The following is a 144179-nucleotide window of genomic DNA, read 5'->3' as shown; positions in this document are numbered from 1 at the left end:
CAATCAATAATATCAGAAACGCACGCAAATTACGAGCGGCTTAATGACAGTCGCTTAGACAATGTGGAAAAGTAAACAACATACCTGCATTTTCTCGAACTACGTATGATATAGACACGGAGAGCACGAAGATAATGGCGATGAAAGCGAGGCGACGCCAGAGATGTTGGCCGCGGGTCCTGCGGCCTCGGAGGGCCATCTTGCTACTCGTAGCAGGAGGAAGTATCGTCGGGTGGAGGATGGAAGTATAGAGCTGGGATGCACTCCCTTTCTCGGAGGAGAGCTTTGTGTCCGTTATCGCTGCAAATTAACGAATCCACCGAGCACGAATTGATTCATGAAATGACGGGAGCACAGCTTATTTTGTATATTCTGCTCGAAGTCCAGCAATATTGTCATCTGCCGCGGGGAAAATTTCACAGAAGGAATGAATTCGGGGCCCTGTGCACTGACTGGCTGGTGATGGAGCTAAGAGAGCACCGTTCTCTCGCTGACCCAAGGAGCGCAGAAATCCAGATGTATAGGCAAAGACACGGAAACGCGCAAATCGATAGGCGACGCAGGGTCTGCTCACACGTGCAGATAGAGGGATCCGTCGGCGCTCCGGCGAAGATGTGAGTGAGTGGTAAACTCCGCAATAACACCATGGAATGTTCAGCGAGCGGAGTGTGTAGGTAGTAATGAATGTTCCGATGATGAGCCGAAGAGTCCTGCGCCTAGTTCCAACAGTGCATAGGCCTTCCAGGGGTAGCTGTTAGCCCATCTGTGCACTGCAAAGTCGAGATTGCTTGTCTGAGCTGGGTTAAGAGCTCAAGGATTTGACAACAACTGAAGAAGCTCAACAATACGAGCTGGGCAGCATTGCAAAACATCGCTTCAGTTTTCACTGCCCTCGGTCGTTCCCCGCGAATAATCTCATAACGGTCCAATGAGTGAGCTGACAGCGTTGCCATGGGTTACCGGAGAACCCCTGAATGACGTCAATGCAGGCATGCTTGTGCGACTCCTTCGCTCTTATCTCCGTACTGTGCACTACACCACGAAAAAAAAATACAACACACACACAACACACACGATGATAGCTCGTTTGTGCGCCTACAAACATGCAACTACTCATTAGTGAATGTGATTCATTCAGTGAAATCCACTTATAAACCACTATGTTCGATAAGTTGCGTCTAGGTTGGAGTGTTGCTCAACAGACAATAGAAGAGAGCGTAAGATATTAATGAGAACATGGAATATATCTCGAGAACAGAGCGTGAAAGAGTGAAATAGGTAGTGCAACGGCTCAAGAGAAATGGGAATAGGTCATGCATTACGGGAAGTCATTTGACTTTGGTACTGTAATGTGCTGCCTATAAAAGGAAGAAAAAAAAGTTTCCGAAAGATGTACTTTGTTCTCGCCTGCCTTTTGAAGTGGTACAACATCCTACATTCACATTAACTAAAAATAGCATTGTCGACGGAGCTCTCGGTGAATGACAATAGACTCTGAGTGTATGATAATAGGAATGCTGTGAAAAAAAGAGAGAATCCCTGGATTGCGAAGCCACTTTTATTCTTTACTCGTCTTTTGTTTTTAACAAGGAAGTACATGGCATGAAAGAAAGGCTGCATAGTTTCTATGGGGAAAAAAATCCATATCAAGCCACAATTTGAACTGACGAATACTATTTCAGATACAACAAAAGAAAGACATTACTCACTTGGGATTGTCAATGACAAAAAAAGGGGGAAGCTATTCGTTGCAAAGGATATACTAATCAGTTTTCCGCGAATGTGCAGATCACCGAAATGAATAATATCTTTAAAGGGAAACCGCACCTTCGTTCAAGTTGACTTTTCTAAAGAGAGCGAAGTCAGCAACGAGAACAGTAAAGGCCGAATTGCAATGGGAAAAGAATCAAATATCTTATTTTCAAATATATTAAAAGGGCAAAGAAGAAATTTAGCGAAGATTTGTTTGCAAGTCAATGAGAAGCATAACATTGTGATGCAATGAAGTCATCATTTAATTTCACTCGAGTTTAGTGACTGTGATTGATGTCGCAGTTTCGTGAAAAAATGAAACTTCAGATTTTTTTTTTCGTCGTGTTCTGCCAGGTACTCATAAAACCTTCACTGCTCTATTTGCCTCGTTTCACTCTCTAATCGATGAAAGTTGGAATATACATCACAATATACAATAAGTTGCATGATCTGGGGCATGTTTTATCACGAGTTATGATCATACATATGACTTCGTTCGTAAGTCTATGGCAGTCTATGTCGTGAGGAAAGATATAAATCCAAGCGATACTCTTGATAAAATGGGGCCCAGCATAACGTTTAGTTTTGTTATTAGTGTTTGTTTGTTAATTGCTTGCTTGCTTGCTTTCAGTAACCTCCTGACATCAATAAAAAATATTAAACAGGGATAGTAATTAATCATAGGGTCCCATGACATTTGCTCTATGCGACAATATTGCTCCCATGAAATATCTGCACGCTAAGCCAAAAACATAAATTCTACCCACAAACATAACCCTATCCCTAATCCTAATCTTCACATCAAACTAAGCCTAAAACCCTATCACAACTCTAAACCTATAACCCTAAGTACTTGGAGAAAATAAGACTGGAGCAATTGTCGCAGGAGCAATTTATCGTGTCACCAATCTTAGGCCTATACGAAGAGAAACTCAAGAAAAATCAGTTTTTGTAGTGTTTTTTTTTTCTCCTCATCGAAGTCTTGAGTGCGGTTATACATTAATGTGACTGGTGTGAGCACGGAGACAATTTAAATTACAAATGTATGTATCATATACCTTTGCATACTCCGCATCTTATCTCTACATGACTTTGATTGAGTTCAAGTTGCTTTGACAGACTGCATGCCTGTGAATAGAGCTCATTGTACCTGGGACCTCTTATATCTAATGACGTCTTATCATAGACTTGCTTACTACGGGTTAAAAAGACATTAAAGAGAATAGATGATAGACGAGCAAAGAGAACTACTGACAGAATACTTCCTGGAAGTTATTACCCGTCCTTGTGTTCGTCATGGAAAACTTAAAGACATTTGACCGGGTCTATTCGTATTATCCGGTGACTGATGCTTAGCACGCGACAACTATGTGGTTTATGCAGAAGATGGCATATTAATTGATGATGTATACTTCAATCAATTATATATGCAGCTGTAGTGTTTAAATCAAGGTTCAGCGAATGGACAAAAATCAATTAAACACAGCCATGCAGTTTATTGTCCGAGTATTGGCCTGTTTACAAGTGATTTTTTAAATCGTAAATTCTGTGCTCTATTACGATCATTACATATCCTTGGTATGACTCTACAAGGAAAACAGTGGAGGAAAAATGAGGGATAGGTGTTAAAAAAAAATGGACAACTCTTCTTTCATTGCCGAATGCGTCTTTAGGACATGTTGTCAACTACTTACATAGATATGTACTCTTCCATGAAGTTCAGTGGTTTACTGGAAGCAGTCCACTCATACATAGCTGCAATATTGGTCATCGATAACTCACATTACTCGATATTCTTCTTTGATCCATCTTCTCGTTCGAACCTGTATATCCATTTCTTTTTTCCTTTTCTACATCATTCTCCTGCTTCTCTCATTTCGTCTGCTTTAGTTGAGATTTGTTTGATCTGTGTAAATTTCTTCTTGATCATAATATAAACTCTGATTCCTTTCTATATTCATGACTGTAGATTGAAGCACGAAGTTATTATAACGAGTACTTCTGATTTAACTTCAATAATGTGTGTACCCTTGACCTTTGTTCCATGCGGGTTGATCTTAAGTTATCGGTGGAGATAACGTTGACAGATGTCAGTGATGACAGTCATGGGGATGTTATTAGATAAATAACAACAAGAATGATCACTAAGGAAGATTGTACGAGGCAAGGGAAGCACGCACGCGCGTGTGCGAGTGTCTTGAGGCCCCGGAGACGACGTACTCAGAAAGAGATGCTGGAAGTACACACAGAATCATATCACACACGACGCACTGCAGTGCAGGGTAAGGGCGAGCATCGCATCAGCTGTTTTCCCCGAGACGTGACGAGAAGGACGCCATCCTAGGTCGAGAGCGGGAAAAAGGGGATGACGTTGTCGTCTGTCTCGATCAACAACAATTAGGACCCGCATGTACACAAACGTTACTAGAGGCATCAATCATCATCCCTTGTAGATGACACATCCCCACAGGAGCCTGAATGTGACTCAGTCTTCAGCGTAACAGTGAATAATGTACTAAGGAAATGAAGGCGGGACTATAAGAGGGAGTGGACAGGGAAAAGGGGGCGGAGCGGGTAGGGCACGACGTCAGGTAACATGTTTTCGCTCCTATCATGTACGTTATTGACTCCTCCACTTGAACGTAACATCGGCTGTTGTTTACCCACAGAGCTGTTCTACAGCGTCGTTATTGACGTTATAGAAGTATTTACTCATAATACCCTCTCCACATTATAAACACCGTGGAAGAACGACAGGGGTATACTTTGAACTGTTTGTGTGCTGTGTAGTTAATTTGCCGTTCACACAACATTCGTTACCTAAATTTCAGCACATTATTTCGCAGAACACATTATTTCGAGAAGATCAGTCCTATTGAACTGAGCAAATTACCTGGAATCGCTCGTCAGTACTTGATTCCCAAAATGTCAAGGGTTGACTGAGTTAAAATCAGGATTGGAAGGGGGGAAAACTCTAAAGAATATCTGAGATTCAGAACAACCAATCTAAACAAAGTTAAAAAAATGATAATGACCGCTGTTTGTGAAAATTAGACTGACATATAGATATCGACATAGAGATAAAAGAGGGAGCGTCGATCAGCAGCCGGACGAACACGAGAGAGAGGGAGGGATCATTTTTTAGAGTAGACAAAGAAAACAAAGCGACAAACAGTCTGAATCAATGACTTGCCCAGAAGACTCCGCGTGGAATTGTTTACTCTTGATGTATGTAGTTCATTCACCGACCTGCTCGCCCCTGACCCTTCCACCTGCTTCGTTGCGATCTATTCTCCATCGTGCTCGTCTTCCCCACTTCTGCTTTCATGGAGTTCCCATTCTCTTCTCTGGATGAATGATTGATTAAATACAATGTAGTCCGTGGGAGTGCACACCATTAAGAACCCCTCCCCCTCCCCCCAGCCATTCGAAATAAACAATGTTTTGTATGAAAGAGGAATAAGAACAGGTGTAAATAGACTAAAATACGATTCATGCTGATTGGTGAGAAATAATATTCACATTTTTCTCACGCATGAAAAGCGGTCTGTGGATCCTGAACGTGTAACTAATATGCAGAATAATTGATATGAGTATGATACACCCTTTCTATAATGATCACGTTTTGATAAACACATACAGGCACACACACACACAAACATACATTAGATCATTAGATCGGAGATGTGCCCCCGAGTTTTGCCCATAAGAACTCTCCCTTCTTACTTTTTTCCTCATTGCTTGTTTATTTGTTTCTTTCTGTTGTCGTTCTCAATGGATTGTTGGCTCACTTCATTTAATGTAATGTTTGTACCTGGATAGAAGGCCATAATAGAGGTGCAAGTATAGGATGCGACAGGGATCTTTACATTCTGATCATCTTCATCTGACACAGGTGCATGGCAAATGACCCATATTATTGCAATCAAACAAGCCTATACATTTACAGCGAAAGTTCGCTTTGGCCTATTGCGCGACAGCCCGGATATTCACGCATGCGCAATGGAATCGTTACAATAAGTGATCTTTGCTATAGGGTCACAGATTGCTATGACTTATGATCCCGCTCTCTTCACTTTTCTCTAGCGAGATTGCATTATCATAATCAATGCCTTGTCCGATACCAGAATTGCGCACATTCGAAGGATTCTTAACTACATTTTTTTAGACTTCCACTGTATATGGTCATATATATACTGGTGATTATTATAGATAACGATTGACAAATAAGATTTACACCCCACGAGTAAAATAGAACTGTCCCCACCGGTATACGAAAATGTGCATTCGAGTGCCTTTTGTTAATCGTATTAGTACACATTTGTACTGAGCAATGACTGATGGGTGATGTCACTGGCAGAATCTTGTTTTTTGATTTTTGATTTTTTTTTTTTGGTAGGCATATCCAAATATTCTGAAGATTAGAGTACAAAAATCATTATCAAATATATGACATGCATTTAGATATTAATTTGGCCACATAAGTGATATTGAGGGTATCATGAATCAATACAAGTCACATGCATTTGCAGTGCATAGTTCCTTTAACGAGTGTATTTATGAAACCGGATTGCGTTGTGCAGCTCGGTATCATCTTCTCGGTTTTCCTTGTACATGGTCACTTTTGCTGCTCTTGATCTGCAATCGAAAAAAAAAATAAATAAAAGATTGGCAAAACATATTACCAGCTCCACTATTCATATCATCATTACTATTTTCATCATCGTTTTCAGGGCCGGCGCAGCCGTGGGGGCCGTGGGGGCTCGGGCCCCCACACTTTTTGTGCACCATACAAAGGAATACATAAGGTGTCATCACTTTGTTAGCTCATGAAACCCGGAAGTGGGCCCCACACTTTTGAAAACACTGCGCCATTCCTGGTTTTGCAGAAGTGGTTCGACTAACGTCCAGTAAACTTCATAAAATGTGTAAGCATGGATATTTGAGCTGACACACACTCAAGTATACCTGGAAGGAAAGCATGCGGAGCTTCTTCCACTCTGCGTTGTTGTGTTAAAGGGATTGCATAATTTTGGTTGTGACCTAACTTCAGGTTTCTAACATTTTTGGGGTAAAATAATGAGAAACCTCTAATGAAATGTGAAAGAGCATGCAATTCTTAGAGGAAGTCAACGTTTATTTGATGAAAATTGGTTTTGAAATGGTCGAGATATCCAAAACAGAGCGATCCTAATAAAATGTGGGACCCAACTTCTATTACGATTGCTTTGTTTCACTTTGTTTTTGGATGTCTCAGCCATTCCAAAACCGATTTTTATCAAATAAACTTTGAAATTATCCTAGAATGGTATGCTCTGGAATATTTCATAAGTGGTTTCCTGGTATCTCGCAAAAAGTTAAAAGCTCAATCCTCATCTCCACCAATACTTTACCATTCCTTTAAACGGTTTCTGTCGCCAGCTAGAAATTATACTTGATTCACGACATCGGATCGACGGGCGGATTCTACCGCAATTCCACATCAAAATTTCACGAAACTTGTCACCATTGACTTTGCACAGGTGTAATGGTGGGACTAACGTACGGTCGCTCTGGGTACCGTTTTTTAGCCCCCTGATTTTCAGGAGGGGCGAATAATTTTCTTTTCTCTTTAAGCCAACGAGCCTAGGGTGGCTTCATTCAATATTTACTTTACAGAGATAGAGGACAGATTAAAGAGACAAGACCTTTTAGCATCTGTATCGAATTCCTGTCATCGCGAAAACGATTGTCTATAATTCAAACAATCTCGTGACTACAGTGACGCAAATGTTTCCATGGTTACTCAAGCACCCACCGGAAAAAGGAAGAAAAAAAAAAGGGAAGGGAAGGAGAAATAACAACGACACGAGATTTCGCAAGTATCACATGTCTGTAGTAGTGGAGTTCAGACGTGCAGCGATTGAACGAAATTAACGCTGGGTATTTGTTCTCTTAACCCCTACCATCCTACCGCCTGTTCATCTGGGTTCAAACACATAAAATCAATTACAAAGGACAGTTAATAACAGATGCGGTGCGTTGGGCTCCATTATACCTTTGTGTAACCTTTCTTACGTCACCATTAATCACCTGGTACATGGTTTTAACTTTAACTCATGAATCCTATGACGTGATTGCATCCAAGACTACAGGTTATCACGGCAATCTCTTGTTACGCTTTCCGTTCACATCGTCTGATATTAAGTGGTTTTTATTACACGTCTCGACGGCTGGCTCTTGATTAAGCGGTTCTGTTGAGCATCCGCGCAATCAGTGCCAACTAATTGGATCGCTATTACTCTGAAACATCCACCCCTAGAATTGCATCTGCTTTGGGCTTTTCTTTTCTCTCAACATCATACATCAAATGAGGATGAAAAATGATAATCGACGAATTTTTGCAACACTGTAACTCTCATTACCTACAGGTATCTGTACTACATACACGTACTTCCACTATGACGCCGATTGTTAGTTTGCAGCGGCGGTCGTTAGAAAGTTAAACATCTGCGCGCGAAGTAATCAGTTGTATCCCACATAAACTTGTATGTAGTGCTGGTCACGTGACATGGCACCGTCTCGGCGTACCATTAATAATTGTCTCAGACTAATTAATGCTCCGAGATCATCATTTCAACAGCCATAGACATTACCATCGTGCACAGACAGAATGTTAATCGAAATGACACAGTTTGCAGCAAGAGTGCAGATCATTCTCGGAAATGTTGTACCATAGCACGATGTGAAGGGGCACCACATTAACTGGAGTTGGAGGGTAATACGGGTTACATGGGCGGAGAATACGGGGAATCCCCCTTCCATAGCTGCGCGTGTTTTTGTCGCTGCCATTGAACGTCGTTACCTGGAACTTTGTATAGGCACTGCGAAAGATGTAATATAGACCAGGAGCTGGCTGCTGGTCAATTTACCCCATCAAGCCCAAAAGGTTTGACCCCTCAAAGTTACTGGGGCCACCCCCCTCATTACAAAACTGGGCGTCAGCCTGATACCTGAGGGCGGGGTCGTCCCCCAGGGACCCCCCCCCCCAAAAAAAAAAAAAATGGCCCCCGGCGGGTGTAATTTACCCCATGGAGCCCATGGACCAAACCTGGTCTAAAAGAATGGCCTAGGGGTGTACAAGATTAGTCATAATAAAAATATAAAAACTGACAATATATCTGGTCGGGAAAGGGGTTGCCAGACCGTCCCCCCCTGGGCCCCCCCTGGCGGGTGTAATTTACCCCACGCAGCCCATGCACCAAACTTGGTCTAATGAAAGTACTATGGGTGTACATAATGAAAATATAAAAACTGACACGATATCTGGTTGGGAAAGGGGTTGCCAGATCCCCTCACCCCCCCCCCCCCCCACCACCGCCCATTACGCCCCTTCGTGGGTTTAATTTAGCCAACAGCACCCATGGATCAAATTTGACTGGGGGAAAGTAGGCCCCACTATGGGTGTGCAAAAAATAAAGATAAAAGCTGACAAAATATCTCACTTACAAAGAGTAATCAAACATATCCCCTACCTTTGCTACCCCCCCCCCCCATTTTTTAATGTGAAGGGCCTATACGGTTTGGAGAGGTATGAATGAGCGTGTCATAAAAAGTAATAAATGGAACTTCTTGAATTAAGATGAAGTTATGACAACAGAAGCATTGTGTGTGTACATATATCCACATGCCCCATCCCACTCCCTCCCCCAAAAGAATGGAGTTATCAATATCTACACTAGAAACATACTCAGACAGTGCAGACCTTTGCCAAGCAGCTCATTTCCACCCATCCACACATGCTAAAAACTGCCAAATTTCCCATATAAAAGCCTTTTGCTTTTAAATGCCATCAACTTCCAGCTGTGTGGTAGTGCATTATACCTTGAGCACATGCCTTTACCTTTAGTGCGCATGTATGCAAACCTCAAATTAATGCAGCTTGAACTCCCAATTCCATTGATCTCATCTAGCTGCCATAAGATAAAAATCATCAAAATTTCATAAAGATTCCCGGATCACTACCAAAATTTATATTTATCATCTGTTTTTAAAATGTAATTGTGTTATTATCATCTTTTCATACAAGTTTCATCCAAATGTGTTCTCAACCTTTCAAGTTGTTTTGCATACAAACAATAATGCAGACAATACTATATATAAGTAACATAAAACCTCAAGTGGCAGAAATAATTACAACTGTATCCAACATCCTACAGTTCAACTGTGTTACCATGCATATGGAGCGAGCTCATGTACAACAGTACAAGAAACTGTATACCTGTGATACAAAATTGTACATGCAGTGGGTGCATAGGCCATAGTGTGGTTAATTGCATGCATATATTTGTATGTTGTATACATTTTACTTGTTGCATGCAATTATACATTTCGAAGATCGGCAACACGTGTATCATCAGTCTGCAAACAATAAAAAGGCGGTGTTTTCCTGACCTTGGTAAGTGAACTGGGCTTTCCTATTGTAGGTACTATACTGGTAGGCCCCTATGACAGTAGTACATGTATTTCATTACTGGATGACAATTGGTGTCAGTAACAGAGCAAACAAAGAATGGTCAAGAGTCTAGATCTTGGACTAGATCTAAGTCTCAAATATGCTATGATATGGCTAGATATCTAACGTTAGACCTATATTTCCTATACATGCTATAGCTCGTAGAGTACCTAGTACCATTTGGCGAAACCAAATGAACTGGAACAGGGGATGGATTATCAGTGAGATGTAGTGTATCATGAGTCATAACTGAAAAACCAATAAATAGAACATCAATGTTCTCAGCCTATATAAGTTTAAGTGTCAAAGGTGTGCATTGCTTTAAATTTGCATAGAACACTTGAACTCTGAATTTGTTAAAGTCACTGCACTTCCTATCATTCATAGCTAGAGTCAAAAAGGCAGAATTATACTACATTTCAATTTCTCTATCTAATAGACAACTTTGACTTTAGGATTAGAAATAGCCTTATTGATAGCAATATGTATCATAAGTGTTGAAGATGCAGATGTTCCAGTGAATGAATACTTGCAGAATTGGGTATGAAGATTAGGCAAATAATCTGAAACTCTCTTTGAATATAGCAAGAGAGTTTCAGATTATTTGCCTAATCTTCATACCCAATTCTGCAAGTATTTATTCACTGGAACATCTGCATCTTCAACACTTATGATACATATAGCTATTAATAAGGCTATTTCTAATCCTAAAGTCAAAGTTGTCTATTAGATAGAGAAATTGAAATGTAGTATAATTCTGCCTTTTTGACTCTAGCTATGAATGATAGGAAGTGCAGTGACTTTAACAAATTCAGGGTTTAAGTGTTCTATGCAAATTTAAAGCAATGCACACCTTTGACACTTAAACCTATATAGGCTGAGAACATTGATGTTCTATTTATTGGTTTTTCAGTTATGACTCATGATACACTACATCTCACTGATAATCCATCCCCTGTTCCAGTTCATTTGGTTTCGCCAAATAGTACTAGGTACTCTACAAGCTATAGCATGTATAGGAAATATAGGTCTAACGTTAGATATCTAGCCATATCATAGCATATTTGAGACTTAGATCTAGTCCAAGATCTAGACTCTTGACCTTTCTTTGTTTGCTCTGTTACTGACACCAATTGTCATCCAGTGATGAAATACATGTACTACTGTCATAGGGGCCTACCAGTATAGTACCTACAATAGGAAAGCCCAGTTCACTTACCAAGGTCAGGAAAACACTGCCTTTTTATTGTTTGCAGACTGATGATACACGTGTTGCCGATCTTCGAAATGTATAATTGCATGCAACAAGTAAAATGTATACAACATATAAATATATTTATGCATGCAATTAACCACACTATGGCCTATGCACCCACTGCATGTACAATTTTGTATCACAGGTATACAGTTTCTTGTACTGTTGTACATGAACTCGCTCCATATGCATGGTAACACAGTTGAACTGTAGGATGTTGGATACAGTTGTAATTATTTCTGCCACTTGAGGTTTTATGCTACTTATATATAGTATTGTCTGCATTATTGTTTGTATGCAGAACAACTTGAAAGGTTGAGAACACATTTGGATGAAACTTGTATGAAAAGATGATAATAACACAATTACATTTTAAAAACAGATGATAAATATAAATTTTGGTAGTGATCCGGGAATCTTTATGAAATTTTGATGATTTTCATCTTATGGCAGCTAGATGAGATCAATGGAATTGGGAGTTCAAGCTGCATTAATTTGAGGTTTGCATACATGCGCACTAAAGGTAAAGGCATGTGCTCAAGGTATAATGCACTACCACACAGCTGGAAGTTGATGGCATTTAAAAGCAAAAGGCTTTTATATGGGAAATTTGGCAGTTTTTAGCATGTGTGGATGGGTGGAAATGAGCTGCTTGGCAAAGGTCTGCACTGTCTGAGTATGTTTCTAGTGTAGATATTGATAACTCCATTCTTTTGGGGGAGGGAGTGGGATGGGGCATGTGGATATATGTACACACACAATGCTTCTGTTGTCATAACTTCATCTTAATTCAAGAAGTTCCATTTATTACTTTTTATGACACGCTCATTCATACCTCTCCAGACCGTATAGGCCCTTCACACTAAAAAATGGGGGGGGGGGGGGGGGTAGCAAAGGTAGGGGATATGTTTGATTACTCTTTGTAAGTGAGATATTTTGTCAGCTTTTATCTTTATTTTTTGCACACCCATAGTGGGGCCTACTTTCCCCCAGCCAAATTTGATCCATGGGTGCTGTTGGCTAAATTAAACCCACGAAGGGGCGTAATGGGCGGTGGTGGGAGGGGGGGGGGGGGGTGAGGGGATCTGGCAACCCCTTTCCCAACCAGATATCGTGTCAGTTTTTATATTTTCATTATGTACACCCATAGTACTTTCATTGGACCAAGTTTGGTGCATGGGCTGCGTGGGGTAAATTACACCCGCCAGGGGGGGCCCAGGGGGGGGGGGGGGGACGGTCTGGCAACCCCTTTCCCGACCAGATATTTTGTCAGTTTTTATATTTTTATTATGTACACCCCTAGGCCATTCTTTTAGACCAGGTTTGGTCCATGGGCTCCATGGGGTAAATTACACCCGCCGGGGGCCATTTTGGGGGGTCCCTGGGGGACGACCCCGCCCTCAGGTATCAGGCTGACGCCCAGTTTTGTAATGAGGGGGTGGCCCCAGTAACTTTAGTTACGTTCAGACGGGAGCCCTTAACCTCGAAGTTAGGAAACTTCGAGGTTAGAGCTTGTAGTTAGGGACCGTGAAGACGCACTCGTAGTTAGCAAACCTCGAGGTTTGCTCGAAGTTTCGAGCCACGAGAAATCTTATGGTTAGCGCTCTAACCACGAGCCGCGGGGGGTCCCCACTCGTAGTTAAGCACCGTGTGGACACAAAACACAACGAACTCGAAGTTAAGAGTGACCTCGCCGTAAACTCCGGCCCCCACAATTTCCCTCTGCTTCCGGGTCAACCTCCCAAACGTACACCACAAATACACCACACGTGAAAAACCTATGACGCATGACACAACAACATCATCTTTTCTTCCCATGCGCTTAATCTCTGAAACTGAACACGTCGAACTCGCTATCAAACTGTGTTCTATATTCTTCTCCGACGCTAAAAAAAAAAAAAATGTTTTCGACGAATATCTTCATAAAGGCATAAAGTCATCAGTGCAGTGCTATCTCTGCATAGCATGACAGAGAAAAAGAGTACCCGTAAGCGAGTCCGACAGGGTTCGACTATTCAAGAAAAGAATAAATAGACGCCTTGTTAGCAGTGTGGGCTGAAACTTCCGGTTTTGTGGTTTTAACATCGAGTGGGACCCACTCGTAGTTACGGGGGGCAGAAGCTTAACTTCGAAGTTTCGTAACCTCGAGGTTAAGATTCGTCGTGTGGACACACGTCGTAGTTAGGGGGCAAGAGCGAAACCTCGAGGTTTCCTAACCTCGAGGTTAGGGCCTGCCGTCTGAACGTAACTTTTGAGGGGTCAAACCTTTTGGGCTTGATGGAGTAAATTGACCAGCAGCCAGCTCCTGGTCTAATATATATCATTCTCTCTCGCCCTCAGTCTCTCTCTCTCTCCCTCCCGCTCTCTCTATCCATCCCTCTCCCACCCCCTCCCCCATCTATGTCTTTTTCTCTCACTTCCACTGTTGATATGTCTAGTTGATGCTGTAACGAAACAGATTGCTGTAATCCAGCATGTTTCAGTCCATTCGGATGGTACACCTGCGTGTGCATTTTTTTTTGGGGGGGGGCACACCTGACTTTTTCTCTCTCCTTTTATTTCAGTTATGCAACTATTGGTGTGTGTGTGTGTGTGTGTGTGTGTGTGTGTGTGTGTGTGTGCGTGCGTGTGAGAGTTCGAGAGAGAGCTAGTATTTTCTATAGCGCATTATAGTTCATGTGTTATTTTCGTGGGTGTGTATTTCAACTACAATGATATTGTATTTTTATACACAGATACTTGTACGGTTTAAGGGCTATAATTTTCTCGTATTATAATCCCATCAGATAGTTGTGCTCAAATTAATAGATAGAAGGGATGTGAGTAGAGCGGGCCAGGAGATTACATGCACTCGTTATCATGCTTATGAAAATGTTTCTCATGCACAGGATTCATTTTTGTGACTTGTATGTTTGTATCTTTTTTGTTTGAAACTTCTTCTTTTTTTTTTTGTAAACATCGGGACAAGAGCAATTATCTAGAGCTTGGAACTGATTTCATGTGTGAGGGCGCTTTGACACTAATCGAGATTTTACGATAGTCCCCAAATCCAACCCCCACCCCCCCCCCCCCCCCCCCCATTATTGCCCCTCGCCAGCCCCGCCCAGGCCGCCACAAGGGGTGAACGGAAGACCAGATTTAACCCAGGGTCAGAAAGAGAGAAATGATGAAGGGAGATTTGCCTAAAGATCCATAGTGCTAACATGCTTATATCACGCCCTTCACAACAGAAAAAATAAGTGTAGGAATTAGTAAGTACTAAATGCTCCATCTATATGACCGCTTGCGACTATGTACAACCTTCATGCTACATCCATAGGATACTTCTGTGCAGACCTCCTGCAAAATTTATGATACTCGCCATTTTCCATGCACTTTCTCATTATACATGCACGTATGTACATAATGTAGCTCCTATAGCTCGAGACGCGCAATACTCCACTGAAAGGTGGGAGCCTGGCGTCGCACAATCAAGGACACGCACGATCACCGTGCTATCTGACGGGTTTTGAGATGGCGCCGCGCAGCGATACTACACGAGCAACGATAACGCTGGGAAATTGGCGAGAAAAATAGCAGGCTACCGCAGGCCATCTTGCCCTCTATACACGTACATCGCTAGACGACCTTGGTGGAAGCTTGTTATAAAATCCCTTCTGAAGCTTCTGTCACGTGCCATTTATAGTAGTCGCGCCATAAAGCCGAAGAAAATGTTCGCTCTAAAATGATATGGCAGCCATGACGCTTTTAGGAGAAGTTATGACGCATCAGTCTAGTTCAACAAAGGTACTTCGGTTCCACTTCTCTGGAACGAGGACCTATCTCAAGGGGGTCAGCAGACACCTCACTTTGTACAAGCACTCACGGAAATCTATTTTAAGACTAGCTGGCTTATCTCTCTCTCTCTTTCTATTCTTTCTTCTTCTTCTTTTTTTGGGCCTTTATTGATTATGGTCATACACTCCACTTCATACACGCATTCCTAATTGTGTGACAAGCATGTTGCATTAGAACATCTCATATATATATATATATATATATATATATATACATATACATATATATATATATATATATATATATATAGCGTGTGTGTGTGTGTGTGTGTTGATTATTACCCGCGTATTGGCATTTATGGTACGCTACAAAATGCATCATTTTGTTACTGTAAAATTTGTTCAACTATTGCTAATCAAAGACTTCAATAAGTGGGAGGCCCCCGAAAATTCCCAATGAAAATAGCGTCATTGGCAAAAATGCGTTAGTAGTATTTTTCTTGACCTTTACAATAACATTACACACACACACACACACATATATATATATATATATATATATATATATATATGTGTGTGTGTGTGTGTGTGTGTGTGTGTGTGTGAGTGTGTCTATGTGTATGTATGCATGAACATGTCGTGTGTTTGTTTTATTGTTTTTCAATACGGCCCCTCCATCACTTTACTCTCCAGCAAATTATTAAAAGTTTTAACACAACGAATTAATGCTAAGACCATTCCTTCTTACAAAAAATGGCTTTTCTTTCATATTATCATTTACTTTATCAATTTACACCATCGATCAAGTGAACACAAATGTACCGAGATATACAATTCTATCTTTTTTTATTCCCACAGCGTGGCGACTCGATGACTCATCTATTTTGTCGTTATCGAATAATGTGCATTTCTGATTCCATTATCCTCGTCAAGCGTTTGCCTAGAATGATGATCTGCATTTCTAGCATATTTAGATATCCTTAATTTGTCTCTTGAACAGCGGGTAAGTGACGCCTTATTGTTTTCATTTTGCATCATTATGAAATACATTTTAGTCTATCATTTTACCTGTTTCCGAGTATTTCCACTGTCAAGTTTAATCAGTGTGTACTTTATTCAGTTGACTTTGTATTACATCTATGTATGAGAAAGGAATGCAGAAAAAGAATCAAAGAAACAAGCAAGCAAACAATATTGAATGACGTCATGAACTGAAAAAAAAAAATCACCGTTTGACTTCCACTTTAAAAAGTGAAAAAAGAGCCTTCTCTGATACGTTTGGTTGTGTGCACAATGTACAGTGTAAATTGTTCGCGCAATGAACATTGTGCAGTACGTTCCCGCCATAATGAACACAGTTATAACGAAATTCTCGTTACCACGAAGTAAAAATTAACGTCCAAAACTATCCTCTATGTATACTCATGTACTTAAATTTTCGGCTACGACGAAATTTTGATATAACGAAAGAAAACCGCCAGTCCTGAGGACTTCGTTATAACGGGAGTGCACTGTATTGCATAATGTAAATGTCACACCTCTGCACATACAAGTGTTGACTGACAAAGATACTCGATATCGTGACAGAATAAGTATAGACAACTTGTATACATCATTTAATGGAACTGTTCACCATCAAGGAAAGATTTTTTTTTTTGTACCAATCACTTCAAAAGATCAAGGATCAACATAAGGCAAATTGACAGCGTGGAGAAAGTGATTAAGTCCAATAAAATCACTTCCTGAATAAAATAATCAGGGAGACACTGAACAGGATTAAAAACACCCTTAATTCCCTCTCCGACCTCTCCCACTCCACTCCCCACCCCCCCCCAAAAAAAAAAAAAGATGACGAAAAACACAAAACCCAAGGTTTAAGATGAATTAAATTCAGCCATCGAGAACGAAACTTGTTGACAAGAATCTACCGGGAGAGCACCGTTTTTCTACCTTTGAATAAAGCAATCCCCTTCTCCAATGTATAAAGGGAACGCAAGGATTCTAAGTGGCACTTACATTACCAGTACTGCTTTACTGTTATATGCGTATGGGCAAAAGCAGAAAGTAAACTAACAAAAACAACAACAACAACAACAACAAAAACAAAACATACACACAGTATGCATTACATTCTTGGACAAAGAAGATCTATGAAGAGAAGTTGTTATGATTTCAAAAATTTCATGTTATACGAGTGAACCACAATCATAATACGTTATATGCGTGATTATGGGGAAAGGGGGGGGGGGGCGGCGAGTGAGCTAGTAATGACGTTCATATTACAGGTTTAACTATTATTTGAGAAGTTCGTTCCCATGGCAACAAACTCCATGGTCCTATACGAGTCTCACACATGTAATTCAAAATGTACTCTGCCGGAAATTACAATAAATCCGAACGAAAGATTATTACGAAATGACTAGCATCATGAAATCCACATCATGAAAATCCACATCATGAAATCCGCATCATGAAATTACAAGGTATGCAATTTTAATAACAACTACAAAGGCATGGGGATTCTCGGGTGAATGCACTTTGAATTCTGATTTTGCTTTTGTTTTTGCTTTTTACTTTTTGTATGTAGAGAAATAGATGAATGCGTGAGACCTTTTTAGATGTTCTTTTGCAGGGGTAATCGACAAAAAAAAAATGGAATGGAAGCCCACGTGACATGAATATTCAAAAGAAATGTGAAAAACAAGATTACAAATCAGAGTTATATGTCACTCGTACAATCAATCTCTTAAATTATCTTATAGTAAGAAGGTAAACAAAAAAGAAAATGAGGAAGAGAAGAAGTAGAAGAAAAGGAGAAAAAGAAATGAAAGGAGAAAGAAGAGTTGGAGAAGTGGATAAAAGAAGAAGACAGAGCAGAAGGAGATGGTTAAAGAGATGGTACAGTTTTGGTTGAGACGGCAATTAAGGTTTTACCTCTTTACGAGATGATTAGAAACTTTACGTATGAAATATAAAATAACGTACAATTTAAGAGGGATTCAAAGTTAATCAAATTTGATGAAAATTGGTTTTGAGATGGCCGAGATATCCAGAAACACAGAGGTCCTAATAAAAGGTGGGTCCCATCTTTAAGGGACACTTTGTTTACTATGTTTTTTGATATCTCAGCTATTTCAAAACCGATTTTCATCAAGTAAACTTTGAATTCCTCTAAGATTGTATGCTCATTTATATTCAATATAAGTGGTTTCTCATCACCTTGTAAAAAGATAGAGCCTGAATTTCCATCTCAACCAAAACTATACCATCCCTTGAACATACACACAAGGTACTTAGTATAAAGATTACCAGGAATTTGATCATCGGACCCTTGTATACTCTGCACTAAAGCGGCATTGTTTGTTTGTTTGTGTTGTTGTTACTGTTGTTGTTTTTGTTTTTGTTGCTAATGACAAACATCATATTTGATGAGGTAACCCTTTCCCTCTTTTACATACCTATTACATATGCTACTGCTGCGTACCTTGATCTTACCAATGCTGCTTTCCCCATTATACCATGAAGTAATTTTGTCTTGTATTCATGATTCTTAGTGTACTTGGCAAGACCAAGGAGGAAGGGGTTACTAACTAATTTGGCTGGATGCCCGTCTCCCACAGCAGGACTTTTGAAAGCCCTGACGGATTTTTAGGACAGGGAAATCTATTTCCAGACAAAGTGACGTACAAATTATGATTTTCACTTCTCTATCTAAAGGATTCGATACTCCGGGTTCAACGTTTTTCTGATCGGGTGAACATTCAAACTTTATCAAAGTATAATTATAAAGACGAAATCTGAACACACATTCAAAGAACCAAACAAAATACTCTTTGGTTATACGAGACCTCAATCTAAACCCAATATCATATAAGTATTTGTATTTCTTTTCTTTAAAGACCAAGTACATTTTACTTCTTGTGCGTCACTTTATTTTGCTTGTTGCTTCACTGCAACAAGGTAATATGTCGCCGTAAATAATTCTTCTTAAGTGCATGTATTTGGCAAGACCAGGGTATAGACGAGCTTCCTGAATAGCTTGGCTGGATGCCCGTGTCCTTATAACAACTTTAAAGCCCTGCTAGAGTTTCAGGTCACGAAAATCTATTTTGAGACTACCCGGCTTATAGCTCTTTGTCCTTATGTATGGAGACATACATACACTACACTTCACATGATTATTCGTATTCCTGATCGTGTGAATGTCAACCGTGTAGACAAAAACAAAGACACTCACCCAGAAACCAACAATACAATCCGAAAGAAATACATTGTATCTATTGTCGTAAAAATAATGATATAGGGACCTAAGTATTATTCGTGAAAATATATCGGTTTTAAACGACCTGCTAATTCTAATTATCTTTGGTTGAATACGTGATGTTATTGTATCATGTCTTCTTTCACTTGATCGTTAAAGTTTAGAGCCAAATGTTGTACATGTTATTCTCTTCGAGTAGTTGCCAAAGACTATAATATGTTTTCGCTTGTAAGGCTGAGGCCATTCACCGTGATTAATCTGTTACGCTTTACTTCTTGAATTAGCATTTTGAGAAGAGTGGATACGACAGGGCCAAATGTTAAAGAGTCATTCTATCGGGGGGGGGGGGGGGGGAGAGACTTAAAGAAGTGAATGCAAGGACAACCTGCCTTAACGATCCATTCTGCCACCAATCTTGGCACTCATTAGTCTCAATACACAACCTGGCCTTTTGGATGTAAACGTGATACGAGTATATGCCAACACGATGACATCCCGTAATCTTGCTACAGTCTCTTCCATTGAACATTATACAATTACTGATAAACAGTTTGCAGAGTTCATAATAAAATAGTTTTGTTGGGGGGGGGGGGGGAAGAGACAAAAAGGAAGAGCAAGAAGGAACAGAGAATGATAAGAGTTCGCAAAGTTCACAACAAAGCATAATGGAAAAGCAAACTGACAAACAGCGATGAAGAAATAGACACACACGGCACACAGAAAGTCGTAATTCTCTTATTTGCATTCATTCACCCTTGGCTCACGAGACAATCGAGTACCCGCCACATAATCTAATTCACACCGCATGCCAATGTTACATCTTAGGTCATTATCGGTCACGTAAACTGACAAATGTGACCTGAATTGTTTGTCGTCGACTTTTATATGTCATATTGTTGCGCCCTCACCGAGCAGTTGATAATTTCCAGCACACTATCAACAACACGCGTCAAATGACGACAAATTCTGTTTTCTAAAATGTAACCCGGCTAAATTGTCATCTCCTTACACGCAGTGTTTCATGTTTCACAATCGTTCGGAGGCAGAACAATATTTGGACTGCGTTTCATAATGTAGAATTTACAGGACACACGCGTTTGGAAACGATGAAGTAAACGCAATCCGGGGGGGGGGGGGGTGGGGGAGAAGGGTTTTTTTCCCCTTTATTTTTTACATTCTTTTAGATCACTCTATTTTCCGAGTAGAACGATACACATAATATCGACAAATTTTATGCACACCTTGATAGGAATGACCAGCTTCAGACATGAAAGGGTGTGTACAGTTCTGGTCGAGGTGAAGATTTCGCTTTTAACGTTTTACGAGATATTCAGAAACCACTCAATGAGATGTCAGAGAGCATGCAGTTCTAAGGGGTATCAAAAATTTATTTGATGAAAATCGGTTTTGAAATGGCTGAGATATCCAAAAACAAGGTGAAACAAAGAGATCCTAATAAAGTTGTGGCATGTCGCCTTTTATCATTAGCACTTTTTTGGATATCTCAGCCATTTGAAAACGAATTTTCATCAAATAAACGTTGAATCCTCCTTAAAATTACATGCTCTTTCATATTTCATAAGAGGTTTCTCTTTATCTCACTTAGGAATGTTCAAAACATGAATCCCTACCTCAACCAGTACTGTACAGTCCCTTTAAGAAAACTTGCTCTTTGAGCTTGTCAAATATTCCACTAAATGCATTTAAGTTGGATTTGATGTATTGTGATGTTTCTAAAAAGAAATATGTGGATTGAATTGCCCGCTACCAGGTCCGAATGCGAAGTATACAAGAGCCGTAAATCTGACTGAATGCATTAATAAATGGCCTATTTTCCTTTGATATTCAGCTATACCATTGTGAAATCACAAAGACAAACTTAAACTTTCATGGCTACATTTCAAGAATCCCATTGACATGCCATACAATAGGGTTGACGATGGCGATTGACAGTGTTAACATGTTTCATTATGACATCACAATGAATCGCCTGTTGATTGACAAGAAGAGCGAGTCGTATAAGTTTTTCTTCTTGATGCTCCCATACCATCCTTTGGTAGGTACACGGGATGGGTATGCTGTATTTATGTCATATGGAGGTAGTTGACTTCGATGAGGGAATCGGTTCCAAAAGAAGGAAACGATACACCTGACCAACGGACTCTGATCAAATCGGGCAAGAATTTACATCCATTAGAGTGTCATTAGATAATATGAAATGCTTACAGATCAAAATTTCGAGAGCTGATTTTGGTCACGTGACTATGAAGTCACTTGGATAGTGCATTCCATTTAATTCCTATACATGAAAAAACGATACTAATACCACATTTTCTCGGAAGGAACGTGGTCTTATAACATGACGCTTGATCAAGGCGTGTTTATGACGGGATGTTCTCACACATTCGGCAAACCACATGACGTCGGATCGTACAGCATTGGAATCGGGTCGAGTATTCAGTATTACATCCAACGTTTTGGTCACGTGATGGTATAGGTAATAATATAGAGTAGTTACAACTTTTTTCACGTTAGAGAAAATAATAAAAAGACACAAATATGCCTACTATACAAGCAAACAAATGAACACGTTGTTGAATGACTGAAGTGGTTTTGGAAGAATTCACATCGTCACAGTCAAGGAATAACCACCACCCTCACCCCCACTCCATTCCCATCCCCCATCTCCCCTATAAAGAGAACATAGATGATGCCTCTAAGAATAGCTGATGCTCTGCCTTGCTGAATATATTTTTTGCCACTTTCGAAGGGCGATCGATAATCAACCGATCTTGGCTTCGACGCATCCCTGAATAGATTCATTGCGTGACATGTTGTGCTAGCATTCTGCGACAAAATTTAACTTTTTTTTTGTCAGTCCCGCAAATTCTGCTGTATATAGGTCTCAGCTGTACATTTTTCACCGTCTAGCCATCAATTCGTTTACTCCCATCATGCAAGTGTACATGATTCTTTTATTTTTGTTTCCGTCGCCTTCCATCCTGAAATAGTTGTCTCACACAATAATACACGGGTAACGAAGACTTCAGCACGCAGCTCTGAAGGCTTATGTATAATGTAAAGACAAACCGGTACATACATCCATACAGCTTGTAAACCGTCAGGATCCTTTTAGGTATAATATGCCGTTGTGGTTGTTAGAATAAGTTACGACTGATTTTGAATAATCGGGTGACTCATTGTTTTGTCTACATTAAACATTTCTTGGTTTCCTGTTGATCACTTCAAAATCGCTCGATTTTTCTTTTGTTTTTTGTTTTACTCTATTTGTAAAAAGTCTTCAGTCCCACATATTTGAGATTATATTCAGAGAATTCAACAAAATTTAAAGTTGTAGGAAATGTACACATACCCTCCGCTTGACACTAATATATGTTAAGAGTATAATATATTATACTTCCCCTGTATTCTGAAAGACCTAAGTCAAGAAACTTAATTTCATTGTGCTAGAAAAATGAAAATACGTTGAATTCTCTCGATATTTTCTTTATATCGTTGTCCATGCATGACGTCATGAATTTTTGCAGTCGACTCATCCAGCGATGGTGGCACTGAAACTTAAAACAAAAAATTATAACTTTTGAACGGATCGTCCAACTTTCCTCAAATTTCACTGATGTGCTTAACTAATATCGCTGCATTAACTAAATTCAAATATTATATTTGGGTTTCATCATCCTTTATAATTTTCCGGACAAGGTCCCATGATCGGTGACCCAGACGACTCACATTAAATTGTGAGAGCAGAGTAAATTGTATACACATGCGTATACGAGTTTGGGCATACTCTCCCGATTGGCCTTCAATGTTCGTCAGTCGGCTGCCGCTGTGAGCAACACAGTTAACGTAAGCCGATGAGCACCAAATTGTGAAATATTTAGCGGTTGCAAATTCGCATTCGTGTAGACTCAGGTATAGGGCCTACATGGTATAGAGAACGAAAACTCAAAATATTGACTAGGCATGTTCCCAATGGATTCCTAGATGAGATGAAAACAATGCTTCAGTGTCTTGTAATTGTTTTGTAATACCTTCGCCATTCACAATCTTTAGCGATGCAAATTCAATATCGCACTCCTGTAAACGTATAGGGAACGGAAACTTCAAATACTGATTTATATTATTCCTCTGCCTTCCTTGATGAGATTAAAACAATTTGAAATGTATCGCACTTATCCTTTTGATACCTTTTTCCTTCTACAGATTGAGAAATCCTTCTGAGAATGTCTTGAGTAGACGGTGAAAATTTACGTAAGTGAAACCGATTTCATAGAGCAATTTACTTATTACTCAAAATTAACGCTTTATTATTTTGTCTGTTTCGCACATGACAAACGCTCATCAACATTTGGAGCAAAACCAAGTGCATTTACTTACTCGCATGTCCCTAAAGTCCGCTGACTGAAGCCATTTTAGGAAAACAAAGTGACGATGGTGATCAGAAATGCCTGACAATATTACCAATGTAAAAAAAAAAAGTTTGCGGAAGAAAATTGTGAAATGAATCCCTTCAAGTGATTACCATTCTACATTCACACGGTTGAAAGCACTTTATGCGTTCTTTCTTGGAGTTAGACTTACTTGATGAAATAATACAAGAAAAGGAACCGGAATATTTACCACATCATCTATCTCTACAGAAATCTACGATAGCCATGCTACAGTACGGTGTTCTACTTGTTCTACGATGTACACACAAATCTACAAGCACAAGACTGACTAAGAGTACTAGTGTAATAATCATAACTCGACGTTATGCAACCGGCACGGTAATGGTTACGTTGACAACTTGTCGAACTGTGATATAAGCTCGTCCAGTCCACACGTCTCGGGCGGCGGAATCCGTCGCGCCTCCCCGGCAGACGCCGCGTCGTTCTGCAGCAAGAGAATTAAGGGAGGGAAAGAGGAAGCGAGGGAAAAAAAGGGGGGTGGGGTGAGGGAAACCGGAGAGAGAAAAACAGGATATATAGATATTACTTCAAGTGATGTAGGCTAACTGAAAACTTAAAATTCAGCACCTATGAAATCATCAGATATAAATTGTTTGATATCATGAAGATTGTACACTGCGGAAAAAACCCCACAAACAAACTAACAAGCGTCAAACTGTCATATTTTGTCATGAATTGGCGTGTTACCCCGTAGGTGTTATCTAATGTCCTCTTTCATCTCCTTTTGAATAATCCGAAGTTTTTGTCGTAATCTTTTGTATAACATCTCGCAAGCTTTGAAGTCAAATGTCTATTACCGAACAAAAGCGACAACAAATTACTTGGCACACTCTTAACGTGCTTACAATGGTGGTCCTAAAATACATCTCTTACTTTTATCACTTTTCCCTTTGAACACACTGTCCTTGTTTACTGCCTACAGGTAACTCATCTTTTCAAACAAATCGAGCTCAAGATCAATTCATTCGAGAGCCTAAATACCCCCCCCCCCTCCAAAAAAAAAATGACATAAAAATGAATGTTGATAACGTCACACTCGTAGCTCCAACCGCCGTCTGCGGTTTAAGCCTGTCAATCATTACGGATTGATCCCACAACAGATAATATTGTTACACCCCGCGACCCATTTGCGGTACAGATTTCAGCGATGATTCAGTGACACTAACTGACAGATAATTAAGGAGTCAGACCGGCGGCTAATGAAATCTCGACACACTTTCTATATTGGCAATACACAATTCACAGAGTGACGAGGTCGTTTACAGCGATACTGCACGAGACACAGCAATGTAACCATGGCAACGGGATGACACGTTCATTGGTTTTGATGATGTCAGTCGAAAATGACAAACTCCACCCGAGGAAGAAGGCGTGACGCATGCGCATGTCTTCCCGTATCGTGTCATCAAGTCTGAGTTCATGCCGCTCATTTGGCCATCTGCGAGTCACTAATAAAAGCCGTGCGCGACAGGACACCGACTTCATGGTTCAAGTTTATTTTTTTTTAAATGGAGTTGAATCAAACAAATGCAACATTTAAGCTTTAAATGACATCAAACACAAGACGTAAAGTCTAAAAAATTAGCTGTCACACAACTCTTAAAGACAGTCATGTTCTTTTCCTTTTCTTTGGTGATGAATACAAAACAAAGACATACTCCCCTCTCATCAAAGTACCATGTTGCATTACAAAGTTTTGAGAGGAGTTCTAAGGAAGTTTTTGAAGGTTTTTTTTTTCTTCATACGAGCTATTATCGAGACTTAATTCTTGGCGATATGATTTTTGTCTTAATTTATGAACACAAAATGGAATTTCCCTTCATTTGTCATACTGAAAAAAATCCATTATATTCTGAGACTCACATTTACATGAAATATCGTGATTAGATCGGGTGGAGATACTGTAGATGGTTTTCATTTATGTGAAGCGATCAACTAATGTCAGCAAGTGTACATCTTGGGGAAAAAACTGCACGGGAGCTTGAAAAGGTACGGAAGCGGGACAAGTTACTGCTTTGTTTGTGAAGATCTGTTTAAAAAAAGTTTGACGCTAACTACAACAGAAGTGTTTTCGTGGAGCAAAGATCAGCTCACTTTGGGAGAAGATCGCTAGAAGGCTGATCACATAGTTATTTTGCAGCTCACTGAAGTTTCATGTGATCGGGAGAAGCTAATACTGTTACAGAATTGCTGGATTAATGTAAAAAAAAAGACATATATTACCATAATAACGCTGGTTGGCAAACTCAGCACAAAATTCAAATCCGTGCATAGGTCTGTTGCTATTCTTTGGACCAGAACCGTCTTGTGCGTAAAACATCAAAAAGCATATACACGGGACTAACACTCTGTCAGCGATTGTGTTTTGGCTTTGAAAATAAGAATATCAGCTATTGTTACCATTGCCAGTGACTCTAATTCACGTTTTCACTATTTTCTTATCTGGACGAGGACGCTTCCTGCACTCTTTATTCTAAATAGGGCTACTTCCACTTCAATCACTGGTTGAAAAATAAAACATGGCTTTGAATTCTATTCTTGCTTCGAACACAATCCGTAGGATGCACAGGGAAAGTCAATCCATTATTTCTGTGGTTACATAGTCGAAGGATCACCAAATTTCACTTTTGTAATTGTGAAAAAAATCTTCAGTCTTCTTAAGCTCTTAGATAAGATCTAAGTACGAGCATTTTTTTTTTTTTTTTTGGAGCGGTTGCATTAAAAGTTGAAACACAAAGGAAGCGTTGCATTAAGTTGAAAAACAAAGGAAGGTCTTAATCCTAATTGCTGTAGATTCAGGTAGTTGAATTCAAGTACGTTGTATCGTTTGAAGCCAGACGTGCTTCGTCTTTAATGAAAAGACGCTTGTGGCGTTTCACATGTAATGATTAGTACTACTGTCCCATCATGAGCGATTAGAAGAAAAACAGCTACAACACAATAAAATCACTCTCTGCAATTCACTACTTTTACATCAATGCAAGAAGGCAAGCCAGAAAGGCAACAATGATAATCACACGAAGCCAGGATTTGAGAAAGAAGATCGGGTTAAATTAGCAAACTTTCCTGGCATTCAACGGGCGCCTCACGAAGTCGAATCATGCATACAAGCCAATACTATCGATGTCAAAAACCGCAATGATGTGAGTGCGGTTAGTGCGCAAATTCGACGTTGGCACGCACGCCTGGTATTCTTGTCTTGAGGATGATGATGGCAATGATATGTTGCTGTTTTGTCTTTTTGTTTTTTAATCTATCTCCCTTGTTATCCTGCTCGCTCGTACATAATACTAACAAGATATCGACGATAAGATTGAATGCACACTTGGCATTTCTCACAAGGGAAAAGGACGGATAGCCAAGCAGTGCATTTTACGTAAACGCATTTCCCCCATAGGGAAGACGATTGCGCGTATACCAGCACATGCATATCTTGCACGGCATCTATAGTTACGCCCATCTAAGAGGATATATCTTAATAAAGAAGTAAGAGTCACCTGCAAGGAGCGAGCAAGAATAGAGTTGGTAATCAATAGGCCTATGGTACCACAAAGGTTCATCAAGACCTTTTCGCGAAAAGGCCCACTTTATCTCGACTGAACGAGGGCGACAGAATCATCGACACTATATTACAGGGTGTGATGTGACTTTCTGAAACATCAATTAAGACTTTTAGAAATTCCTCTTGATGAGGAGACGTTATCTAGCACGGGAAACAAGCAGGTACTGAAATAAAGTTGACTGACAATTCATTTGTATTAACGGTGAACAAGTCGCTAATCATTAAGTTCAAAATCTCAATGGGCATAAAAATTGTCTTTTATGTAGGACAGTTACATGACTATTGAAATTACACTGAGACACACATTGCTATTTCTAAAATTCTGAAATCATAAACTTTCTTATCTTTTTAAAGATGTCTCCATCTCCCCCGCCTCTTTAACATTTTCTCCGTGTTGTCTCTCTTCCACCTACCTTTGTTGTTGTTTTATGTTATCTCGACTTCATTTATCTCAAATGGTACGTTAAACGTGAGTCATTCAAACTGTGGAACGTCAAAATTTGTCATTGATTGTATACCCTTTGTCTCTTCAACGTAAACAAAATATCACGGAGTTGTACTCAAAGTTGTGACTACGTCTGATCAAGATTTTTTTTTTTTTTCACTGTAGTTCTATCAAAATGCACGGTAGGTTTATGCGAATCTAAAGCTCGTAATTATCTCTGAATGCACGCTGCTTTAAAATACGAAGACGGTCTTGCACCCGATGCAGAATTTGTAAATTACAAATTTCTAAGAGTTTTGGAAGTGCTTAATGTGATCAGCAGATACTAGTAACCGATTTCCCAACAGGCTCGCTGTATTTGCCTCATTTGATTTATATACATCTTCATTCCATAAAGTCACATTCACAATAATCAAGTAGCAGTGAAGCTATTTTGGGATCTACTACAACAACAATAACAACAATTTACCATTTCAGGAATACAAATTCAGCAAAATAATATGCGGCATTACGCAAAGCATACAACATACTGAAACATCTGAAATTGAATTATTCTGAATACACTCCTCAGACCATCAGCGACGGCATGAAAGCATTCGTATTCTACCGTCGCAGATTATCGATCAAACATAACTAATTTTCATGGAAAAAGAATTAAGGTTTGATTGCTAGCTCCATTTGAGCCGTATTTAGAAACTGATGATCGTGAGCAACATGACGTAACAGTCAAATATGGATCCTCCTTGGACGAACCATTTTTAGCAGCCACGACCTCTTGAATCTAATACTATGCGCATTGATAACTTACTGCTTTCATTAGTTCGAATCAAAGTCAAACGAACCATTTTTCATTCTATTCACGGCCTCATCTGTAGGGGTAATGTGATCAACTCTTCTTAGAATATACTATACTCCTTTCCTTTCTATGATATTAGCATTCCCATGAGTAGCAGACTTAATATGGAGGAAAGGTCTAGAGGTACACCATGCCGCCGTTCATGTAAAATGCTTTGTGCCAATTATCTCTCGGAAACAATCACAACCATCATTCCACATTTAAGGAGCGTATGTCGCCAACGTGCAAGAAGAAAACACACACAGAATATATATATATATATATATATATATATATATATATATATATATACAATACTTTGCAAAATCACTTCACGTGCTGATTATAGGTAAAACATTGATGACGCTTAAAATGATAGTATATCAGTCTATAAAACGCATGTAATGATCATGGCTGTATGTCCTCTCTTTCTGTGTCCTAACAACGGACAGAGGCAACATTCTCTCCGTTCATATTATATGGTACTTGTATATATATATATATATATATATATATATATATATATATATATACATATATATATATATATATATATATATACATATATATATATATATATATATATATATATATGTATCGTGTGTGTGTGTGCGTGTGTGTGTGTGTGCGTGTGTGCGTGTGTGTATGTGCGACATCATTCATCCCATAGGCACAAAATAATGCATAACCCATTAACATAATTATATCATGCTAAGCTCAATTATCAGGAGCGGACGAAAAAAAAAACAAACATAAAAATACCAGCGACCGGAATGTAAGGGGAAGTTGATCACTACTATTTCACGCGATCAGTGGTCATAATTCCAGCTCAATTGAACCAACCCAGCATCCAGATAACCAAAATATGAATAGCGCGCTTGGAGCCCAACATAGATCGCCTTCATGGGTACACAAACAATTATACACATGACAACTAAACTGGGTGACCAAAATTAGGCACTGACTGCGTCAAGGTCGTGAGAAGCAAAAAATATTGTTATTTGCTGCACAATGGAATCGCGATTAGAGTGGTGTTGGTAAACTAAAGTTCTCTTTGATAACCCTTTGCATACACGTATGTCTCCGTGTTTCCTGTTCTAGCATTACGCCACAAGTCACGTGTTGGTACCACAGGGTCAACGCCCAATTACTACGCAGGCTCGAAGAGAAGAGTGATCGCCCTAATTCAGTTGATACGAGCGTTTGGAGCTTTCTCACAACTCTTATCGCACTCGAACCCAGGGATCATTTCTACTAGATAATTCTATAACAATTGTGGCATGCAGATATCTTACACCTTCGCTTTGTTTACATTAGACAATTTGAAAATGTCTTGGAATTGGACATCCATAACATCGAACTTATGATATTATGTCCTCCTTTATCCTCACTTACACTTTGTTTGTCATCACAAACAAAACAAACGAGAAACAAACAAACACCTTGTACTCTCTTTCTTTGTCATGTTTTCTTACAACTACACCTTCTGAAACATTTCATCGTTGCTTATACTTTATTCGTACACAGAGTTCCCTGTTTATATTCCCTAAAATTGTATCTTTTCCGCCTCATCATTCCAATCAAATCTAGTCAAAGATCGAAGGGTCTGTCTCTTTGAGTTCAGTTCTAGGTTTGGGGATGATTCTTGTGCTGAGCTGGAGAGTGGTACAATGCCTAATTCACACAATCATTAACTGAGCACATCACTAAAGTGGCTATTTTGCATACAGTATTCACGACTGAGAGGCAAAAACAAGGTCTTCATTTCATAAGAGTCTAAGATTTTATTTGTTATTAAGGGTTGATTTCTATATTCTAAATCTAAGTTAATTAAGAACTTAATTTACATTTTTGGTTTGCACTCCATGTGTTTTTTGATTTCTCTTTCCAATGTAGAAAACCATTGGAGAACCGTTCTGGACAAGCACTTGTGCTAATTTTTGGTCTTCCTTTACACAACTTTTTTGTTCTACATAATCAAGGTAAATCTGTATGTGTTATGATTATGTATCAGGCATGTATCTATATCTGTACATAAATCTTTGCTTTGCATTCATATTGTCATACTCGCATTCTTATGCAAAATTTGTTCCTCGTGTATTCAAATTCTCATAAATGTTTTTCGTTGTTGATAAACTCAAACTTAAACTTTTCATTAGAATTAAGTTTTTATATAACAGAGAGTGAGAGAGAGAGAGAGAGAGAGAGAGAGAGAAGATGAATCATTAGGGATGAATGGATGAATTAGTTAGATAAGACAGAGGTTATGTTCGCTTATCTGATATCAAGTCACGAAATGCGGATTAACAGAGAATGATGAAAAAAGACGAGCGAACAGGACAAACAGCTGATTTGAATGGCCCTGGAGGAAGAACTACTTAATATGCATATGACGTCACTACTAGCTTGGCAACCAAGTTTTTGGGGGGGGCACTGAAAAGAGAGAATCCTCATGCATGTTGCCAAGTAGTGCTATGACCTGGGATTGTCCTAAACACAGAAAGAACAGCATTCATTACACACATCATCGTATATAAACCATCATCATCTCCATTTTTGCCACGTCCTGGTGTAGTTAAAGAGAAATGAAACTTAAAGATACATGTGGGTTGAGTGAATGCAGCAATATTAATAGAACACATTAGCGAAGTTTGACGAAAATCGGACCAAGATCCGTTGAAGAGTTATGAACTTCAAGGTTTCCGTGCAGCCATCGCTGGATGAGAAGACTGCTACATTTCGTGACGTCACGTATGTGCAATGGTATAAAGAAAAGAATTACAAAGAGAATAACACAAATTTCATTTTTCATGAGTACTAAAACACATTTCTTCGGTTACTGACATAATATGATGGTGTAATATCATTCCCCCTGCTTTCTGAAAGAAATACGTCTAGTGCTCTTTCATTGTACTAGAAAGGTGAAAATGTTGAATTTTCTCTAATTGTTGTCCACACATGACGTCACAAATTGTTGAATTCTTCCCATCCAGCGATACTTGAAGGATTCATACCTTTGAACAGGTTATCCGATTTAGCTTTAACCTCTCTGATGAGTTCTACTATAGATATTGCTGCATTCCTTAAATTCACATTTATATTTCATTATGGGATTCACTTTTCTTTAACTACCTATTACATTCTCTATGTTTGATTTTTCTCCAGTTATGACGTGCAATAATGCACTTTAATGGGGCTTTTATCAACAGGGAGGGGGAGCTGTGTCTGTGTCAGAGAACGGAGAGGGAGGCTGAGCAATTACTATATGGGCGAATTTTTGTTCTTACCCGTATCGATTCGACGTATTGGTTGAGCTGGTCTCGGCTAAGACTTGACCTTTGACCTGGAATGCGGACGATGACCTGGGTGGGGTCGTTGTTCTGGATTCCGATGGTGTGACCCGGAGGCAGAAACCCCGTCAGGCTGCAGAGGAGCTCCCTGTGACCCGAGAGGAGGTCAGTGACCGCGAGCAGCATCTCCTCTACGCTGGAACTGTGAGTTGCCAATTTGCAAGGAGTTATGGGGAAAATAAAAACAAAACAAGTAAAGATGAATACAAAAACTAATCAAATAATCATAGGTATACATACAATCATATAATGATGTCTCACAATTATTGCAGAGTCCCATGAAAAATAATACATAATCAAGGATAATTTCGTCTACAAATCAGCACTTACAGTGTTAGAACAAATACTTAGCTGTGGATAAGGGGGTGAACACTTCGACAGAAAAACAAAAAGATAATGTAATCCCTCATTGTTGGCTTTACACGATTTCCTTTAACTTGAGAGGAGCTATCATCGTTTTGGAGTGACAACCACGAGCCCATGAGCCCACGAGCCCCCTGAGCACAGTTTATACGGAACCTCCTCCGTCCTTGAAAATTTCTAGACTGAAGTGAAGCAAAATGGTTCACTTGAATGCCCACAACATGAAAAAAATAGCTGCTTTCTTTATCTTCAAAACGTTTGGAAAATGTGTTGGGCGAAGAAATCGAATACACCACATACATACACAAATCCACGCACACAAACACACTCACACACATACATACACACACACACACACACACACAAATAGTAAGAGTATAAAATTGGTTTGGCTGCGCTGAACAATGGTTAAAGTAAAATCACCAATATAAAACATTGAGACGAGTGCCGACTCCCCTACCCCCCCCCCCCCAAAAAAAAAGAGACAACAACCAACATCAACAACAACAAAACACAACCACACTAACAACAACAAAAACAAGCAAACACACGTATGTTGAACCCAAGTATTGCAGGTCATCACACTTAATATGAATATCGGCCACCATACCATCCAGTCCGGCATCCGTTGATGGCATCGACGAACTGGGTCTGTGCCTCGGCCCGGCCGGCGAACGTCTCGGAGAAGTTCGTCACGTACTTGGCTGCTTTCTCCACTTTCTTATCCTTGGGCTGGGCCCTCACCACAGCTACAGGTGTCTTTGTGCCCGACTATAGGGAAAGTAAGAAAATCAACAACAACAGACATGACATCATAGCTTTTCGTTATGCTGCCATGCATGTATGTGAAGCTGAAAACGAGATATAATAATGATGTATGAAGATGTACGGTATGATGTATTATGTGTTTAAAGACACACATTGATTTGGAAATTTCCATTAAAAGGGATAGTATAGTTTTGGCTGAGATTGGGATTTAGGTCTTAACTTTTACGAGGTGATCAGAAACCACTTGTTTATGATTAATATGAAAGAGCATACCATTTTAAGAGGAAGTTTTTTTTAATTGATTTTGTTATGGCTGAGTAATCAAACAGCAAAGTAAAAAGGAAGTGGTCCTGATCATGGGACCCACCTTTTATTAGGACCTTTTTGTTTCGGGATATGTCAGGCGTTTCAAAAACAATTTTCATCAGAGGTTGGAATTCCTCATAGAATTTCATGCTCTATCATATCTTATCATAAGTGGTTTCTCATTACCCTGTAAGAAGTCAAAGCCTGAATCCCCATCTCAACCTAAACTTTATACCATCCCTTTAAAGCGAAATAAATAACTTCATTAAGCTATCTTCATTGTATCGATAGACAATGTGGAGAGATATAGGAACCAGTCTGGGACTCGAACCCGCCACCCGCTTTATAGTAGCCGGGCAAGGCGGTGACGATACCATGCACCATGCGTCAATCCTCGGCATGGACGCGATGAACATGTCTCAGAATCTTTTACCATCTTTCTCATCTGAGTATTCACAGGCTTCTGAGGATGTACATAATAATGAATCATGAACTTGTTGTTGTTGTTGTAGTTGTTGTTGTTGTTGTTGTTGTTGTTGTTGTTGTTGTTGTTGTTGTTGTTGTTTGGAAGGTTCTTACAGTAACATCAATAAGGCCATCTCCGCTATAATGCCCGTTCCTTCAACAAAATAACTATATTCTTTCATTCCTGAGATTTCTTAATAACAGCGTAGTACTGTCAATGAAAATCATGTTGACTTCTATAAATATGTATGCATTACAAAAAAAAACTGATACTCATTTATGACTCGTGTGCTGAAACACGTGGAAACTTTGTAGTTCTATTCTGCTGCTAGACTGTGATTTTGTTTGTTTGTTTGTTTGCTTGCTTGTTTACCCACTCTTTAGTTGGAGTGGGTGGCGCGCTAAAGGGCGGAACATTTTTCACGTTCGCCCGCAGCTTGTTTTTATTTCAGCAACAGGCGCTGTCGAGTGTTAATGACATTGAATCACGTCACAATGTATCACTCAAGTGAACTGTAGGTCGCTTGCCTACGGGGATGTACGAAAAAGACAAAGATTTACAGACCACAGGCTTTTTCCATCATCTGCGAACTACATGGCAGCTCGGAGGCGTTGGGGGTGTCAATTCCATGACGTTTTCACTCGTTTATTATGACGTCATAGTCAACATCTCAGCAATGATTTTTATAACTATTTTCCTCGCGGTAAACGAATGACGTTTTAGAATTTCTAGTCGTAAACTAAAGGATGATGAAGTATCTTGCTAATTACAGAATAATTCAGATGCTAGCTATTTTTACGTGAGTTACCAAAAAAGAAAAAGAAAAAAGAGGGATATTTACTCTTCACACAATTTACGACCTGCTGTGACGTCAAAGATGATATGCCTTGCGGCTGCTTAACGCCATCATTCTTAATGATAGCTCAGTTACTGCCTTGTGGCTTTCGAGTTGTCACCTTCAGCATTATGGAAATAACAACTACATGTACTATTATGGAGCTTCTATTGCCTATGAATAATTCTTGTGGCACAGATTGTTTAAAGGTTACTAGTACTTACATTGAACACTTACTTGGCCTAGAAAAAAAAATAATACAATCTACTGTAGCTTCGTAAATTTCATGCCTTGAGCTGAAATGCGATAGTTTATGTTTCAGCAATTTTGATAAATGTCTCGCATTCTCGTGTAGTTACATTATTCCCTTATTGTGCTCGCTTTGCAGAGTTCTTTTTAGCTTGATTCACATGTTTCGTTTATTATTTGTCTAATCTAATTTGTCGTGTGTGCGCGCGCGCATGTGTGTGTGTTGTGTATAGTATAGGCCAAGTATAGGCCTACACACACATGATCACCATCATTGAACCTGCTGCAATAATTATTATTTCAGCAAGCCATGATTCCGATCATATAGTCACTTCCATTTACAAACAAACAAACAAACAAACAAACAAACAAACAAACAAACAAACAAACAAACAAACAAACAAACAAACTGTAGTACAAGCAATATCGTCGGTATGTACGCTGGTGTGAGAGTAATGAAAATGATCGGCGTAGTAAACAGTGCGGGTAGAATGTATGTACACAATCTTTAGTCATAGCCAAGTCATTGAGGTCACTAGTGATGGATAGCAACGGTGAAGATAACCTCGATGATGACGATGTTGATGACGGTGTTGATAAACTATGATGATGAGTCCAAAACCGACCGGCAAAGGCTACTTGTCTACCACGCAATATTAGAAACCCTTTCTGACCATGCAGGACAGACGCCCCCCCCCCCCCCCCCCGTAATTTCTATCAAGGCTACTCGGTATCGGCGTTTAATGATCCGACGGCGAAAGTGCATTTTTTTTTCCAGCCATTACAGATATTATCACGAATATCATCCTTTCACCTTAAAACACCCCGCCATCTTTGCCATATAGCCTACTTCCTTTCTGCGCACAACTGAATGTATATTAACTCTATAATGCGAGGAATGACGTACGGTATTTGCTTTAGTATCGACGAAAACACGGAAATTGCTCTTAATCAATGTAACTTATTTCACAGCGTAGACTATAGTTAGCAATGCCGATTAGCCGATTAATATACAACTCGTAAATACTAATCATGAGTGCAATGGTACAAGATTTCGCATGAGGCGATATGCTCTTTTTAGCTTGTCTTCGCCTCGTTGAATCGAGAACATCTAATCTTTTACCTCAATGCAAAATCCTGTTACATTGCACCCCCCCCCCCCCCCAAAAAAAAAAAGAACCATGCCTTATTCGTTTTACACCTCGGAAATGCAGTGGCGGATCAAGGCGGGCGCACTGGCGCGCCCCTTATTTTTTATAATCTTTAAAGGGGCATTCCGGACGATTTTCATAATTTCACATTATGTAGTACATAAATCAACAGCGCCATGTATAGATCCGTGGAATTTATTGTGGTCCTTGAGCAGAGAAACCAATAAATTGAAAATCTTAAACAAATTACACTGAACAGTGATGATGACATCAGAGCCTCATATATTTCAGAAATGTAGCAGTGTAATTCCACTGCAATACCGCTTGCTCAACAAGTTCACCTGTGAAATATCCATGCATATCCTCTTCTTTTGTTCTGCTTCCTTGAACCCGAACTCATGCATTCTTATGGTGAGGCTGTCATGTCATCATCCTTGTTCATTGCAATTCATTATAAATTTTGAAAACATTCTCATTACTTATCCCAATCACTATAAATTCTGAAACTCTGTACTCAGTTTGACTAATCTATAGTTGTTCGAATGTAAAAGTCTGAAAATCATCCGGAGGTCCCCTTTAATTATCTTTAATTTTGTAGAGGCGCCACTCTTTACGGAATTCCTAGATCCGCCCCTGGAAATTGGCGCAGTCCAAGTCATTCCCTGTGCACAAAAATAACCGAGTTAATATATGGGTGGTGACTTTATCGTGCACCACCCAAAACTGCTTGGCGGCATTTGTATGCTCGTACAATGACACTTTCTCAGCAAACCACGTGATGAGCAGTCAACCAGATAACAAGAATATTTTGGGGTGGTGTGTAAAATGAAACGGGATGCCACGAACAAAACATTGCATGCATTCTTTAATACAATAGTGTTTTGACTCGTAGCTGCGCATGGTATTGTAGCATTCATATATCTATCTATGTATACCTATGGGAGATCTCTATGGAAGAGCCCAAAGAACTTTTCCCCAGTGGTGGAGAGGAGAAAAATCTCTTTGGGAAGAGCAAAATCATCGGTGGAAAGTAGCTGCTTGGCGGAGGCCTGCGCTCTCGGAGTGCTTTACTAGTATGTTTTTGTGTTTTGTCTTTACATCGTTATTCCTCAATCATTTTGGTAAAAATGGATACCGGTGCTCCATGTACGCCCCTTTACCTGATTTTATTTTGGGACCTATGACTTAACAAGCTTGCTTTCATGTAGGTCCCATCATATTTCTCCTGCACTGTAAGAATGTAGTCTAGTACCACTGTGTATTATTATGTGTAAACCATCATGTGTATTTTCATATCGAGACAGCTTGTCATTCAAGTGAAGGTTTCCCCTAATTTGTACTTTAGAATTTATGTATTGTACAATTGTATTTATTTTTTAATGACAGTTTCTTGAGAAATATAAAAATGATTTGAAATTGAAAATTGAATTAGACTGTTTGCGACAAGAACAGAAACACAAGTGCGCACCAGAACACAACGCACATCTTCACTTTCTCCATTTACTATTAATAGCACACATACACACGCGCGCACACACACACATACACTCACAAAGAATAACACTGACGGACAGAAATGTTTTTGTCTTTCCCATTTTGCACAGAAACAGCCTGAATCAGAATAATACATAGTTTGCCAAGACACAAGCTATTTATGTTTGTGATTAAAAAAAAAAAATCACATTTCTTTATTAAGTCAATTCCAGTTGTGTGATGTGCATGCGATACAACATCCGAAGTGGCGACTCACATTAAAAAGTTAACCCACATGGTGACACGACATTGAAAAGTTAACCCACATGGTGACACGACATTTGGTCCTGCGACAATTGCTCCGGTCTTATTTTCTCCAAGGACTTAGTGATATGGTTGAGGTTGTGATAGGGTTTTAAGTTGATGTGAGGATAAGGATTTGGGTTAGGGTTATGTTTGTGAGTAGAATTTACGTTTGGCTTAGCATCGCAGATATTTCATGAAAGCAATTGTCGCAGGGGCAAATGTCATGGAACCAAACACACATACAAGGTGAATATGAGCTTAATCCACTTTCAAGTCGCTCAATACAAAATTTTGTAAATTCATGACACACTGGCAAGGTATCCCTTTTCCATGATATAAAACATACACTTCTGTTTTTAGTATGAAAGGTGTCATATATATATATAGATATATATACACATATAATAGATACATATATATCTACTCCCATCATTGTAAGAAATATTTATGAAATAGACAAGAACAAGTAAAGATCATCTGTAACCTGCATACACTCATCGAGACTGGTGGAAAATTTGCACACGCACGTGAAAAAACATGTATGAACGGACGACACTAGAACACGTCTATAACACATGACAAGCCTTGATGAAAGGCTAACCGACTAGCACACAGGTATGCCACCTTATCCTCCTCTTTCTTTTCCTTTCTCTCACTCTTTCATCTTTCTCTCTTCTCTCTATCTCTCTCTATCTCTTTATCTATCTATTTATCCATCTATCTATCTATATATTTATCTCTATTTCCCCTCTTTCCCTACAACTTTTCCCTAATCCAAATGAAACATGCTTCGTTTTGTGTCTAAAATGCTGGTAAACAAGTTTGGTATCAGCTCCACAGATGACAAAGAACACATTGTTGCACCAATTCTGATTTCTGGCAAATCTCACTGAGTTGATGGAAAATATTTCCACTCCGTTATCAAACAAAAACTGGTAGCACAAATAATGAGATGTCAATATCTCTATTTGAGTACTTAAAAAAAAATGACTGCAAATTGTTCATCAAGAATGATATATCAATCCATAAATTAATTACATTGCATACATTTCCACAATAAAAGCTGTTGGCATATAATCTCACAATAAAGAGAGAAATGTTCGTCATAATATTCCGAGCAAAGGCCACAAATTTCCCTTTTGATAATATATAGTAACCACATCAAGCATCTTACAGTAGCAATTCATTAAGACAAGTGTTGAGGGTAATCAAACATCACAAACATCATATGGATGGTGGAATGTTTCAATGCTAAATTGTGACTTTTTGAAAACAGCAGAGAATGCATTCAAGAGACAACATAGACGAGAATAGTTCCAGAATGCTATTTCACAAACGGTTCCCTCTTTCTGCATTATTTTCCACGTTGATATTTCATACATTGAATCCTTTCATATTCATTTTCACTGCATATTTTACAAACATTATCTTCTCCTACAAATGAAAAGATGTGTAGGAAGCATTATCGACAAGGTATGATATACCTCCGTCGCGTCACCAAGAACACTGCGCACTGCTTAAAGGGGAAGGCTAGTAACTGATCAGTGGGAATCAGTGGAAATGCTGGGAGATGATTGTTCCAATCCTTCTGGGATTCATTCAAGAGTTCATTGTATATCTATTGTTGTGTGAAAATGATTTGCTTCAGAATGGTCTCATTTTCAAGTAATGTGCAGTTTAATGCTTCCAGGTTAGCGTCCCTGGTCAGTGACGGAGCATTAATCTGCACATTACTTGAATATGAGACCGTTCTGAAGCAAATCATTTTCACACAACAATAGATACACAATGAACTCTTGAATGAATCCCATAAGGATTGGAACAATCATCTCCCAGCATTTCCACTGATTCCCACTGATCAGTTACTAGCCTTCCCCTTTAAGAAAAATGACACGTATACAATTTTGTTATTCAACGTGAAACATGCTCATAAACAAAAGGAGATGTTGTTCTGAGTTGTATATATGACATATCCATCCAGTCGCCCATTTATGAGCAAGATGTTTACAAGGAATAAACTCAGAAGCATCAAGTAAAATTGGCAAGATCTACAAATTTATGAATATGATTACGTCACAGAAATGTTCCCACTGAGAAACAAATAAATTGAATTTTGCTCACTTACAAATTCTTTGTTTTGAAATATGCACAATTACATATTCCAAGAGACTCACTTACAGCCACTCTTTTCATAATTCATCAATAAAACCATTTTCAGCTCACCCTGGGATACCCTGGCGTTACCATGCCAACTGCATCATCACCCTATTATCATCCAGCTACAAGTATCAGTACAAGGACACACATAATGCTATTGGAATCTTCAAAAACGAACAGAAGGGAATCTAATCTTTTTCTAAAAATAAATTTTCACAAGAATTTCATCTAATGCAGGCTGAATTTAAAAGCCTCGTCTCTCATTACAATGAAAAGTTTGCTTCCGTATCTCTCTGAGCATGACATTTCTAGCAATATGCCTGAATGATATCCATGTTTACACCTAAAAATGAACAGGATCTGTAAACATTGTGAACTACCCTAGTTCTTCAAAGAATGAGTAAGCAAATCACTAACCTTGTTTTGAAACTACAGGGAAAAAATCAGGGCAAATAAAAACACTGCTTGTGAATGCTTGACACCATCAAAATCAGCTGCAGGCAAGACACCCTTTGACTTACTGTTTTACCAATTACTGATAATTCATTTGGGAATAAAAGAATACAATTTTATGCACATAACATCTGTTACAACCAGTCACATCTCTTACACTGTTAAGGAAGCATCTGGAAGAGGGAATGGGATTGCATAATACATGTACTTGATCCCACGGTACTTGCATGCATGATTACTTACATAATTTATATGTAAGTAGTCAATCCAGAAATATATCTTGCCATGTGCACATACCATTTTCTGATCAACTACACACACAATGATAATGAGCTTGTGTTCTTTATGTGCCTACAATTGTATGCCATCTGTTTTCCCCATGTCATTTTTTTAAAATAATCTAGCCTGTTTTGTCAACGTTTTCATTGTTTTACATCTACACTTTTGTACAATTTGCTCATATTCACATGTATTTTATATCTATATAATGAATTGGAAATAAAGATTGAATTGAATTGAATTGAATCTACAGAGCATGAGGGTAAATGTGAGGGGCTGCCACAACAATGAACATGGTCCAACATATGACAACTTCACATTTTCCATAGGTCAGTTTTGTGGTCGGGTGATGCGAGGTTTGATAGGATCAATTCCATGATTCTCTGAGGTTTACATAAAGTTTTGCAGCATGGCAACACAATGGTCCATGACTGTAGTGAGACATTTAAGAGCTGGAAGGTTTCAAGACCACTCTCCATTAAAACTCTGAGAAAATAGTGTGTGATACATTTTTGCCCTCCTTCATTGGCACATTCATCCAATATCACTCACTCACTGCATATGGCAATGAATTAGAACTTCAGTGGCATCATGGCTGACTTTATACAAATTGCCAATGTTTCGTGACATACATAGAACAACATTTCAGTGGCATTTCCCGACATTGGCACTTACAATAGACCCATCTGGAGTTACATCCTTCAAGAATTGTATAGATCGCGGAGATTCTGGGTGATTGTTTTTGTTTTCTCAGTGCCATTGCTTTTAATTGATTTACAAGAGCCATCTAACACAAGTAGCATTTTCATTATGGCTGTCTTAGGAGCACACACACATACACACACACATGACATACATACATGTGTACATGACACACAGACTTATACACAACACACACACACATGCACACATGACACACACACATGGCACACACAATTGAAAAAAAAAAAATCTCTTTGAAACCTAGCGACATTTATGTAAATCTCATCTCATCTTTGTAACAGAATGCTGGTCATTTGGATGAAGCAATCGGAGAGCTGAGTACAAGTGTCCTCTTCCATGAAGGAAGTAAAGACAAGAACAGATTTCAGTGACAATGATTAGTCGTCTGGCACATTTGTGAAAATCTTCTCTTCACTACATCACATGAGATGAAAGTTAGATTGCGACCAGCATAATCGTCCTGCAACATACCAATGTAGGGTAAACAGGATGAAGGTTTAATTTTAGATGCGTGAAGTACAACCAGGTTGGACACTCTGTTGAAAGTGAAACTCACTCCTCTCAAGTATCAATCAAAACTTAGACCAACTTGAAGGTGGAAAAACAGGAATCCACTACCACTTCAGAAATCGAGCACTGCACACATAGTGGAAGGCGGCTCCCTCAGGAAACGTGTGAAGATGTGTAATTGATCGCATAACATTGTTCCAAAAACATCTGAATATGGTATATGCTGTCACACGATTCTTGACTGGAAAATAAATATTGGGTACTACAAACATACTAGGCTTTAAGATAACGACATCACTCTACCATACAAGAAACAAAAGAAAAACATCAGCTGGTACCAGGCATGATTGGGAAATATGTTTGCTTGGGGTTTTTTTTCAGTTTGGACAGCGAAATTGGTCTTTTCTTTTCACCTTACTCATTTAGAGTGGATATCTGCTTGTCATTTGATGTAACATGATCTATTTTCAGATTGAAATGAATTTAATGTAGCCTCAAATAGAAAATTATTTCTGTATTCATATCGTTGATCAGGAAGTGAATAGAACCGTACAGGCTGCAAGTAAAACATGCAATTGTGCCAAAATAAGCATTTGGAATCAAGGAAACATGAAAATACATTGGTGGGACTAAGAGCATATGAACAGATCAGAGAGGGGAAGATCTTGTATCACTAAAATGAGAACCTCCCTCCCTATTGTAATGCTTTGGTGACCAGAGAGGTTGCAACACGTAACATTTCCCACAATTTATTATCTCCTATTGACCGATTTGGGTTCGTTGAGGGCAGCAGACAATTTGTGGCATTGGGCGCAGCCATGAGCTCATTTTGCGGTGTCCCAGCCGACCCCTCCCTCCTCTCCCCCACCCCCCGGGCAACATGTTTATCGCGCACTTGTAACAAAGGTTCACGCACTAAGCAAGCATTCGCGCACTCAGTACGACACGCCCATTGGCTAAAACAACCATGCATCAGTTTTTCATTCCGTGCGCAGAAGGGGGTGGGGGAGAGGGGAGGGGTCGGCTGAGACACCGCGTAATGGGGCTGCCCACGCCAAAAATACACATAGCGCGTCACAGAATTGGTCAATACTCCAGGAAAGTTCACAGATAAAATACTTGCCCAGACATTCACTCACTCATTGCTACATTGGCAAAAATGATTGTCTTTCAAGTGCAAGCAAATGTGCAGGGAATTTCTTTTTTTCCCTTCTGACATTACGAAGCAGAGAGGTGCAAACCTAAGCAGTGAGTCTGCATGGATAATTCTCAGCACAGAATGCACATACCGGTATGCTTAACATGCATTCAGCGGATCACTTACGTCATTAGACCATCAAAACCAAGAAAGTAGCAACCGCTTTCTCGACAGATCTAAGCATTACGACATAAGAGACGTTTACATCTTCCTGCTCACATGGCTTTGAGCCAACAACGGACTAAAAACGTGTATCAATCTGATCATGTCTCAAAGTGTGATCAGTGGTGCTCCTCGTTCATGCGATACTTCAATGAGTTGTGGTACACGTAGATGAATATGACTGCCAATGTAGCAAAACAAGAGTTGCAGAATGATGAAACCAAAGATACTAACGAGTTGCATCCTAATTGAATTCCGCAATAACTACTCGTGGCAAAGCTATGGCAAACTCTACAGCGAAACATGAAATGATACAATGTAAAAAGAATCCAAAGCACCAAAGTATTGGAAAATCTGTGTAAAATGACAAATTTAGCCAAATGAGTTGCTGTTGTCTTCATGCCCCTTGCCTCAGCACAACAAGCGTGGATCACTGTACTGCACTGAAAATATCTCACACAAACAACTTCTGATTAACCGGCAGAGAAACAATACAGGCCAACATAATGGTTGAACCAAGAACACAATTTTGCAAATCTTCCCCATACCGCTACCTCACGTAACACACATATGGCAATTTGTGCATGGTTAGGTTGTGCTTGAATTTATCCAACACAGCATACTGATATTTAAAAAGTGATCATTTCAGTACGCATCCCCTGTTACGCTGTATTCTGTTTGCCTTCTTTCAAGTTGCCTTCACGTAACTGACAAACTGCACATGATTGTGGAAAGACGAAAGGAACGCATAAGACATACATTTTTGTGCAAGCTTTCGCATACTTCCCGACAGGCAGAAAAGTAGAAATTTTGCCTTTTCCAGAGATTTCAAGGAATATCTCCACTTTTCTTAAAATCCAGAAATTTCTGGATTTTTGAAAATATGCCATCTCCGACATAAAAGAGAGTTTGCAGATTACATTCTCCTGCCATAAACTGTGTGTATCTCGTACCATGATGAGCCCATAGCTGATCATTTCTTGTAATGATAAACCAAAGTCTCTCACTATAAAGTTGTGAGAACTACAATGAACACTGAATGTGATTAGCCACCCCAGCACATGCACCCACACCAACAGTGCACTCATCCTATTCCCTCGAAAGCACTTGAGCCGGGCTGACACACATGACACATTCAACCCACAATCACATTCGGTTTCTCGCTGTATATGTACCCGTTTCTCTCTTTTCACACCTGGGCCAAGAAGAGCATTGCACAGAAAGGGATACATGTGCTGTGGGCGGGTTTGAACCCTCGCCCCCCTTATCGAATGCACAGTGCAGAGTCTATCAAACCACAGGACCTCAACACCTCTATGACAGTGAACTTTGGGTCCATGGATGCAAGTCTGCTAAAAAGTTTGTCTGCCTCCATCATGCATGTATTCCTCCATCTTTAAGTAAGGGACCATGAAGCATCAACTGCTCAGTTTTCATTGAACTTGTCTTAAATTTACTTTCCATTCTTATGGCACACAAATTTGATTTAAAAGACTACTACAAGGGAATCAATTTCACTGTACCGTCATCTCATTCACATTCCATATTTCTGGGTACACGCGGCCTAACAGGTAAACTCGGCCCCTCACAACCCCATTAAAAGGGAGATTACCTGTTAGGCCGATTTTAACCACAAATACGGTAGCTTGTTAACATTTGTGATGTGTTGAAAAATAAAATAAGCTTTGAATTGAGTTGAATTGAACTGAATTGTATTTGACAAGACAATAAAAAATAGGAAAAATATTTAAAACACTGCAATTCAAAACATGAACGTTGCTTCCTATACATTTATAGCTCCATGTCATCAACATCATGGGACAGTATTTCAGTTAGACTCATTTTTAACATTTTGGCTATATTTGACTGTGTTTGAAATGAACTTTCTGGCAAACCATAAAATATGTGTATGCCAAAGTCAAAAATTTTGTTTGTACAGTGGTAAATTATAATAAAAATACTTGAACACATCCACTTTTTCTTTAAAAAAAAAAAGAAGAAAAAAAAAAGAGAAAGACAGAAGAATAATTAAGATTGATTGTCAAGCTCTTGAAGTGCCTGTGTTTGCCCCTCTCTAAAACCTCTGAATTCCTGCCACCATTGCACTTACATATCAAAGTTTGTGGGTGAGCGGAGGTGCAGGGGTGCTTTCATGTGCATCTGTTCCACTGCTAAGTTCATATATTCCCCGTTACACCCTAATTTGCAAATTGTTCTCCATGCATGCACAATCAATATGTCTAAACCCAGGCAAATTCGTGTGATCTTGTCTATTTCCCTAATAAGTGCATAGGGGTGGACAATACAAGAAAAATTCCAGGTGCTGAAGAGAATAATGAAAGCACTAATCACGCACTGCCTTAAGCACACTCATGAGTTGAAATTCAACAGAAACAATTTGCATAAAATTTGGCTTCAGACACTGTTAAATGTAACTGATATTAAAAGCTGCACTTCAAAATAAATTATTGTAAAAGTGGATATTTTCGCGCGACTAATTTTTCGCCCTCAGCCCGGTAAGAAGAGTTTCGAGTGTTTTTAATTCCGCGAAATCAAGACAGTTAAGTACGGGAACATATGGCAAGCAAAAACATTCCCATGCTTTTATTTTTGCACTAGTTTCTGGGTGCGCGAAATGCGCGAAAATTTCAACACCGTGAAAATTTCCACTTTTACAGTACTGTATATGCTATATATTTAGCGAGCCTAATTCTTTGCGAATAGGGACTTCCCTGCAATTTCGTGAGTGGTTACATTCGTGATTGTGGAGTACGGTTTGACAGAGAATTGTATGATGCAAGTCACATTCATGTAAGGATCAGAGCTTAGATTTTTGCATGTTTTTAAATTCACAAACAGTACCGACACGAGAAGTTCAAGAAAATAAAATCCTTGCAAAATATTTGCGTATTCAGTACTGCGTGGCCATCACAAACTATATAGAATGTAAAGTTGAGTTGTTCTTTGCAGTTCCTCATCTGATTATGATTTGTTCATACTGAATGTCACAACCTTCCCCTTATCAATGGCACGGGACCGAATTCTTGTGATGACCTGGGATCATATTCCGTATTTCATGACCAGCAAACATTAAAATGTATATTTTCCTACTGTATACAAATCATCCCAAAATCTCTTGGAAGAAGAAATTGATCGAGTATATCTACATCCTGATATCTGTTTCCACTAGAAAAGCAATCACATCATTCCATGATTTTAGAGATGAACTGAAAAACAATGTCAATCAAACAATAAATATAATAATTTTTCTAATTTTTCAAGGCTCAAAACTATAAAAGAATAGATATGTACTACAAAATCTTGAAGTCCTCACCATTTTTCTACAAAATATATGAACTACTTAAGCTTTTCAATAACTACACAAGATTAAATCCCACTATGCACATAACTTGAGGCAAACATTGCAACAAACCAAGTCACACAACGCAACTTCCCCCTTCTTCATGGCTAATGTATTTGCCAATTGTTATGTCAAGAGTATGGAGCACAATATGGGCCTAATGCATGACAATATTCTGTCATGGCATTTACCAGTAGTCAAAACAAAATGCAAAAAAAAAAAACCAACAACAAAAGCAACTAGGTTTTGTGAAGTCAGTAACTTTTTTTTTTTTACTGGAATAGAATTAAATTTATGTGTGCTTGTATTACAATCATATTTGGACTGAAATATCATAATATTAAGAAGGAATTGTCACCACAGAAATAAAAGTGAGCTGTAGATTTGTGATGCGGACGTTCAAAGAGAGAGAGAAAAAAAAATCTATTCTTGGCAGTTATAAGACTGCTTATCAAAAATCGCTCTCAGGTCCTCCGAGTTTTCACCGAGTTTTCATTTTAGCATCTGCTCAAATTCACGACGCAGAGAGTTTGTTGATGCCATTCCGACGAAAGACATATGGGTGCACCATTTTACTTTGTATAGGGTGCGTCTTCGCGAAATCTAAAGCTACGTGCACTTTGCAACATGACGCAGGGAGAGAGGAGAACGGTCAATGCAATCATTGTCTTAATGTCTGCATCGCAAATCTAAAACTCCTTAATGGTCCGCTGTGTGGATGTCTAATCTTGGGAGCCAGTGCCTTATCCTCTGTCCTGTGCCATAGCTCCAGCATTAAGATTTGCTGTAACTGTACTTCCCGACAATTTTGCGCGTGGGGGTTAATTTCATGATTGTTGAATATATAGTAATAACCGGGAAAAAAATATATGTGTGTACATCATGTTTATATTAGGATCATTTTGAGTTATGTTAAATTCACAAATAGCATTCAACACATGGACTTTACAGCATATTCAGTAGATGACGAAACACCAACACAGTGGGCAGGGTGTGGGTTTGAGGGCTTTTACTAGTCTGCTCTATGTGTGTGTGTTTCTCTGTGCATTTGTGTACATTTGATTATACCACATCAAGAGTTGTCAATGTGTATGAAACTCCCAAAGTGCAGACGCATGGAACAAGTGGACAACAAAACATCTTTTCACACCAGCCAAATGCATGGAATGTTGAATGAGCCTGTGCTATGACGCAGACACGTCGACTTCGCTCCATTCAATTCCCTGATCGTGGACTTCCTCGGCCTGATGTAGCTCCTCCTCGATCTTGGCCACAATGACGTCGATGTCCTTGAATTGCACAGCGTTGTGGCCCTCGAGACTCACGTGAAGCCCGTCCAGGTCATTGATGCCCAAGCGCTGGCCGTACTCGGTGGAAACCCAGGTCTTGTTGAGTCTTGCGGGTCTGCCATTCTCTGACAGCCCACCCATCCCTTCCAAGTTATTGGGCAACAAATGCTCCTTGGCTTCATTCAAGAGGAACACTTGCTCTCCATCCACTATCATATCCTGCGTGGCAACTTCTGAGACAGTCCCTGACTTCACGGTAGATTCCATGTGAGATGTACCTCCAGCCTCCTCCTCCTCCTCATCCTCATCTAGGGTTTCTGAGGTCCCCAAGTCTGTGACAAGCAGCCTCTTTTGCCCACACCTCTCCCCTTCGCAACTACTACCCCTACAGAGACAGATGCAGGTCACCCCTGCTCCAAACTCCACAGTGGCACCCCGTCTCTTGTCTCTCGGCGAGACGGGTGCTTGAGTTTGGACGACGGGTTCGACCTTCTCATCCTTAACGACGACAATGCCTGTGCTCCCGCCACCTCTCCCGTCTAGCAGCGCTTCGTGGCGATCCCCGAACACATTTGCGTCTGCATCTGTGTCGACGTATCTCGGCATCTGGGGTGGCAGCTGCGGCACCAAGCTGCTGCAGTTGTGGAGGGCCAGACAATGCGGGTGCAAGCCGCGCTCGCAGGAGGAGCATGCCGTTTGGGTAGGGTGCTGGGACCCGGAAGAGGAGCAGACACAGCAGTACTTGGGAGCCCCACTCTTGACTTCCACCAGTCCAGGACTCTCCTCATCATCATCCTCCTGCTCCTCCTGCTCCTCTCCCCTCTCACTGTCATCATCTAGAACGATGACTTGAGAGCGTGTGTTCTGGAAAGGAACCCAATGCAGAAAAGCTTATTACAGTTACATCGAAGTAATCTCCTTTGAAACTAATGTTTCTAAATTCATATGCACTACTTATCATCAGCTCTCAGAGGACACCAGGATTACACAGATACTGCTTGACTTGAAATAAGTGCATTAGAACTGATATGCACATTCATGAGAAACACATGAAATTTCATGGAAGCTAGAATATATTGTCAAGATTTACTTGACAGACTTATCAAAAAGGAGTAGGTCAGGATATTGCTTGGATGCATAAATGTTTGCAATCTATGTTAATCATTAATTGTGGTTTGTACTTCTGAGGAATGAATTGTCTAACATGCCCTAACCTCAAACTTTGCATGAGCATACATCCTCAAGAATTTAAAAAAAAAAAAAAAAAAAAAAAAAAAAAAAAAAAAATATATATATATATATATATATATATATATATATATATACACACATTTATATATATATATATATATATAAACCCAATACTTTTCCCCCATTGCATATGTAGGAAACAATACCTTTTGAAAACAATATTCACTTGGCTTTCTACACAAATTTCCACAATGGACAATCGTTGGCCAATTCTTTAAAAACAAAACAAAACAAAACATGGTTGGCTTTATCTATAATTCATATGACAGGACTGTGAAGATGCCTTGTAGATTATGTTCAAACCCCCTCCTGCCCACGTTGAGTCTTCTGAGCTTACAAGCTCCGTAAACCTTGACCACTGCACTCACCTGTGGGGCCCTAAACATCGTACAGATGTGCTGGCGGGCACAGGCCCTGTGCAGGCCCTTATCACACTGGGGGCACTTGGTGTTGGATCGGCTCCGGCGCCCTCCCCGCCGGTCCGAGCACACCGCGCAGTCCTTCTTCCTCGTCTTGATCTCACTCGCCTCAATGGGGACGACCTCCCCCGTGAACGGCATGCCCATCCCCACCTAGAAATGAAGCGACGGACGAGATGCTCAGTTGTCATGTTATAGTTTGGTGTCATCTTTCACACATACCAACTCTTTATGCGCCACGTAAACCCCCTGTGTGCCACATTATTCTGAGGCAGCAACGTAGGTACGCTTTGGGTAAACATTCTGTGTTTTAAATCATAAGTTATTATAGATTGTGGCTACGTGGGATATGCCATGAGCAAAATTGCAAAGATAATGTGAAGCTTTGCTTTGGATGCAAGATTTTATTACAAATCTACGATTATTTTTCTTTCAAATGATCAATAGCTACATCATTGTCCAAACATGACTTCTGCACACAAAACAGCGTCAGAAACTTAGAATTTACTCGCAAATCCAATAGGTAACACCACATAAGATCTAATCACATTATGCAAGCTACATGTGACAGGAATGGAATCGCAAGTGACGCTTTTACTGTACTGTATCATTTGGCAACTTATCAATCAATTTGAGCCAGTTTCTGCGTTTGAGCAAACTTGGCACACCGTCGACTGAGTTAGGAGTGCAAATGTTGCACATTAAGAGTTAAAACAGAGTGGGAAATAGAGAGAACTTCCAAACTCTGTAATCATGTTTTAATCTAGTTTTTAAAATCCCCTACTGTCTTATGTATTACAACATATGAGTGTTTTGTCCACATCAATGATTACCAGAATATATATATCAAATGCTTTGCTGCACAGCTTACCCAACCTGACAATATTTTTACAATGACAATCGTTTTATTAGGCAACTTAACAAACATGTGCTGCTATCACAAAAAAATGAATAAGTAGAATTTGCTACCCCCACAAAGTTGTCTACAATGATGAAAAAATGGAATAAATATATACACATGTATCATCAAACCCACATCTCAGGAAACAATGTTTGTTTTTTCTGATACAACTTGGCAATATTGTCCATGAAGGGCTTCCCTTTCATTCTCCTTTTTTCCCCTTTTAGTTTACTGGTTTAACAAAACCAAATGGGAAGATTTGTGGAAAAAAGCAACTTTGAGACAGCAACAGTTAAAGACAATGATAATGAATTTACAACATTAAAAAAAAAATTGATATCAAAAGCCCAATCAAATGGAGTGGTCATTACCATTCCCTCGGTTGAAGCATCAAAATATTGGCATTGGTGGCTCGCTTCACAGCGGAAGTGGACATTCTGGGCACAGCCCGGACAAGCCATTCTGGTCTTCTGAGGGGAGTGGCACACGCAGCACGTCTTTTCCTTCCCTTTCTTGACCAGGCGGGAATTCTTGAGCCGCCGGTCTTTGAAATGTGGTTTGGTCAGCTGCAAAACAAGCACAGAAGGCAAACCAGCAAGAATGTTATGACAGAGCATGGAGAATGCACAAACTATCTTTACGACTACTTGTAAATGAAGAGAATTTATGCAGAAGAGATGTCATTTCCACAAAACCGCTTCTCTCCCAAATCCAAAATTAGGGAGAACCCAACGGCAGCTGAGACAAAATATATGTATAAATTTGGAAATAAAGAGTATTTCAGACTGCCATGACTGCACCCAGCAAATACCTATAACTTTCACACTAACATACCCCCCAGAAAAAAAAGCATATATATATATATATATATATATATATATATATATATATATATATATATATATATATATATATATATACATATATATATATATATATATATGTATATATATACACATATATATATATATATATATATATATATATATATATATATATATATATATATACATACACACACACACACACACACACACACACACACACACACACAGGTATGTATTTTGTGAATCACATAGAATATAACTGTATCTGCAATAAAAGCAAAAGGAATATTCACTTGTAAGAATTGAACTAGGAACAAAGTAGAGACAAGGATATAATTCTCAAGTTTGGAATATTTTTACAAAGACAATGACGGCAATCACAATTCCATACACATATTAGAAAAGGCAACAACGTCAGGGGGCGTGTTCTCTGCCAGTACATACCATCTCAAGCTGTCTGACGTCCTCTGGCCCGGGGCATATGTGTAATGCCAGGCACCATTGGTGGAGCCCTTTCTTGCAGATGGAGCACTGGGTCCTCGACCTGTTGCGCCTTCCGTTCCCAGCCCGCCCGGAGCAGACTTCGCAGTTCTTCCGGCAGTCCATGACATCACTGATACGAATAGGCTCTACCGTGGGCCTCAATCCCCCAAACATTCCCGTGTGCTGTCAGAGAGTCGATGGAAAGAATGAAAATTTGACGTCATCATAATCATCATCACCATCACTACCATCAATATGGCTACCATGATCATTTTCTTTATGCCATTAATACTACTACTCTACTTCTACCACTTCCATCAATTACTACTGCTGCTGCTGCTACTACTACTACTACTACTACTACTACTTCTACTACTACGACTATTTCTATCACTATAACTACTACTACTACTTCTACTACTACTACTTGTAAATGAAGACAATTCATGCACCACAATAATGAAGGCAAATATTGTCTCAGTGGATTTAGGAAAATAAGATAAATCATATAATTTTTTCTATGTCCACAGTGTATTTCATCATTTATCATAGGGCAGTCAAAAAAAAAAAAAACAGACTTGCTTACCACTGGAGTAACAGCCTCCTTGGCAGAAGTGTTGGGAAGGTCGTTGGAGTTACACCGCACTAGCTTCAGCGCCACTGGCACAATGTCTCCGTTGTGGGGCGCTGGTTGTGTCTCTTCTACATTTGCATTCTTCACCTCCTCCTTCTGCCCCTGCACCAGCCCCAGCCCCTGTCCCTGCCCTAGCCCCTGCTCCAGCCCCAGCCCCTGCCCGTGTCCCTGCTCTCTCCTCATCTCCTCCTCCTCATCATCTCGGGGCTTGATGACCACCACCTCATGTTGCCACAGCCGGCCCATGTCAGCCGGAAAGGCTGCCGCCTGGACCGACGGAGCAGGCTCGGCTAGAGAGTTCTGGGGGTGGGAAGAAAACATTGAATGAAGTCGTGCACTAGTCTCCTCGACTTGGAGGTAGTAGTTGGGGGGGGGGGGGGGAAGTGGTTCTGAACATCAAAGCTTGTAATGGAAATCCAATATGAATTGTCTCTTCTGAAGAAAGCTGAACAAATTCTGAATTATTACTCAAGGAATTATGACAGAGATTTTGGAACATGCCCACCCAGCATCACCTTTTGCAATGGAAAGCTAGTATAAGTTTCTTCTGAAGAACAGTGAACAAATTTTTGATGAATACTTAGTCAATTTTTACAGTGGATTTGGAGCACACATGCCTTCAAGAGAGAAAACAATCCATTCCAAATAAGATAACTCTTTATAATACAAACACTGCACTTCAAGAAATGCTTTGAAATGATGCTTAAATACTCCTTTACAAACACTATCTAATGTACTAAAATCAAACTAAAAGATGGAAAGTTCAGTGAACATCAATATCACTTACTCATACACTATCACTGCTTTTTTCTTGTCAACAGGCCTAGCACCCTGCTCTTTGTGACAAATGAATAAAGAGGGATATTGTACGTGCGCGAGTAGTGGCTAATTCACACTCGGGACCTCCATTTAAAGTCCTTCGAAGGAACAGAGTGTTTTGCCTCTTTACTAGAGGGTATAGAATGCTTGAACACACAACACTGCTCAGTGACGCTTGGGACTAGAACCCGGTCCCTTACATCAGAAGGGAGACATGTTGCGCCTAAGCCATATTACCGCACATTACAATGGCAAATATGCACTTGTCATTCTTAGGAACAGTTTTTGTCACTCAGATGTTAAACCAGGCACTCTATTCCATGCTAAAGAAGACAGTGATGGGGTGTAAGGAAGCAAAAGAAATGTTGATTTTTTAAGGAATTTAACTTAGATCAAATTAAAGTCAAGGACAAATTGAATATTTTCACAAAAACAGTGGAGGCAGTCACAATTCCATATGCATATTAGACGAAGCACCTAAACAAGTGTAATGTACACACCATAATTTTAGCAAGTCTAATTTTTTGCGAATCAAGACATCCTGACAATTTTGCAAGTGGTAAATTCACGATTTTGAAGTACAGTACAGAACGGAGAAATGGATGCGTACACGTGACAATCACGTTGGGGATGAGAGTTAAGATTTTTGCATGTTTTCAAATTCGCAAATAGGACACAACTCACAAAATTCGCGAGAAAAATAAAAACCTCACAAAATTCGTGAAATATTTGGTGTATACAGTATGTCATGAGGAGTGTTCTCCGCCAGTACATACTATCTCATTTTGTCTGGCGTACTCCGGCCCGGGACATATGTGTTGCGACAGGCACCGGAGGTGTAGCCCTTTCTTACAGACGGCGCACTGAGTCCTCGACCTGTTGCGCTTTACGGACCGACCCCGCCCGGAGCAGACTTCACAAGCTTTCTTGGAGTCCATCATCTCATCGTAAGAAATTAGCTCCACCGAGGGCCTCTCTCCCACAAATGTTCCTGTGTGCTGCCAGAGAGTCGATGAAAGAATTAAAAATTTGATGTCATCACTATCATCATCATCACCATCACATCACTACAGTTAGCATAATTATTCTTTTTTTATGCCATTACTACTGCCCATGTACTACTACTACTACTTCTACTACTACTACTTCTACTACTACTACCACTACTCCTATGAATATTACTCTTATTCAACATTTCATATATTTCATAAAGGCTTTCAAACCATTTTCATTCAATTCAATCATAACGTTTTGTTAACCGCACTTGTCATAATACAAATCATTCCTTGAAAACTAACTCACCCACCCCCATCCTCAAAAATAAATGTTATAACAGCAAAGAACAAGCAGGCACAGATGAAACACTAATAAAAGCTAGCATTTCCACATGGAGTTTACGTTCATGGTACAGTTGGATCTCTTTGGGGACATGGCCCTAAAAGCACAGGGCAATCTGCCTTACCTGGACCTGGGCATCATTGCCAGGGTTGGCATCCTGTTCCTCCATCGGGTCCCTTCTCTTGCCGCACCTGTGCCAGTAGTGGCACTTCTTGTGCACCCCTCTCTTGCAGACGCTGCACATGAGGCTGGCCTGCTTCTTGAAGCCGTCGTACAGGAAGCACTCAACGCACTCTTTGTTCATCTTGTGCCCGATTCGGATCAGGTCCGGGAGGCACGTCATCGTTTCCACCGCCGGCACCAAAGCACCGGCGTCTACCCAGCCCTCCTCCGCTTCCTCCTCCTTCTCCTCCTCAACCTCCTTCTCCTCCTCAACCTCCTCCATCTCCTCCTCATCCTTCTTCTCTTCCTTGATCACTACTTCTGCCTCTTTCTCTTCCTCTACCACCTCCATATCGTTCTCCTGTCACAGAAAAAACATGAAAAATTTTTCTTTTAACGATTCTAATGAACATGGTACATGATTTATAAAACAGTTTAGTAAACATAAGTCTTGGCAAAGGTTCAAATTGATTTAAGAAATTATGCAAATACAGTAAAATCAAGCAAACAACACAGCGACAGTTCTATTCAGATCTGTCACAAAAAAAGAGAGATAAGGAATTTTGACATTTCAAATGTTCTCCCAGTGCAGTGACATCAGCAATTATCTCTCTTGTAATACAGGCCAAAGTGAAAAGATCTCTTTGCAATTCTCCCATGGGTTTATAAATTTTTACAAAAAAAAAAGAATATCATTTCACTTTTACAACAATGCAGAAAGGATGCCCCCTCCCAAAACACAGTTAGCATTGTTAAGTCATGACTTTTCTGGAATGACAAGGACATTTTTTTAATGTCTATAATAATGACAAAGAACAAAAATTGGTGAAGATTGGTGCGCTGATTGAAAATGATTTGTAATATTACATCACCATTGTAGAACAAACATGAAACATTAGTTCCTTTAACATCCTCCTCATATGTGTCAATATCCAGGGATTCCAACCTTGTAAAATGTAATTGCAGTATTCTGATGGGTGATAAAAACACATTCTCGGCTTTTTTAAAAATAGCATTTTACCTTTCCAGCGATAGGCATGTGTGGGAGTATAATTTTGAAGAAAATTTAAAAAAAACATAAACATTATTTTCCATGAAACCTGCCATATTACGTGGAAAAAAACACTGCACAAAAGTAACAGTTGGCATCTGTGAACATTTAGCAAAACTTTAATTGGTTGATTTATCTCTATATGGTGAGGGCAACTTGGATTGGAATTTCGATTACTTACCTTTACTGGTGGGACTGCTACAGCTGAAGCCTCAAGTACCGTGGAACTCACATTTGGAATATCATACTGTGAACAAAGAAGAGACATGCACGTTTGTATTTCATAATCAGCCCAAAAACATATGTTGTCACTCAAACTGTACGGTGTAAAAAATATTCATCTCTATTCACATGCTGGAATCAGATAAGGAGATTTTTTTGATAAACTTTTTTTTCAGTTTCTCTCTTTTAATTATTGTGTTGATAATAGTGAGTAGTTCTAGTTGGATTGCCAACATATTTGTTGTCGATTCCAGCAGCCCTGAAACAGTGAAGAATTTTTGTGAATCAAACATGCTATGCTTTCTTAACCCTAAAAGGGCCGGGCTTTTTTGGCTATGCTCAGACTGGGGGAATGGATTCCGCCCCCCCACCCCCAAGATCTCGGCCATCGGTGGTGCCATCGCGATGAAATTTTGCATGCGTGAGACCCACGTCATAACCTACAAGATTGTGTCATAAGATTTTTTGAAACAATCAATTTCTAATTTGAATTAATTAATTATGCAAATTAAGCTCAAGGTCGTATTTTAGCCTAATTAAAAGCATTGAGAGTCTAATTTTTGATCTATAAATCTGTTTTAGCATATTCAACAATGGTACATCACAAAAAATTCCAAAACTCATTTTAATTCTTATGTCTTTCATTGTTTTCAAAATTTCTTATGTATTTCGTTGTTTTTTAACTTTTGTTTTTTTCTTTGGTTTTTTTTTTCATTGGAAATTGTCACTAACCGCTTTTCTACCATAATTAGCACAAAATTAATCAATGAAAGTGATTAATTGTAAAAATAATCAGGTTTTTATGACTTTCATGACAGAGCACTGTTTTCCATAGGAAATGTACACAAAATCACAAAATTTTGCCCATTTTGGGGTGACATTCTATTACAAAAATGGGCGTGGCTTCGCAAAAGTATGCGCGGACGTTGCAAATTCGGTCTCAAAAGTTGCGCGAGACTTGAACAAACAAAGTCAAGAAGCCTTGTGACGAGGCCTTCTTGCATTGCAGAATTATAGCGCGAAACGTCGAGGGGGGTGGATTCCGCCTCCCCCCCCTCCCCAGCCCTTTTAGGGTTAATATCTCTGCACATTGCTTGTGCTGAATGAACTCAGTTGTTGAAAACCACTACAGCTAGGACAGAACACCACAGTTGAAGTCTCACCTCCTCCATCTAAATATGAAGAGGAGATATAAACACGAACATCACTGTACAATACATGTATCAACCTGAAAATCTCACACAATTCAAGTGAAAATCTGAGTTTTGCAGATGTCGACTGATATGTCAAACCCCTACTACCTATCCAACCTCCCACTTCCCTCATCAACTCCCCAAAAAGTCACATTCGGCTGATCAACGGACTTACAACTGTAAACGTGGTAATTTTTGCGGTGTTGAAATTTGTGCACATTGCGCACAACTTGAAACTAGCAGGAAAATAAAAGTACGCAAATATTTTTGCTTGCCATATGTTCCAGTAGTCGATGTCTCGACTCTGCCAAATGAAAAACACACGAACATTATCTTACCCAGTCAAGTGCGAAAATAGCCACTTTTACAGTAATGACCCATCCCCTCCAAGGCATCTTCAACCAACTCTCCCCCGACCACACTAATTACGTACCTTTGGATGCAGCTTGGTCAGTCCACACATGTGGTACTTCAGACACCTGCTGTGCAGTCCCTTCTTGCAGATGCTGCACATGGTGTAGGACCGCTTACGCTGGCCGCCATTTGTCCGGCTGGAGCACACGATGCAGTCCCTGCGGCCGTCCCTGTTCCCCAGGAGTCTAACCCGGACAATACGGGGCTCTCCTCTTGCATAACTTTCCGTGCGAACCTGTCATAAGTTAACAAATAATGATGGCCTCGTCAATCATAATGCAATGTCTGCAACGATCATATCATGCATAATCAACTTTGCACTTTCCAACATGCATACATAAGACATGCAAAACATCTTAATCTTGCCCACTTCCAAGCCTTGTGAGCATACTCTATCTATGTGTGATGGACTTGCCTTTGCTACTTCTATTCTCCTGTCTATGATGAACAATGAAAGACTGGTCCTCGTCTGAGGGAATGAAAGAAATCTTGCCTGTCACTATTACAAACTTGCTTCATCTCAATGAAAGGCAATGTTCATTTAAGTCAAAATCTACGCCATTTAAAAAAAAAGCTGCAATTACGAGAGGGACACATGACTAAAATTTGGTAGTGATAAGGGAATCTTTATGAATTATTGGAGGACTTGCTACACGTAGTTGAGGTTTGCATACATGCACTACAGCACATGCTCTGCTCAAGGCAATAGATATCTAAAAACAAGGCAAAACAAAGTGGTCCTGATAAAAGGTGGGACCCACCTTTTAGGAACTCTTTCGTTTTGGACATTTCAGCCGTTTCAAAACCAATTTTCATCAAATCAACTTTGGATTCCTCTTAGAATTGTATACTCTTTTTAATGTTTCATATAAGTGGTTTGTAATTATCTTGCAAAAAGTTGAAACCTCAATCTCCATCTCTTTAACTTTGGCTTGTTTCATATGACTACTATCAATATCATCTTTTTGCTAAAAATATATTAAACTCCAAAATTTATTTTTTGAAAATTCATTGGTCTAAAGTTAATGAAATTTTATCTGTTCAGTATGTCCGACTTAACCTGGCTTCTTAAAGTCAATTTGAAGTCAGTGGTGGAGTGTCTTTTTGATAGGTTATATCTGAGAGGAAAGAGAGTGATTTCATATCAGCAAGGTAAATGTTTTGAATAGTAAAGGGGGTAAACTCGCCTCAAGTGAGGTGCTGGAGTTGATGTTGTTTTCCTCCTGCGAAATCCCGGGACCTGGCCCGGGACTGGGCCCAGGACCCGCCTTGGTCAAGCCACTTGTTGGTTGGCCCTGGGAGGGGTAGACCATGCTCTGACCCTGGGAGGCGTAGACTGTGCTCTGATACTGCACAACTTCCAGGGACACTGCTTGGCTGGTGACAGGGGCGACGCCTTGGTGGCTCTCCCCGCTGGGGAAGGGATGCAGGGTCGACCCCCCTTGGTTTGGCAAGGGGATATCCGTGTGACGGGACAAGGCCAACACCGTCTTAATGCCTGCATGTATCCCGCGTCCTTTCTGCACTTTCTTGACTACCGTGGCGTTCACATCTTGTTGGTTGGGCTTACTGGAGGGCAGGGTGTGCTGATATGAAGAGAAATTACGAGAAGAATCAATTTCACCTTTTCCTTCTTAGAATATTGCAGAAATACTGGGCACTTCCTCATGGAAAATTTCCACTGAAAAACATGATCACAAAATATTTCCAGTTAAAAACATAATCACAAAATATTTCCAGTTACAAACATGATCACAAAATATTTCCAGTTACAAACATGATCACAAAATATTTCCAGTTAAAAACATGAACACAAAATATTTTCAGTTGTAACAATGATCACGAAAGACCAAACAGTGAATACAACTTGAAAACACACATAATGAAGCTCTGATGGAAACTGCTCTGGAATGTTTAATAGTCATAAATACTCCAAATGAATGCAAACACACATAGTATGTATAACTAAGCGTCCAATACATATTATGTCGGCAAGAACTTTCACATGCATTTTAATTTCGCGAATGTTGGCGCTCACCAATTCGCGAAATTAAAACGCATGTGAACATTCCTCGTGTTACAGTACTCACGTTGGCCGCCGCTCCTGTTTGTATCCTCTTCCGCCACACACACATGTGCAGGTGCTCGCACTTGCGGTGGAGCCCCTTCTTGCAGAACTTGCAGATGGTGCGGGCCCGGTGCCTCTGGCCCAGCCTGCGGATCGAGCAGACGCAGCAGTCCCTACGGCCCCCATGCCTGCCGCCCCCAAGGCTGACCACCATACTCTCCCCATCATCCATGGGCTGCTGATACTTGTCACAAGAAAGAGATTGAATACAGTAAAGTGTTGACATGATGACTTCAAGAGTTCTTCAATCTCATTAACCCATTGAGGACAAGACCATTTTGCTAGAACACATGTTTCCCATAGACACCTGCGCGAGACTAGTCTCCAACAGGTTAAGGTACATCAAAGTAATAGAGTTTCATTCCTTCTGGGCCTTTCAAAGGAGACTTGATTTGATTTGAATTGATCCTACAGCTTAAATTCTTCCATCCCATGGGAACAGCACAGCAATCATTTTGTTGCTACAGGCCATGCATTTCAAGATTTGAAAATACGCTATCTCCCAAATACAGCCTCAGGCTACAGGCTAATTTATCCCTGGACTGATTTTGCTGTAACACCCATTTCCCATAGACACCTGCCCCAGTATTCTAGGGACTCGTCATCAACAGGTTAATGTAGCACAATTAAATCCATCATTTTGAAATATGATTACAAGAAGAAAAAAAATAAGGATATTTGGTATGAAATAGCTGTAATGATTCCTACAATGTCAGAAAGGGTCAACTAATATGGGGGTACATGTAATATTTCAGTTTACCAAACAACTGCCCTCCCCCATATCATATTCCATACGTGTAGTTATATCAACTCTCCCTACATGCTGCCACAAATATCAATAACAAATGCTTGATAGTAGACTTTACACAAGCACTTCCTTTCCTGTATAATTTGATACGACTTCCCTTTTGGCAATGTGTACAAAATCATACAAACAAACATCAAAGTCATTGAAACTTTTATAGTGCTTGCCATAACAAGGGGGTTCCCATCAGCATTTCAAATGCATAAAAACCATGGCTAAGAGCCCATTCTGACACCTGTAAGTACGGACATGGCACAATTTGCTACTACAATTGAACCTGTTAAGTGATATACCTATCCACTGAGCTCTTACTTTCTCGGCTTCTTTCAATTGGCATTACATCACGTCTTCTCAAGCTCGGCCACAGAGGGCCAGAAACAGTCTCACACCACAGCAAGGTGACTGTCAGGACAGTCAATGTGAGTATCAGGTTGTTTTTATTTACTGACTTTCAGTTTCAGAAGAACTGTGCTGATGATTGAATAAAGTGTAGCACTGGATGTGCCATTCCCGCCCCCCCCCCCCCAAAAAAAAGGCACCACATGGGCTAACAAGTTTCAGCTTTGCAAAATAAAATGTCTCTGTCCCCAGACCACAGCATTCCTTAAAATTTGATTGAACCTAATAGACAACGCCGCACACTGGCACTGGTCCAACAGTCCAGGACCAGTAAAATCACTGTCAGACCAGTTAACTTTTCCAGGAATGGACCAGTACAAAATTGAAAAACTGGTACCTACTGGTCCAACAGACAGCTTGGACCAGTAGAAAAAAATGGGTTGGTGAGCAGCCCTGTAATAGATATGCCAATCAACACTTTTCCACAGAAGCAGAGCCCTCTTACCTGCACTGGTTCCATCCCATACATGTCGCAGTCATGCTTCAGCCTACAGTCCCAGTGCAGCCCCTTCTTGCAGTAGAAGCAGACCGTCTGGGTGCGTCGGCGTATGCCCAGCCGCCTCACCGAGCACACGCAGCAGTCTTTCTTCTGCCGGTACCTCTCCAGGCGGAACTTCACCTTGTGGTTCCCAACCCCCATAACCCCACTGAGGGCCTGCCAAAATATAAATCAATACATTTTCGACAAAACCATTAATAAAGAAAGTTGTATCTTCAAGACATTCAACAGAGGAGCAAAACCAGTAAGCTATTACTATTTTTTTTTTTTTTTTTGGGGGGGGGGGGGTTGTTTTGTTTTTCACAGCAGTTGGCATGCACACACACATTTGCAATGGAGAGTATCTTATCATATATGTCATCAAGGCGCGGAGGTAAAACTCATTTGTCTGCTTGCCCAGAGCAATGGAAATTTACGGATGGGCAAGAAGTATGAAAGGACCACTGGCCTGTTAAAAGTATGGGGCTCTTGCCCACATATCCATTCAGACAAGTAGGTGAAATATTATATTGATATTTCCTTTCTAGAAGTGCAACATAAAACCTGAGGAACTGTAAAGTGTTATATTACAACAACAGACAAGTCAATATTTGTTATATTATATGGTCTACAAAAATCACATCATTTTATTCTAGCCCTGTCAAGAAGCAGTCAAAGTCTGGAATTATAGTACCCGATGTTTCGTCTCTGAAGGCAATATAACAATTTCCATTCTCGCTGCATTAGTCATGTGACTGCATGCTAGTACCCGATGTTTCGTCACTGGAGGCAATATAACAATTTCCATTCTCGCTGCATTAGTCATGTGACTGCATGATATGTACATCCAGTTTGATTCCAGATCACTTGTCAAATTTCTCGTGACAAAACACTTTAATATCGTGACCATTTAAAGGGGATGGCTAGTAACTGATCAGTGGGAATCAGTGGGAATGCTGGGGGATGATTGTTCCAATCCTTGTGGGATTCATTTAAGAGTACATTATATGTGACCCGCTACAACAAAAAGGTCCTAAAGTCGCACACGGTCGAAGCCGTGAAAATCGTGTTTGAAGTCAGAGCATTAAAATTGGTCAAAACTTACGATTTTCTGATGTTGATATATTATTGGAGTCTAACATGTCTTCTATCATCTGTCGAAATTTTGAAGCAAAATGATTAAAGGAAAGACCAAAAAATAGCGTTTTTCTGAGCCATGTTTTTTGGCGTTTCAACGAAGCAGAAACTGGTTCGAAAATTTGGATTGAGCGCCACAGATAGGTTCCGCTCCTAACAACGACCAGAGTGATCTCATTGGTCAGTTTGCTGCTTGCTGCTAACCGAAGCGTGAAGCTCGCACACTGCCCAGTCGACTGGTGGGTGCGGGCGGGGTGCGCTATGCTCAGCCGCTTCTCACATCCTGGTCACTGATTGGTTGGTGAGGAGACCACCGACGCTGATGTGCTTGAATGAACTCTTCGGGGGTTGCTAGGGCTTACCTTCTATTGTCCAGAGGTGAAAACTGACTTGCGTGTCCCTTGATCGCGATTGCGTCAAAAGGACGACTTTAAGGGCGCTTTTCTCGAAACAGTGATTTTCCAGACGTCTCGACATGCTCTCTTTTAAACATCGATATCTCCGCAGCCGATTATTTTTATAAAATGTGTTATGTATCAATTTAAAGCAGAAAGATTAGGGGATTATATCATGCAATTTTCAAATAATCGACCTTGCCCGACTTTAGGATCATTTTGTTGTAGCGGGTCACATATATCTATTGTCGTGTGAAAATCATTTACTTCAGAATGGTCTCATATTCAAGTAATGTGCAGTTAATCGTTAACGATCGCCCCGTCACTGTACAGGCATGCTAACCTGGAAACATTAGACTGCACATTACTTAAATATGAGACCATTCTGAAGCAAATGATTTTCACACGACAATAGATATATAACGTACTCTTAAATGAATCCCACAAGGATTGGAACAATCATCCCCCAGCATTCCCACTGATTCCCACTGATCAGTTACTAGCCATCCCCTTTAAGATCGAGGCGGCTTGATAATCTCTCTGTCTCTCTTATAATACACATTTCTGCAACAGAATTCTCGATAAGAAAAGAAACAGAAAAGGGGGGAGCAGCTTTGTCAAACACTCTGTAGCTGTCAAAATGGGTTGGAGGCAATAAGTATTACAAAAGAAAGTGTAAAATATTGAAAAACCCACACCTGTGTACTATTGCTCTGATGTAAAACTTTGGAAAATTTCCCCTGGAGCAGCTGACTGAGGGTGGGGCGGGCCTGGGAGCGGGCAGGTGGACAGACGTGGCTGTTCCTGCACTCCCAGTGGAGGTTCTGCTTACAACCCCAGCAGGGGTTCACAGCGCCCCCCTTGGAGCACTCCACACACAGCTTGGTGGCTTGCTGGATGACAATGCGGGATGCGGAAGAGCCCTGGGTTGTGGAGAGCAGGGACAAGAAATCAATGCTGCAATAGTCACAAGTTTCTCAGAATTCTAACAAAAAAGAAAGAGACTGTCATTAAATTAGGTTAATTAAGTTTTATACCTTATAGTATACACTGCACTGAGCAACGGAAAAGTTCCCTTTTTTAACCATGCTTTACTTGCCGTTGGTTGTTCTTTTTTGCCTCCTCCTCTATTTTCTCTTTTTTTCCCCTCTATTTTGGAGCACCAAATGTCAGTCTGATTGCTATCAACATCTTGTAACCCATGAAAATATGCTATGCACAATAATCATTTACAGACAAAGTCTTATACATTTACATAGGTTGCATTCTTCACTCCTGCTCAGGCAGCTCAAATTTCAGTCCAACACTGTGGGTAAAGAGGTCAAATATCATGATATGACAATCTTTATAATATATATTTGCAATGTGATTGCAACTGCATTGAAATGAGAAAATAAATTGTGCACAATCCATTTGAAAGGGAATTTGGGTCCTCCAGTAACTACAAACTTTTGACCAAAATGATAGTTTAGAAAATGTACAAAGATCAATGATATAAACACACCCCCTTATACAAACAAATGACAATGCGATTTCTGAACAAGATTGGATCTAACACAAAGAAACGTACAGAGGATAGTGATGGGGCCTCTGCCATATTCAGAGACAATCCATTTGTATGAATCTCAATAAGCATGGGCACCATAAACAGGGCACTTCATCAAAATGTCCTCACTAACACACAATGTGACTATTACGGATTAGCAAAAACAACAACAAAAACAAAAAACAACACTTTCCATCAAAATTGCATATTAGCCAAATCATTTTATATCAAGCTTATTTTATGCATTTTGGATTCATGCGTTTGACAGTCTGCAGTGAGAACGTACCGGGAGATGCTTCTGGTTAGTCGTGTAGAGTGAAACATATTTCACAAAAGCACCATACAGTTACAGTCACTGTGTAAAAAGATGTGACCAACGACCACCGTGGACTGACAATGGATACTCACCCCTGACGAGGCGTAGGACACTTGTGGCTGGGAGTTCTCCTGATTACCGGGCTCCGATCTGACCAGGTCATCGGCACCGAGCCGACACTGGTGCATGATGGAGCATTCCTGGTGGAGACCCTCCCCACAGCTGCCGCACATGGTGGTGGCGCGGTCACTCCCGTCGGCTGCCACCGGCACAAATCGGCACACGCAGCACACCAGGTAGCTCTCCCTCTTCACCCTGGTTTCGCTCTCAAAGTGACCACTGCCACTGGACGAAGGGTGATACGGCGAGCCCTCGTTCGAGGCATTGACCTCATCACGCAGCTCTTCCTGCATGCGGGGGAAAAATGATGGTCGAAATTCTGTTTTGGGGGGAAGAAAACTCTTGTTGCATCCGCAGCAGAAGTGCAATGACAATATACACATCACTGCTCATGTTTTGTACACATTTAATGCTGAATACATACTTAATGCCAAAACTTTATCACACATCTGAGAGTGAGAGGCAAAAGTACTCGGTAATGACATCACAACTGAAATTGTAAATAACATCACTCATCTGCCTGCTTTTTGCTAATTTCCTAGTCTTAAGACACATTCATATGGGACATGATGCAGAATGTTTTCCCTATAAACTATGCCAAATTTGACATCACATTTGCTACAAGAAGATGACTCTATTTTGACAGTATCTACAAGTTTAAATACACAATGGAAGGATGATAAACATTGTGTGATTAACAGTATGTCAACTTGGTTAATTGTATTCATTACAAAATTTAGTATACCGATAAACATCACAGGGACTCACTAAAATAGAAGATAGCCTTAAGACTTTCTACATGTGTACTGTAAGCTTGTTCTGCAAACCTGTAAAGATACACTGCTTACTGTGCCTACTCTATCTACATAGCCTACTACAAGCAAATCAGTGGTATGCCTTTACTGATGGCACTTCCATAGCCTAGGATATACCACTGTCTCTCACATAAGATAAAACATAAATGAATAGACTACAAGTTAAGTGTAACTGAATTCTTAAATGCACACATGGTTCATTTCAAGCAATTAGGACACTCCCACAAAATGAAGATTCCCATGAGTGACTCACAGTCTTTACAGCCACTTGCATGTTTCATTTGCATTTGCATACTGAAGAAGTAATGCGAAAATAATGAGACAGTAGATTTCTACTGGTTGTAACATTTGGGACATTTGGTGTATGTGGAAATTTTTTATGGACCAACAGATGAAGATTTCTTAAAAATACAAAATTATAGGCAAGATTGATGAGTTGATATGTCATGATGAGTATACAGCCATGGATTCAATTCATTTTAGTGGTAGTGCCTTCTTCTTGAAAGAGGTATCGCTGTACGGTTTGTTTTGTTGTACAAAGCTATTCTAGAATGTTAGGCCTACAACATATAATGGTACACACACAGTGGATCAAAGTAACACCAATACATCTTCATAGAAATAAGAGTGGAACAGACTTGTGTGGCACTAACCTTTGGTCTAACCGAAAACGATTTTGGATGGAGCAGATTTTCTCCGGAGATCGCGTCTCGTGAGCTACTCGATCATATCTTTGAACTGGATTGAATTTGAATTCGCAGTTAATATTTGCAAATGCACGCCTATACTGTAAATCCCTGACTTGAATCACTGAACCCACCCACACGGGGGTGATTATGTGTGAATGTATCACAACGACGCATACAAATGAATTTTCTACAGAAATGGAAAGATGAATTCTAGCAAACACCCACACACACACACATACACACACACACACACACACACACACACACACACACACACACACACACACACACACACATGCATATTAACAACCCCCCCCCCAAAAAAAAAAAAAACCTCACGTCAATTGCAACCAAAACTGTTGCATCATACAAGATGGCCGCTCTCAAATCTTTTGGATCAAATCAAATCAAAAGAACTCTGCAATGCTGAACAAATCAGTCGTGAAGTCAAGCTAATGAACACTTTTTCTTACCCTCTTTCATGTGTAATAACCAATATTTTGGAATGAAATTTTGGTAAATACACTTATAAACTGCAAAACTTGTATCGATGGTGTAAGATACATTGTAGAAGAAGCGCTTATCACCAACAACAACACACACTTTTGAAGGCAATTAATATTAGTGAACAATCCACACAGAACGTTACACAGCTCTTTCATTACTATAAAACATATAATGACTGTGGCCATAATGCACAGGGTAGACGTTCATGCCTTGGCCTTACATGAATGTAAATGAACACATAATATGCTAAGAATGAGCTTGTAGTAAAGAATACTGTCAAAATAGAATCTACTTCATAGGTAGCAAGATGGGCACAAACTAAATGACAAAGAATGAACACAAGATCACACAAAGAATCATCTGTCCAAATCTTGTATGGATGAAAAAAAAATGCTATAAAATTTTCAGATGTTGTTGAGCTTTACAAAAAAAAAAAAATAGCTTAAATGAAGGGAACTGGCAGGCATTCTTAATTATCTAACAAACCATCATTTGCTAACTTCATAGATCTTATTATAGCTACAGTATTTTATTGAAGAAACTGCAGGAGCTACATATCAACTGTATACTGTAAAGATTGCATATGCCTCAAACATTGTCGAGAAGGAAATATATGCTTCAATCATCACAAAGGAGAAAATAATATAATCTCCCTTAAGTCTTGCAGTGATTTTCAGGGTGAAAGTAACCACAAACATATTTCATAAAGATATCAATGTTTTTCCTTTACACAATCAAATTGTTAACAAGTGTTTTGTTTCACATTACCCAAATTCTACAAAGACAGACATACATGGACATGTAGTGTAGGTTTAAATGTACTGAAAGCAATAAAAATGTATTGACAGAAGAAATATAATGCCATTTCATCCAATAAACTTATATCCACAACAATACATTTTGAAGATATTTAAGAAAACAAAAATATTCACTTACTAAATATATAACAACAACAAATGATTGATATTGACAACACTGAAGGCAACATAATGGATCTAGATACATTTTTCATTGACGCTGCAGAAAAAAAAAAAATAGTGCTTTGAGTGCACAATATGTGGACTCACCTGCCTAGCCTGACGCAAGACCTCTTTGCTAGCAGCGGCAGTGTCCTCCGGAGCAGGGGGAGTGGTGTCTTGGGGAGACTCGAGCTGGATGGTCACCGGTCCATCATTTTGGATTTGAACCTGCATGTACGCTCCAAACCTGCCATCTGTGATTCATAACGTATGCATGCATAACAAGAGTCATAACCTTGAGAAGAACTGAGATACGGTTCATCAAATTTGATAATATTATCACAAATTATGTCTTAACCCTAACTAGGCCGGGGGGGCCTCCGAGACCCTCCCCTCGACGTTTCGCGCAATGTATCGCTATCGCGAGAAGCTATCGCCGCGACATTTCATGACTTTTTTCTTTCGAGTCTCCCGCATCTTTTGACACCAAATTTGCGATGCCCGGGCGTGCGGTTCCAAAGTTGCGCATAAATATGCACGTGCATGTCAGACCAAAAATTGCTCAAAAACGTGAATTCGTGTACAATTTCAATGCAAACTGTGTTTACAGGCAAATTTCATAAAAGCATGATTATTTGGGGGTTTTATTGATTAAAATCAATTAATAACATATTTTCTTGTTCGGAACAATGTCGCGGACATATTTCATCGAAAAAACAATGAAAAACATAAAATCGAAAAAACAAAGAAATACATAAGAAATTCAAAAAACAATAAAATACTTAGGAAATTTTTTCTGATTGCGCAATTTTTTCTCTTACATTTGCCAAGGACACTAAAAAGAATATCTACAAAGAAGATGTGCCTGCTTTGAGCTTTATTTAGTGATTTATACCAAATTGTCTGATTTCATGCATCATTATGCATAAATTAGCATAATTTAGTGTAAATGATCATTTTTGAAAAAATTAACTTCATGGTACTATAGCTTACATCATAGGCAATGTGTGTGCCAATTTTCGTCGCGATCTCGCGGTCGCGATCTGGAGGGGGGGCCTGGGAGGCCCCCTGGCTCTGTCATCTACCTAAATAGCCCGGCCTAGTTAGGGTTAAATAATGGTGTTCACACATCATGTTCACATTGACATAACCCCATGGAAAACTGTGCAGTAAATGTGATAGCACTAAGGAAGCACTATTGCAGCTTTGCAAAAAAGGGAAGTGAAGATGTTAAATGACTGAATGTCTGAGTTTTTATCCCATTTCAAACATCCAAATCCAAGAATCTACTGAATTACCTAATTTGTTTGTACTGTCTTATACCTACTTGCTACACATGCATTGATTTCACTATTCATGTTGTTGTTGTTGTTATTGTTTTAGTAATGGATGAATACACTTTATAGGTCATCATTCATTTGTCACATGATTCTTGACATTGAAGGGTGGATTCTGAATCCTCTCTGAACAAAATGAAATTTGACTAATTACATTGCTACATGTGGAAATCCATTTTCCAAGAATTCCCCCTCTTGCCTCAAAAGAAGAGTCTGCTTTGCCACACAGATCTCATGGACCTGAGTTTGAACACGATGTCTGCCACATAAGTTACAGTTTACATTGTATATGTGTGTGTCTGTGTGTTTGTGTGTGTGTGAGTACATGTGTGTGTGTGTGTGTGTGCAATGACCCTTCTTTTGTTTTCTAACAATATTCCCGCTACGGCATCTCCATTCACTTGGTTCTCCAGCATGAAAAATCTGACATACACAACTGAAGACATTTAACCTACAAACAACAAAAAGGATACACTCAGTGAGACAAAGTAGTGTGGGTGAGTTTATCTCTGGTTCACAAATATTATTATATGTAGTGTATAATTTTCTTTATTCATTTATAAGCTAAGCTTGACATTAGATAATGTGTACACATTGTAGACATCCTCCACAATTACCATGGTGAACTAACAGGTAAACTTTGCCATATTTTCTCACAGCAATTTCCCCCAAAACGTCCCAAAACACCCAAACTTGAATAAAGTAAAATTTCTCAAGGACATTATACTACTATACATCATTCCTGGATATCATACCTTTGACTTTGTCTGCATCGTAGTCTTTTCTGAGCAGGGCCAGAAACTCGTTGTAGAATGCCTGCGACTGCTCCCCGGGCATAGCCTGGTGAAAGTCTGGTTTGTTTCCCTTCAGTACCGAGTAGAGCGTGAACTGTAAAAATACGCAAGGACGAAGACAAGCTGTGACAACCAGGGCAATCAGCAGGTACCTTACAATAGCACATAAGCTGCTGCACAAATTTCAAACAATCCACCTGCCCAGTGCAGTTACACCAGAAACAAATTCCACTGACCATTTTCTGACCTAGTGAAACATGTTTTCTTGGCCCTCACACTGTCATTTCACAATACATCTGTAATGAGTTATTAGGTCATTTGAATTACAGACAGACGTCATTTCATTAGGTTTTGGACCAACAGGATAATACAGGGCCCTTCCATTTACACCAGCCATGGTTCTAATAAAATGTCACTACCATGAAGTTTCTGGTTTTTCAGTAAAATGCTAAAGGCATGCACACAAACAAGAGTAGGGGGTGGGTAATGCAACTACCTGTGGTGCCCCCTTAATTGCATTGTATCAAAAAGCAAATCATAACGACCTCTTCACAGGCCCTTTGATCAACTGTCATTCTTTACCCTTCGAGATATCTTGACAAAGTTCAGTTTACTTGTTATACTAGGATGTGTTTAGGCCCTCAGTAGCACTGCCACATAACCAGCCCTCCTAACCCCCCCCCCCCCCCCCCCAACGAGACCAAAATGAAACTTTTGAATTTGTTGAGTTAAACTATAATGTTGCTTGCATTCCTTATTTTCCCTTCCATTCCTGTCAAATCAGATTTTACATTTTGAGAAATAGAGGTGAAAGGGTTAACTCCCCCCCCCCCCCCAATTCCATTTCAAGCAAAATTCTCTGGATAAAGTAGTCTTGAAGCATGCTCATTTAAACACAAATGTTGGTACACATAGCCACAGAGTGAAATCATTACACAGCATGCATAGATCTGTACGTATACTATACTGCCATGTGAAATCTTGCAATGTCGGCTGCAGTTTAATAGTAAACACACTTTGTACAACCAACATTGCAGTCGGCTGAGGTATTGTAAGGCCCGAAAGTATCACTGTGAGCTAGCTATCAATGGATATCAGTATGTTGTGTAGGGTAGAAAAAGTTCAACTGACTGCATCTCTGCCAATATCAGATATTTGTTCCTTTTGCAATTGCAGGCTCAGTATTTTTTTGTGGGGTTTTTTTTTTTTGTAAGTGTCTTTTAAACTGAGAGTGCACCTCATACACGTAAATATCCTGATTGACTGACAGTTTTGAGATTGCAACTTAGAAAGAATGCAGCTCGCCTACTACATGTACACTGTAACATACAAATGTACATGTAATGATAATTTTGTTGACACAAATGTACATGTAATGATAATTTTGTTGACACACATGTACTTGGTATGGAGGGTCCCATGCATTTTTCAATGTAAAAGCCCTCAAACATGCAACATACATCACTCCCACATGCTCATAAATGTGCATAATTTGTATAATATAAAAACTGCTGGCAGCATGGCACTGGTGCTAAAGCAATATTGATGATGTACAAGTGTACTGACATAGGCTTCTATTTCATAAATTTCATAAATTTCGGAGCAAGGCCACTCTAGCCTTGGCTGTCTGGAAGTGCCCCATGGATCCCCTTGAACCAGAGCCAGCCCAGTCGGAAGGCAATGAGGCCACAGCGGATCAGCCATGTAGGGGGGAAATCTTCCCATGACATCCGATCAAAGCACTCCAATCGAAATACTTGATCTCGTCGCAAATGAGTGCCCAGAGGGGGCCAGGGGTGCCCGCCTAACAAAAAAGAGACCCAAATTTCTAAGTTCACAAACATTTGCACAGTAGTCCAATGCAACAAAATGATGGTCTGGGAGCATTCTCAGTGGCAGGTCTGGCCAGGTGGACTGAAGAAAGGGGACACAAATTTCAATTCAATCACTGTAGGTGGAAAAGGAAAACTAATGGAATCTCTAGGAACACATTTGTTAGGCTGCGTTCACATAGAAGTATTCGGTATTCGGTATTCGCTATTCGCTATTCGCTATTCGCTATTTGGGCACCGAATACACCATCACCCGCACCGTCAACTCACCATCCCATGCAGTGAGGATTTCTTCCTCCTACATCCCAGCAAATCTTATTAACAATTTCTACACTGCATCAGAATGTCAGTCTACATGCTTATTTTTGCTAAAGGGCAAATCCAGACCAGAATTGTCATTATTTCATAAACGAGAGACGGTATACGCTGCAAGAAAATCAAACAAGCTCGATTCCCACTTTGCTATACTTTTCGCAGCTATTCGGTACTTTCGAAGAGTGCCCTCCTATGTGAACCGGTGTGAGGAAATCCTATCGTTCTATTCAAGCTATTCGCGTGCCCTCGAAAAACGAGCCCGAATACCCGAATAGTATACTTCTATGTGAACGCGGCCTTATGGTTTAAACTCATGACTGGCCACTGCCAGACATTTCTGATCGTGACAAGAGCCCACCAGATTTATAGTAAAATCAGGGGCCCCAAACCTGAACTGGGTGAACTGGAAAGGCAATGCTTTGAAACCCATGAGAAAATATCTGTCAGACATGTGACTGCTACTTTAGGAGAGGAAAGGGGCTGAGGGTGCAACCACTCATGACATTCTGGCAGAAGTCGTATAACCATAGACAACAGTGAATATTTCTTGTGGGTGTTTGAAAGGTTATTTTTCAGCTGAGCTCTGATACATACAATGTAATTGAGGGTGGAGGTGAGAATAATTAGGTGTCTGGCAGATTCTATCCTCCATATCAAGTGTGTACAGTAGCAGAAGCTGGTGACATACCAGTATGTTGCACAATTGTATACAGCTGTACTTGTACATGACATGTACACTGTATACTTTGCACAACTTTGGACCATGCAAGATATTTCCTGAACATTAGTTCTACGAAGATGCATCTCCCTAGTTCAATCTGGGTGTGGGGCATGTATTGGTGGGTGTTGGACTACGCTGAATACAGTCTACATGTACCTTCGTTTCCCATGAGTTTCACATTAAGGAACATTGTACATGTGTCTCAGATTTGGGCCTCTAGTTTTGAAAGCATTGTTACAGTGTAGCTGGCGCTCCCTCACCACTTCATACATTCTTTGCAATCTTGAGTAGTGGCCAACTACTCGTGTAACTTGAAACAATAAACATGCTGAATCTGTCCTTAAAATTCAATTTAAAATGTAAAATCAGTACATCTCCCGGCTTGCCGACTACAGCTGCCACAGGGAATCCACCAATATTCCTACATTATATCAATCTATGTCACTATACAGCAACTACAAGAATTTTTCTTCTTTTTGTTTTTTTCTTTTTTTTTTTTTTTTTTCCACACAAGTATCTGACTGCTCATTAGGCCAAAAAAAAAAATTGTTGCATTGGCGTAACATGAGATTTTCAAATAGGGTCGGTCGGGCGGATTTTTTTATTTTTTTATTTTATTTTTTTGCTACCTGCATTTTACGTGTAAAACTCGTGCTCAGCTCAGTAAACAGTTACAACTGCTGCACCGAATGTGCTGTGTTCATCTATTCTACAAATCATTTATGAGACCGATATTACTGGAATTATACCCCTTCACAGAATTTAAAGATGTTGAAATCCCTATCCTGAATGTTTTCACTTAATATTTTACTATTTTGACTTAGATAAGATAGATGCAAATTGACCCATATGTACGATCTTTTCATCGCACACGGCGTCCTCTATTACAGTCCCACATATACAGATTCGTGTAAGTTCTCCACACAAGAAACCTATGGCAAAACTGTGCACAATACATTGCAGTCTGAATGCTACGTATACACTGAATAAATCTTGTTAGAGTACGCGTCCGTGTTGGAAACAGATGACGTACTGATCAAGGAAGGCTTATGCGAGGCGCTAGATCACTCCCTCGTACATCCGATATCCCCAGAGCTGTTTCCACTTCCGGGTTTGTGCGATCGCGATCGCAATCAACAAGATATTTGATATCGATAGCAAAAAAAATAATAAAAAAACATGGGGTCGGCGGAATTTTTAGGGTCGGGCGGGTTACGCCAATGCAACAATTTTTTTTTTTTTTGGCCTTACAGGGCATTTACAACAAAATATGATTACATGCTTCCCTTTTGAGTGTGCAATGCAATTGATGTAGTAGTTGTGGATACTGGCATTTTTACAGCCCAATATGGCATCACCAACCATGTACAGTATTCCCATGGGCCCTTCAACAAACTTGCAGTTTTATAAACAACATTCAAGTGAAAATGTGCAGTATTTCTACTCTTTTTTTTTCATATATAGTGTACAATTTGTAGATGATTTGAAGCCACACTCTACCAGGAAATACTCTTTGATATACAGGTACTTTTAGCATCTACCAATAGATCAACATTAAGTTGTATTTTGTATTGGCCTTCCAGATGGACAGGTGCACATACAGACGTAAGACCCTGAGGAGGCCCTCCTATTTCAATTAATCATTATAGACATCTATGTTGGTTTTGCCAGCTCAAGGGAATATCCATACTGGCACATGTACAAAGAAACTTAGAACCCTGACTTTGAACATCGATGTGAAATGAGCTCGCTGTATGTACAACATGTTCAGCCAATGAATGAAATGCTGGGTGTACTGTGCATTCACTTCCGGTGTGAAAGGATTATGGCCTCGTTTATCTAACTTGAGAGAGAGAATCACGTTCCAAAACGTGTTTGGAACGGGGTTTGCAAACGTGGTTTGAAACGCGATTCTCAGGTTGCAATGTTTAAACCATCATACAATTGCGATTCCAGTGGTGTCACTGCGCAGCTGCTTTGCGCTGTTTGACTCGGGAAGTAAAGGTCAACTGCATACCACCAAACATGCCTCATCATTCACACACAAATAATGGCCAGAGAACATAACCGGAAACAGCTGGAATTTGACCTTGAGATATAAACACGTTTCAAATCGGCATTGCGTTTATCTACCTACAAAATGGCGATCGTGGTCTCAAATGTGTTTCAAAACGCCCTTTAAAGGTGTTTCAAAAAGGCTTTTCCAAACGCGATTGAAAACACGGTTGCGTTTATCTAACCCCTGAAAATAGCTCAAACACGTTTAGGATTGTGATTCTGCCTCAGAAAATTTGTATATAAACGCAGCCTATGACATGCAGCCACATCACTTTCATTTCTTTCTCTATTTTGGCAAAGGTGGATCACACTGGGCACATGTGACACCTAAATGATCACTGGTATGAATGGCTGCCGATGTTTAGTGGCAGTGTTTTTGTTGTTCTTGTTCTTGTATTGACTGTCTTGTTGTGTGTATCCATTCTTGAATCAATTCATGAATAAAACCTACAGACCATAGGAGCTCCTTGCTCACATGAGTGTCACGGTAAATTGGACCTTGATGCACCCTCCCTACGGTACCCCCTAGGGTGAGCCATTACACCTAATTGTATAGCTGGCTCTCCAGGGGCCCTACATTGTATACGTAATCATCATTTTAATAGCATCTAATGTTCAGTAGACACAATACTGTACAACCAGGGAGGTGGAAGCCCCATGGCAACCTACATGTACGTACACAACCTGTCGTCAGTGTCGATACCCATGAGAAAGAGAGATGATGATGATGATAAAATGGTTACATTTCAAAACGAGCCCCCCGGCCCAAATGGGCCAACCCTGGGGCAGCACCAAAACTTTTCATCTTTGCTCTCTATCTGTACTAACATAGTAATCCAGCAGAAAGATAAAATTGCTTTAAGGACATGAGGATGTTCATTGCTACGGTCATATGGGGCCCTGTTACAGTATGGGGCATTGCTTTTAGAGTTTTGGGGCTGTCATATGAAACACATTCAGGAACAATTCTAATAACTTTTATCTACTGCACCTGAGGAAGATTTCTTTCATTGTATGTTTGGGGTCATCCCACGAGCCCGAAACCCATGAGTCATACAGCCCACAAGTTTGACACTGAACATATGATAGATCCATGAGTCATACAGCCCACGAGTCACACAGCCCATGAGCTTGACACAAGGCAAAAAAGGTCCAAGAGTCTGACAGTAGGCAAACAAGGCCCACGAGTCCGACACTAGGCAAAAAAAGGTCTGAGGGCTAAATGACTCATGGGTGTCAGACTTGTGACATGTACCCATTTGAATGATCTTTGCTACAAAGTCTGCCCTTGCACACAATGCACAATTATCTTATTGAATAAAGTAAAGGTCGGGAATGGTACAGTGTATGTGTGGCAGTGGAAATAATCTGTACTTTCACAGCCACGACTCTAAATGCCCCATTGAAAGGCATAATTTGTATGATCCCCACTATCCACAGATACAGTAAGTTTACCTGTTCACACATGGTATACCAGGTGATGCTATTTTTACTGTAAGATATAAGTCTTTCCCCCCAAACAAACATTTTTACCACAATTTTGAGATACTGGCTATAAATAAGTTATTCAGATTTTGATATTAAAATTGATCTCTACTGTATGATACATGTGTGTGTACAATGTACAAATACACTGTATGTTTAAAGTGTATATATATATCTATCTATAACAGAATTTACTGTTTGTTTAACATTTCTCTCATTCAATAAATATGATCAGGGAATATGAAGGTGCCCTGTGCAATTCACAATCTACACGACTACTCTAAAGTTTTATTTATGGGCAAATTTGGAGAAGAAATTCAGCATATTCATGATTTTTTTGTGATTGAACACACACACTATAAAACACGATATATTCGTGGCATGAAAATTTTGCTAATTGGAGCTAACGGCATTTCTTGTGGCATGAATTTTCATGAATTGCCACTGGAGTAAAATGCATATTGTGTAAGCAAGAACTTTCACATTCATTTTAATTTTGCAAATGTTGCCACTCGCAAAATTTGTGAAATTAAAATACGTGCGATCATTCCTCGTTTTACAGTAGTTGTTTTAGATATACATGTTTATTAGCATCATCCTTAGCTCTGAAAAAAAAAGATGAACAAAAACATAAGATGAAAAGATGCATTTCAACATAATTTCCATGAGTAGCAAATAAAAGCAATACTCCTTCTGTGTGCAAATTTTTTATACACCTACATCACAACTTCAATATAGAAATATATCTTCTTGTTTGTCTTTCATCCACAATTTATTTTTTTTCCTTTCTGATTTGAAAAAAAAAAATAATAATTCGTCAAAGAGTATACTTTTTGTAACAATGCATTTCCAAAATAAAAGTTTGCTCTGGTTGCCCCATTTCTAGCCCATCATACATTGTACAAAAATAAGGTGCTTGACATTTCCAGGCCTCGAAATAGGATTTTGGAGGGGCAAGGCCATTTAGAAAAGGGCACTTAGGTCAGTCAGAAGGGCACCAAGGCCACATTGGAAAGGGCATGTTGGGTGTTTATATGTGATGTGAATGCCCAATAGAGCTGTATGCTATCGACTGTGCTGCTACACTCCAGCAGCTTACGCACGCATAAGATCTCTCCGCAGCAGACGACGTAAGGCAGTAGGCCATACGCAATACGATGTAGGTTCTGTAACACAGTACAGTCAAACCTGTCTATAGCGGCCATCCAAGGGATACGGGGAAAAGTGGCCGTTATAGACAGGTGGCCGCTATAGACAGGTAACATGTATCATCGTTGTATACATCTATATATACTTACATGTACATGTACATGTACATGTATGTGTGTACGTATACACATGTGTGTATCATGCATAGAACAATGCCGGTGTTCATGAAATTTTTGCACAGTACATGTAGCATGTGTACAGTCATGAAGAAAGCTTAACACTAGTGCATTATTGTGACTGAATAAGTGATGAATGCAACGGTGGAGATCACTGAACGTTGCCCAGGAATGCTGGCACGGCTAACAAGCAGAAAAACACGCTGAATTATCGGCTCGGCTACGGCTCTGTCGGGTTTTTGGCTGCTATAGACAGGTTAAAATCTACCGCGGGAAACAAAATTTGTGGCCGCTGGCCGCGTTAGACAGGTGGCCGCTATACACAGGGTCTTTAACATTGCTTTTCTCTCGGGGGGAATTTTCAGTGGCCGCTATAGACAGGTGGCCGCTATAGAGAGGTGACCGCTAAGGCAGGTTTGACTGTACGTTCTCAACGCGTACGCCGCGCTCGCTTTGGAGCACTTCTGGCGCCATTTTGCTTTGAGCATGCGGGCATGAATGCAGAGCGAGAGAGATGGCAATGCTCGCAGCCGTCCGACAGGCCTGGCATTTTTTAGCATGGCTTGCGACCACTTGCTCCGGAGGCAGTTGGGACGGTAAAAGCCAGTCGGGCGTACAGTACATGTACATAGACTTCTGCACGTCGTCTCGTATCTCGGAAAGATACTTTGAGTTTGAATCAGATATATTGGGACGCGAGTGAACTGAAGGTATGATATTTGAGATCAGGAAAGTTGTTCAAGCTTAAAGTGTAGACTTTGAGAAAGGGCATATTATACGTCATAAATAATACCTTTCATTCTAAAAGGGCACCACGGCCACAAGAAAAAGGGCACATTTTTTTAAGCCATAACTTTGATCAAGGAAAAAAAGGCATTGCGGCCAACGAGAGGGGCACCGACGGCCATGACCGTCGGTTAATTTGAGGCCTGCATTTCAGTTTTGGTATCAAATTTTACTCCAGGTGGCTGTGTAAAGAAATGCAGTTACCTTTATGCACACAGCACCTCCAATTATTATTTACCCAAATATATTTTCTGAAGTAAATATACAATTTTCCCTGGCCTCTGCACTAACTGATGCCGCTTTATGTTGGGCAAGTCTTTTGGGTTACGGTGAACAATAGGACAATGATTAATTCACAAACCCACAAGACATATCTCTCTAGTATAATACTGTAGATATTCTTCATATCATACACACATGGAAGTTCATGCCATGTTCACAAGCTATTTGCAAAAACCAAAAACAAAAATACTCGGATCACCTAAAAAAGGAAAAAGTTTCATACATTCTAACAGGGCCCATTGGGACAAGGAGTACTGACCCAGAACAATCGATTGAATAGCAAGTTATACAGTGTCTCTGGGTTGCAAGTACAGTGCACGCTTGCTAAACCACACAAAATGCATCTGAGCCAACACTATCCCCTGCACACACTGCAAATACTATACCACAGCCTAAAAGAGGGCTGGGGGGCACTAATGCCTTAATGCTGCTACTGTATGTGGGGGTACCCTGTCCCGTGTTATTTCTCAGGGGAAAGGGAACTGCCTTATTAGGGACGACACGTCACAATTTTGTCCAGGGGCACCACAGCCAGTGGAGAAGGGCATTAACTTGAGCTTTTGTAGCACAGGCCATTCAGGGGTTTGTACTGTATACATGGGGCTGACAGCACAGCTGTACTCACAATGCTATAGTGTATATACTTGTGAGTATTAGGCAGTGTAATAACAACCCCCCCCCCCCCACACACACACACACACATAATACAAAACATTGATATACAGCTGTATGATCGTATGGTCCTTTATAGTGACATATGTACTCTTTTCATAGCCCATTAAAGTGCATTATATTTCTTTCATCAAAACTGCCTTTAAAAACACTGTTTCCACACAAAGAAAAGTGATATAAATGCAACTGAGTGCTAAATGAGTAAGATTGGTCACTTATCTCTATACCCACATTCCTGCTTAGTCATTCTGACCAAAAAGACAAAAAAAAAGGAAAAAAAAGGGGGTGGGGCTGTTAAGTTTTATGTCATGGAACACACAGGTGCACCTTAACACCTACAGATAGGCACTCAAGTTTGCTATCTGTTTGCACAGAATATGGTAGAATGGCAGTTTTGTAAGTATGATATGATATCTATTACAAGCATTGTATATGAGACTGACAACAACAGTAACAACATGCATACATGTTGATGCACCCAAAGCAATAATTGTACCATAAACATTAGGGATTATTTCTGAAGAAACTGCATGATATGAGGAGTGTTAGTTTTCCTGGTATGCCATCATTTTGATCAATCTCTACCAATGCTAAAAGGGCAGTGTAGCCAGATCCCCATCTGACAAAGGCTTCAAAGAACTTATTTAAGTTTTGATTGTTGTATCTTAAAACACGGTAATCACTCAAAACTACTGAATTTCATTGACATGAACCTTGTAATTTGGTGCCAACCTTTGCAAAAGGTGAAGGCATCCCAGTCAATTGTGCATGGAACAAGTAGGAGTGCTCTTGTGTGTGTTTCTTTTTCTTAAGAAACTGAGAATATTTTCAGAGAATTGGGAGTATCTATTGCCCAGTATTTGCACTGCTTTAGCCGCTCACTATCATCACCAAATGCTAATGTATGAGCGACCCCTCAGGACAATTCCAAAGAGGCACCAATAACCTCTAATCATGCAGCTTAAAAGAAAACATGAATATTTAACAAATTCATGGCAACCAGGGCCCCATCCCATTTCAGTACCCCCTCCGGAGCCAACTGGGGGCCACCAATGCCGCTGTCATCAACGACTCATGTTCTTATACCTCCACGAGTAACTAAATATAATGGTTGTAAAGCTTGGCTATACTATTTGTGGATCTAGGGGAGATGATTCAAACAGACAGTCTATGGCCCAGGGGGCCCTGCTATAGAGCTACATGTACCATGGAGGACATCTGAACCACATAGACAAGTGTGCACTGGAAAAGTGGATATTTTCGTGAGACTAATTTTTTGCCCTCAGCTGAGTAAGAAGAGCTTCACATGTTTTTAATTCCGCGAAATCAAGTATCAACTAGTGGAACATATGGCAAGCAAAAATATTTGCATGCTTTCATTTTCGCGCTAGTTTCCGGTTGTGCGAAATGCACGAAAATGTCCACTTTTACAGTATTTCCCACACACACAAATGACTCCTCATTTTGGTCAAAATTTCACATTGGGTTTTAAAGAATGGAGAAATGTAGAGAGGAAAAAAAAAAGAAAACTCAACAATAAAATGAAAAGCACCAACAAAACAAGTCAAACATAGCTGCCCCTTCCCCCCCCCCCCCCAAAAAAAAAAGGAAGAACAGTAAAGTTTGAGAAATACTGAATAATTCTACGCAGGAAACACATTCCTACACAATAGAACACTGTGACAAAAACAAAATAAAACAATACTGAATATCACTATAATGATCTATATTTTGATGAATAATACTGATTACCACCTGTACAACCAATGACCCACCTGACTGACACACAAGATTTCCAGCTGCTTGTCTTTGACGCTCTTGGTCCATCTCTTCTCGTTATCATCATCGAACAGCCGCAGATTCAAAATTTTTCTTGCTCTGTCAAATGCAAACGGCAGGAAAAGAATATTAACATTGCACAACATGAAATGCCTCCACATATTTAGACATACTGGAGTGGAATGTACATTAAATGTACGTATACCTTCACACTCTCTATCTGTACATTGTATGTGTTACATGCTTTCTCTGTAACAGTGGTAAAAAGATTGAAAACATTGAACTATTACTCATTTTAAAAAATATCTAAAATTGCTAACAAGTACTGTAGAAGTGGAAATTTTTGCGGTGCTGAAATTTTCACGCATTTCGTGCAACCAGAAGCTAGCACAAAAATAAAAGCACCCAAATATTTTTGCATACCATATGTTCCAGTAGCTGATGTCTCAATTCCACGGAATTAAAAACACGCGAAACTCTTCTTACCCAGCCAAGCGTGAAATATCCATTTTTACAGTATTAAACTAATTGTAAGATGACTCAATGAATTCAAGTTGTAGCTAAAATTTTACCAAACTAACATCACTTAACAAGCCTTCAATGGAGAACATGCTGTATGTCTTTATCATCTGTATATCTATTTATTCTTTTTAACTATAATACATGTTCATGTGTGCAGATTATGTGTACAAAACTGACAAAAAAACACATCTCCATATAAATCAAAAGAATTGAATTCGAAACTACATGTAAATTTACTTTTCAGCAGAGTATGAATGACTTGCTGGACAATATATCTGGTGACAGATATCAGGCGCTTCCTGAGACTGTAAGAAATGGATAAAATAAGGTGATAGATGAAGAGATATTTATAGCACTTTAAAGTTGAACTTACAAGTATTCTCTTTCTTTTGGCGAATCATCTCTGGATATGCCCACCAGTATACATAGTCCTCTTCCGATGCTACTAACCAGCTCATCACCAACTGCAAGAGAGAGAACATAAAATGCATTCAATATTACGAATGCAACATTCAGACAGACAAAATTTAGCCTCATATTTGTGTTTTGTTTTTGTTTTTGTTTTTTTTTTGCATTTTATGCTAGTCTGGGCACTTCAATAATGGCCTCTGCACACACTGGGTCAGGGTCATTAGCACTGCAAAACTGAGGCCCCTTACATTTTTTTCCAACGTTGAACTCTGCTGTGGATTACTAAAGTCAAATGGAACGGAATAGAATACTACATCAGCGTGAATACTTTTAGGTGTCCCTGCATAAACACAAAAATGTTTTCTTCTCCAGATATTACAATGTACAGTATGCATGTGTGTTTGGACATACAGTATTGACAGTCATTTATTCAGCACAACATTGATTCAACACACTCTCCATTACATGTACCGTGTAATGTTCTGCACATTGTATGGACTGTATTTTCATTAAAACTGAAAGCTGAAAACAGTGCAATACAGACCTTTGAAGCATTTGCTGTCTAACCCCTAATGCCTCAGTGTTTCTCTGATATTTTACATATTAAAAGGATATCTTTGATAGATTGGGAAAAACTGATTATCATTCAAGTACTGTCAGAACACTATGAACGCCTTTCAGTGTGTAACAAAGACTTTTCCTGAAAAATAGGGATGATTTGGCCCAAAAGAAAAAGGAAAGAAAGAGAAATTCCCAGAGAAGAGTAGAGTACAATAATCAAGAAAGATATAGGAAACTCTAATCGAAACAAAAGCTGAGAATGGTCAAAATTCAGATTCTTTCCTCCAAATTTGAAATGGTTGGGAGGTCTGGAAACCATTTATCAAATGCAGAGTGAGGCTTCAGAAAACAGGTGCTAAGCACACAGGTGTGTACGCATAGGGGGTCATCAGGCCACTTGAGAGCAGTAGCAGGTGAACCTCGCCTCTTTAACCCATTGAGGACGGGCTGATTTTGCCACACGAACACACATTTCCCATAGACCCCTGGCTGAGTATACTCGGGACTCGTCCTCAACAGGTTGGCTCCACCACCATCAAATAAGCTGGCGACCATATCTCTTGTTATAATGACCCTTGACCATCTTCATACATGAACAATGTAGCAAGCTCTTACTTTGGATATCATAACAGCTATCAACTGGACACATATCTCTCAAAGACTGCTGAGTCATTTTTTTTTTCATTGAAATGATGAAAGATTAAGGCTGCGTTTATCTATCTTGAAAGAGAGACTCATGTTTCAAAACGTGTTTGGAACGGTGTTTGAAAACGTGGTTTGAAATGCGATTCTGGGGGAGTCACGTTTATCTAACCATCGTACAATCGTGATTCAAGTGGTGTCACTGCGCAGCTGCTTTACGCCGTTTGACCTGGGAAGTAAAGGTCAACTGCATACCACCAAACATGCCTCCTCAGTCACACACAAATAATGGGTAGAGAACACAACCGGAAACAGCTGGAATTTGACCTTGAGATATAAACGCGTTTCAAATCGGCATTGCATTTATCTACTCACAGAACGGCGATCGTGGTCTCAAACGTGTTATGGCCCTTTGAAAGGCTTTTCAAAACGGCATTTCTAAATGTGTTTGAAAACACGGTTGTGTTTATCGAACCTCTGAAAATGTCTCAAATGCATTTAGGATCGTGATTCTGATTCAGAATTTTTTTTAGATAAACGCAGCCTGAATGAGGCACAAGGGTCCTGCTACTGTAGAGGGAGCACATTTAAACTCAATTCCAAGAGCATCCACAGAGCCCTAGTAATTGTAGTATACAGTAGATTAGAAATAAAATCTGTACAAAATGCATGCAAATACAGCTGTACATGTATGCAGGTCCGTCAATAGTGAAATATTTGATTCAATTTTTTTTTTTCCAATGTAAGTATACATATTCTACTGTATGTACATATTGTACATGACTACAGTGTACATCTACAAATGCAGACCACCATTTTCTTCATGACTTCAGTCTAAAAATGTGAGCAAAACCAGTTTATCTTGCTAATACTGTACATAGAAAATACCATACTGGATCAGAAATTTTGACTTCAAAAAAAAAATTGTTTGGGAAATTACATGCACACTTAAGCTTCAGAAGAAATTCACTTTATTATACAATTATTCATTTTTTTTTTTTGCAAATTGGAACTTCCGAACAATTTTGGGAGTGGTTAAATTTGGATTGTGGGGCACACTACCCCACAGTACTAAATGGAGAATGTTTATGCATTCACATTCATGTCGGTTGTAAATTTGCAAATAGCACCCAACTCACAGGTATACAGTGCATACTAACTACAGTACAGCACACTATGCTATTATTTGAACATGTGTGTATGTACAGTGTATGCACACAATAAACATATTTAGAGGCCCCAGGAACATTTGTCCTGGTCTACCAACAGTGTAAATATATCTTCATATAAAATACACTACACAAATTCCTTATCCTACTCTTGTATGGAGCAAATTTAGGCTTGGTGTCTATCAGGCAGCAGCTCTCAAGAGCTCCACCTCTGGGCCCAATTGGGACATCCTGTATATTTTAGTACTAGCAGCACCCGTGGAAATCCACGGGTCTGACGGGTTTTATTTTTTTTTTCTCATAATACGATTTTGCACATTTTTATTGAAGAAATAAAAAGAAAAGTCTTCTCATTCTTTCGTTAATTGTGCTGTCTTCTAAATGACCACCCTTCCCAGAAATTTTATAATACATTTTTGTAGTATATGCCAGGCGATCCGGTCCATTGGTAGGGATCATTCCCGCCACTACTTGCTTTTATTATAGAATAGAGTTTCGAGGGGTTATTTGCACCCGTTGAAGTCCAACAGTTGTCTTGTTGCCCCTCACCCCTCCCCCCCCCCCCCCCTCACGCACACACACATTTCCACCTCCGCAGGGCAAAAAACAAAAACATTCAGGGAAAAATTACCAAAAACGCAAATGAGATTCCCCGAAAGTTCTGCCCACAGGTTGTTCCCGTTGAAACGGGAAGATATTAACACTATGACTTTGATTACCCCCTGCTCTTGCATCCACGCGGGCACCCGCGGGAATCCACGGCTGGTCTCAAGGCCTCGGTTTGTTTTGTGTTTTTTTTTTCATGTTTCTTTTCCCCACGTTATGAGAGAAAAATAAGATATTTTCGCCTTCATAATTTTGCTCCCTCCTTGTTGTTTTTAATCACCAAAACTTGGCTTGATATATCATATCAATATAGAACTACATCTGCTTCAGATTGTACATTATCATAATTAATATTAGGCCTACAATTATTGCTCCTATTATTGTTATTATTATATCATTATTATCATTATCCTTATCATTATTATTATTATTATTATTATTATTATTATTATTATTATTATTATCATCATTGTTATTATTTGGGGAGGGGGAGATCATAGTCATCAGGTTTAATAGGCACCCGTGGGAGTAGGTTCTCACGACCTCGTATTTTTTTTCTTCAATATTTTTCCCATGTTATGGAAAAAAGAAGAATATATACATCACTGCATTCGTCTTCATTTGCTCCCTCTTTTTTTGTCACCAAAACTTGGTTTGATAGACCATAGAACCACACATTCTATTTCCACTTGCAATTTTAAAAATAGGCGGTCGGCAAAGCGAGGTTTTCCTCTACGTCCGCTCATCTTATGAATATGTATGATTACAGCAGCTCTGCAGTAAACGAATGGACACAGCTGCGCGTGTAATCTGATATGTAAGGGTACGATCGGCAAATATATTTAGCCGCGTCCTAAACAGTCTGCGTACAATGACACCGGACTTGAGAGCAAACGGCGAGCAAACTAAATGACGTACCTGAGCTGCATATAGTATTCTGCAGTTGTGCAAAATACAATTACATAACCAACGTTCGTTGTTTTCATTTGGGGACGCCAATAATGGCAAACTGTACGTAAATGCCCTTGTAGTCCATGTCACGCACACACAGATTCGTGAAACCATCGTCAATACATTCAGTACACGTAACAGGCGGAGGCAAAGGTACATCACAGAACTATATACACACAGTGTAGAGTGTGTATAGAGTTCTGCGAGGTACATTGTGTGTGTGCGTGCGCGTCCGCCGGAAGATGTCAGAGATTTCGCTGCACCATCATCTTTAGTATCCCCCAGTGTCTCTGCAAGCTAAAAGATGGAAGATCGAGAAAGCAGGAGGCCAGCGCAGGTTCCCGTGAATATTGAAACGCTCGGCTCTTTCGTCACGCACAAAAATGCATTATGCATGTAGCTAATTAATTTTTCTTTTTCGTCCTCGACGTCGACACGGAGGCGGAGAGGGGACGAAACCCACGCCATTCGATGTAGGATACTCTCCTGCGGCCGACGGCACCGGTCGCAACTGCCCGGAGCCGACGGCTCGGGAGGAGATAGAGAAACCAGCAATGCCGAAATAAAACAGGAAATACATAAGGCCGCGACAACAACAACAACTTCGAGTATTATAGTATAGGACAATATACAACCTCTGTCATACATGTACCTACCCCACAGGATAATTCCTGCCAAGTTCGGCTGAAATCTGGTCATACATTGTGGAGATGATGAAAAGGTATGATGTACATACACTGTGCATGTTTTTTTCTTTTTCTTTTAACTTCCCCTTGGGGTTCTATGGGATACGTACCCCAGGAATGACCCGGACCAATATCTCATCTTTTATCTTCCATGAATATACAAGTTGTACAGTAGGTGTCTACACTATATGCAGTACACATGAGGTAAAATACTCATGGCACACTGTAATAGGAAGGGGTGCACGTCACGAGTTCAACACCCACATCAATACAGCCAGTGAGTCATACAGCCCATAAGTTATACAACCCATGAGTCATACAGCACATGAGTTCAGCCACTAAAGCAAACAAGGCCCATGAGACCGACACATTAAGCCCTGTGTTGTAATGTCGAACTCGTGGGCTGTTTTTTACCTAGTGTCAAACTAATGGGCTATATGACTCGTAGGCTGTATGACTCATGGACCTTTCTTCAACATCAAACTCGTAGGCTGTATGGCTTGAGGGTGTTGGTCTCGTGAGATGACCCCATAGGAAGATAGAAATGTAGATAACTAGATTTACACACAAACAAACCAGTGGATAGTATTCCAAAATAGACAGCAATCACTCTCCCCAGCCTCAAATTACAGTACAATTTGTAGGTATACAGGTTACAGTATCTTTATGGAAACCTGAATCATGCATGTAAATCATGATCATATTGGAATTTTCCACTATGACAGTGATTTGTGAGAGATAAAAACACCCCTCCCCCCCCCCAAAAAAAGAGAGAACTCCATTGAGTCCCAGACTCACCTGAGTATTGCAAGTTCACTTTCCACACATTCTCTTGCAGACTATATCAAACCTAAGTAGAATGTAGCAAAAAAAAAAAAAAAAAAAAATGGCCCACATTTTGCTCCCATTTCCTCCATCATTTCTGGTTTTAGAGGAGATGTTAAATTATTCCTTTACTTGTTGTCTTGAGGGCCCCAACCGCACTGTGCACATTTGAACAAACTGTGATTCTCTCACCCAAGGACTGCTAAAAGTGTTGTGAAAATCCACTGTGGGGTTTTCAAGAAGTTTAATATGGAGGTCAGACAACAAATGACCACAATATCTCAAGTGAGCTAAAAGAAAACTGCCAGAACTGTGACTTGTAATTACCACATCGAGGTATATTCTATAGGTCTTTTACAGAACATACTGCTAATCTGCTTGGAGAATGATGATCATTGACAACAAACAATTTACAAAACAAAGTGTGATCAACAAATCTCAAACACGCAATGATCCTGCTGAAACGTTAGACTGATAAATTTATGAACTGAGAGAATAGTCTGGGAGCCTGCGTCTACTCGCTTTTAGGACAAAAGCTTTGACCCCTCTGAGCTACAGGGGCCACATTTGTTATCAAACAGTGCATGTCAGCCTGATGCATTCAAATGGGTTTGACTCAAAGGGGCCTCTTGAAATGCCCCCAGCCAGTTTAATTTACCCCATGGAGCCCATCCACCAAACTTGGTCAGTTGGGTGCACAAACATAACAGATTATGAAAGCTGACAAAATATCTGGCTGGGGAAAAGAGGTGGCAGATTGCTCCCCTTGGACCCCCAAAACACCCCAGTGGGTTTAATTTATCCCATGGAGCCAATAGACCAAACCCGGGCAGAAGACAGTAATATGGGTGTACATAATAAAAACGCAAAGGCTGACAGAATATCTGGTCGGGAAAGTAGTTGCCCATGGGCAGGCCCGTGGGTCCGACATGAGGCAAACATGGCATACGAGTCCATCACCCACTACATCACACAGTGTCAGTCTCACTGGCCTTTCTTGTTTACAATAAGTGTGTACAGTACATACACTTGTACCGGTAGTGTTGGACTCATACTGTAGGTCTTGTTTGCCTAGTGTTGGACTTGTGGGCCATGTTTGCTTTTAATACCATCAGACTCATGGGCCTTATTTGCCTAGTGTAGAGCTCATAGGCTGTATTCTAATGGACCATTTCTTCAATGTCTAGCTCATGGGCCATACAATGTACATGTATGACTTGTGGGTGTCAGGCTCATGGAATGACCCGACTTCAGGGTCTCTACATCTGGTACATGTACTCGGTATGTTTACAAGAGTTCAACTTCAATCCCGCCATGAATGTGACGCATGCATAGAATTCTCCATTCAATACAGGACTCCATGAATGCAAATTTAACCACTCACGAAATCGCCAGGAAGTCCCGATTCGCAAAAATAGAGACTTGCTTTAATGGTGTATACAGTAATTGAAACTTGCTATAGGATACTGGTTGGTCAGAGTTTGATGCAAGTTTTTTAAGTGATAATAAAATAACCTTATTATTGTCTAATTATTAAAGGTTATCCTGTATAGTTTATTTCGCATGGCTGATTTAAAAGCATGTCAGTCTAGATCTGTTTTTCAGTCATAAATTTTATATCATATCTATTTCATGAAAAATTACCTGCATTTCGGTCAGTGGCAAAGCTGTTAAGTTTTAATCTAGTTTTAAACATTGAACAAATTCAGTCAATTTAATTGAATATGTCTGGCCCCATTTGGGACAAATATGTATACAAATGTCAACTTGATTTCATACACAATATATTCACTTCACAGACTTTGAGAGAATACTGTTTAGTGTTTGATTGTGCACAGAAGTTGATTGGGTACATGTACGTCTGTGGTATCACCTTACTGTTTACTGAAGGCAATTAAGTCAGACATTATACGAACGCCTATCAAATTGCAAAAGATAAGAAACACAAACAGTGAAAATGAAGCAAAATCGGGGATATGTTCAACAGTAATGCATTTTTAAGGATCAAGGAAGAACAATGAATGAATTGCTTTATATACAGTATACTCGTGACAATTTTTTGAAGTTGTAATCTTGTATTGTAAATTCATGTACAGTGCAGAATTCAATTGAATTAGAAAGCTTATTCCCATGAAATAACATACATTGTACCAGTCGAGCATTGCTAAAGAAAAAAACATATAATTTATATCAAACATTAAAAGACATTAATGCCTCATTTTTTTTTCCATTTTACATCAGGTTCAATCTGTTCTTTGAATGGCAAAAATGGCACAGACCTATTGTCATAAAGAGTATTTAAAAAGTGGTAAATCCTCTTAACAAATGAAACACTGTCAAAAGGGGAAATAGTCCTACATAAATTGAAGCATTACACCTTGTTCATATTCAAATGTTTGTCTCCCTAAGACTGTAGATGCAGTACAATGATATCATATTCAACAAGAAATTCTACAGAAAATTCACAGCTTTGTCACCAGTATCAACAAACCTTGAATTATCAGTGTGACATCAAAGCTGAAAATAATTCTGAGACCTCAAAGTCAATTACAGAGTACACGCTCGGATATCAGGATACCAAAACCAAGAGACGTACAATGTATACAAGGATTTTTTTTTCTGATGTGTGCTTATTCTGTGAGCAGGCAAGAAAGTCTGTATATACTGTAAACAAAAAAAGGGGAAAAAGTCGATCAGAGCTGCAACAACCAACTTTGAAAAACGTGTGAGAAAGTATGCAACATGGAAGAATGATGATAAACTTCAAGATGATAAACTTCACACGTTCAAGTTGTGTGAACTTTGTTATCAAGGAAGTGAAATATCACAGAATTTGCCATTCAAACTCTCAATCGCAGACAAGGGCTACACCTCTTGCTGTTGCTGAACTGCAACAAGAGAAACAGAAACAACATAATTCACATATGAAATGTGCATCAAGACAGTGAAGGCATTCAAAGCACTGACACAGTACAATTTGTACACTGAAGACGTTGTCAGGAGGAAAATGACAGGCTCACTTGCTGACAGACATCAATGTTCAGTATCAAACACTCTTGCATGAGTTTGGGGAAGATGATTTTGCCGGTGCTGCACCAACGATACAAATGTTGGAATTAAAAACTACAAATGTAGAGCATTTTGATAACTGCATCTAGTAATCAGGAAGGGAATGTCTCAGAAGGGAAACATCATCTACAGTCCTGCACTAACTGGAGAGGAAGCCTTTCTTCGGCAGACTGATCAAATCTCAAGTAATCAAATCAGAAGTAGATCTACAGTGTATCTTACTTTGAGAAGCTTTCTGCAAGGCCACAGAAAAAGAAATCTGCCTGAAAGTGTACAAAGGTGAAGTGAATGTACCCAGATGAAGTCACTGACTTAAAAAAAAAAAAAAAAATTGTTTGATGGCCTCCAGCAAGGAGCTGGAGCCGACCTGCTATAAAAAGCAATAGTAGGGAATCAACTCCATCAGTCAAAATGTTGCATTTGGTGTAACTTTGGGCCTGAAGAAACCACAATAACACCTATTGATTGACATGGTATGTGTACTAAGTAGTTGAGAGCAGGAAAGTGGGAAAATAATGAACAGGCTTGGTCATTGTATCAGCTACCACGCAGTAGAAAATCAAAAATGGAGTTGACGTTGGGAGCGAGTACATGTGAGAATGCAACTCCCAATGGAATGGAGGTGGAAACTAATCATGGAACACGTACTACATGGGATAATTTTGACAGACTCGTTGAAACACACAGTGGCAAGGATGCGTTGCATGGCACAGAACATGTAGCTTATCGAATAAAGTTGATTCCACTAGCACACAAGTGAAGTCACCAATTTTTGCCAGCCCTAGATTTACAAAATTGTATGCCAGTTGCATTCAGGTCCTTAGCCTCTCCCTGAATTCCTATGTTTATCATCTGGCAAAACATCAAACCTCTGAGCACTAGCATTCCACACATCTGCCTCTGACTCTCTTGTCATTGCACTCAGTTGCTGTCAGTTCTTGGATCCTATGCTGAAAGTTACAAACATACATCAGTATGAAACAGATACACAAAACCATCGGCACTTCACTTTGTACAGCTCTACCAGGCTACACGTGTATCATGCCTTTACATGGTGTAATTATACTACCTCATTCAGTCAAAAGAGTGTTCAAGTAAAACCACCGAAGCATCTACAGGTAAGTCCTCAAACTCACTCAGTTACATTGTAGCCTTGAGTCACCTATAGGACAGGAAACTGAACTCAAGGAAGACACTGCTGTCAAGATAGAAGAGTCTGTTTGTGAGATGCATGACCAGAAGAAAGTGAAACCAATGAACAAAGCTCCCTTCCAGTTGTTCTTGGATAAGGACAAGCCAGAGAAAGAAACAACAACATTTTTTCATGTGTGTAAAAGTGGGACAGGGCTCTATAGAGTTGTAGATACCTCCATGCTCTGAAGTACTCCTGCAGAAGATCAAACAAACCCATCTTGTTGCAAGGCAGTGGCTATCATCAACAGAGAAAGAGTAGCCATCACTAATACAAATGTGGAAAGACCTATTTTACTGGTTCATACCACATCCAGTGGTTTGAAGGGATCACATCGATCACCATCATTTAACATTGTTTGCAAAGAAGTCGCAATTAGGAAGAGTGATGGTGAAGGTGCTGTAGGTGTTCATAGTTGATCAACACACAACCCTTCCGAAATGAAAAGAACAGGTTCGAAAAGGACTGTTCCCATGTCTATGAAATGTACACCTTAATATGCTTTGAATTCCTCTGAATAACTTGCTACTTTTTTAGTTTAATTTATCTATTGAAAAATTAGTATCTGAAAAAATTGAAGCATAGTATTAAATTATTATACGACAGCAATTGTTGTTTTGAATGAAGTTTATGACACATTCATGATCAATCATTTTTCAATGCAAATAATTAGTTTGTAGAAGAGGTGATGTTATTCATTGTTTCTGTACATATTTCTACAAACTGAAGATTAACTTACGATTATTTTGGAGTCACAAAGCAATCACATTGTATTCTGCATGCTGTAGTACTTCATGAAAAAAAAAAAAAAACCTTTGACCTGAACTTTATGGCTTTGGCACTTCTACATAGCAAAGGGGTCAATATTTGAATTCTTTAGGTTTTTTTTATTGGTGTTCATTTAGTTGTTTGTTTGTTTGTTGTTGTTTTTTTAGGGGGAAGCATATTGTCTCTTTCTATTACTGCGCATTCCTTCAGAAAACACGAGAAGATGTGTAATCCATGCACAACAGAAATACGAAAGACCATCATACCCCACCCCAAGATGAAAGAAAAATATGGCAATAAAAATATTGCCTTTTTTTCTGTATTTAGTATCTATCAAAACCTTATCAAAGATCACAATATGTAAATTGGTTATGACTGAATTTCATTGAATCTGAACAGAAGTCCCACAAAGAATGAGTTATTTTAATATCAAAGTGACAACATACAATGTAAAATGTTGATGTCGATTTAGCTTCTTGACATTAGATTTCATTAAAATTCACAATCAGGAGTGAATGGAACTAAACTTTTTTTTTAATTTCCTGTGATTTAGCTGCACTTTGATTTTGTGGAATTCTGCTGAGATATCTACATGATGCAAGAACATTGTACAAGCTGTATATTAGCACCTTTTCTTGGGGGGGGGGGAGGGGGATATTTAACCCTGTGGTCAACATCTTAAATGGGGTAAATTGAGTACAATGTAGGTCACAGGCTCTTGAGCTCTCACTCTTTTGACTGCAATATAGACAGAAAAATCTGACTGTCTGGAGGAGTATTACAGGTATAAAATTTTTGTTTTTACTTTAACAGTCGTTCTCCAGAAACTTGCAGTCTTCATGGAACCTATCCCCAGACGACAATTCAGACAAATCTTTCGGTCAAACCACAATCAATTTTTTATTGCAGTAGCGCTGATTCTGTTACAAGTTGCAAGCAATAAATGTTGAATATTAGAATATATTAAAACGTTACTTACTATGGTCTAACATCATTTACCACAAGGTCGTCACTTTTTAAAATATCATTCAAATCACAGGTAAAACTGATGATTCATTCTTTTATGATCCTGTCATGTGAAAGTTACCATTCTCACCTTTTTATTCCATGCAGTTTGTGGTGGAAACAATCCATAAATTTAAGGGGAAATTCATGTTTTGGATATGATCTTCCATTTGGTGACCTCACGAGAGTACTTCTGTCGAGTCACCAGCACGCAGCTTACGCATTTCAATGCACCTGCATCAGCCCAGCTTTGTACAGCTTTGCGTGCGTGCCAAGTTCAGGTTCTCAATCTAGGAACTACAGCTGTAGCTCCCAGTGCACACATAACACATGAAATTCACCAATCACCAATACTCTTTATCAGGTTGCCACCAGAGAGTCATGTTGCCACTGTCGAGCTGCCACCCTCATTTTCTCTCATTCTTTTTCAAAACACACCAGTCATTAAATGGTTCCACCCAGGGCCAATGCCGTACAATTGTACATGCCAAAGTTCAAAATGATATGTCATCTGACTTACCTTAATTTACATGTAACGTAGCTTTGAAAATATTGCCTGCTTGCCCATCCCATTTAAAAATGCTGTCTCATTCATTCAATCAACTTTCCATGTATTACAAACAGTTAGCCCACCAGTCATCCACTGGAAACTGGAAATTGTGGAAGTTTTCGCGACAATGGCAATGCACATTAAAGTGAAAACAAAGTTCTGGTAAGGGCTTGAGAACCCGTCTGGCACCATTTCATATTTGCTTGCAATATATCGAAAGAGTCTACAAAGAAACTTACCTGGCTGACACGGTTTGCCGTAATGATGAGTCGTTTTGGAGTATTTTGAGAAAAATAATAAAAGTAGGTAGACCGACTTTTATTCCAGAAGGCTCAAGACTAACTCGGTCTCAGGTAAAACTCGACCCTATTTCAGACAATTTACACATAGTTCGTAATCGCCATGTTCATCAGTACTCTATAACTACTACGGGTACCAAACGAGGCCTTACTGAGCAGACAGGAAAGTGCGTGCTAATCCTGTACAAAACAAATGGACAGTGCGCGGTCCTCAAGCCTACTAGTATGTAGATACGCACATCACCTCAGTTGCTGAGACGCGCAGTCTTTGAAATTTTTGTTGTTGTTTATCAAGCATCTTTGATTGTTTTTAGAGGTGCTTGAGAGGCGCACACTAATTTTGCATACGCGCCAAAGAGGTTTTTGATGCGCACGTTGTAACAACTCGGACCATTACTGCGAGTAGCCAGAACGCTACAATGTAGTTTATACAGGCCGCTCCCACATGCATACAGTGTAGTACAACACTGTACAATCCAGAGAGACAACCAATCAACTCATCCCGCCGTCAAGCAAAGTGAGGCCGAGTTATCCCCGAGTCCGAGTCTAGCCTGACCCCGTTCGGGTAAGTTCTGAGACTGAACGTTTTTGGTTAAATATTTCCCATTTTCATTGTTACCCTTCGAATATCTTGTCAGTTATTACAGCGTTATTCCGCACATTTCCTAGGCATACGTTCACATTTTGGAGCAAAACTTGACAACTTTTGCAGGCGTACCAGAACTTTGTTTGGGCTTTAACTTGTAATCTACTCTCAAATTTATTCAGTGTGTTTAGTAGTAGACAGCCCATTTTTAACGTTAGATATGTGACATCCATTCATTATCATTAAAATCCCTGTACGTCAGTCCGGGAAACCCGCTCATGAGGACCGCCCCCGCGTACGAGGATGGTCCCTCCTCATGAGGACCTCCCCCCGCCTCATGAGGCCCCCCGGGGAACGCCTCATGAGGCCCCCCATTCACTTCTTATTCATCTCACATCTGACGTATAAATTGTCGCAACTTTGCACGGTGATTTTTTGTTACACACACATGTCCACTATCCATGATGAAAAGAAGAAAAAATCCTGTCTGTTTTTTTTTTTTTTAAATCGAGTTTTAATCACCCGATGCAGAGCGCCCATCAAAACACGGGCGCCAGCGCGTTCGCACAATGCAAGACTGCCGCACCTAGCGGCCTGATCCGACTAAATATTTTCGATGCTTTTTTCTGCGGCTCTCACCTCTCCGCGCACGAATCAGCCTCGTGAAGCTGAAGTCTGACATCTTTTTACACAAATTTGTAACGAGAAAAATTAAATCAGTACTAACCTGATCTTGTCCATATATTCCAAATTACTATTCCACACTGATAGAGTAGGTGGGTAGATGACATACTCCAGTTTGTTAGCAAAATAATCACTTTGTAGGTATGACGAGTTCACTTTCTTCGTCAATTCCGCCCACGATTCCGCCGTTTGGGCGCTTTTTCTGGAATCATCCCGCGACGCGACGTACGTCGCATCACATCACGCATCCAGCACATACTAAGTACCAGACTGGTATGTGCTGGATGCGTGATGTGATGCGACGTACGTCGCGTCGCGGGATGATTCCAGAGAAAGCGCCCAAACGGTAAGCGGGCGGCGGAATCGTGGGCGGAATTGACGAAGAAAGTGAACTCGTCATACCTACAAAGTGATTATTTTGCTAACAAACTGGAGTATGTCATCTACCCACCTACTCTATCAGTGTGGAATAGTAATTTGGAATATATGGACAAGATCAGGTTAGTACTGATTTAATTTTTCTCGTTACGAATTTGTGTAAAAAGATGTCAGACTTCAGCTTCACGAGGCTAATTCGTGCGCGGAGAGGTGAGAGCCGCAGAAAAAAGCATCGAAAATATTTAGTCGGATCAGGCCGCTAGGTGCGGCAGTCTTGCATTGTGCGAACGCGCTGGCGCCCGTGTTTTGATGGGCGCTCTGCATCGGGTGATTAAAACTTGATTTAAAAAAAAAAAAACAGACAGGATTTTTTCTTCTTTTCATCATGGATAGTGGACATGTGTGTGTAACAAAAAATCACCGTGCAAAGTTGCGACAATTTATACGTCAGATGTGAGATGAATAAGAAGTGAATGGGGGGCCTCATGAGGCGTTCCCCGGGGGGCCTCATGAGGCGGGGGGAGGTCCTCATGAGGAGGGACCATCCTCGTACGCGGGGGCGGTCCTCATGAGCGGGTTTCCCGGACTGACGTAGGACGTTACTTAGGCCTAACACTAACAGTTAGCTTGTAGTTGTACTACACCCACCCTCAGCCCTTGTCCTTGTACAGAAGTTGTAGTTTACATTTTACGACCGTATTCCTCGTCACAACCAACGGCTTAGTCGGCTACAATAAGAAACAATCACTTGATACTTACCGGATACACTCGCTTTAGTGACCCGTTGAACAATCGCTCTCATCCTGAAAACGTTCAGTCTATAGTCAGCAATTCAACACCGTTATTTAGCAGCACAATTTCCAGTCAAAAGACCGTCTGTTCATCCCCGTTTTAGTTCTGCCGTGTCCTTTCCTTACGCAAACATACCGTGTACAAATTTATAGGCACTAGAACTATAGCTACGTAGATTTAACGCGACGATCGCGGAACAACAACACACGGTCGACGGTCGGTCTATCATGTACAGCTTGATAGTGTATATCCATAGAGCATTTCACAGCTTGTAGACGCAACGCCAGCCAGTCGCGCTGGCGCTATGCTAGCTTGCAGCACGGGAAACCTTGCACGCTTTTTACGCACTGAACCAAACTACTCGTAACTACACGCAACTCTGTCCGCATCATCCACATGCACAGAACTCACACTCTGCATCTGCTCCTCTTCTTGTGTGGCCAATAGTTCCATACTCTCACGCCATTTTAGGAATTAGATCTCTAAATAAAAAATCAAAATCTTGTGATATGTACAGAAAAAAATTAATTATAGTTTTTGTATTTTGTTTGGTGAAATTGGTTTAAAAATTCAACTTTTAACCAAAAAATAGTTAATATGAGTAATATCAATCTTGGTTCATCGCGGTTGTCGATTGTTGAATGTTGACGAGCGAAATTTTCGTCGAAAACATGATTGAGTGATGAACACGGAAACATTTTTGCAGAAGAGGAAAGAAAATACTGGTAATTACATTTAATCAATATAAATTTGCTGTTTGGTTTTGTTTGCAGTTTTACTTACTTACCAAACTTTGTTATTTTGTTTGTCTATGATTGTAGTACCATCCTCCAGACTGGAAGTCCACAGAAACTCATTTTTTCCCCGCACAATTAAAGCATGGAATGAACTTCCTTCTTCCGTAATCACACAAACGGATTCTGCTAAATTTAAGGAGATGTTATTAAATGGAATAATTGTTTAAATGTCCACCCTCCGGCACCTCCAGTCAAAACTCCAGTAGGAGTATTCAGGAGGACCTCAACCAAGTACCAAGTACCAGGTACTTTTAACACCTGCCTCCTTATCTTAGTCCCATATGTGCTAGTTTACGTATCGTAAAGTTAACAGGGGTCGCATTCGGGATCGGATCGGAGACCCTCCAGATTCTCTCCCTTAAGCGGTGGCCGGTATTATGGTAAGGCCGTTGTGTGTGCAAGCCACACAACATGAAGCCCATGTGGGCATTACACTAAACCATGCACAGTTAATAATAATATGACCCACTGATGACCACAGCAACAAGCACACACGCACATGCGCTACATTACAACAAGCAAAGTAAAAAAAAGGTGATAAAAAAGAGCAGTCTCAATATTGCCATCTGGCAAATGCAACATCAGGTCAAACCTTACTAATTTATATTTTGATCTACAAAATAACCCTTCTTAGATTTCACAGTACCAAGAGACACAATAGAGTGACAACACACCCTCAGTATTCGGTCATTTAGATTTAAGCTTAAATTATGCAATTTTTAAACTAAAATAAATTTGATACATATACTATAACATACATCTTATCTACAGCAATGCCAATATATGTGAAATATATCAATTTCTTTAATCTCAATTTTCATTTTGTTAAAATCTCACAAAATTGCTCAAGATCCCAAAATATATCACCTTGAAAATCCCACAGAATACGGTCACCGCAACCAGTATTTGGTCACGTGATGTGTGCGTTCAAAGTCAATGCATGTTCACGCTTTTTCGGTGACCCGTACTCTTTAAAACTGGGCTTAATCCGCTGGCGCTTTTGGAAAGTCGCACAGATTCTGCACTTTTGATGGTGAAATTTTGGATTTTGGATGGATTTATGGAGGAGGCTAAGGGAGTTTTCTGTTGTGAATGAGTGTGCAAGTATGTGAATTGATGTGATTTGCATGTGTTGTGACAGTAGAACTTACTGGCTGGTGATTGCTGTAAAACATGATATATTCGCGGCACGAAATTTTTGCGAATTGGAGCCGACAGCCTTTTTCGTGGCATTAGATTTTCGCATATTGCCACTGGCGTTCAATGCATTTAGCGTAGAGAAGAAATTTCGCGTGCATTTTAATTTCACAAATCTTGGCGCTCGCGAAATTTGCGAAATTAAAATGCACATGAACATTTCTCATTTTACAGTCGTGATAAGTGACCGAATACTGGTACTCTTACCCTACTGTACATATTATTAGGTCACGATGCCTTTATATACTACTGTACGAGCTGAAATTTTCGCATACAGATATTTTCGTGATTTGCTACTTGGGGGACATTTTCGCGTGTTGTTAATTTCACGGTTGCCAGGATCTAATTGAACTTAGTTATTCACGCGTTGTTATTTTCACATGTTGTTATTTTCGCAGTTCAATGGCGATTCGCGAAATTCGCGAAAATAAAACCACCGCGAAAATTTCAGCTCGTACAGTAAGTACCTAGTCTACCCTATCCGTATCGGTATTCGTACTGTCAATGTGGAGAATGAGGCAGCACTGCACTGTTATAGTGAAAACGTAGTTCTGTCACTTCTGGTAAGGGTTTGAGAACCTATCTTCTTGCACAAAATCATATTTGCTTACACTCCATTGAAAGATTCTACCAAGAAACTTCCAATATGTACCTGGCTGACATGATTTGCTGGGATGATGAGTTGTTCGGAGTATTTTGAGAGCAAAAATAAAAGTTGTCAGTAGGTTCCATACTGACTCTTATTCCAGAAGGATCCAGGTTAACTCGGTCTCAGGAACAACTCGGCCCTTTTATATTTCAGACAATTTATATGCAGTTCGTGATCACCATATTCTATACATAGGCACATGTCCATTTTGTAGGCTCACCAAAGAGGTTCTTTGATGCGCTCATTGTATCAACTTGGCCCATAACTGTGACTAGCCAGAACGCGGAGTGCTCCCATAGTATTGTAACACTGTACAATCCAGAGGGACAACTCGGCCCCACCATCAAAGTGAGGCTGAGTTGTCCCCGAGTCCAAGTTAGCCTGACCCTGATTCAGTAAGTACTGAGATGCCAACATTTTTGGTTAAAATTTCGCATTTTCATTATTACCCAACAAATTTATTGTTATTACAGTGTTATTCCACACATTTCTAAGGCATTGTATGTGTACATTTTGGAGCGAAATTTGACAATTTGCAGGCGTACTAGAACTATGTTTTGCCTTTAACATGTTAACAACAATTGACAACATGCACATTTGATGCAACAACACTGATTGCAATGAACACAGTTTTCTCATATCCATGCCTCCTCCATAATATGCTGTCTGTCATACACAAACAAACACACTACATGCATAGTATGCACAAACAGGGAGAGTATAGGCCGCACCACTCCGTTGGGGAAGGTGACTCTCCATATTGCTCTCAAGGAGTGGTGAGTGGATGAGTATAGTGTACAATGTAGGAGCTGATGACTCTCAGTGTGACCACCTACGCTATGTCCTACTGCATAAAGGCAAAGGTTTAGACTGTGCAGTCAGCATAATCTATCTGGAATCGGTTGGAAAATAACCTTTCTTGGAAGGAAGTGAAATCTCTGCGATTATTTCTGAGGATTTACTTATCATTTTTAGACAGTAGTGATGGACAATGCAAGTGTTTCAGCCAGAATTTGCCCCAATAAAGCAATTTTTCTGATGAAGCGGTAGAAATATATACGTGTAATACACGTATGTGAAAAATTTGTGACATTAATTTTTTTGTTGCACTTTCAGGTGGTTTCCGATTAACAGATGAGCACTGTAATTTGGTTATTGAAGACACACATACACACACACACATCTATAATACATATGTGCACAGATGTGTATGAACACGCACACAAACACACAAGATACTGACAAACTGGAATACAGTCGTAATCTGTAGATGAAAAGAGAAACTCCTCTTCCTTGTCTGTATCTTAGCACCCTTCCCCTCTTCCACATCATTATCAGGATGAGCGATGCATGATGCAGTTCTAAACTATTATGAAAAGATGTCACTCAAAGGGGGAAAAAGCCACATATTCAGTTTCTGAGATTAACAAACCTTGTTTCATTTTCAGTTTAACAAACCTCATGTCATTTTCAGATTATTGAATTTCATTTCATTTTCAAATTAACATACCTTCAGAATAACAAACCTTTTTTTTTTTAATCAACAAACCTTCAGAATAACAGATGATACATTTTGTTATTCATATTTGAATTAACAAATCTTCAGAATTTAACAAAATAATGGCACAAATATTCAGATATAAACTCTTTTTCACTTTCAGATTAACTAACCTCATGTATGGGGAGTCTGTGCTCCCGATTGACAACTGTCAGAATAAGTACTACCTTATTTCATTTTTGTTAATAATGTTCAAACCTTCTGAATAATTTACATCACCCATATCTATGCTATTAGATCATTCATATTTGTCATAGCAACTCTGTTTCTTGTTATCATCGTTGACATTATTTGTTATGTAATTTGTGACAGACAAAACCTGTATTGGAGGCACAGTGCATGATGAACAGATGTCCATAATACCAGTGCTACCTGACCATGCAACATCAAAAATTATTCCATTGGGTATGTATTCAATATTCTAGTCGCTATTGATGTGTGAAATCAGTGCAATTTCAGTATAGCCAAGGATTATGTTTTTCTTCTTGAAAGGTCCATCCATTATGTACAAATAGATGTAATGCATTAACCAGAGACTTTTAAAAACCAGCGTATACCAAACATTCATGAAAAGATACCCAGTAAGCCTCCCTAGCTCAGAGACAGCAAATTCAGATATAGTGTACAAGTTATGTCCATTGCATTGCATTACCACTATCATGGGCATGTTTGTTGAATGCAAACAATATCAATTGTTCCATTTTTGTAGGGACTATAAAAAGAGTTTACGTTTACTTTTGAATCACAGTCTTCAAAGGAGAGGTAAATACCAGTATAAGAATTGTCAGGATGTGCAGATCCATATCAAACATGCGTCTTTGCGGTTTTGATAAATTTCAGCGGTAGACTGTGGCCAAATATGATTTGCAATAAAGCAGTCATTTTACCCATCAAAATATTAAAAGGACAAGTCCACCTTCAATTAAGAGAATGCAGCAATACTACCAGAACACTTCGGTGAAATATTGGGGAAAATCAGACAATCTGTTCAAAGTTACCAATTTTTTATTTAAAAGTTTCTGTGTAGTCACTGCTGGATGAGAAGAATGCAACATGCGTAGAACGATGTAAGGGAAATATAAAGAGAATTACACTTTGAAATTTCATTTTATGAAAAGAAAAATATGTTGATTTGTCTTTATATTTTCTTTATGATGTGTGTTCATAATCACATACTATATGTGTGTTTTTTTAATTAATAGATAGATTTTTACTGTCTTACCCCTCAGTTCCTGTCTATGCAGCTTCAGTACTAAATAAAAAGAAAACAAATGATCTCCTCAGGTAAGATACTATCACCTGTTTTATCATATCAATTATACAATGTGGCACTCATATTTTTTTTTTATGCCTTGTGAAGATGACTTGTGTTCATGATTTTAAGGCTTTGTATTGAAGTTAGTTTTTATCAGACATCATAGTAGTTTGTTGTTGTTTTTTATGCCTCTGCAATAAATTAAAAAATCATTTAAACACAAACTTTCCTTAACTTTCCTTTGATAGTGATCAAGTATTTGTTTGGAGCAGAGTAGCTATTGCAATTTGCTTGAATTGTATATTTTATCATTATATATTATACATTTGTACATGGTACTTAATTGCTTGATGTAACATTTGCCAGCAGAGCCGAGTTAGTATAAAAGAATAATTCTTCTGTATTAAATGCAATTGGACTCACTGCATGTTCTTTGCACAGTCTCTTCAACAACAATGTTCAGGCACATTATTGGTCTTGTAATTTTAAAATGTTCACATGCCAATGAGGTATTTGCTGCTTTTCTTTGAGTTCTGTGAAGAGAAATTCAAGATATGATTCATACTGTTTTCAGAATGTATTCAAGTAGGATAGAGTAAAAAGAGGCCTGAGCTTTCAATCCTAGCAGAATCTTCATCGGAGGCAAAATGACGAACAGGCAGGGAAAGCAATTACATGATATAAGGACTACACGAGACAAGAACAGTCAGAGGAGGGCTAGGGACACAGAACAAAGAAAACAAAAGGGAAGGGTTGGAAGTCGTAGGCAAGGGAGCCCAACAAGTAGGAGAGGAGGATCAGGAGGATGGACAGAGAAAAGATGGAGGAGGGTCAGTGAAGACCCCCAGAATCAAAGAGGGCAACCTAGATGAAGGATAATGATGAATAGGAAGGTCTGCATTTACTTTGTTATCTTTTATAACTTGCATTTGTAACTTGCATCTCACTTTCATTTTGTTGCCTTTTCTTAGTACACAGGGTTAGGGCACGCTGATTGTTTAGCCCCCCCCCCCCCCCCCCCCCCCCTCATGCTGTTGCTATCTCACTCTTGTCCTTTCTTTATCCTTTTGTTGTTCTTTATCTCGTCTCATGTTGCCTCCCAATTCATCTTTGTCCTTTATAGGTTTCAACCCCCCCCTTTGATCCTTGTGATTACCACTGACCCTCCTCTGCCTTTTGTCTGTCCACCCTCCTGCATTAGTCCCCTTCCCTTTAACTGTTGGGCTCCTTGCCCATAACTTCCAACCCTTCCCTTTTGTTTTCGTTTTTTTTTTTTCTGTGTCCCTAGCCCTCCCTTGATTGTTCTTGTTGTGTGTAGTCCTTGTATGTGATTGCTTTCCCAGCCTATTTTGTCATTTTGCCTCTGACAAAGGTTCTTCTAGGATCAAAAACTCGGGCCCCTTTTGTTTCCATTTTACTCCATTGGTTCACTGCTATTGAATGTGCAGTTTTCAGCAGCTTTTTTTTTTTTTTTTTTTTGCTACAAAATGTATTAAGTTTATACATTTTGCATGTGACTTTTGTCTGTTTTTGCACCTTATTGATTCATTTACCTATGTTCAGTGCTTATTGCTTCTAAATTATCAGATCTACTGTCTATTGATAGTTAGTACAGTACTGACCACACTCAGGCAAATGCAATAGGTTTAAACTAGCTGAATTATCATAAATGCATGTGCAGTGGATGCAACTGGATGATTGTGCATGCCGGGGCCAGTAATGTATCGCTCAACGTTACAGACTTTGCATCAAGGGATCTACAAATTGTATAATTACAGAGCATCAACTTGGCATGATATTGCACAGATGTCATCATTTTGCAGTGTGGGTAGGCATTTTCGATACAAAAAATATTTGGGATATATGTTTCATGAGTTGTTATCTGTCATATAGCGAAAAGAAAAATATGCCCGGTAGGCTGTACCCTTTGAATGTTTTAGATAAATGCTCTGTTGTGTTTCCAGTACATCTTAAATCTGAATGGGCTGGGAAAAAAAAAAGAGACATCTTTTTGGTTGGATTGATTGATTGATATGTTGTATGGTTTAGGAAAGTTTTTGAAGGATGTATAGCTTGAGCTGGAGGTTGTATGGAAGGTTCTGGATTAGTGTAGCTGATGATGTTTATTATTTTATGATAATGCAATATGTTGAGAAGTTAGAGGAGATTGAATCAGATCAGAGTAAGAATATTTCGTTTGTGTTTTTTTTTTTTTTTTTTATTTAGTGATTACAGATAAATGATTTGCAGGATTTTTTTATATTGTGCCCCAAAGATATGAAAATAAATCACTTATGATAGTTTTCTTTGTATTCACAGTTAAAAAAAGAATATATATTAATAGGTTGAATGTTTGAAAATTGATGTTGATATAAGATATGCTATGTAATGATTTTTTCTGTTTTATAATGTTGGCAAAAATATTTGTACCTCTTTTATGTTTTTATGCCATTCGAATGCTGTTCATGTACAAATGTAATTGTGTATTTTTTTTTTGTAAAAAGAATGTGAACAAAACAAATATCCATGATATGAACAATAAAGACTGAAATAAAATGAAATGAATTGGAATGAAATCTCTTCTTTGCCCTTCCATTGTTTACATCTCTCTTTAGGAAGTTCTCAAGCTTGTTCTCGCTGGAAGGACTCTCCCATATAAAGCGTGTTCGCAAGGTGTGCATCACCGATGACTCTGGTGAAAGAGGTATGCTCCCTAAACTTCTGTTGTAGAGTATGTTTTGTTTTGTTCTTCTGGCATGAAACTTTCTCATGAATTGGCAACTGGCATGCATTGCATTGTACAGACAAAAACTTTTCACACGCATTTTATTTCTAGAAAACTTGGCTCCTCATGTTGTATAATGTAATTTGGTTACAATGTATTAGAAATTTTCCCGCATTTTCTCAGAAACTTTATCTCTTAGTTGTTTGTCTTGATTTCATTTCTTTTCAACTTTTTCATTCTTTCTTTTTTAATGTCAAAGATGAGCTGCAGATCATTCTGTGCAAGGCAGACCAGGTGTCACCTTCACAGTCTGGTCAGATTGGCCTGGAGGACATCCTGGGAGATATCAGCGACATACAGCCTGGTCTCCTTGGGCAACCAGTCCTTGCGCAGGTCGCAAGGACACCGCCGCAGACCAGGGCCCAGTTTGAGGAAGCCCGGCATCACTGGCCCACCGCCTTCCATGAGGACAAAGAGTGAGTATCCTCCCTCTCACCACCTCCACCACCTCCACCACTACCACTGTTATGTGCTTGTTGTTCCTGGGCCTGGCTGCTAGGGGGTAAAAACTGAGTGAATTGGCATTTCATTCAAGAAATCTTTGCTTTAAAGGTGCTCTCTTATATTTTTGTGAAGGAAAAAACCTACAACCTGATAATGATCCTTCCATTGAATGTCTGACACAAAACATAAGTCTTGAGTGAAGCTTTGAAGAAGTGCTCCAGATTGTCAATTTCACAGAGAAATGATTGGAGGGAGTTCCACAGGAGAGGCAAATGGCTTGTCTCCACATTCCTTGAGATGTGTAACGGGCATCTGGAGAGTAAGGCCAGATGAACAAAGTCAAGGGCTGGGATGACGCTGCTCAATCAGGGATGACAGATATCCCAGGGCCTGACCATGAATGGCCTTTAGAATAAAGATGAACCATAGGATCTTGAAATCAGTTCTGTTCTTTACAGGAAGTCAATGCATCTCAACCAGAACAGGAGTGATGTGATTTTTACTTCCTAAGCCCAGTGAGCAAATGTGCTGCTGCATTCTATACTGCTTGAAGACTGTTCAAGGTTGCAGAAGGAAGGCCAGCTAGGAGATGATTAGTTCTCTTTCAAAAATTGACATCACTTTTGTGTCAGTTCCACTTTTCTTTTGTGTATTGTGTATATTTTGGTTGTCACAGAGGATAAAGACAGTGGCAGATGCATGTCTTGTTGGAACGTAGACTTCTCATGATCCATGCTCTGTAATGTCTGTCACACATGTGAAACTTGGGATGATCTGCTGATTTGGTCATATTGTGTATGAGTATAAATAGAATCTGTCGTGTACAGCGGAACTGTCTGTCTGTTTTTTGTGAGAAATTCTGGAAAGTTGATATCCTCTTTACCTTTATTGTGTTCCCTTTTCACAATAATGTCCACCTCTGCTCTGTTTATCATATATTATGATGTCTCTTTCCATGCACACAGATTATCAAAGTTGATATCGGGACAACTGTTCTCCGAGGCAGATAAGGTTAGCATCAGAACCCACATTCAGTCCGCCTTGGATATGACATTGCTTAGACCCAGTGCTGGGAAGGTATGTAAGACAAACTATGTCTCAGTTAATCAGTTTATTGTAGTATAATGATTGACTAAACATACACCAGTAGTTTGGAGCAGTGTTGGTCCCAGTACTGTCCAAATCTTAGAGGTCTACACCAAATATATGTGTATGTAGTATCATTTTTTGAATGCATTATTGAAAGTCTGCTGTCATTATTGCACTGAATATGCTGTAGTGTAGTGGGTATTTGTTCTCAGTGGCAACCTACCCACATGTGTTGTTATCTTTTATGACTATTATGACATACCACATGTGAAAAGGACTCATATTGTGCAAGTGGTTAAGAAATGGCAGCATAAGTTAGAGTGTCATTTTGAAGTGTATTGCAGGAAACAGATTTGTCTATCTGCCCATCTCAAAAGTCTGTGCATTGTCTTCATGATAATGAATCTGCATTACGTACAGGCTTTTATATGTATATAGGCTATGTCAATCTACAGTTGTATACAGCAGAGCAGATACCTGAATGTTTGTTCCAAAGGCTTGATTTCATTACTATACTGTACTAACATTAACAATTGTATTCTAGAGACAATGGTTCCTTGACTTCATTGCGGTACCTGATTACTTTCACTGAAATTGGATTTCAAATTCCTGTCCACTTGTTTGTATTTGATTATTCATTAAATGTAGCAAGAAAACGCTGCTGAAAACTGCTTTAATAGTGATGAGCCAATGTTGTAAAATAGAGTCAAAAGGGCATGAGCTTTCGATCCTAGAAGAGTCTTCGTCAGAGGCAAAATATCAAACATGTAGGGTAAAAAGCAACCGCATACATACACAACAAGCACAGTCTGAGGAGGCTAGGGACAAAGAACCAAGAAAACATAGGGAGTGGGTTAGAAGTCAAAGGTAACGAACCAAGCAGGTATATAAAGGAAGGGGAGTTAAAGCACAGAGGTGATCAGACAAAAGGCAGAGGTGGGTCAGTCATGATCCCAAGGATCACAGTGGGCAACCTGTGAGAGATAAAGATGAATGAATATGGAGGCAACATCAAATGAGAGAAGGAGCAGCACAATGGTAAAGAATAGGAAAAGTGTGAAATAGCAACAGCAGGAGTAAAAAGGGAGGGTGGAGGTACTAGCAGTGAGCCCTAAACCTGGTGTACAAAGGTACTAGTTCAGAAGTCATACAAATTGTAGTCATTGATTAGTTGTGCTATCAAAAAATAAAATACCAATCTGATTTTGTTCGTATTTGCTAGACTTGCGACAAAATCCAGAAAGTGTCTTTGATCTGGAAATCACTTTGCAAATTCATTCCCCAAACCCCCAAACTCTGCCACATTGAAACTGAAGTATTTGTTGTTCTTGACATTTTCGCCATGGAAAAAGAAATAATTTGAAAGTGAAATGAAATGAAACAATTTCTGTGCGTATCTTTGTTTCTAGTGTAAATGTGACCCCTTTTCTTTCATGATCTTCACCAACTGGAAATACAGATGATAGACTTGAAAAAGAAAAATAATCATTGGTCCGGCTTTGACTCTCTGACCATTCTCCCAGGATGAGGCAGTGACTGGAGCTGTGATAGTGGATCCCGAGACTGACAGGATGATGGCAGTGACCTCAGACTGCCCTGCCTCAAGAGACCACCCCCTCCAGCATGCTGTCATGAAGTGCATTGACCTCATTGCCCACGGCCAAGGGGGCGGGGCCTGGCCCTTGACATCAGGTGCCCACATCAATCATATTGAGAGTGTGTCCATGCCATGAAATGATGTCATAATGGTGCAGTCAGCAGATACTAGTCAGCCATTGGATAGACAGGATTATGTGCTGGCAAAGTGTATGTGGCGTCCTTCTGTGGGCAGATTTTTTTTTTTTTTTTGAGGGGATATATTCTCAAAGATTAAAATTTGCATGTTCACTTGACAAATGATAAATTAGGAAAGCAGCATGTAAGATGGTCAGGGTGTGCAATTCAGTATACTGTATAAGTGTAATTTTTTAGTCAAAGGGGGCCTGAGCTTTTGATCCTAGTAGAAACTTCATCAGAGGCAAAATGACAAACAAATGGGGAAAGCAATCACACACAAGGACTACAGAGTGTACTATATAACAAGCACAGTCAGGGGGAGTGCTAGGGACAAATCTTGAACAAAGAAAACAAAAGGGATGGGTTGGAAGTCATGGGCCAAGAGCTGGACAGGCAAAGGAGGGGGATTAAAGCAGGAGGGTGGTCAGACAAAAGGCAAAGGAGGGTCAGTGGTGATCCCAAGGGTAAAGAATGAAGATGAATAGGAAAGCAATGTCAAACAAGATGAGGAACAACTGAGATATGAAATAAGGAAAAGAGAAAACAATCAGTGAGCCCTAACCTGGTGTACCAAGAAGAGGCAGCAAATATATTTTCATATATATGTTTTTTATATATCAAATATCATTTCACTCTTTCCCTTTCTTTATCCCTCTGTAGTTCCTTATCTTGTTTGATGTTGCCTCTCTATTCATTTTTATCCTTCATCAGTTGCCCCCTCTCCCTTGGTCCTGGGAATCATCATTGACCCTCCTCTGCCTTTTGTCTGCCCACCCTCCAGCTGTAATCCCCCTCCCTTTTAATACCTGTTGGGCTCCTTGCCCATGACTTTCGACCCTTCCCTTTTGTTTTCTTTGTTCTTTGTCCCTAGTCCTCCCTTGACTGTTCTTGTTGTTTGTAGTCCTTTGATGTGATTGCTTTCCCTGCCTGTTTGTCATTTTGTCTCTGAAGAAGATTCTGCTAAGATCAAAAGCTGAGGCCCCTTTTGACTCCATTTTACTCCAATGGCTCTCAACTGTTGGATAAGCAGTTTTCAGCAGTATTTTTATTTGTTTATTTATTTATTTTTATTTTTATTTATTTATTTTTTTATTTATTTATTTTTTTTTATTTATTTATTTTTTATTTTATTTTATTTTTTTTTTTTTGGGGGGGGGGGGGGGGGTTGTGTAAATTTTGATGCAGGCTTTCTCCAAGCAGTGAAAATATGTGACCCTGCATCACAAAACCAGCAAAAAGTCGCCAGACATGGATTTTTAGTTAAGGACAGATTCTGAAAGAGCAGACTCTAAGTTTTAAAATGATGTATAACTCAATTCAAATGGACTCTCCTAACCTATCTAAATACTGGAAAGAAAGCACACACTCTGGGAAAGCGTGAACCAAGAAAAGAGGCTCTGAAGTACAGGATCTAAGCTATTCAAGTGCTTAATCTTTACCAAGCTGTGCTAGCTGTGCATTGACAGGGACAAAACACAGGATGTAAACCACTGGAGCAACAACAGTAAAGGGATTATCAGATTAAGCTGAAATTGCGCATGTTCAATCAAGACATACTGTCCATGATTAATGTCAACTTTCAAAGCAGTAGCGTTATCCTGTCAAAAGTTATTTGACTTGAAATTGAAGAGTGTAATAGGGATTTTAAGAAATGAAAAGGGGCCTCTAAAACATACGTGAACATTCTACTCTCCCCCAAAATTGTTGTAGAAAAACTGCTGAAAACACACTTTGTCATTCATGTTATGATCCCAAATTAAGGTATAATGTAGAAGAAGGATAGCTCTTTCAGAAGATATGAAAAACTCAAGATTGACTCAGTTGACCCATTTCACCTTTTTTGAGCCCTCATGTAAAACAAGGGGTGCGACTTTTTGTCCCCGCCGAACGAGTTCGAGCAGGGGACTATGAAACGGGCTCCGTACGTGTGTGTGTCCGTGTGTCCGTGTGTCCGTCCGTGTGTGCGTCCGTGTGTGATCAAAATCTTCAATTTGCTACTTCTCTGTCATTTATGAGCCAATTTTGATTCTCTTTGCTTTATATGATAGCACTACATGGGAGCTTTGAAACTTCTACACAGAATTTCAGTCGTGACCTTTGAACTTGACCTTTGACCTATATTGTACATTTTGCTACAAAATGCTACCCCTTCGCCATTTCTAACCCGATTTCGATTCCGTTTGCTTTATGTGATGGCACTAGGTGAGGGCTTCAAAACTTCTACACAGAATTTTGACCTTTGACATCTTTGACCTTTGACCTTGATTTTTGACCTGTATTGTACATTTTGCTACAAAATGCTACTCCTTCGCCATTTCTAACCCGATTTCGATTCTGTTTGCTTTATGTGATGGCACTAGGTGAGGGCTTCAAAACTTCTACACAGAATTTTGACCTTTGACTTTTGACCTTTGACCTTGATTTTTTGACCTATATTGTACATTTTGCTACAAAATGCTACTCCTTCGCCATTTCTAACCCGATTTCGATTCCGTTTCCTTTATGTGATGGCACTAGGTGAGGGCTTCTAAACTTCTACACAGAATTTTGACCTTTGACTTCTTTGACCTTTGACCTTGATTTTTTACCTATATTGTACATTTTGCTACTAAATGCTACTTCCGGCGGGGACATATATTACGCACCGCGTAATTTCTACTTTTCCTTGTTGTTTGTTTTGTGGTGCACGGTCACATATGGTGACCAACATTTACTCCTACTCTGCTTTAGGTATGATGAGACATTTGATATCATAAGCATATAGTTGTTGGAATGTGAACATATTCAAAATATAAAGCAAAAATAGTGTTGCATTCTTTCATGCTGTGGTCACATTGTTTATTGCTGAAAGAGATGAATGTGTATGATGAACGTGTATAAAAGTAACCATGGGTCATTGATAATATTTTTGTCAAGATTGTAACCTTTGATAGTGAGCAATACATGGTATGTGTGATTAGAGAGTGAAAAAGAAAGAAGTATACATATTGAGTACAGTGATGTTTACAATGTCTACTTATCAACTTATGAAATTAAGAGATTGATACTTTGCCATCAATAAGTTAGTAGTCTGAGTGCTACAAAGCCAGCATTGATTTTTATCATTGGATGAGTATGATTAATAGCTATAATACATTTTTTTCTCCATTCTTGTAACACGTCAGGTGCAGCACTGGAATCATCCGTGACTGAGGACCAAATGTGTGTGGATACACCATACCTCTGCACTGGCTATGACCTTTATGTCACTCAGGAACCATGTGTTATGTAAGTTGTTGTTGTTTTTTGCATGACTTTAATAGGCTGCAAAATTTGGCTACAGTAGTGTCTGTGAGTGGCTGTGATTAAAGAGATTGTATTGAAAGAGAAGTAAATGAGTAAGACTTTCCATATTTCACACAATATTCATGGTTTTTTATCTCTCAAACAGATTTACTTGTCTGTTTTAGTAACTCTTTTTTTAAGAGTGTAGATTAATGCTCATTCATCAACAATTTTGTTTTTATCAGAGATTTTCCCCATAGAGAAAGAAAGAAAGTGAGAATATATATAGCTTGAACATTGGTTTGTAAATCAAGTAAGGTGCACATTGTAATAAAGAATCAGAAGGACATGAACTAGAACTGGACATGATCTAGGCTGTCTGCAGTGTAAAGGGTCCAGCTTGCATATGAAAAAGTTTGAGTGAAACTGGGAAACATAATCTGCAATGGCATTAATTATAGTCAATATCATCATCAAATAATTGTCAAAATCATGTTTTTGAAATTAAATCCATGTGAAATAGTAGCTTCATTCGAATTTGTCTCATAATGAAACCAAAATGAATTGATTGTGGAATCACTGCAGAATAGCGTGTGATATAATTTTCTGGTGTATTGCAGGTGTGCCATGGCATTGGTTCATTCCCGCATCAGGAGAGTCTTCTACGTTCACAGCCACCCAGAGGGCGCCCTTGGCAGTCGCTACAAGCTGCACACAGAAGCGGAACTCAATCACAGATACCACGTCTTCAGAGTAGTCCTGGGAAAGGGAGGGGACGGACTCGACCACAGGTAGCAGAGGTGGATGGGGGATCCGCCCCCTGTGATGGCACACCACACATCAGAGAGCGGAAGGTCTCTCTAATTATCAGCTAGACAGGTGCCGATGTGTTTGGCCCTTTCATGGTATTCAGAGGTGCCAGCTTTAGTGCATGCGTATGTGACATTCCCCATGAGATTCAAAGCTGTTTCACTACCTTGTTGCAGTAGTTGATAAGGTGTGTGTGTGTGTAGTCAGAACTCAAACTAGCTCACATTAATTCCATTCTTGAATACAAGACAAAATGGTTGGTACCATGTGGTATGCAGTAAGTAAAGAAAAAATGAGTGATTCCATCTAAAGCCAAGAAGAATGACATTTGTTTCTTGCCATGCTGCTGAAAGGGGTTATTTAACATACAACATCCTTGAATCACTATTTCAAACCTTGAAGTTAGAACATTCTGTGTACTACCCATCACCAAAGTCAGTTTTGCATTTCATGGTTTTGAAATAGTCAAAGCTTTTATATGAATGCATTCTTTCCACTCCAATTCTCAGTGGTAACCACTTCAGCAGTAACCCCACCATTACAGCTTTTGTGTGTCGTGTATACAGTGCAGTGCGTACCATGCGTACCAAATTCGACTGCAGCATTGCTTCCATAAAAGAAAATTAGATTCCTTTCATATTAAAGCTGGTATATTGTATAGGTAGGTAATTCAGACCATTCCTTAGAATGATAAAACTGGAAACTTTTTTATGATTGAGGGGGAAGCGATACTTTTAAGATTTCCAGTGAATTTATTCAGACTCTAACAAAATTTCAACAATTATTCTCAGTGTAAAAGAGTAGTGTATCCTCAAGAGGCACGGTTCATTTCTTTTTGAAAAAAAAACTGTGGTGCATTACTATATATCATACACAATTTAGGGAGAAATTATTATTCAACCATGCAAAATTTTGTGACATCTGCAAAAGGGATACAGTCAGGCAGCAGTGCACTGAAAATTGTTCTATTTGACAACCTTTAATTATATGCATGTACACAATTAACTAGCATGTAATGAGGTGAAACATAGTCCAAGGAGACTGTTGTTTGCTCTCTATAATTATGTAGTATAATTTTGATAGCAGTAAATTTGTGCGAAGCAGGAGGGTTGAGAAGAGTGGAATTACATCGAAATCAGATAATCAAAGTTGGATATGTGGAAAATAGAGACAAAAACCATGCTGTTTTGCAACATATTTTATGTCACTCAGATTTTTGGCTCTCGGCTCTAGATAGAAACTCGCAGACAGATGATCTCACTACATTTTAAAACAATTGAAGGTTAACTTGCTGTGAAGAAATTGAAGCCTGTTCCTTGATATATGTTGTAATTGTCCCAAAAATGTTGTGTCTAAAAATGTTCACTGACTAGATGTTTGGCCTGTTATAGACTCTGCTTCAGAAAGCCAGGAGCATACATGATGCCAATCAGTGCTTTCATCTCATCTCTTGGTGTATTATGAAACTAGGTGATCTTATCACTGTCAAGTGTGGCAGGATATCATGCAGCTCTTGTTATGCAGTTTTTTGATTATTTTGAAGAATCATCAAATCCAGCATTTCATCAGTGAACAGGCCTGACCATGCTTCATAGGCTGTGGTGGCATTCCCAGCTTTTCCCTTTGCACCAAACTGTCCAGCAATGACATTATAGTAATGCTCTTCCACCCCCTCTGCATTTCTGGCTTGTTTATCAAATTCACTCTTTCCCAGGGCTATTTTTTCTTGCTTTTTCAATCACTGCTGAAATATCCTGAAGGCTCGTTATTCAAAAAGGTTTGTTATTTTGTCAATGAACTACATACATGGTTCTCATTACACAAGTATTTGGACAGATCCACTGGCATAGCCAAAAACCCTGATGATGTGTTCTTGCATGTCATATTCACTATTGGTGTGGTAAATCTGTACATGTTCGTGCTGTGATTCAGGGAGCAGGTCCATGAACATAGCGGATACCTCTGACACAATCTTCCTCAATTGGCAATACACAAGCATGTGATCGCAATTCCTGCCTTTAGCTTTGATAGCATCTACTAACAAGCCCAGATTATTATCTGGTGATTCCGAAGTTGACTTTAGAAAACAGTGTTTAATGCTCATCTTGTCTTGATACTCGGAGATTAAGACATAGTTCCTCATCGATAGCGACTCGATGATGCTGTGATGAACTTCTTGCGTTGCAGTCGCAGTCAGAGCAACAACCGGCACAGGAGGCAGGATCAAACGATGCTTGCCAAGCTTGCCATACAAGGATCTGAAAGCTTTGGTTTTGCCAGTTGACTGACCCCTTTAATAAAGAGAGAAAAAGGAAAGAAGTAATGAAGATTTGATTGCTAATCACTACATTAAACTGCAATGGGAGTAAGAAAATATTGCCCACTTTTATAGACCCTGCACGAGATTAATATGTGTATAAACGTGTAATGTGTGAGTGACGTGTAATTTCCTGCCTTCATGATTTCCACAAGTCTTGACTGGGTTCAATGGATGGAGACATGGCAATAAACGTAGTTTCTTTTCTGATTTAATTACATTTAGATAATTACATTAAAATCCCCAAAATGCTAAATACACAATATCAGAATTTAAAAAAAATATAATAAAAGTGAGACCCAGTAATTATTTTAACCCAGAATGTAGTGGTTGTCATTTTCTTAATTATTCAGTTTAGGCCTACATGTAGTTATCATGACATGTTCAGTGTAGTGTCAGATAAAAACATCAGAAGTAAAAATGTCATAAGAAAAAATGTCATATGCATATATTACTATAATTACGTATTTACTCTTTTAGAACAATCTTCCACAAACTGAGACATTTTTTTTTCTTGAATGGTAAATTTCTCTAGTTTTCTTTTTACCCAGGAGATGAGTTTTCAACCCCTAAATACATTGAGCTGGATCTTTCATTAAATGCCCCCTTTTCTTTTGCTGAAAATTGGCATTTTCAGACCCCGTAATGCGTGCATTAATAGAAAGAGGATTTCTGGTGTGGAGTGTGTTGCCGTTTTTCACTTGCTCTTTTAGCTTTGAATTACCTTCAATGGTAAGTTTCCTGAAAGCATGGTTGATGTTCTGACTGATATTAATATCCTCTTGTGGTATCACATGTTTATGTTCATCTTCTTTCTGTATTACCTTTGCCATCAGGAACCTGACTTTGTGTTGTACATTATGAAGGCTGTCTGTTACTGCTTCCTTTATTACCCCTGAAACACAGAAGAAAGTCCTTTCATTTTGGAAGATTTGTGTATCTAAAGTGCATCTCCAAAAACAATCAACAAGTCTACTCATTAACCATCCACTTGACAGAGAGAGGTCCTCATATTCTTCAGTATTTATGTGACATTGCTTTCCTAATTTATCTATATAAATTTCATAAGCATGAGCCAACAAAATACAGAATGGTGTTGACACCAAAGGCAGACTTGCTGACTTGCTTACAAGTGGTGTTGCACAATATGTCTAACAATGGGCTTTCACCAGAAGAACCATATTCAAGACCCAAATGGGTTTCTATTTCATCAACAGATGTGTGTTTCTGGAGACTTTCCAGTGGAGAAATTGTAACATTGCTTACAAATGATATCGTTATCACATCATACCTAAATGCCATTTGAGGGAAAGATGTTCAAAACCCAACCCTTTGCATTCAATGACCCTATACTGCTCTCTTACATATATCGGCCTCATCATATGGTCACAGAGAGCACATTCCTTCGTTTGGTAAAAATTTAAAACTTTGGCCCTGTGCTTGTGGCAAAGCGGTACTGGGTCAGGAACTGCCTATAAGTTAGTATCAAATGTTTGATTAAAATCTGTAAGTGAAATACATAAATCTGAGTATACTCATTATAATAGTTCTGAGCACAATGTAATAGTGGATAGAAAGCATAGTTGAAGCTTGTCTTTTTTTTATGACATTTTGGGAGTATATGACAGGTCTTTTAACTTGTTCAAGTATTTACTTCTACATCGCAGGCTACAATATTGCAGGTGGGTGGCACAGGTTGCGAGTCGTGGAATAAATTGCTCAAGACTGTAGTCAGCACTTGTATTGGCGTGGCCAGAGGAATCATGAAATTGATCTTCTTGGATTGAGGTGGTGCGTGTCCTTCAACGATTGCTTGGTTTATGTTGACAATGTAATGTTCATTAATTCTGTCCTCCTCACACTCGTGTGTGAAGGTGTACTTAACTCCTTTCTCGTGGAAGTTCTCTACCACTTATAGCACATGGTTACTAGGGGGCATGTCTGACTCTTGTTGTCGATGTTTAGCGTCTCAGATGGCAGTGGGTTACGGACGTAGGAAGTCCGGTACGTGCAGGATCAGGTGTTCTGTGAAGCCGTTCCCAGTGTCCAAAGGGGTCAGGAGATTAGCTGCTGGCCCAGGCTGGGTGGTGGCACCAAAGATTGAGAAGGCCCACCCAGCTTCAATTTCCTCGCTTGTTTTGTGTAACTTACATCATACACACTTTCTCTTCACTGAAGATATGACACAATGTTGCAATGTCTCCTGTCCACTATGTATCTCTCACATGTGCTGATGTCCAGTGTGTGATTCTTAAAAAGTTCCACACATGCTTGGGGAAGAGCTGGCTACAGTCAAACACTGATCCTCACAGCCTGGCATGTATGTCAGGGCGTTAGGCTCATCATACTCTCCTTATCGCATGGTAGCCGAAATTTGCACTGGCCATCTACATCATACAAGATCAAAGATTGATCTGCGTAGTCATCCCAGTGGCATGGTTGCAACAGCTTTCTGACATGTCCAATTCCAGCAGAACCTAATACCAATCTTCATCAAGATCAGCTGTTTCCACTTCTGATTCATTCTTACTATCCTCTTGTCTTCAGCTTGTATTGCAGCTGAGGGCATCAATCGTATTATGGGAAGATTCGCCTGAAGCTTCGGATGTGATGTCATACATATGCAATTCATTCACAGCATAAGTAGACAATGCTGAATTGAATCTTCGTCGAAGCCTCTCATTTATTTGCTTACGTCCACTTACAGAATTTGAGCCTCTTACAATCACACCATTTTGGATTCCTCCAAGTGCTGGTGGAACAGGATGGGTGTTGAGAAGAATGACCTGAGCATCATTGCATATCATTAGGATGGTGTATGATGGACTAACATTGATGAAAGTCCTGAAGTTCTTTCCTGAACAATCTTCCAGAAGATGGTTGAACTCATTCAGTGATGCTGCACTGAACATCCTTCCTTCAATTGTCTGTTTGTTTTGAACGCCTCTTAGAATCGACACAGTGAGATAATGAATGTGGTGCAGGCCGTAGATTTTAGGAAGCACACCCCTCTTTACTGTAGAACAGTCATCGCCTCCTGCACCTTACTCCTGAGGTGAGCAATGTCATTTTGAAAAGACGCAAATTCTAAGCCCATTTTCTTTTCTATACTAGCCAGAGTACGGAGAGAGTATGCTGGGAAAGAAGTTGGTCGAAACGATGTACTTGCTTGTAGCAACAGAACCCTTGGGAAGATTCGCCTGAAGCTTCGGATGTGATGTCATACATATGCAATTCATTCACAGCATAAGTAGACAATGCTGAATTGAATCTTCGTCGAAGCCTCTCATTTATTTGCTTACGTCCACTTTCAGAATTTGAGCCTCTTACAATCACACCATTTTGGATTCCTCCCAAGTACTGGTGGAACAGGATGGGTGTTGAGAAGAATGACCTGAGCATCATTGCATATCATTAGGATGGTGTATGGTGGACTAACATTGATGAAAGTCCTGAAGTTCTTTCCTGAACAATCTTTCCAAAGATGGTTGAACTCATTCAGTGATGCTGCACTGAACTTTCTTCCTTCAATTGTTTGTTTGTTTTGAATGCCTCTTACCAGCACATTATTACAATCGACACAATGAGATAATGAATGTGATGCAGGCCGTAGATTTCGGGGAAGCACACCCCTCTTTACTGTAGAACAGCCATCACTTCCTGCACCTTACTCCTGAGGTGAGCAATGTCATTTCGAAAAAGAGGCAAATTCTAAACCCATTTTCTCTTCGATACTAGCCAGAGTATGGAGAGTATGCTGGGAAAGAAGTTGGTTGAAACGACGTACTTGCTTGTAGCAACAGAACCCTTGGGTATTGCATTAGCTGGTGTGTCCTCCTCGTCATGACACAGGGACTACATTATCATTTTTTGTCCACGATCAGTGTGTCAGGGGATGGTAGAGAAATAGGATCCATGTTGATTGATCAAGGATTGTTGTTGAAAGTACATAACAGTCCAGACAAATAATCAAGGAAGATAGGCAGCAAACTGAAACAGTAGCTTCTTTTTCGAGAAAACGTAAGACTACATGTAGGTAGCAGCTGACAGTCTACAATTCTGCCCGTTGACCATATTTGCTAGATGGTTAACCCCCTTTACAAAATTAAATTGTTGGTTTAAAGTACATACAAGACAGCCTAGCAACTCAGCATGGCTGTAGTATCTCAACAACATCTCAGATCGTGAGGAGAGTCACTACAGCCATCTGTCTTTGAGGTAAGTTCTTCAAAGTAAATGTATCTTTCCCCCTTCCTGATAAAGATGAACTTAATTGTTGATAGATAATACGCCTAGCTATGTAGGGATCGGATTATAATTGTTTGTATTTATCTACGACCAGCTCATATAAAAATACGATAAATAGTCTGAAGACTCAATTTATTTGTTTGGTCTGGAATAAGATTGTTCTTTACTCCAGTGAGAGTGAGAAAGGTATGCAGTGAAAGAAATCTTGATTAAAATTGGTAACGTTTCTCTCGTGGGTAGAATCAACACAGTCGTGTAGGTTGCTTCGACAGATCTCAAACACATTTACGCAATCTAGACTTCAAATATGAAATTCAAGCACATCTACATATTATTGTGTAGGTAGTATGAGAGCACTATTTGATATCTTTCACCTGTCTGGCACCTCCCATCTCGGTACTTCTTTGCCCGTGATACCATCTTGTGCCACAGGTCCCTCAGATGTGTTCCTCGGTCTTTCTTTCTGTTTGAAAGCGGCAGGCCAGTACTCATGAGTGATACAGCAGCCCTCTCCCAGGCATCGCTTATTCTGCCTTTGGTCTGAAAGTATAGATAACAATCATTCATAGAGCCATGTAAGATATCAAGTCGCAATTTGCAATAATTATCAATTCAAACAGATTAAACCTTGTGACCTTGGTGTATATTCAAGATACTGAAATTTCTGGGAAATTCATCAAGTAAATGAACCTTTAACATTCAGATGAAACATTAGTAATACAGCTCTTGTTTTTCGCATTATTCTTCATATGCATTGCTCCTCTGCACACAGGACAAAAATGTTCAATACAAATGAAAATATTCAGATGAACTTTGTGGAAATTAATCCGGATCATTGAATCTTGCATGGGGCAATGAAATGCATATCCACTGATTAATCTTTTTATAATAACGACCTAATAATAACAATACGTAATAATTTGAATATGGTTACATATCGTCTAAGCTCTGAGCAAAGAAAATTGCAAGATTCCCTTATAATTCTCTGAATTTACAAACTGACATTTTTACGAATATAGCTGAATGGGGTACCTCACATATTTCTACTTTCCTTCCAATAAATTCTTTGCTGTTTTAGGTGAGTGCCTGGGTTGCATCCTCTGCAGTTTGAAGCTGCAGTATGCAGACCCAGTAATCTCACCTGTCAGAGAGTCTTTCCCGAAGGAAATCTCCACTACTTCCAAATTAGAGAAATCATTCAGATCATTGTCACATTTCTCTGGGAGATTCTTAACATACACAGTACAATCGCCCTTCATGTTTGCCATATTGTTCATTGCCACAATGACTAACACCTAAATCAAAATCTCTGGCTAAAAACAGCAACAACCACAATTCGATACAAGAACTTGACCTGCGTAATACCAGTTGAGTGGTGCACTAAATATTAGTTAAAATGCTGACCAGAATTTTATGCTTAAAACAAAAAGGATGTGGCCTTTGCTTAGGGTTGGTTCATCTCTACTGCTAGTAGTGCTTAGTGCTAGGTCCTGCCACCTCCTGTTGACTGAGGACACTATCCTCTTGAGTTTGACTTCCTCCTTTTGTGGTCAAGAACAGCTTGTAGTACCAAGGAATAGAACCCTTTCCGATTGTAGTAGTCATTCGGGTTTTCCTTAGGTGCCTTGATGAGAATATGGGTCCCATCAATTGCACCTGTGGCCTGTAGCATCCCCAGTGCCATAAAGCCCCTCTTCACTTCCTGTCGTTCATTTCCTTCTGGGAACTTCACAAATCTTGGAAGCAGTCTTCTCTTGATCACTCTGCATAGGTCATGGGATATTGACCAGGCAGTAGACTTCATTTTTGTGTACATGTAGAAAATGGTGAGCGACTAGCAAGAGAGAGACGAGTCAGACATGTCTTGCTTGGTGCAGGTCTGAGAGGCTGTCTCTTGCTAGTCGCTCACCATTTTCTACATGTACACAAAAATGGCGACGAGGATGGGATTTAGCGTAATATACAGTACTCTGTAAATAGAGCGTGCCTTCTGTTTCCCTACACCAAAAAGCTGACTGATACATCGATATGCATTGGGTGTTGCCAGTCTCCAAATCACTTTCCCCACTATGCTTCTCCACTCCCAAAGAACCACTGCTTGTGTTCATTATCTCTATGTCTTCCCTCAGTCCCTCTACAAGAAAGGAGAAGGTCTCCCTCGACATACGAAAATTCTCCTTCCACTGTGAACTCAAAAACGAGTTCACAGCATGCTCTCACCAGACACCTGGTGTCGTCCAGAAGACTTCCACTTGCAAAATACCAAAGTGCCACAAAGACTTGTAGGCTGGGTGGAAGAGCCATATTTCTGTGTGTTGGATGTTCAATCCTTGGGGCAAGCCTGTTAATGATGGCAATGCTCCCAGCTCTAGAAAATCGGTACAATTTTTTAATTTGTTCGTCGTTGTATGCATCCAAGGGATGCAGGCGATCCCGAAATACTCATTCTCTTCTAAGAGCTGCCCCAGCCTGAATTGCCTGCAGAATTGCAGCCATTTTGGAACAAAGAATTCCAACTGGAGTTTTGAGGGTAGCAACCGCTAGTGTGAGGGCAAGGGTTACACCAACAGGAATCTTTCATATTCTCAACCGGGCGAACTGCTAGATTATTGGCAAGTACTTTTCGTTGATACACATAATTGACATGAGTCGTTCCAAGTATAATTGTTACTGAATTTGCCTAATTGCAGCCCTGATTGTCGCTGGAATCTGATCTCTTGCCCTCTTATGTTGCCATGTCACAAAATGTTAATCAAGTTACAGTAAAACTTAGGTAAAGATGTTGAAATGTTCAGACCTCTTTGGTTGAAACTTCTAAAAAAAATTGTTCCATAGTAAATCAGTCTCACACTGCTTTTTTAAAAAATCTGGCAACCACTCTACAATCAACAACGATTAACAACCTGCTAGTGACCAACTCCCAAGCACGCAAAATCTGATGAATTATAAATTTTTTGTCGTACGTTATTGAATCTACTTATCATACTTACAATGCTCTCTCTCTCTCTCTCTCTCTCTCTTGCATCCACTAGTTACAGGTCAAGCAATGTTTTATATTTTTTCTCTTCTCCAGTGGAAATTGGACATCCTCCATGTCCTCCATGTTAGAGACATGTCCTATTCTCTGTACAAGGGACGTTCAACTTCCTCATTATGCACTGCAGCATTGATTGTAGGTCTTTGAACTCTTCCTTCAAGATACGGACCTCTTGATGGATAGTTGTTGTCAGAGCTGTATTAATGAGAATCCAGAATGTGTTGCCACTTGTGTATTTTTCAACCTGAAAAAAAAAAAAAACACAATTATAATCACCCCAAACAGTCTGAGCTACATGATGGAACAACTTAAAAACATAAATGAGAGCCCTATTCTATCTCTTAGTGTGTATGTATGAGATGACATGGGTGTCAAAGTGCTGAAGCTGCATGCATTTGACAATGAACACTGTATTTCCTTTGTGAAGGAAAGTGCCATTAACAAGTCTAAATTGTGGCAAATATCTTCTTCATATTAAAGCCAAAACCAAAGCCAATCCACATCTGCATTCATGACCCAAGATCACAACACTTTTATATGACCAGCGAAACTTGAACGCGGTAACATTACAAACGTAAGAAAAATAAGATTACCTAAGTAGCTTGAATTCCTGAATATTGACGAAAATGTCTGTAAGAATTACAAAAAAATCGAGAGAGAAATGTTTCTTCATTACTATTAAACCATGAAAAGTTATATTTAATTCACTTCGACTTTTACATAAGGAAATAAAATTCAAAGGAATCAGGCTGTACCTCCGTTAACATTATACACACATTCACCGGGCAGAGTTCGCAAATCCAGTGCGTGACGTCAGGCAAAACGGGCATCTTTCCTGACGAATTGGCTCTTATCAGGCTCCAGAAAACCGCAGTTTTTCGTGAACGTTTACTTCTTTATAGCAACGCGAAAGCGAGGTAACAAAATTCCATTACCTTCTATGTCTTCTGAGCTTTCTAATGATGCCTAAATTGCAGAATTTAATGATCTCTCTGAATGTCTACTTTAAGAGCAAGTTTACACTTATTAGGCAACATGAACCGAATGAGCTTAAACCCAATGTTCTGTGTGTCATCAGATTTATGTACACACGGAAATCCCTTTCGGAATGCCTGGCACGATCTACAGCAGCTTTAAATCTTGTACTAACACAAGATAGATATTGTCTAGATACAATGTCACGGCTGATGGCATATTGCATGATTCTAACCAGAAGTTCAAATGGCAACAAGTCAAGTGTAAACACGTTACTTTCTGTAGGTATCCCTCCACTGTTTACTCCCTCATCATTCAAAGGAATTACATCATCATCTCTATGACAGCTGACATTATTCTCCGAATGTGACATAACATCATCATTATCCTTATCCAATAGTGAATTTGCATCATCAAAGGAGATATTATCCTCCGAATGTGACTTAACATCATCATCTTCATCTGTTAGTGAATTTACATGATCACACGAGGTTCTGTTTTCTTCATCCCTTTTGTCATCATCTTGTTGAATGTCACCATCAAAGGAGATATTATCCTCCGAATGTGACTTAACATCATCATTATCCTCATCCGATAGTGAATTTACATTATCAAAGGAGATATTATTCTCCGAATGTAACTTAATATCATTATTATCTCTATCCGTTAGTGAATTTACATCATCACACGAGGTTCTGTTTTCTTCAGCCCTTTTGTCCTCATCTTGTTGAATGTCATCATCAAAGGAGATATTATCCTCCGAATGTGACTGAACAATTTTTGTTCTGAACACATGAACATTCTCATCAATGTCATGACCAAGGAAACCCCTCATAGACACAACAAGATGAGAAAATGCATCATGGCTGACAACACTATCTCCTTCCTTGACAGCAACTCCTGCATAGAGGAAGGACTTATTTTCTACCCCCGTGGCACCATGGTGCTTGTAACACATGTACTTTTGGTGTTTAATGCTTATGCTTAGAGACAATTTTTTTAAGCATCTCCACTTCTTTGTCTTAAAAAAGCCATGCTTTGCTTCAAAGCAAATGTCTTGGTCAAATTCGGAACCATGGTCGTAATTTAGTCCGTAGACTAAAATAAGTGCAAAATAAGCATATTTTGCCACTGCGCCTTTGCTCCACCACCTTAGTAGTGACTAAATTAATTCCAAATATAGAAGAGTGTTTGGTGACATGTTAATTTACATCAACAGCAAAATTTGTGGGTTGTGTAAGCATGAAATGTGACTAGAATCTATGTATTTCATGGGTACAAAACCAATAGTGCTAGAAGTTGCATACCTGCTCAGAAGTGTCAGGATCTGGCTGGGTCCTTTCTGCACTGGAAACGATATTAACCGGGTTCATGCTGGCACTGTGCCCCCATATCAAGTTGCATAATTCATATTGAGGCATATTCTTTCAGTCTTGGCTGCTTTTTCGATTGGCGTCTCTAACTTTCATTTAGAGTCTCTTGAAAGCTTTTAGTTTCAAGACTAGTCGTTTCTTTGATCTCTGAACTCCCAACTCCGCAAGTTTTTCTGCCATTCAATCTTATACCTGTGAATCTCTACTGGTCCCCGTCAGCATATTATTGATTGTCTCATCATCCCTAATTTCAAGTAGCAATTTCACTACATCAAAACCTTAGTTTTAGCCCCTTTCATTGTCATCGATGGGTGCCATGGCCGACTTCGGTGGCATTGCAACTGCAATGGGGTCGATCTGGACTCATAGGGGTAGACTGCAGACTTGGAGTGATGTCATCAGCCTTCATTGGAGCTGGCTCGGGATTTGCCTCTTTTGACTCTGGCACTGGTACGTCTTTAACTTGAGAAGACTTTTGAGAGGTGCACTTCCTCTTCTCTGCTTCCTCCCCAATTTTTTTACTGATTCGTCGCGCCATTTCTGACCGCTTCTTATGCATCTCCTTTCTCTCCTCAGCCTCCTTCCTCCTCATAAAGCGGGCAGAGGGCGCTGCATGACTGATGTAGTGAGCCTCATCACGACGGGTTGAATGTTGCCTTGCATATTGTTGCCCGAGGTCGCCGCGGTTGGTGCTCTCATAACTGCAATGGTTGCAGGTAAACGTGAGCTCTGTGTGATGTACTGTTTTCACATGGTCTCTGAGCTTCTCACGAAGATGTCGAATTCATGCGAAATCGAATCGGTTACCTTTTGGCCAGCAACTTGGTACAGAGAGTGTAATGGCCAGTCGCAGGCATGAGTCAGGCTTGTTCAGTGTATCGCCAGAACTTGTTTTATAAATCACATGTATTTTCATTTAGGTATGTATTTCATGAAAAATTATGGCGTTATGTACATTCAAATGTTTAAGAACATCTTTCAAACAAATTGATTGGCTTCGTCAGTCGTGTAAACAGCAGCGGGTTTGACCTTCCAAGCTTTTTGCCTCGGTGCTGTACCCAACATGCATTCACATTGCCATCCATCTCGGTGCAGCACAGGTGCCGGAACAGGACCCACCATAGTATCAAATTGTAACGGGACTGTATCGGGACGACCTACACCTGTACAGTTTGTGACTGGAGGTATGCATTCCCATTGCTACCCATCCTGGTACAACTAAGGTAAAACACCAATGCAGCACTGGGAAAGGTGGGCAATGTGCATGCTGTACTAGTGTGATAATACTTCTTCACTTTGTTGAATTTACAGCATTCCTAAAATGCAACGCCTATTCGCTACAGAATAAAGCATGTAAAAGCCTTGAATGAGATCGCAAACTCATGACGTCATCATAACATCATCCAAATTCAAAAAATTGGATTTGAAAAAATTGCAAAACGTTTTTTTAACTTTAAATGTTAATATCTCAGTCATTTTTAGCTCACCTGAGCCAAAGGCTCAAGTGAGCTATTGCGATCGCCCTTCGTCCGGCGTCCGTCGTGCGTCGTGCGTCGTGCGTCGTCCGTCGTCCGTCGTCCGTCGTCCGTCGTGCGTCGTCCGTCGTGCGTCGTGCGTAAACTTTTTACATTTTCATCTTCTTGTAAAAATCTTCTTCTCTAGAACCAGAAGTGATAGAGCTAAGTTAATACTATGAGTTAGTACATTGATGACTGTAGTTTCAAGTTTGTTCATGGCAGAATCAGGGGTGCCCCCCTTGGGACCCAGGGGGGGGGGGGGGGTGGGGAAGGGTTCTAATGGGGCCTAAATTGTACATTTTCATCTTCTTCTTGAGAACTCCGTGACCCATTTTCACCAAACTTGGCAGGTAGCATCCCTAGGGGGTTAGGAACTCAATTTGTTAAAATGGGCACCATGACCCACCCAGGGGGCCCCCAGGGGGCCCAAACCCCCCCAAAATTAAGGAATCTGCAAAAATCTTCTTCTCTAGAACCAGAAGTGATAGAGCTAGGTTAATACTATGAGTTAGCACATTGATGACTGTAGTTTCAAGTTTGTTCATGGCAGAATCAGGGGTGCCCCCCTTGGGACCCGGGGGGGGGGGGGGGGGGGGGGGGGTGAGGAGGGGTCCTAATGGGGCCTAAATTGTACATTTTTATCTTCTTCTTGAGAACCCCATGACCCATTTTCACCAAACTTGGCAGGTAGCATCCCTAGGGGGTTAGGAACTCAATTTGTTAAAATGGGCACCATGCCCCACCCAGGGGGCCCCCAGGGGGGCCCAAACCCCCCAAAATTAAGGAATCTGTAAAAATCTTCTTCTCTAGAACCAGAAGTGATAGAGCTAAGTTAATACTATGAGTTAGTACATTGATGACTGTAGTTTCAAGTTTGTTCATGGCAGAATCAGGGGTGCCCCCCTTGGGACCCAGGGGAGGGGTGGGGGGGGGGTGGGGAAGGGTTCTAATGGGGCCTAAATTGTACATTTTCATCTTCTTCTTGAGAACTCCATGACCCATTTTCACCAAACTTGGCAGGTAGCATCCCTAGGGGGTTAGGAACTCAATTTGTTAAAATGGGCACCATGACCCACCCAGGGGGCCCCCAGGGGGCCCAAACCCCCCCAAAATTAAGGAATCCGCAAAAATCTTCTTCTCTAGAACCAGAAGTGATAGAGCTAGGTTAATACTATGAGTTAGCACATTGATGACTGTAGTTTCAAGTTTGTTCATGGCAGAATCAGGGGTGCCCCCCTTGGGACCCAGGGGGGGGGGGGGGGTGAGGAGGGGTCCTAATGGGGCCTAAATTGTACATTTTTATCTTCTTCTTGAGAACCCCATGACCCATTTTCACCAAACTTGGCAGGTAGCATCCCTAGGGGTTTAGGATCTCAATTTGTTAAAATGGGCACCATGCCCCGCCCAGGGGGCCCCCAGGGGGCCCAAACCCCCCAAATGAAGGAATCTTTAAAAATCTTCTCTAGAATCAGAAGTTATAGAGCTGAGATAATACTATGAGTGAGTACATTAATGACTGTAGTTTCAAGTTTGTTCATAGGAGATCCAGGGGTGCCCCTCTTGGGGGTAGGGGGGGGGGGTGGTTGGAAGGGTCCAAATGGGGGCCTGAATTGTACATTTTCATCTTGTTTAATTTTCTTCAAATTTTCAATATGATATAGCCGAATTATTGCACTACCGATGATATATTCAACACTTTTCATTTTGACAATGGCATCATGGTCAAAACTTTGATTGAAATTTTTTGTCACACTTACTCTAGTTTACGTGTTATGTCTATGGGAATTGAATTTTGTCAAAATCCGGAATTGACATGGTATGGTTCTCAGATCTGTAGCTGATTTATCTTTGATCAATTTTCTCTGAAATTTCAATATGTTATAGCTGAGACTATACGATTTTACGCTGTTGCCATTTATTTTTTGATCAGAAACTGGGATCATGCTGAAATTTTCAATTGAAAATCAAAATTTGGATTGGATTTTGAAGGATTTTGATTTCTATGTACAAAGTCTATGGGGGCCTTTTTAGCTCGATCGGTAAAGCGCGTTTGCCTTGTAACCTACGGGTTACTTGCCCCTTCCACATTTGAAATCTTTAACTGCGATTTTGAGGGTGAAGATGACGTTTAAAAGGTATCGTGTCATGGTTGACTTTTGTCGATACCCATGTACTCTGTCTAAATATGCCGTCATAAACCTTGGAAGACACTCACAGTGCACATGCGCACAACATGAATTTTTCTTTGTTTCACATCTCAGCAATCACTTGTCCAAATCTGTCCAAATTTTGTATGCAGGTAGATTATGACTAGACGATCATTTCTTATAATAAGACCAAGATCATATGACGTCATCTTGACTATGCAAATTAGGGCCAAATTTCAAACCTTTAAATGTTAATTTGAAGGTGAAGATGATGTTTAGAAGGTATAGTGTCATGGTTGACTTTTCTTCATACCCATGTACTCTGTTTAAATATGCCGTCATAAACCTCGCAAGACACGCGTAGTTAGCACTCTCAGTACAAAGCTTTGCAAACTCCATGCCAATGGTCATGAGAGGGTTAAAGGCAATGAAAAATCAGAATAACTGAGTTTTGAGTTTTACCAGAATATTTGTGTGGTAAAAGTTTTATGCAACACGGCCCTGGTGTAGGGGTGTATCCGTTTTGTGACAGTTACTTTCAGGTTCACAGCGTCTAAAGTACAGTCCCGCACACCAAAGAACCTATCCCTGTCCATGGCCATTAACGACACCACTTCTTCCTGATTTCGCTTCCCCGGTTCGTTAATGAACAAATCGAAAATGACTGTCCCACCACCCTTTACTGCAACATTTCCCTTCAAAAACTCACGATCACCCTGTCCATATGGGTACGTGGACTCACTCTGGGTTGATGTTCTACGTTCCAAACGCTCCACAAGGAAGAGGTGCGCAGTACAAGATATCTTACTCTTAGTCTTACACGTGGAAGCCATCTTATCTTGGATGCTCTTGAGTTATAATTTTTATAAAACCCTAACGTACGTTGTATGTATATCAAGCTGTCACAGTAGCTACGTCTAACTGTACTGCACTACCCATATACTACCACGTGACCAATGGCCATGTACACGTACGTCCATATGGAATGCAAAATCTAGCAAAATTCAAGGAACCCCTAGCCCTGATCAGGGATTTTTCCCTCAAAGTTGTCTTCAAAGTTAGTCATATGAAAAAGTAAAGTTCTACTAAAGATGAATTTGTGTAACTTTAGAGGATCAACATTGGAATATGGTCATTCATAAATGTCATTTCTGTCACGTAATTCTGATTTGTAGGTTAGCACTATATTGATCCTGAATGTAGTACCTTTGCTAATACATGCAATATCCCATAGGCAATTTTTGTCTTTCACCAAAAACTAAATTTCATCGCAAAACTCATAGTTTTTCAAATATAATTCGTCGTATTTGCGTCTGTATGACGCTGATGGCGTATCACCTATCTTGTCGTTGTGACAAGATCAGTTCTAGTTTAGGTTAGATCTAGAGGTCTACATTGTACATACCCGCACCATGTAGGCCCCATCTGTGTCTGCGTTGGATTGAAGAAAGTCCAGACCTTTTGTGTCCATCGTGTCTATGACGCGATTATACAATACATCTTTGTTGTTCAATGCCGGGTTAGCTTTTTTTCGTTGGGGTAGTGTCCTCCTTTTTGTGAATTGCATTAGGATCTCAAATGCATTTGTGGATTTATTTTTTGCGGGCAAAACTTCGAGTTCTACTTCTACTATTTAGATCAACTTTCAACAAGATGTATCGCAAGTTCAATGCACCTTAAACTCCTAGAGATTCATCCAAATCTACGTCTTGCCATTGCCCGTTAGGCGAGGTAGACACACTCGTTGACAAACATTTATATCTTTCATCTCTGATAAATTTGGCAAATAGCTCAAAAAAGTGTCTTCCAGTGGGATGCTGGCAACTGAGCTCCAAATGGTTTTGGTTCCATGACAGCAAGTAATGGATGCTGCAAAAGTAATGTTAGCCATCTTGTCAGTCGTGCTTCGCTGCACGCTGCGCGCGGCGGCCGGTAAGGTAGCTAGCCTGGCTAGCTAGCGCACTACCTATGCAGATATGCATGCATTGATTGGATTTCGTGCGCGTGCACGCACGTGAGCCATAAAGGTAGCTAGCATGCAATGCATGTATGCTATAAAACGTAGTAGCCTGCGATCCTGCGTGGCCCGAACACGACGACGGGTCGATGAGATGAAAAAACATTTGTAGACTTTTTTTTCATTCTGTCTTTAGCTTAAAATGGATAATTTTGGGTTTAAAACTGTTCACAAATTTGCAGAAGACGAAATTTGTGGAAAAAGAAGACCCGAAATTTCTGTGATTTTCGGTCGGTCGCGAAGGGCAAACAAACCATTTTTTTTTTAGGCCTTACTCTACTGCACAGATCATGCAGCAAATATCACTTGCTACACGTGAACATTTTGTCACATACAGAGCATGCACACTTAAGGGAATCAATCTATTTTTACTGCCACATAGAACATTTTATCAAATTTTTGTGCTTACACACAAGCTATTCTCTGGCGGCGATCATATCAGGCTTTACATCAAAGTCTTTCCCCAAATCCAGTAGGGGCTGTCAGTAGCACTCTTTTTCCATGAGTAGTTTGAAGGGCTTCTTCTTCCCTTTTCCATAGAATGCACTTTTGCTGACACATCCTGTTAGGCAATGCAAACCGATGAGTGATTGAAGGCATGATCTGTGCGCACATAAAACTTTACGTCCATACAAATACTGTCTGTACTGTATAAAGGGAAACTACTGTGGCTAATAGCTCCCTACTGCTGACGTAGTAATTCTTTTCAGGTTTGATGAACTTCTACCAAAGTTGCCAAAAGCATGCCAAAACACAGAAATGTCACGCCTTGTGACGTGGACCTTGTGTACCTCTCACAAGGATACAACCCACCTCTGTACTCAAAATGCTCAAAGTAAACACAGTCATCAGATTTGAGCTGTTGTCCTGTGAGATGTTTGACTGCCACATGATACATCCCTTTGAGCTGACCAATCTGTGACCTCCCCAGCAAGGTAACTTCTTTGATCATCCTTTTGTGAACTGGCCTGTATGAGCCTGTGTGGGTGAAGTCTTTAAAAAGTTTCTCACAATTCTCAGTTGCTCCCACCATTCATGTATTGTATACGATGTATGCCCTTGTATAACAAGAAATTATGGACCACCTGATGAGGAACATGTTGAGTGCCATGAATCATTTTCAAGAGCACTTGGTTGTTACTCTCGAACACGAATGACAATATTGCAGGTCCCCATGCACGTACACACTGTTGGCCCAGTGACAGAGTTGGCGCACATTATGTGATGCACTCCTTGCCATACAAAATGCCCATCTTGGAAGGAAGCGAACCAGTCCAGTGGGGGCAAGCTAGCTACGTCGCCCGGCCCAGCGGGCTGCGACACCATCGGAGTGTCGTCAACTACGTTAACGGCGCTCGCTTTCTTTGGTGGAGCAAATTTTCCCTTTTCAGGGGTATCAAGAGGTTGTTTCATTGACATGATTGCAATCAAACTGTCCTACAAATGAATACTGACAATACTACTCACTGTATATAATCACCAAGACTTCTCTCATTAAAGTAATTGGGTCAACATTCCCACATGCACATGCAACTTTAGAACGATGAGGGCGGTCTTCAATTTTCTATTTTGTATTCGGAATAGAAAGAAGAAAATTGAGTGTGTCAATTTTCTATTTTGCTTTCGATATGCAAAATAGAAAATAGAGAATTGGCTTCAATTTTATATTTTGCTTTCAACATGTAAAATAGAAAACAGAAAAATTGGCTTAGTTTTATATTTTGTTCTTTCTGTTAAGATGAAAAATTTATTTTTTTGACATGTTCTACTACCAATTAATGATAGAAAGTAGAAAATACAAATCGGAGAGATTTTCAATATTCTATTTTCTATATTTTAGATTGAATAGAAGATAGAAGGGCCATTTTGGTCATTTTTCTACTTTTTATTCAAGCATAGAATTGAATTATTATCGAAAGATACCTCCTTCTCGAGTGTTAGTTTCAAATCTTGGAATGCATTTTCACAGGCATCTGACCATAGAAATTGCTTTGATTTCCCAGTAAGTTCATGGAGGGGACTTGCTATCTCAGCAGAACCTCAAATGAATCTCCGATAATAGGAGGCAAAGCCCAAGAAGCTTCTTACATCTTTCACACATTTTGGCTGGGGCATTCTTTTATGGCTTTGACTTTCGCGGGGTCTCTCTGCACTCCATCTGAAGTGACTATATTGTTGTGTATTGGTGCGCTAGGCGCCATTTGGGATCGAAGTTGCCATGTATTATGACATTGTGGAGAGGTACAGGTTCAAACATGCAATTACGCTGTTAAAGTCATCAACGAAATAAAGAAGTTGTGGAGTCCAAATATAATATGCTGTTGAAGTGTTAATTTCTGAGTTCCGAAACTCAGACAGCAAAATAGCCAAAGTGTAACATAGGAGTTACACGAATTACAAATATCTCCAATGCCGGTAACACAGATAAAATCACAACATGTTCGAAGAGCAGATGAAATGCTACATTCTCATCTGGCTGAAGCCTGGAGTAGAAGTGTCGATTCTACTTTCAGAAACTATCTCTAAAACTTGGGGGGAAATCTTATCCTGAAAAGCACATGGTCCATACACAATATGATTGGTCAATTCAACGTGGGCATGGAAATGTAGGGTGTGGTCTTAGTCATTTTGGGGCCTGAAACAAAGGAGTAGTGTTGCGGGTAATGGAGATGGATTTGTGGCAGGAAGGGAACTGGATAAGGGGTGATAACTCTCTGACCACGATGGGAGTGGATACTCTGGCCTGTTAGCACGGGAGGAGAAGTTCTGAGCGCTGAAATTTTCCTCCCTTACGGAAAACCCTGAGTTTGTGGTCCGGTATAGTAAAGTCCCGCATGTAAGTTTTGTTGTTGTTGTTGGTTAAGGTGGGGTGGTGGTGGGGTGGGGTAATGGTAATCATGTCCTGGTGGGCCGTATTGGGGATGGTACTGTCTACTGGCATATTCTAAGTCCCGAAGTCGTTGCCTACATTGCCGCCACATGTGACCGGCAATGCCACAGTGGTAGCATTTTGGACGGGGTTGTCAATCACGTCCGCGGCTGTTACTCCGGTCAGTGCGGTAGGTTCTATCGTGTCTGTGAGTGTCACGTTCACGACTTGTGTCAGGGGGTCTGTCACGACTAGTGCTACGGGTACGACTAGTGCTGTGGTGGCGGGTTGGGGGACGGGAATGTCGGCTATATCTATTGTCAGGGTTCACTTTGTCGTCATGTCTTGTCATTTTTAATGAGGATATTTCCTCAGTCAGTCTGTCTAAGTCACCTTGAGTCGCAAATGTGACTTCTTTGTGTGTAGTCTGTAGAATAATGTAACACAGACTGAATTAAGACTATCACGCATGAAACGTATTGTCAACGTTCTGAGTATTTAGAGCGGACCCCATATTAAAGTTCCAAATAAAACGGCAAGAATAGTTTCCTTGCTTCAGCTTGTCTGCTTAGTTGTACTGCTTTGGTCAGGCATCAAGCACTCCAACCACTATTCTGTCCCTTTTCAGCTCATCTTTCAATGTTCCATATTCACAGTCTTCTGCTAATCTGTACAGGTCATTGATAATTGATAAATGAGTCAACACTTTCACCCGGGCGCTGTGTGCGTTTGTGAGATTAATTAGCTTGGGGGGAGATGTAGAATAATGTAACACGGACTGAATTAAGACTATCACGCATGAAACGTATTGTCAACGTTCTGAGTATCACGAGCGGACCCCATATTAAAGTTCCAAATGAAACGGCAAAAAGAGTTTCCTTTTACCCTCTTTGCGTGATTCTACATAGTCTGGGTCTTGTCGCTACATAAGTCCAGAAATAGCTGCGCTTTGGCAGCTATTTGGTCGGAAGTCTGAGTCATGGTCAGTGCCGACATGACGACGGCACGGCAGTCGGGGGTCAGTGAGTTCAGTAGTCTATCCCTAATTTGAGTCTCCCCATAGTCAATATGGGTTGCGGTCTGTCGGAGTCTTTGCAGGAAAGTTTCTACACTTTCCCTGTCGGTCATTGTCATCGTATTGAAGTCGGTCACCCGAGCATATGATGACTTAGCAGGACTAAATTGACGTCTGAAACTGGTCTTTAGGTCATCGTACATCTTTTGGGTAATACTGTCGATCCATAGTCGCGCCTGTCCGGCTAACGTCTGTTTAAATGTTCTAAGTATGGTCGGTAAATTGTCATTTATGGACTGGTCAATATCATGTGCGTCTAAGTAGTCTTCGAATGACAGCATGTGCGCTGTGCACTCGTCACGGTCAAGTCGGTCACCGGTAAATTTGGACGGTAGGAAGTCAGTTTGTCTCAGTGTGGTCATGGTGGTGGTAGTCATTGTAATGAGTCAAGTAATCGGGTAGTTCAACAGGGTATGATTGAAACAAGTTATATAGTGTGAGAAGTGCAAAAGGATATCTAACAAAGTGAAGGGTTGAAACAAAACAAAAAAATGCAAAGTAACATGAACAAGTATAAGAATGTGTAATGTTAATTCAAACACACAAAATAGACAACAGGCCAGAAATTGTTTTAAAAAATATATAAACCCAAAGTCCACTTTTTCACACACTTTCTACTCACACTCTCATATGGAACAATAAGGAAAGTTTCACTTACCGACCAGGAGTCAGGGATGGGGCGGATGGGGCAATCCAAAAACAAAGCAGTGTAAATTCTATCACCTAATGATTAAAAGCCAAAAATATCAAAACTAACTCTGTTCGTGTTTATACTGTGTGGTAGTATTTTTTTTTTCCAGTTGGTTGTCCAATATCCAGTCCAGTGTGTGTGATTCAAGTCCAGGTTGAGCGTCTTTTGTCTTTGTCTTTGGATCTAAGTGTTGTTACGTTGTTGTCACTCATCCTCGTCGTCATCGGCGTTGTCGTCCAGGGGTTGTCCTCGTTGTCTTCGGTGTTGTTGTCGAGAGGCAGTAGCTGTAGTCGTGGTGTAATTGCCTCCGACTCGGTGTTTTGCGTAGTCTTTAGCGTCGGTCACGGCGTCTCATGATGCAGTCCAATGTCCATGCCGTTATCATCAGCAAGGCATCACCGTAGAAAAGGTTGTGCGGCAATTGGCATATACTCTTACATGAAGTTCAAGATAAAACACAACTCCTCTCGATGCTCTCCACCACAATATTTTTCCACGGTTGCAGTGATGAAATGTTACATCAAGTAACATAAAAACACGTGGCACGTAATATCGTGCAATTGGTCGCCAACTACAACGTCACAATAACACATAACTGGTCTATGATAACAAAGGTCATAAAAGGTCCTCCACTCCAGGTTGCGCTAAATTGTCCAGTACATCCAAGATGTATAGATCAATAATGAAGAAAAAACGGGTTCTCCACCATGTTGTGAATTGGTGCGCTAGGCGCCGTTTGGGATCGAAGTTGCCATGTGTTATGACATTGTGGAGAGGTACAGGTTTTTAGTGAGAATAGATGATGTGTGTGTGTGAGTTGTATTGTTCGTATTGCAGATGCAATTATACACAGATCCACAGTCACACTTACTAATTAAAGTTGTAGAGAATTCAGACTCGGGGTACGCAAGAAGTGCATGAGGTATTGCAGCTTTATTGTGAGGAGGTATCACATGGATGAGTCGTGGTGCGAGTAACTGTTTCACAATATTCAGCATCACTATTTATACACAATCTCAGCAGGGAGATGACTCACATCTCCGATAAGCGGTGAAACAATGGGGTTAAAAAAATTACAAATCACTTGTCACTTTTGACAGAGGTCTACTGTGTTTGGATATTATCAATCGGCGGCCTTCGAAGACGTCGCACCAGTTTGAGCGGTGGTCGACGAGTGACGACATGGAGGGCGGCACTGATGAGCGTTCTCACTGAATTTGGCATGATACCAGCACTCATCTGATGCCGGTGCCGGGCTGGGCTCTCGCCATCCATGCTGGTGATCACGGCTACGGCTTCATCCGCGCAGCTGGCGAGTGAGCGAACGAAATTGGGTCGCGAGGCGGTCCACCTCAGCACGAAGGTCAGCTATAGCATTGCTTTGAGGGAGTGTCGGTTTTGGTGTGGGCGGCACGATGGGCGTGGAGATGCTGGCAATCGCGTGCGGCATGGAGACATCAATAATTTTGTCCGCGATGTCGGCCAACTTTTCGACGTCCATGCTGTCACTCGACGTCGCGAGGATTAGCTGGACGTTAGTCGGTAGCCTTTGTAGGAAAAGTTGCGTGAGAATTGACTCCTCGAGCTTCCTGTCGCCCAATAACTGCTTCATACGCCGCAAAAGCTGGCTCAGCTTGCGGTCGCCAAGCTCCTCATCGGTGAGGAGCTGTTGTAGTCGTCGCTGCTCCGACGCAGATGTCTGGGAGATGAGAGCATATTCCTCACATGCCCTCGTTTTGACTTCTTTGCCTTCTGCTGCCTTCTCTTCATCACCCTACTCCATCGGAGCAATTTCTATGTCTTCCTCTTCTTGCATAAGTTCTTATACTGCCTCTGAAATCATCGTCTCCTCATCCGTTTCCTCAACTGATATAGTGCTGGCAGCCCTCTCTGTGTTATTTGTTACTTTTATCTGCTCCTGTAGGTGGTGTATGCGGTCTCTTACTGCTCTCCTGCCTACTTTCTACCCTCTCCTCTGCATTGCAGAAACCACCTGCTGCCATGCTTTTTGCAAAGTTGGAGGTCTCACATCGTAACCAGTATGGTCGTACTGGGATAACTTTACCAATTAGAGGGCAGGTACTAGTGCTGTACTTATAGCACATGCTGCAGTACAAGAAGAAGACAAGTTTAAAAACACAAAAAGCTTAATTTCAGAAATATTTCAGACTTCATCTGCATCTCCAGATCCCTCACCTTTGGTTTGAGCCTGCTTGTCCTACTCCCTTCTATCCTCCCCACTGCCCTCCACCTGTTGTCGCAGTACACCTGCACCTCAGGTTCCCTGCCCCCACCCCTCCCCACACACACACTCCACAGTTGATAGCCATACCTTTATTCATTGACATAGATCCTTCCGTTGCCCTTAGAGTTGCTGCGGAGCCCGAGATCTTTCGTGGTGAAGTGCTGTAACTTTCTTCGGCCGTCGTAGATCATGTTTCGCGAGCGTCGGTTGGTGAATCTCACGATTATCGGCCGTGGCCCCCGCTGATCATCCTCTTTTCCTACTCGATGAGCAATGTCGATGTCGCCAGCACTCACATCTTCGGTGATCTTCTGAGCGATCTTTAAGACGATCTTTTCAGGGTTTTCACCCTTTTCTTCTGGCACGCCGGCGATTTCAAGGTTGACCCGACGGTGGTACTGGTCGAGGTCATTAATTTGGTGAGTCAGATCGTCCACTGTTCTCTCCAGCTGCTGATTTTTTTGTTTTTTTGTCACGGGGATGGCTGTGGATGACCCTGTGGATGTGCTGGAACCACTGTAAGACCAATAAGTCAGTGAAGACATTATTTGGTCAAGCACCTCCTTACCCGAGACATCTTTTGATGGTGCTAACAGAAACCTGTAAAGTGTTGACAATCGCCACTATGGTAAAGTTAGCATCCAGAAGAAAAGTCAGCTGCTCTGATGTTATGTCATATTTCGGTGCTCCTCTCCTTCCCTGTGTAGTGGACGGTTTGTAAGCTCCCAATCTTTGCTGAGCCTTGCCAATCTCCTGATCTGCCAAGCTCTATAAGACTCTTATGGAAGACATGCAGTTACATAATCACTCTGGTACACAGGGAACTGTAGTACAGTACAGTGTATTTACCAGTCATTGAGACTACCTATCTTGAGGGAAGATTGAAATCCCCCCCTTAGAGGGAACATTGAACCGCGAGCAGATGTTACGTAACGTAGCGACGCGATATGGTCAGAGCGAACCATTACAGATGTTCTTTTTCCAGTCGCTATGAGAATAATTCACCGAGAGGGAGAGAGAGAAACGCATGTACACACATGCGAGCGTACACACACGGAGGGTCATCCACATCGAGTTGGAGGACGGATCGTTGTGTGTAGCTATTTTTAGCGCTCCTCTCTCTCCCCCTCTCTCCCCCTCTCTCCTCCATCGTTCTGTTGCTGCGTACCCGTGATCAGTGATGATGATGCTGATGAAGCAAAATCCCCAATCACTTACCTTTCGCGACCCCCATGGCAGAAAAAAAAACAAAACAGCAAATGAATTGACCATGCATATCGACATTGTGTTGTTGGAAGGCGGAGCATGGTCGTGCAGACCTATGTCTTGATCGAAGTCAGAGCTCTAGGAAGAGACATGCAAGTTTGAAGAACAACAAAAACCTTCACAAGACAAGACTAATAGTGAGAGGTAATTATCATCTATTAACTGTATTTCAATTTCAATTATTTTAGTTAAAAGCATATGTGATTGTGACATGTTGATCAAACATTTCTAGAGACAAAGTGAGGGTGGATATCGCAATATAGTTCCCTGGTTCATTACCGTGATAGTGTACGTGTGATGTTGCGATGATCTAGATGAGGTAGCCTTGTGGTTGCATGAGGCTTGTAACTTTTAACCCAGTGAGCATGATCATAAGAGAGCAAGAAAGTATGAGGACACTGCATGGTCATGTAGCAAAAAGAAATTAGCAATCTTACTCTTGGGTCTCTAACAAAGATTATAGAATTCTCTTCTTACTGCTGAAAGAGCTCTTGAAATGGCGATGTACCTGGTTTCGGCTTCCCATTCGGCACACGATGTGGATGAACCTCCAGCGGTTTCTTGACCACCAAAACCCCGGAGCCCCAGCGATAACACTGTCATGCAACCGATTAGAACACCTACGGTGGCGGTGCCTTCCGTCTCTTGCTCTTTTCATTCGGACATTCCACAGAAATACGGGCAAACCAGGAGTTTAGGGGACCGGACTATCTAAGTACAATACCAGTTCTCACCAACTCTTGATCATTTGACGAAAAAATAAATGAATTTTTGATAGAAATATCGTTAAAAACATGACAGGCTACCACAATTCCCATAGATGTTGAAGCTCAGCGGTAACAGCGCTCACGTACTGCACGGTGATAACGCGATTCATGCATAGCGCATTGCAGACACACACACAGTCCGTCCCTGTGTTTCGTTGAATAATCGCTGCAAAATAAGAACGCCTTGAAAGAAACTTTGACACGAAGATTCAAAAAATACACTTTGGATTCGCGTTTTCATCCTTCAATTACAAATTTTCCTCATACGTGAATATTGATTTTTGGAGGAGATAAGCTTTATTCATTCATCTTTCATTGAGTGAAATTTCAATATCAACATTAAATGAGGATTTTTGGGGGTGAATTTTAAAGACATGTATGTCAAAACGATGCAGTGATAGCCATTGACTTTGTACGCGTCGAGCTTTGGCCAGAGACTGCGGAAAGGTCATGAATAATTCATTAAGTCCAACTTTCCTGATTATTCGCGAATGTCTCCAGAGTCATTTCCATCGACATCGATTCGTGAGCTGAACATGAAATGAATGGTATGATGCTCATGAGCTGATATAGAGGAAAGGAACTCGATGTATTAGCTCATAAAACAGCAACAACAACAGCAATACTATCAGTTTGGGGAAAAGCGCAATAGCGGGCATCATGTTCGTTATCATCATCATCATAAAGAGTATGAAAAAAACTAAAGGTGGTGTCCTATGTAGATTGTGTAAAGTGCAGAAGAATTCAATTAAAATATTTGAATCATAGGCCGCCTACGTGTAGGTTGTCACATAACTATGTGTATTCCCCTGCATCAACCACCGTATCTTGTACTCTTGAAAGTTGTTGTAATGCACTGTGTAGCTGATGGGAGAAACCACTCAAAGATTGTACTAACGGTTGTTCTTGTTCCAGAAAGTTTACAACATGATTGACCAAAGAAGAAATTCTTGATTAAAAAAAAAAAGCATTGAGAAGGACTGTGATGAAGACCCAGGATCTGCATCTGTTATAAAGTGACCAAACCACATACCTTGACTAGAATCAAATGATATGTGGTATTGTCATGGAGGTATCTCCCAGATCCTCGTGGGCAATTAGGATGTTGGTACCGGCGTCAACTCTCTTGCCGCTCTTCCGTTTATGTTGCTCCTGGTGGCTTCGACTGCGACAGCATCCACATTTGGAGGATGGTCGTGGGAAAGTCCGGCGACGGGGTTGATGAATGCCCCTCCAGCACTGACCTGGCATTTGGCTGTGCCGCTACACAATCGAATGAATTTATCACAGCAAGGGCATGTTGCTCTCCATCGTCGGCCATCACTTCAAACTTGCAGTCTCACGAATATGAGTCACTAAAAATATTACTAAGGATTGTTCGCTTCACTAGTCCTTAAGCAGTAATTCAGAATTTAACAGTCTTTTTTTTTTTTCTTCGTTCTCATTCTTATCTTTGACTTTTGGTTGTGGCTGGTGTTTGTAAAAACCAAGTTTTCAGCTCTTGAGCAGGGTTGTCTGTTGTCTTATCAACTTCTGGTTTGCATGTAAGACGCAAATCTTTGACAAAGACCAATCAGTATCATCACTGTCAGAAAATATGCCAACGCTTCAAGAATATCTACAATGGCTTATTAACTTTCATGTATTTACGACAGGTAATTAGATTTCTGCCACACACCAAACACATCCGAAAAGTTGATTTCAGTCTTGATGTCACTAGTGTCACTGTTCTCTAGTCCTGTCAGTGTTTCCTTCATAATTAGGCACAGCAGTGACAGTAACCCAGCTGATTGCCATGTTCCCTTTCATTTTTAGCCTGAATCACATGTCAGCAATATCCCAGGTCTCTTAGTTAACAGCACAGCTGAGCAGAAGCAGAGGAAAGGAACTTGTGTATTAACACATAAAACAGCAAAAGCAACAACACTATCTGATTTGTGAAAGCGTGATAGCAGGCATTGCACTCTTTTCATCGTCATCACAAAGAGTATGAAAAAAACAACAACTAAAGGTGATGTCCTAAGTAGATTGTGTATAGCAAAGAAAATTCAATTAGAATTTGAATCATAGGCCTACCTGTAGGTTGTCTCGTAACTACATGTATTCCCCTGCATCAGCCACCATATCTTGTACTCTTGAAAGTTGTTGTAATGCACTGCGTAGCTGATGGGAGAAACCACTCAAAGATTGTACTGAAGGTTGTTCTTGTTCCAGAAAGTTTACAACATGATTGACCAAAGAAGAAATTCTTGATTAAAAAAAAAAAAGCATTGAGAAGGACCGTGATGAAGACCCAGGATCTGCATCTGTTATAAAGTGACCACACCACAGACCTTGACTAGAATCAAATGATATGTGGTATTGTCATGGAGGTATCTCCCAGATCCTCGTGGGCAATTAGGATGTTGGTACCAGCTTCAACTCTCTTGCTGCTCTTCCGTTTATGTTGCTCCTGGTGGCTTCGACTGCGACAGCATCCACATTTGGAGGATGGTCGTGGGAAAGTCCGGCGACGGGGTTGATGAATGCCCCTCCAGCACTGACCTGGCATTTGGCTGTGCCGCTACACAATCGAATGAATTTATCAAAGCAAGGGCAGGCTTGCTCTCCATCATCGGCCATCTCTTCAAACTTGCAGTCACACGAATATGAGTCACTAAAAATGTTACTAAGGATTGTTCACTTCGCTGGTCCTTAAGTAATTCAGAATTTATCAGTCTTTTTTTTCCTTCGTTCTCGCTCTTATCTTTGACTTTTGGTCGTGGCTGGTGTTTGTAAAAACCAAGTTTTCAGCTCTTGAGCAGGGTTGTCTGTTGTCTTATCAACTTCTGGTTTGCATGTAAGACGCAAATCTTTGACAAAGACCAATCATTATCATCACTGTCAGAAAATATGGAAATGCTTCAAGAACATCTACAATGGCTTGATTAACTTTGATGTAATTACGACAAGTAATCAGATTTCTGCCACACACCAAACACATCCGAAAAAGTTGATATCAGTCTTGATGTCACTAGTGTCACTGTTCTCTGGTCCTGTCAGTGTTTCCTTCATAATTAGGCACAGCAGTGACAGTAACCCAGCTGATTGCCATGTTCCCTTTCATTTTTAGCCTGAATCACATGTCAGCAATATCCCAGGTCTCTCAGTTAACAGCACAGCTGAGCAGAAGCAGCTTAAGCCTTAAGGAGAGCTAATTTTGGTGGAATTCGCTCTGGTGAAATTTGAGATAGAACTCTCTAGAGACTAGAAAGATCTAACTCTAGACTAGATCTAGATGGATACAAAATTCGATAATGCATTAGCGCCAAACTCAAGTATAAAGAATGTGTTTATCAAACCACTAGCACTCACACATTTTAATTTATAGATCTAGACCTATTTGAAAAAAGAAAAGAAAAAGGGAAATGAACATGATAAAAACTAAAATACTGACACATTCAAGTACTCGTGGCAGTCTTCTTCTCGCATGTCCATGACAGTCTAAGCGGGCGAACAGAGCTGTCCTCAGAACTGCCCTGTGAGTGCAGACTGGCTGAAAATCCTCGTTTTGTGTCACACAATTCACACCAGTAGTGTCGTCAAGAAACTGTCCACAGTTTCTAACTTCGTGACAGCAAACACATTGTGTTGGCGAGTCCAGTGGTTCACAATTTCCACAGGTACACCAGTCTCTGGTGTTCATTCGATCCGGAGGATTCGGGGGAGCTGGCCGATCATCACCACTGTCACTGTCACTAGTCCCGTCGCTTTCCTCAGCTGCACGCTCACGCATGCGACGTTCGAGTTCCTGTTGAGAAAACACAGGTTCGTAAGCATAGGCCGTCGGTCCTTTCGACACATCCATCATGAGGTATGAACGTTCAACACAGTTTCACGATCTCAAAAATAGCTGCGGGTACCAAAACTAAATTAAAACTAAAGTAACACGACGTAAGCTAGACAGAAGAATCGACGAGTACGCGATATACGAATATGAGATGCAGGATAGGAAAATGCACGCATATGCATATGCAGTGAAAATATCGATAGCGATAACGTAAACTAGGGTTTGCAACTATAGACTAACTCTTCGGTGAAACTGCGTTCCTGCTTGTGATCAATTTGAGAAGTAAAAATATGTTGCGTTAATTTTACATCAAATTTTATATTTAAATGTCAATTAATCATACAAAAAATATATATTACCTTGCAATATTTATTTGATTGGTATTAAACTCACGAATACCATCATTATTGATTTAATAAATTAACAATACATGGAGTATATTGATGATGACGATTGACCAATTAGAGACGGATACTGTCTTCTCCGCACAGACGTCACACCCCCCGCGACGATGGGCGGCACTTTCTAAACAATAGCTCCGTGCAGAGACGCATATTTGCCCACTCGAGGCTCTCAAATTGTCAGATTTTTCTCTCTTTAGAAAAATCATACATGGATGTACCCTAGGCAAATGTGGGAAGTCATTAACACCCAATCAAGTGGGCAGAATTCATGTTTTGGGTTTATTTCCCATAAATAGAGACTAATTAGTCTTGCTAGCAATGGCTATCAATTTTAGTATTGGGATATTATGTCAATACATAACACAAGCAATCAGTAATCCCATGAAAAGCCTTCGCCTAGACTGTTGCTGGAAAATGAGTCGGTCTGGAAGCGTTTA

General features: G+C 40.1%; 4 protein-coding genes across 4 annotated transcripts in view; 1 reads left to right on the top strand and 3 right to left on the bottom strand.

Moving 5' to 3' along the window:
• The window catches only part of LOC139723260 (sodium/potassium/calcium exchanger 3-like), a 120062-nt gene extending 119207 nt beyond the window's left edge, over window positions 1-855 (bottom strand). Inside the window, exon 1 of the mRNA XM_071634519.1 lies at window positions 85-855. Within this exon, the coding sequence (XP_071490620.1) occupies window positions 85-199 (115 nt within the window). The 5' untranslated portion in view covers window positions 200-855. The remainder of the gene's footprint in view (window positions 1-84) is intronic.
• A 47291-nt stretch (window positions 856-48146) lies between these two features.
• On the bottom strand, window positions 48147-97404 carry LOC139723235 (uncharacterized). Its single transcript, XM_071634494.1, has 19 exons — window positions 97309-97404; window positions 82541-82631; window positions 81642-81744; window positions 70352-70484; window positions 68368-68513; window positions 65262-65576; window positions 64006-64230; window positions 61743-61952; window positions 60222-60277; window positions 59153-59378; window positions 57985-58200; window positions 56318-56383; window positions 55048-55329; window positions 54362-54583; window positions 52719-53066; window positions 52094-52315; window positions 51194-51388; window positions 49871-50074; window positions 48147-49115 (listed from the first exon to the last, which is right to left on the bottom strand). The coding sequence occupies exons 1-19, from the start codon at window positions 97349-97351 to the stop codon at window positions 48147-48149; spliced, it is 4272 nt and encodes a 1423-aa protein (XP_071490595.1). The 5' UTR covers window positions 97352-97404.
• Window positions 97405-97989: 585 nt separating this feature from the next.
• LOC139723234 (probable inactive tRNA-specific adenosine deaminase-like protein 3) lies at window positions 97990-112950 on the top strand. Its single transcript, XM_071634493.1, has 11 exons — window positions 97990-98066; window positions 101855-101947; window positions 102772-102826; window positions 105413-105501; window positions 105782-105998; window positions 106992-107103; window positions 108639-108792; window positions 109716-109729; window positions 109793-109820; window positions 112056-112158; window positions 112776-112950. Exons 1-11 carry the CDS (start codon window positions 98024-98026, stop codon window positions 112948-112950), a joined length of 1083 nt encoding a protein of 360 aa, XP_071490594.1. The 5' UTR covers window positions 97990-98023.
• A 20669-nt stretch (window positions 112951-133619) lies between these two features.
• On the bottom strand, window positions 133620-134917 carry LOC139723233 (uncharacterized). Its single transcript, XM_071634492.1, has 2 exons — window positions 134372-134917; window positions 133620-133883 (listed from the first exon to the last, which is right to left on the bottom strand). The coding sequence occupies exons 1-2, from the start codon at window positions 134915-134917 to the stop codon at window positions 133620-133622; spliced, it is 810 nt and encodes a 269-aa protein (XP_071490593.1).
• Between the last annotated feature and the right edge of the window lie 9262 nt (window positions 134918-144179).

This window comes from Diadema antillarum, unplaced genomic scaffold (genome assembly GCF_040938485.1).
Source record: "Diadema antillarum isolate AM-2024a unplaced genomic scaffold, OU_Dant_1.0 scf00000183, whole genome shotgun sequence".
Lineage (NCBI taxonomy): Eukaryota > Metazoa > Echinodermata > Echinoidea > Diadematoida > Diadematidae > Diadema > Diadema antillarum.
Note: the sequence above shows the minus strand (reverse complement) of the source record. Positions and strands in the feature narration are given on the sequence as shown.

Bases quoted from the DNA above. Each gene is read 5' to 3' on its own strand.
- LOC139723235 (XM_071634494.1), bottom strand. From the start codon at position 97,351: ATGAGAGCGATTGTTCAACGGGTCACTAAAGCGAGTGTATCCG. The intron at 59,379-60,221 runs GCATGGGGGCCG...TCCCTTCCCCAG, and splicing joins GTCAGCCTTGGGGGCGGCAG to CGGGGAGAGCCACCAAGGCG. The intron at 56,384-57,984 runs GTACGTAATTAG...CTTTGTTCACAG, and splicing joins TGACCAAGCTGCATCCAAAG to TATGATATTCCAAATGTGAG.
- LOC139723234 (XM_071634493.1), top strand. From the start codon at position 98,024: ATGAACACGGAAACATTTTTGCAGAAGAGGAAAGAAAATACTG. The intron at 98,067-101,854 runs GTAATTACATTT...AATTTGTGACAG, and splicing joins GAAGAGGAAAGAAAATACTG to ACAAAACCTGTATTGGAGGC. The intron at 105,502-105,781 runs GTATGCTCCCTA...TTAATGTCAAAG, and splicing joins CGATGACTCTGGTGAAAGAG to ATGAGCTGCAGATCATTCTG.
- LOC139723233 (XM_071634492.1), bottom strand. From the start codon at position 134,917: ATGACTACCACCACCATGACCACACTGAGACAAACTGACTTCCTACCG. The intron at 133,884-134,371 runs ATGTAGAATCAC...CAGACTACACAC, and splicing joins GTAGCGACAAGACCCAGACT to AAAGAAGTCACATTTGCGAC.